Raw genomic sequence first — 144,179 nt, 5'->3', positions numbered from 1 at the left:
AAACATTTTATGCACATTTACCTATATGAGAAAATCACCATGCTTCCCGTTGATTTTCAGTATAGTGTATGTTATTTATGACAAGTTAAAACAGTAGTGTTATTATACTCAAGCCCATGTTATTAAACTGTCTATTGTCAATTTAATACTATTTGTTCAGAATATGATTGTTTCATTCTGTGACATTTCAAGTTCAAGCTTCTATTGTTTCTCTTGAACAACTTTTTCAGTTTGATGTCATGTATAAAACATTAGTTACCTTGGTAACTGTTTAAGTATTATATATGGTCAAGATGGGTTACAAAAACTACAATTCAAGTTAAAGCAATTACATGGCTTGTTATGCATATTTACTTATATAAGAAAATGATCATGCTTCCCCTTGATGTTCAATGTAGTGTATGTCATTTATGACAAGTTAAGACAGCAGTGTTATTATACACAATCCTGTCTTTAATATCTAAATTCAGCAGACTGCTTCATCTTATAATGCAATTATATATTTTATGTCTAGATTTGCTAAAATCATACATTACATAACTATTGCGTGTTTTTTTTTTTTATCAAGAATCAACTTAATGAGATAAACAAAGTGTTGGGAGACCATCAATATGTGTACATGTGGTTTAAATCAGTCCTTTTATTATATATTTGTTTTTTAAAACCAAAAATGTCATTGCCGAGAATCATCTCGGAGGCTCCTCAGAGCTGTTAAGCATTATCATCACTCTGTCTCCATTACCATAGCAATCTGGGACCATCCGTTTCTGTTAATGTGTCTGTGTACTGCATACCAGAAGTTCATGATGCACCTGAAGCAAAGCTTTACTTCACTGCAACTTCAAGCCTACATTCCCTCCCTTCCAGTGAGGCAGCAGCCAGGAAAAGAACAGAGAGGAAACAGATAAAAAAAAAAAAAATCTCCCAACAAGCCGCCACAACAAGAGACAACACACTCCTCTAGCCCTCCCACCACCCACTCAGCAGACGTACAAACAAACCATTCTCTGCCAAAATATCCCAAATCACAGTTCTATCCACCCCCTTCCACTGGATCCAGGCAAAAGCACCAAATGTCTCTTCCTAATACACAAGCATCAGTAAACCTCGATCACAAGCCACAACCCACAGCTTCCCGGAGATGACTATAGCAACATATAACAGCTGCCAGACACAGCTGCATCCACATACACCATGCCAGGCTTAATCAAACAGCACTCAAAGCTATGATACCTGCCATAATTTATATTAATTATGTTTAGACAGAATAATAATGAAATTTTGTGCTAGCTGCTAGACACAGCTGCATCCATGCACACCATATCAGGATTGATCAAACAACACTCGAAGCTATGAGGCCTGCCATAACTGATATTAACTATGTTTAGACAGAACAATAATGACATTTGTACCAGCTGCCAGATACAGCTGCATCCACGCACACCATATTAGGATTGATCAAACAGCACTCATAGTTGTGATACCTGCCATAATTGATATTAACTATATTTAGACAGAATAATGATGACATTTGTACTAAGCGCTTGCTACTATTATTCAACCAGGATATACATGACATTTCTAAATCATACATTAATTGAAAAAGACATTAGTCTCCATGACAGCATTTTTTATTCAAAACACTCTACTGTTACTGCTATTATATATGATGTTAATTTGTTACATTTGAGTCTGAACTCTGATGAATGGCACCTTGTTGAATTAGTTAATTTCTTAAATTATTATAAGTAAAAACAATGAAAAATGAACAAGATAAGTATTCATTGAGTTCAAGTAGGGAAATAGAAACCTCTTTGTTTATATCATATGTTGCTTTGTTTGGCTTATATATAATGTAAATAGTAATCCATCTTGACCTACCTTTGTTTGTGAAGAATTACTGGACTCCTTGAGCATTCTGAATAAATCATTACTGTTTCTCGGTTGTTTAAGAAACCCTCCTTTTGTAAAATAAAAACAGATGATGAGCGATGTACCATATCAGTTGATACTTTGAGAGATGTAGTTGTAAGAGTTATTTTTTTGGGGACAGCTATCTTGGAATCAGTTTTTTGTTTCTTCTTTCTAGCATCAGTCCAAGGATTTGTTTCTTTTATTATTTTAAGAGTAGGGGCCATCCATTCCATTTCTTCTGGGATCAACACTATGTTGTTGTTTTTGATAAATATAGTAGCTTCTTCTAAGTCATTAAAGGTTCTCATCTCATTGGCAAAAAGTATTTTTATCTTGGCTGGAAAGGCCAGCTGTGCTTTAATGTTATTTTGTTTTAACAGTTTTATTATTGGACAGACTTTTTTCCTTTGTTCTAGTATTCTGGAAGAATAATCACTGTCAAACCTTATCAGGCTTTGATTGTATTTTAAGGGTGATTTTCTCCAAGCAGATTTTAATATTAGTTCCTTGTCCAGAAATGAATGAAATTTTATAACTATGGATCTAGGTGGAGTATTTGGAAGTAGGTTTCCTCAGTGCTCTATGCGCCCTTTCAATCATAAATGAAAGTCCCTCTTTCAAGTCTAAAAATTAAAGAATCCAGGTTGTTAAGAATGTAATAATGTCTTCTCCTTCAGTGTTTTCAGGCAAACCAAAGATTCTTATGTTGTTTCTCCTTTCCTTGTTTTCTAAGTCATCAATTTTGTTAAGCAGCCATGTATTCTGTTTAAGCAGAAATTCTTTTTGGAATTCTTCCTCTTTGAGTCTCCCATCAGTGTTATTTAGAGAAGTCTCTATATTTGTTATTTTTGTATGATGTTGCTGTAATAGTTCCTTAAGAGTATCAGTCTGTTTCTGAGAATTTAATTTGAGGTTTTCTAAGTCATTTTAAAGCCATCCATCTTCAAAGATAGTTCCTGTAAGGTAAATGTCATCAATTGCAGTTCTTTTTTCAAAGCAGTATCTGGATGAGAATTCCTTGAGCTGTTCATATTCAGTGACTCAATATATCTCCAAGTTACTTGACAGGAAAATTTTGCATGTCTCCACCAAAATTGATATTTATGTAGTTTAGTAGTTTATCCATAGATTTCTGATGTTTTAAACTTGAAAATAATAACATTTCCTATATTATTATACTAGTTTATGGAGAACTCAAAATTCACTGCTCTCATTTAGCCATCTAGGCTCCGCCTCTGTTTCCCCAGCTTTTGATCTCTTGTGTAAAATAAGTGCCTTTCCATTGTAATATTCATTTGGGGGTTACACATTTCTCTCAATTTACATTTTAAGCAATCAGGGTCTTCCCTTGTTTCAGCCAGTACCACTATATGGCAGTTCTCCCTCCCCTGCAAATACAGCAGATGCATAAACAAATGAACAATCTCTTTCAATGGCTTCTGAACCAGCTAAATTAAGCAGAATAAATGCCATAGTATAGTAATCTCTATCAGTAAATGCAGCTTGTATGAAAATATTGTATTCTTGCTCAAACACTCTCCAGTTCTCTGCAGTATTATTATGAAATACAAGTGAAGCTGGTCTACAAAATCCTTCAGCCATGCCAACAAAGTATGCCCAAACACCCTGAAAATATGGCCCTTGTAATTCTACGAACATGCACACACAGCCAGTACTTATAATAACATTCAAATGCACAATAAACTCTTAGAAATATGCTTTGAAATGGCTGTATCTTGTGAAATAACAGTACTGTAACACTGCACAAATGTGCAAACAACTTTGTATGGCTCGGATATCTTGAATAGCTTTAATGCAAAAAAGTAGCTCATAGCAAAAAAAATGTGGTCATTTTCCTTATTTTAAACATTTTATGCAATTCTGACTTTGTTTCAAGCATTTTTGTAACTATTTTGAATATTTTTATTAATATGTCACAGTTTCAGACATTTTGTTTTATTAGAAAATTGTTTTGAGCATTCTGAGTGCATTGTTTTATATTTTCTGAATAAGAAATCATTTAAGCAAGTTTTGATACCTGAAAGTCATTTCTGACCTGTTTTTGAGAGTTATACCTGCAGTAGGGATGATCCATTCCTTTATATTCCTCCACCATTAACTGAATGCCTCTTGGTTTGATTCTGGATTTTTGGATCTCATTCTGACACCATGTCACTTGTCTGGTTTACAATTGAAGACAAACAGGCAGGGTAGTTCATTTATATGCTTTATTACAAAGAAACACATCAGGATGGACAGCAGCAGTATAAAATATAAACAAATTGATTATCTGACAGTCTACACAGACATGCATGCTTACATCTCAACAGTTTACTACAAAATGGCAGTTAGGCTCACACCTGTTCAATATTTATATACTTGTGCAAGCCTATGGAAAGCTTCTTAAAGATATACATAAATATTGATCTACAGTTTGGATTTGTATAACATGAAAAGTGTTTGATTAACTTTAGATATAGCATACTTTACATGGTCATCAAATTTTAGGTTTTGATGTCTCATAATACATTGATTTGGTACACTTGCTCTATAGATGCATGGTTAAATGAAGCTATGGTAAAGTCTGTATTTGCTTCTTATATTGTGTTAATAATTTATTTATTAATTTATTAATTTGTTTATTTATTTTGTTTGTATTTAGTATTGATTGAGACTCAGCAATTTTTCAGATTTATGAAAGGTATTTTGTATTCTACTTTGGAGGTGAGTTAGGGGTGTCTACTGTTCATATTAGACTGATGTTCTCAGTATATTGGATGATGGTTGCTTCATCAGCTATTGTGTATTTACTATTTATGAATATAGTAAACACTATTTATGACTATATTAAACAGCAGGGGAACCGGGACTGATCTTAAGGCACTTCTAATAATACACCATACTCATCCTTGTTCTCTGTTTGGCAGATTGTGCCCACACCACACACTATTTCAGAGAAGTGACAATGCTTATTTTTGCACAGAAGTCATATGATCAATTTTAAGTTAAATATTTACAGATCTGAGTATGTAAACTATTTATTGATCTAGTTTATCAGAATTGAACTTCACTTGTTTAAAATATATTACAACTATAACTTGCTAAATGGTAAGGTAAAGTTTCACTTTGATTCTATCATTGTAGAATTTTAACATTCATTCTTCTGTAAGACTAGTGTTCTTGAAAGGATATTCAGGAACACTGAAGTTTTCTTGTAGTCTTACTTGGAAATCAACTCCTTTAAAGACCACATAAACAATACAGTCTAGTAAGCTCTTTGGACCCAACAGATGGTTGGCTATCAGTCTCACACACTCAGCTGTTTCACCAACAACATTTGCCCTAAGTGTGCTTTCACTGAATCAGGTAACAAAAGCTGGTGGAGTTTGCCCCTTTCCCCAAGGTTTTCCTGTCTTGGACTTGATAATATATTCTGAGGGGTGCAGAAAGGTCATGTTTTTTCCTACAAAAATTGCCACTATAAAAAAATCACTCACTTTCCTTTTACTTTAACTGAAATGGAACTATATATGACCACTTCTAAAGAGGCTAGTGCTGATGCTGAAAAGAACAGTATACTTTATTTTTCATTGGTTAAAGCACACATTTCATCATATAGCAGTAGGAGAATAGAGTGTTACAGCAGAGCTCAGATCCAGACATATAACACAGATTCCTAAGAATGCATGTGTGTGTGTGTGTGTGTGTGTGTGTGTGTGTGTGTGTGTGTGTGTGTGTGTGTGTGTGTGTGTGTGTGCGTGCATGCGTGCGTGCATGCGTGTGTGTGTGTGTGTGTGTCCGTTTGTGTCTGCTTACTTAGTAGTGAGATAGCTCATTGCCTGTAACAGAAACATAAAGATTATCCTTGAATGATATAAATCTTTCAGAAGTGAGCCTGGACATATGTTAATGAAAGAAACAATCAAGTATATCACCAAAGTGAGTAATACATTGGTCAAAGTTAGACAAATATTTAGTTATTTTTATTTTATTTATTCTTTGATAACCAGGTTAGTCTTACTAGGCTAGGGGCTTCATTTCAGTTGAAACGAGGTGAATTTATACTACAAGGAGAAATTTGCCAGTACATTAGGGAACTTCTCCAGCTCTTTTTGTTGTGATGTGGAATGTTTTTGCAGCTGTACTTCCTGTTTCTGTTACTTAAATTGTTTCTGGAGGTTTGCCTGATGAAAAACTGGTAGATTATTGAACAAAAGTGATCCTGGAGAAGAGTCTGAGATTTTGTGGTCAGATATGATAGAAGAGCCTTACAAAATAGACACTGAGTTGGGTGGAAAGGAAATGAGTCATGAGTTGGATGGACATGAAGTTACAGGTACAATGCAGTCTGGAAAAATCATATGCAGATGGTAATGCAGAAGCCCCCCCCCCCCCCCATGTTGGTGAGTACTAAGTCTAGGACATTTGAGCCTCTTATGGGGGTGCAGACTATCTGCTCCAGAGCATTTGTATTAACAAAGTCCAGGAACCTTAGGGAAAGAATGTTTATGTTCATATATGACTCCCAATAGATGGAAGGATAGTTGAAATCACCCATGACCAAGGTATTTGACTGTATAGTGAGAGACTCAAGTAGGTCCAGGAAGGCAGAGTGGTTCTCGTGGTTCATTGTGGAGGACCTATAGCTAACAATGATATGGAAGGGAGTTTTACCTTTACCTAAAGTTAGATGGACTTGGAGTAGCTCTAGGTAGTCGTACTATTTGATCAGTCTTGAGGTGTATTTAGGTTCATAGGTTCATAGGTAAGTACTAGGCTTTTGGTCCTAGGGCCTAAACAAACCTAGCCAAAAAGGTACCCTGGCTTTTGCCACTCAAGAAAATTATTTTCCTGTGCCCCTGTCAAGCAGAACCACAGAAGTGATACCCGGGGTGAATTTCCTATTACCCATCCAATCATCAAGATTTTTCTTGAAGAGTGCTAATGAGGAGCTCTGTTTGACATAGATAGGCAGTCTGCTCCAGAGTATGGAAAGTCTCTGGGACAGGAATCTATCCCTCCAGCATGTTCTATTTATTGTGGTGACAAGGTTTAGGTCCCCAGAGCGTGTAGCACGGAGGGATTGGTATTTTTTTTAAGTGGAGCATGTCCAACAGCTCTGAGTTTGACATAGCTCTGTATGTTAGGTAGAGATCACCTCTGAGTAGGCGATATGCAATGGAGGAAAGCTGGAGTTTTTTGAGTCGGTCTGCATAGGGCATCTGTTTGAGGCCAGTAATCCTCTTTGAGAGGTATTTCTGCGGCCTTTCCAGTTGTTGTAGATGTCTTGTGAGGTACATACCAAAAGGGTATTGTACTCTATAATGGGTCTAATGAGTGATGAGTAGAGGGGAACAATGACCTCTTTTTTTCTGGATGCGAAACCTTTTGCGATGAGGTGTGCCATGTAAAAGGATATCCTGACCACTATGGCAATGTGATTATCAAAGGAGAGACTACTGTCCACCTGTGTCCCAAGGTCACTTATCACACTTTCAGTGTTAAGCAGACTACCGCCTATGTGGTAGTTCATGGGTACAGAGTTTTTACCAAAGGGGATAACAATGCACTTTTTGGCATTGAGCTTGAGACCATGGCTTTGACACCAGGCATCTGTCTCAGTGAGGCCCTTTTGTAGGATGTCCACATCATTAGGAGTTTCAATTATAGCTCCTAGTTTGCAGTCATCTGTGAATTTAGTTAGCCAAAGACCTTCTGTGTTAGCCTGTACTTCAGAGAAGTAGATACCAAACAGTAGTGGACCCAGGACTGAACCTTGTGGTATTCCACTTGTCATTGGTCTGAAGTCTGATTTGGAGTCTGCTACTTTCATAGTGTCGGTTCTGTCAGTAAGCCAGTTGGTAACCCATCTTGCAACATAGGGATTTATACCTAGTTTAGTGAGTTTATCTATAACTCCACAGTGGGGGATGGTGTCGAACTCCTTGGTGAGATCTAGATAGGCTGTGTGAATCACCTTATCCTCATCTATGGTTTTGATGACTGCTTCAAAGAAGTCTATCAGGTTTAGGAGACATGATCTGCCTTTTACAAACCTGAACTGTGTGGGGTCCAAAGTTTGGAAATCTCAGATGTCTTTATTTATGAGTTCTATGATGATACGTTCCATGGCCTTGCAGACCAGACTTAGGCTAATGGGGTGGTAGTTCCTGGGGTCTGTTGTGACCCCTGCTTTGTGGAGTGGGATAACCGTCATGGTGCGCCATTCAATGGGCACAAAGCCTGAGGCGAGGCTATGATTGAACATGGTACTTAGGTGGGGTGCCAGTTCATTCTGTAGTTCATATAGAAGGCAGCCTGGGATGTTGTCAGGTCCCATGGATGCTGTGTTCTTGGCTTTGGAGAGTGAGATTTTTAACCCTGCAACTGTGATTACAGGAACTTTGCATTCTTCCGGTATAAAGATGGGCCCTTTAGGGGGTGAGAGGGGGTAAAGTTAGCATTGAACCTATCTGCCAGGATGTTGGCAATATCAGTTGGTTCTGTATATTTAGTGTCATTGTTTTGTAACTCAGAGCAGATCTGAGTGTTGCCATTGAGATTCTTGACATAGCTATAGAAAACTTTGTGGTTGTCTTTAGAATCAGTGGCGATTTTGTTTTCATAACTAGCTTTGGAGGATTTTATGAGGGATCTCAGCTTCTTATTGAGGCTGACCAGGGAGTTCCTCCAATCATGGGATTTTACTCTTTTTTGCAACAGTTTCTTTCTTTTGTTGTAGAGTTTGTTTATGGCAGAAGACCACCAGATTGGCTTCCTTTTTTTGGAGGATAGTATCTTGGTTCTGGTAGGGATAGCATGATCCATGCACTCATGTAAGTGCTTATAAAGTGCATTTTTGTAGGATTCAGCAGTCATACTTCTATTGTCCATCTGCATGGGTGTCGTGAAGTTTGCCACTTCTGTCTTAAGAAGCGTGACGTTGGCTTTGGAGAAATTTTTTATGGTTGTTTCCTAATGGGGGGTGGGAGCGGGTTGTGGATGTCTAGGGTGATTAGCTTGTGTTCAGATCTGACCAACGAGGAGTTGACCTCTGGTGTGGAACACCGGTCACCCATGTTGGTGATGACCAGGTCTAGGATATTGCTGCCCCTGGTGGAGGTGTGGATAAGTTGATCCAAGGCATTGGAATTGATGAATTCCAGAAAACGTTAAGCAAAAGAGTTGGTACACGAGTAGTTTTCACAGTTAATGGTGGTGTAGTTGAAATCACCCATTATTAGGGTGTTGGGTTGTACCTTAATATTTTCCAGTGTATCAAGAAAAGTGGAATGGGAATCCTGGGGCATGGTGGGTGGTCTGTAGCAAGCTGCAATCTGGATTGCAGTTTTGCCCTGAGTTAGTTGAACTTGGTAATCTTTGATGCATTATGCTGAGCAACTAGTTTGGAGGTGTGGATATCCTTAATGAATATGGACACGCCTCCACCTTTAGTGTTTCAGTCCGGGTTTGGTAGCCGAAAGGTGTGGAATGAATTATAGCCTGGTAATGCAGGAGTGCTCTCTGGAGCTTTGAACCAGGTCTCTGTCACTGCACAGATGTCGATGTTCTACATTTTAAGGAGTGCCTCAAGTGAGTGCATTTTGAGGTTTAGACTTCTAGCATTGAACAGCATTACTCTCAGATTTTGCATGCTTGTACCTGTTATGGTGGTGAATTTGTCATTTGAACCTTGCCTAAAAAGGGCACTATATGGGGTGGCAAGAGCCTATACCAGTATCCGGATTCACAAGGGCGACAGGTGCAGGACATCTCTGGCAAAGCAGTGTGGTCTGTTGTTCATGTCACCCTAAGCAGACAGATACTGGATTCCCTTAGAATGACACCAGAAGCTTAGCCAATTGTTGAAGTCAGTCATTTTGTCCTTGTACTGTGGTATCATTCTGGGTGATGGCAGGATGCTACTCAGGGCTTGGGTCAGACCTGCCTGGGCTACAACATCGGAGAGCTCCTCCATGTCTCTTTTCATGTAGTCCAGGGAGGTACATCTCAGGTCATTCACACCAACATGGGCAATGACAGAGTCATATTTGTACTTGTTGTGGAGTGACCTGAGTGCATGCATTATGTGGTGGATCCTGGCACCCGACAGGCAGCTGACAGTAACTTTCTCCTTGTTTAGCCTGGTGAGTGGAACATCAGTGTGCCTGACTATAGAGTCACCTATAACTAGAGTGTTGGGTACGTTATGCCTTATGGGCTGTAGTTGAGTGGCACACTGAGTATGTGGGCTATGTGTCATTTGGGTTGTGTTGGGGGGTGGAGGTTGCTTGCATTTCTGCTTTGGAGGTCTCGGTTGTTTGGGCAGATTTTTACTGAGACCCTCCATGAATGTAGGTGTGTGTTTTGTGCTTTTGTGTGTGTGTTTTGGTGGTGTAGGTTGTGAGGGACTATGTGATGAGTGTGGTGTGGTGCAAGTGTTTACCTTCTCCTCTTGATTGTCTAGTCCAGTCTTCAGCGAAGAGAGCTTTGCTTCCAGTTTGGCTATATAAGTGCATCTCTCACAGGTCGTAGTGTTGGGTGGTAGGAGGAGAGGGCTGTCTGTGTACATGAGGTACTTGCTGCATTGTACCAAGATGCCTTGATCCATCAGGTAGATAGGAGAAAACACCTGGAGCTGACCTTTAGACATGCCTGGATAGGTGCTTATTTATTAAGTACTAAAATTGTTTTCCTCTAAACAAGTGAGGAACGTTGAGTGCTGTAGTAATTTGTAGCTTATTTGGTGCTTACAACGAGTTCTGAACAAGTGCTGAGCTCAAAAAAACAGATTTGAGTGCTAAAACTGAAAAGCAGACTTTATGACGCCAGGAATAGTTTAACCCTAGTTAAGTGGGAGGGGGGACCTCAGGAGCTTACAAACAGTCATGGCTAAAGCAAATCTGTATCTATGCAAGACCTGCCACAGGAAAGGGGGGAAGCAAGCTTAGAATTTTTTTTTCAGTAAATTTTTTTTTTCAGTAAAGTGGAAATGGAGAAAGCTGGAACATAAGTTAATTCAAGGTTAAGAATCTGAGTGGGTTGGCCTTCACAAATGTTCTCTATTAGATTGAATGAACTAATGATACTAGACTGGGAGGAGTGTCACAGATCAAATATACAGTATAGGCGGGCAACTGCAAAGCCACCAAGTATAAGAACACCACAACACTAGGGAGGGTAGATGGGAAAAATTAGCTGTAGCCACTAAATGAAAGATTTAAACAGATCAAGGGGCAAGCAGACTCTAGAAAATGCTTTTAACTATAAACAGACTGGATTAGAACACAGAAACCTCAAAAAATCAAAAATGCACAGAAAAGCTCGGATAGAGCACTCACAAACAGAAAATACAACTCTCAGTATGAAAAAGCAGTTTACAGTTAAGTAATTCAGTAAACATGCAATTAGAGTAATGAAACAGTATCTAGCAATGAAAAATACAGTTAAAACAGTATAAACAGTACATAAATGCAGTGAAACAGTAACAAAAGCTTTAAATCAGTGCAAAATGTAGTAGATCAACTGTATAGCACAAGTATAAGTGTTTCAGAAGTGCAGTTCAGTGAAATAAGTGTAAGAAATAACTTATCCTGCTCTTGGAATCTTAAGGAATTTCCGCTTAGTTTCAGTAATAAAATACCATCCACAGCCTGATAAATACAATCACAACCTTTTAAAGACACAGGGTTTATATACCAGTAAGGATGGAAGAGTTAGAAGATCAAATTACTACTCAGCCCCTTCTATTACCCAATCATGCATACTACAGAAGGTCAGGAGGCCTTGTTACTCTCAATAATAATGAAGACAGACCATCAGCAGAAAATGGCTGCCAGAAACACAGGAAACTCAAAGAAAACTACCAGGCATAGACAACATGCCTCTATCAAGATTATGCCATGTGAGCAGAACACATAAACCTCACTTTAAAAGCATAGAAAGAACACTCACAAAGAGAAAATACAAGTCTCAGAATGAAAAAGCAGTTTACAATTTAGTAATTAAATAAAAATGCAATTATAGTAATGCACACTATTACAGTTCCTAGCTGTAGCCACTAAATGAAAGTTTTAAACAGATCAAGGAGCAAGCAGACTCTAGAGAATGCTTTTAACTATAAACAGCCTAGATTAGAACACAGAAACCTCAAAAAAATCAAAAATGCACAGAAAAGCTCAGATAGAGCACTCACAAACAGAAAATACAACTCTCAGTATGAAAAAGCAGTTTACAGTTAAGTAATTCAGTAAACATGCAATTAGACTAATGAAACAGTATCTAGCAATGAAAAATGCAATTAAAACAGTACAAACAGTACATAAATGCAGTGAAATAGTAAAAAAAAGCTTTATAACAGTGCAAAATGTAGTAGATCAACTGTATAGCACAATTATAAGCATTTCAGAAGTGCAGTTCAGTGAAATAAGTGTAAGAAATAATTTATCCTGCTCTTGGAATCTTAAGGAATTTCCGCTTAGTTTCAGTAATGAAATACCATCCACAGCCTGATAAATACAAGCACAACCTTTTCAAGACACAGGGTTTATATACCAGTAAGGATGGAAGAGTTAGAAGATTTGTCTTTAATGAAGATGGATACACCTCCATCTTTGGTTCTTTCATGCTTGTTTTGAGGTCTAAGCATGTAGAAGGTATTGTAGTCTTGCATGGTCAGGGTGCCCTCTGTGGCCTTGAACCATGTTTCTGTGACTGCACAGACACTGGCATCTTCCAAGGTAAGGAGTACTTCCAGTGAGTGCAGTTTCCAGTTTAGACTCCTAGAATTAAGCATCATAACTTTGAGTTTGTCTCTAGTGGATTTTTTTATGTCAGACATTTTGTTATTACATTGTCTAAAAAAAGGCACTATGCGGGAGGCAAGTACCTTTGCCAGTAACTGAAAGCCAATTGATGACAGGTGAAGACCATCTCTGGCAAAGCAGTGTAGTCTGTCGACCATATCTTCCCAGGCGGATAGATACTGCATCCCTCTGGACTGACACCAGAAGCTAAGCCAATTGTTGAAGTCAATCATTTTTTTGTTTATAATGAGGCATCATTCTGGGTGAAGGTAAAATGCTGCTTAAGGCTAGGGACATGCCTGCCTGGGACACATAATCTGAGAGCTCAGTCATGTGTCTCTTCATATAGTCCAGTGAGATACATCTCAAGTCATTCAATCCAACAGGGACTATGACAGAGTCATAATAGTACTTGTTGTTGAGAGACTTGAGTGCATGCATGATCTGACAGATCCTGGCACCTGGCAGGCAGCTGACTGTGACCTTCTCCTTGTCCAACCTGGTGAGAGGGATATGTATGTGTCTCACTATGGAGTCAGCTATGACCAAGACATTTGACTTTGAGGAAAGAAGACCCTGTTGAGCTTGACTCTAGTCTGGTACTGTGAAGAGACATGAGAGGTATAGAATAAGTGGGAGGCCCCTGCCGCCAGTGAAATACCACTACTCTTATCATGTTTTCACTTACCCAGTGAGGTGGGGAGGAAAGCCTCACCGGGGCTCTCACTTCTGGCTCCAAGCGCCCTGGCATCTGGGAGCGACCCACTCCGGGGACAGGGTCAGGTGGAGAGTTTGACTGGGGTGATACACCTGTCAAAGAGTAATGCAGGTGTCCTAAGGTGAGCTCAGGTAGGACAGAAGCTTCCTGAGGAGCAGAAGGGCAAAAGCTTGCGTGATTTTGATTTTCAGTATGAATACAGACTGTGAAAGCAGGGCCTCATGATCCTTCTGTCTTTTGGGATTTTAAGCAGGAAGTGCCAGAAAAGTTACCACAGGGATAACTGGCTTGTGATGGCCATGGTTTCATAGCAACATTGCTTTTTGATCCTTTGATGTCAACTCTTCTTATCATTGTGAAGCAGAATTCACCAAGCGTTGAATTGTTCACCCACTAATAGGGAACGTGAGCTGAGTTTAGACCATCGAGAGACAGGTTAGTTTTACCCTACTGATGATATGTTGTTGCAATAGTAATCCTGCTCAGTACGAGAGGAACCGCCGGTTCGGACATTTGGTGTATGTGCTTATTGACTGAGACACTGCTGTGTATATTATTATGTGTAGTGGATTAATTTTGGTCTGCAGTGTGTGCAGTAGGTTTGCACTTGTGAGGTCTCTGATTTTTAGGTAGGGTTCTAGTGAGTACCTCTGCATATATGGGTTTATGTGTTCTGAACTTCTTATGTGCAAGAGGTGAAGTGTGTGTGCTGACAACCTGTTTGATATCTGGTCTGTTGTTATGTGAGAAAATTGATTCCAAATTCATAGTACATATACATCTCTCACATGCTGTAGTGGTTTGTTTTAGGAGTAACTGGTTGTCAGTATATATGCCACAATTTCTATATTGCCTCAGGATGCCTGTGTGAATCAGGCTAGCTGGAGAAATGGTGGGAAACTGCCTGTCCATTATTGCTGGTATATACTGTAGTTACTAGTGGGGAGTGAACTAGATGGACCAAGTTTTGCAGTAAGACTAACAAAAAGAGGCTATTCTATGGAGGGATAGGGGTAGAAAACTTCATCAGTGCTTCACAATGCACAACTGAGTTGATCGCAGGGCAGCAGTGCAATCTCTGAGCAGCTCCAGTGAACTGAGTACAAACCCAAGCAAACACAATGCTTAAATACAAGCAAAGTAAAAAAAAAAGTGCAAGACTGAGCCTTATTCTAGCAGTCCCCAACTCAGATGGGTGCTTGACTGCACACTTCTGCACAAGTGCAGGGGAGCCTTCTTAATGTAAGATGGCTAGTTTTAGTGCTCAAATGATACCAAACAGTCTAGATTCAGCAAGCTTGAATCTAGCCTATGCTATAAAATGCAGAAGTACTAGAAATTCGAAGTGCAGAAAATCACAGTCACAAGAGCAAAAATAGTTTAAATAAAGCAGCAATTCAGTAGAATACTCTCACAAAACTGTAGATCGCAAACCTTCCTAGTGTGAAATAACTGGTCTGGAACCCAAGTGCTAAATCAGAAAAAAAGACATTTAGATTAACAGGCACAGTAAGCCTTCATCAACAATTCTCTGCCTAGAAGAGTGTAGACTACACTCTCCTGCCACAAGATTATAGACCACAAACCTTCATGGTTTGGAGCCCAAGTGCTTAAACCAGAACTAAGACACTTTCAGAATACAGACACAATAAGGCTTAACCAGCAATTCCCAGCTTACAAGTGTGTAGGCTATACTCTCCTGTCACAAGAGTTTAGACCACAAATCTTCCTAGTGTGAAATAACTGGTCTGGAACTCAAGTTATAAACCAGAACAATGACACTTAGAATAACAGGCACAATAAGCCTTCACCAGAAATACCCATCTTAGAAGGGTGTAGGTAACACTCTCCTGCCACAAGAGTAAAATGCAGACAGAGATCAGCAGTAATCAGCCAGAGTACAGCAAGCAAGCCAAACAAGCACTCCAGCTACATAGAAATGCTCCAATTATTTCTAGCTAAATGTGGAATGTTATTTCTCAGCTCCTCCCACTAATTAGCTGATGTTATTCACTGTTTGCAAATGAATTCTTTGCTAACTTTTCTAAGTGACCCTAGCCAAGACATCTTAAAACTCCAACAGAACAGAAAACTTAAAACAGAACAAATGCAATACAAGAAAAAGATTAAAAAATAGAAGTAGCCAAACCATAAATGAAAAACTTCAATTCACAATAAAATGCAGAGATCAGCAATATCCAGGCAAAGTCAGCAAGCAAGTCAAGCAAGCACTCTAGCTAAATAGAGATGTCTCCAAATATTTCTAGCTAAATAATGAAGCTGTTACTGTCCTTCAGTCGTGTGATTTAAAGTGTGTGAAGCTGGAGTTCCTTTGTTGAATGATGAGATAATGCTGAGTTATATACAGATTTTTTTGCAAAGTTTCAAGATTCTAATCCAGGCATTAGCTAAGTGTTGCTGACTGTTTATGGTACACTGTTTTATATCTAGCTGTTGCTTACATATGCCACCATTATCCTTCTTCTCTTAGAAGCTACTTCCTCGTTTCCTCCCTGCCCCCCCCCACCATCTATGTATCTTCTCCCTTCTGTCTCATTAGTCTGCTTTCTCTATATTTACACAATGCATGGCACCAAACACCCACCGCAACTCAGACTAAATGGAAGTAAATAACTTATGGCAAAATCTTGTGAGTTTTTGCCTTCTAACACATCACTGTGATGCCCTTCATACCACAGTGTTTGGCTATGTATACTCAGGTTAATTTTCTTGTGAAAAAGCTGAAGAGTCGACTGTACGGGTAATGAAGAGCTAGACATTCATTCTCCTTTTCTGCAATCTGTTTTCATATGGGAACTCTGTGAAGTAGTTCTTATGTGGTGTGTTTAGATAATAATCTGTAAATTTGTTTTGGAATACTGTTAAGGTTCAAATCCAGGTGTATGCCAAAGTGTTTTTGGATGTTTTGTATGACTCCTGAAGGTGCAACTTTTGGCTACACCTTTATTGAACACACCACTATACTGCTGCTGTATTAATGTGGTTGGTCCCAGTTGTGAAGCCTGTCTTGTACAGATATTGCATGAATAAATAGTATGATAAATCCTTCAGTAGCACAACTGAAATATGTGTAGAAATTAACCATAGAATAATTACTTATTATGTCGATTTGTGTATTCCTGTCACCAACAGTTCACCTCCTCTCATCCCTTCTGTGTCATCAAATGAAAGTCATTGATTCAAAGGGGATCCAGTATCTGTCTGCCTGAGATGACATGATAGACAGACCTCGATGCTTTGCCAGAGATAGTCTGCATCTGTCACCCATGGGATTCCAGATACTGGCCAAGTCTCTTGCCACCGATATAGTGCCTTTTTTAGGCAATGCCCTGAAGACAAATTTACCACCATAAAAACTGCAAGCAAATGCAACCTGAGGGTGATGCTACTCAATGCTAGAAGTTTAAATATCAAAATGAACTCACTCAAGTCACTCCTTAAACTGGAGAACATCGACTTCTGTGCAGTAACAGAGACCTGGTTCAAGGCTCCAGAGAGCACCCCAGTGCTACCAGGCTACAATGCATACCACACCTTTAGGCCCCGAAATCTGGAACAAAGCCCTAAAGGAGGTGTGGACTGAGGCCCCACAGGTGGTGGTGTATCCATCTTCATAAAGGATACGCATACCTCCAGACTAGTCACCCAACATAATACATAAGAGATACTTCAGGTACAACTAAGTACTGGATAAAACTGTGATCCAGGTTGTAGCCTGCTATAGATCCCCCACAATGTCCCAAGACTCCCACTTCACATTCTTGAACACCCTGGAAAGCATTAAGGTTCAACCTAATATCCTTATACTGGGAGACTTTAACTACCCCACTATTAGCTGGGAAAATTACTCCTGTTCTAACTCATTTGCCAACAATTTCTGGAATTTATTAATTCCAGCACCCTGGACCAACTCATCCTCACCCCTACCAGAGGTACAAACATACTCGACCTGGTCATTACAAACATGAGGGACCACTGCTCTACACCAATAATCAACTCCTCCCGGGTAAGATCTGAGCACAAGTTAATCACAGTCGATATCCTAATCCCACCCTCACCCCCATGAAGGAAACCACAGTGAAGAATTTCTCCAAAGCCAATTTTGAGCTTCTAAAGACAGAAATGTCAGACTTAAGGCCATCCATACAAATGGAGAATGGATGTATGACTGCTGAATCATACACCAAGGCACTGTATGAGCACCTACACAAGTGCATGGATTAGGCCATACTAAACAGAACCAAGATCCTGACCTCCAAAAAAAGGAAGCCAATCTGGTGGTCCCCAGCCATTAACAAACTCTACAACAGAAGGAAAAAACTGTTTCAGCAAAAAGTAAAGTCCCAAATCTGGAAAAATTCCCTTGTAAGTCTCAGAAAAAAACTGAGATCCCTCCCTCATCAAATCCTTCAAAGCTTGTTATGAAAACAAAATTGCTACAGATACTAAAGATAACCCCAAGGCATTCTTTAGCTATGTCAAAAATCTGCACAACAATATGCAGATGTGCTCTGAGCTACTGCACACCAGCACCAATTATACTGAGCCAACAGATATTGCCAATATCTTGGCCGACAGAGTTAGTGTAAACTTTACCCCCCTTCACCCCATAAAGGGCCTATCCCAATCCCCAAGGAATGCCAAATCCCTAATATCACGGCTGCACAGGTAGAAGCCACACTGTCCAAAGCCTGAAATATGGCTTCCATGGGACCTGATAATTTACCTGGCTGTGTTCTGCATGAATTACCAAGGGAATTGGCACCACACATGGGTGCCATGTTCAACCACAGGCTCACTTCAGGTTTTGTTCCTACTGAGTGGCACACCACCACAGTCATCCCACTACACAAAGGGGGAGGAACTACTGACCCTGGGAACTACTGCACCATCAGCCTGACGTGCATCATTATGGACCTTATAAATAAGGATATAGGAAACCTTCAAACCCTAGACCCCTCTCAGTTTGGGTTTGTGAAGGGCAGATCATGTCTGCTAAACCTGATAGACTTCTTCAAATCTGTCACCAGGGGGTTGATGAAGGCAAGATAGTCCATATAGCCTACCTTGAGCTAACCAAGGCCTTCGACACCATCCCCCATTCAGGCATCATTGATAGACTCACTAACCTAGACATCAACCCTTACATCATAAGATGGGTTATGGGGTCCTCTCCTGTTTGGTATCTACTTCTCTGAAATTCAGGTCAACACCAAGGGACTCTGGTTAACAACATTTGTGGATGACTGCAAACTGGGAGCTATTATTGGTTCTCAAGCTGATGTAGACATCCTACAAAAAGGCCTCACAGAGACTAATGACTGGTGCCAGAACCATGGTCTTAAGCTCAGTGCTAAAAAGGGCATCATCATCCCCTTTGGGAAAAACACGGTGCCCACGAACTATCACATCGATGGTAGCCCACTCAACTCCCAAGGTATGATAAGAGACCTAGGGACACATGTAGATAACAACCTCTCCTTTGACAATCATGTTGCCACTGTCATTAGAAAGTCCTTCTATGTGGCACACCTCATTACAAAAGGTTTCTCATCCAGGAAGAAAGGAGTCATTATCCCCCTCTACTCATCCCTCATTAGACCCATTATAGAGTACAATGCCCCATTTGGTATGTACCTCACTAGACACCTACAGAAAATGGAGAGGCCACAAAAATTTCTCACAAAGAGGATCCTAGGACTCAAACACATGCACTAATCAGACAGACTCAAAAAACTCCAGCTTTACTCCATCTCATATCGCCTACTTAGAGGCGATCTTTGCTTGGCATACAAAGCCATGTCTGACTCATTGTTACTTGACATGCTACATCTGAAAAAGGCTCAGTCCCTCCACACCACTCAATCCAAAGAACTCAGCTTCATCACCACAATAAACAGAACCTGCTGGAGGGACGGGTTCCTAACCCAGAGACTTCCCCCTACTCTGGAATAGACTCCCCATTCATGTCAAGCAGAGCACTTCACTAGCCCTCTTCAAGAAAAATCTTGACGAGTGGATTGGTAACAGGAAATTCACCCCGAGGATCACTTCAACAGCCTTGCTCGATAGGGGCACTAGGTACTAACGCCCAGCAACAGGATGACTGGGGATATTCTTGGGCTAGGCTTGTATTGGCTCCAGGGCCCTTAGCTTAGTACTCACCTATGAACCTATTCCAAAATGTTTCAGTAAGCCATGTTTCCACCAGCAATACCATGCTTGGTCCTTCATGTGCATGATAATACAACTGTAGCATACATATAAGGAGTGAAGATCTGCAACTATCATGATAAATGTGTAAATCGTGATACCTGAAAGATGACCATGACACATATTCATTTTATATTTCATCAGATTCAGACACAGTTGTATGTGCAAACTGCTTCTTTGCATGAAAGTTGGCAATGAGCACCATAAAGTACTGCTAATTCCCATTGTAAATTCAACACCTCAAGATATGATTACTCATGTGCTAATACTTTGTCTTCAGCAGAGCAAATGCGTTTGCCAGAGCTTCAAACAGAGTACAAAAAAAGATTTACCATAAATAAATCTTTCTTCTGTGGTGTTTGTGACTGATACTGTGTTCTGTAGATTATGTAACTAGATATGTAGGTGGTTCAACTTTCACCATGGGGGACTTTTGTGTGTGTGTGTGTGGGGGGGGGGGCTAGTGACAAGTAAGTAATGCCTCAATGTCAAATTTGTGTTGTCCATTTCTACTGAGGAGAATATGTTTAACTTTGGGCACAGCTCCCTCTGCACTTTAAATCACTTTTAACTGATCATCCTCTGTTCAACACACCAATGTGGTCATTCTTTCAACAGTGGACTGTATCCCCTTAACAGGCAGATTTCTCTTCTGGTGCTTGTGACTAATATTGTGTTCTATAGACTGTGTAACTAGATAGGTAGGAAGTTCAGTTCTCACCAATGGGAACTTCTGTGAGTGGGTTGTGGGATGTGCGGGTGGGGGGGTCCATTGAAAGCTAAGTACAACTTCAATGTAAAATGTGGTCTGTCCACTTCCACTAAGAAAAAAATATTTAACTTTGGACACAACTCCTCCTGCACTTTATCCCACTTTTAACATAAACAGCCTCTCTGCACCCCACTGATGAGGTCATTTTGTCAAAAGTACACTCTCTTCTGATAAGAGTCAGACTTCTCCTGCTGCACTTGCCTCTAATACTGTGCTTGCTAGGTTGTGTAATTAGATAGATTGGAGGATCAGTTCTCATTGTGGGGAACCTGTGTGTGCGGCTGCAATATCATATACATATAGCTTTCTGAACAGTCATGTTGTATCAATTTCCTATCATGGGGGTATATCTAACTTGGATGAGCATTTCACCATCCCAATTGTGCAACAAACTTCTTCTCTGCAACACAATGATGTGGTCATCCAAAGTGCCCTCTCTCCCCTTAAGAGGCAAACATGTCATGTGTTACTTGCAGATAATAGTGTGCTCTCTAAACTGTTAAACTAGATAGGTAGCAGGTTCAGTTCTCACCAGGATGAACGTGTGTGTGTGTGTGTGTGTGTGTGTGTGTGTGTGTGTGTGTGTGTGTGTGTGTGTGTGTGTGTGTGTGTGTGTGGCTTCAATGTCAGGTATGTATAGCTTTCTGAACAGATGTGCTGTATCAACTTCTAGTTAGAGGAAGATTTTAACATGAAAGAAGATGACCCTATTCTCTTATCCCACTTTTACCACAAACATTTTCTCTGGTAATGTCAGCATGTCAAAATTGTACACTGTGCCATTACAAATCAGACCTCTTCTGTGGCACTTGTGGCTAATTCTGTTTTATAGATTGTGTAAATAGATAGGTAGGGGTTTGCATCCAACATTGGATAACTAATGTGAATGTGTGCATTGTCATGTACAATTGTGTCCATGACAGCACCCCTTATGTAAATTTCTACTTAGGAGACATATTTCACTTGCAGTGGACTACCATATAGATTTGTATTACCCCAAAGCAATAAAGAGTTTTAGAAGTACAATAGTTGTTTGATGCTATCAAAAATGAACCACATCAAACTGGTCATATGTGTTACCTGTGGCACTGGTGGTTGATACTGTGTTCTCTAGACTGTGTAAGTACACAGGGAGGAGGTTTGAATCCAGCAATGATTGACTACAGTCTGTGAATGTTTGTCTGTTATGCTTATAATGCATGTAGTATGTATAGGTATGTAGTGTTACAGTGCAGTTTAACCACATTAACACTTTTTAGAAGAACATCAGCGTATGAAAAAGTGGTGATATCAGTCATTCAAATGTCCACTGTCACAACTGTAAAAGAACATTTTATGTGGTGCATGTCATTCAGGCAGTGTTCTGTACTTTGCGATTTTAGGTAATCTGTTCAAATGCAAAGTTTTTGAATGCAAATTTCCTGTAATCATGGCTACACAGGTAAAAACCACACTCTCCAAAGCCAAGAACACAGCATCCATGGGACCAGACAACATCCCAGGCTGCGTTCTATATGAACTACAGAATGAACTGGCACCCCACCCAAGTACCATGTTCAATCATAGCCTCACCTCAGGCTTTGTGCCTGCTGAATGGCACACAGTGACGGTTATCCCACTCCACAAGGGGGGAGTCACCACGGACCCTGGGAACTACCGCCCCATTAGCCTGACGAGCCTGGTCTGCAAGGCCATGGAATGTATTATCATGGAACTTATAAACAAAGACATTGGTAATCTCAAAACTCTGGACCCCACCCAGATCGGGTTTGTAAAAGGCAGATCATGTCTCCTAAACCTGATAGACTTCTTTGAAGCAGTCACCAAAGCCGTTGACAAGGGTAAGGTGGTTCACACAACCTATCTAGATCTTGCCAAGGCTTTTGACACAATCCCCCACTCTGGAATTATAGATAAACTCACTAAACTGGGTATAAATCCCTATGTCACAAGATGGGTTGCCAACTGGCTTACTGACAGAACCTACACTGTGAAAGTAGCAGACTCCAAATCTGACTTCAGACCAGTGACAAGTGGAGTACCACAGGGTTCAGTCCTGGGTCCTCTCCTGTTTGGTATCTACTTCTCTGAAGTACAGGCTAACACAGAAGGTCTTTGGCTAATGAAGTTTGCAGATGACTGCAAACTAGGAGCCATAATCGAAACTCCTAACGATGTGGACATCCTACAAAAGGGCCTCACTGAGACAGATGCCTGGTGTCAAAGCCATGGCCTCAAGCTCAATGCCAAAAAGTGCATTGTCATCCCCTTAGGTAAAAACTCTGTACCCATAAACTACAACATAGGCCGTAGTATACTTAACACCGAAAGTGTGATAAGAGACCTTGGGACAGAGGTGGACAGTAGTCTCTCCTTTGATAATCACATCACCACAGTAGTCAGGAAATCCTTCTACGTGGCACACCTAATCACAAAAGGTTTCTCATCCAGAAAAAAGGAGGTCATTGTTCCCCTCTGCTCATCACTCATTAGACCCATTATAGAGTACAACGCCACTTTTGGTATGTACCTCACAAGACATCTACAACAACTGGAAAGGTTGCAGAAATACCTCACAAAGAGGATTACCGGCCTCAAACAGATGCCCTACGCAGACCGTCTAAAAAACTCCAGCTTTACTCCATCGCATATCTCCTACTCAGAGGTGATCTCTGCCTAACAAATAAAGCTGTGTCAAACCCAGAGCTGTTGGACATGCTCCACTTAAAGAAATCCCAATCCCTCCGAGCTACATGCTCTAGGGACCTAAACCTTGTCACCACAATAAACAGAACATGCCGGAGGGATAGATTCCTGTCCCAGAGACTTCCCATACTCTGGAATAAACTACCTATCTATATCAAACAAAGCTCCCCATTAGCACTCTTCAAGAAAAATCTTGATGATTGGATGAGAAATAGGAAATTCACCCAGGGGATCACCGCTGTGGCTCTGCTCGACAGTGGCACAGGAAAATAATTTTCTTGGGTGGAAAAAGCCAGGGTACCTTTTTGGCTGGGCTTGTATAGGCCCCAGGGCTGATAGCCTAGTACCTACCTATGAACCTATGAAATCCAGCCATTACTCCTTAAAGTCACTTGTTGCTATGTCTGTGAATGTGCAAGTAGGTAACAAAGTTGTCAGCCAGCTATCTGATGTGTACTTGTATGGCTGGGGATTCCTATTACAATGATTTATGTTTATTTTTCACACAGAAATGTCTTGTTGGATAATGATGACGCCATGGGATGACATTTTGCTTTCTCATAAGAATTAGAAAGGCTTTTCCTCTGGAGTGATGTCATGAGGTTATGTTCTGTATGCTTTTGCATTAGTAAGGCATGTGTTGGAATCCATGATTATCCACACATTGTATTTGATTGCCATTCTCCCCTCACATTGATGACTGTATTATGCATCACATGTGTATGGGTATACCTGACAGCAGGCAATGTTGTGTGAGAAACACACACATAGCAATAATATTGTAAAGAAATAACAGGCACAAATATTCCTTGCAGCAACAATATGATGTTGCGGCTTCAAGGAGCAAAATATGTCATACTTGTACCATCAGTGGCACTGTGGCACATTAATTTCTCCTAATATCATGAAGTTTCTGTCATCGTATAGTCAGGTGTTCAAAACACACATTGAGTGACTGTAAGTATTGTGTGTCATAATGCTGTTACATATGAATGGCATGCACAACTGTGGTAATGTGTACAATTACAGTGGGAGAAACCTCCCCCCAAGCCTTTTATCTGGGCAAATTACAACACAGTCATTTGATATCATGGCTTCACATAAGTGGAGTCTCACAGCTTTGTTAAGACTTCCACTATGGTGCACATGATTTATACACATTTGTAGTTGGTGGACTTACATAGCTTGCTGTTCAATTCCAACAAAGGGTGACATTCTATGAATGTACTGACATTACACAAACAACACTGCATGAACGTATTATTCTCAATTTTTACTTTGCAGAAAGAAATATCAAGTCATCCTGCCAGTGAAACAGTTGTTCTGTGACTGTAATGGTGTGAGCATTCCCATGTCATATGCATTTAATAGTGACTTGCATAGCATATCTACATTGATATAGTGTGGTTCAAATGAGGGACAGTGTTGTTAGACAAAGTAACAGAAACAGCTTCCTTGGCCAAGCAACATTTGATGTTGCAAAGCTCACATTTGTGTGCAGATTAACATAATTAGCACCCTGTCATCATTCTGAAAAAAAAATCATATTGTACATATTATCCTCACATGCCCTTTATTTCTTCACACATTCATTTAATTTATTTGTGACAAGTGCCATTGCTATATCATGGGGCAGACACAATGACAACACAGCTCTATAGACTGTGTAGTATGATAGGCAGGGGTTCGAGTCTGGTAACATCTGTCTGTCACATAACTGTGAGAGACAGGAATGGCTTAGGCAAAGGAAATATTTAAAAACCAGGAGCAACCATTCACAAAATGGAAGAGTCCAACTGCCTCAAGGAAAAGAAAGTAGTTTGATTCAGTCACTCCTGTTAGAAACAGACTGCAAACTGGTTTCATGAGTATTTAGTTGATAAAGGTGTTCCACAAATACAAATTAATGTTTTGGAACAATTGTTGGAGATGGTTCTGCTTAATAACTACATCACATTTGAGAGAGAATTTTATATACAATGTGACGGGGTGGCTATGGGTTCACCATGTGGTGGTGTATATGTAACTATTGTAATGTTATGTTGGGAGCATAAGTTTTTGTTTAATTCAAGGTTCTATCAATACTGTCATCTTTATACACAGTTTTTGGATGACATGTTTTTTTTTTATTTGGGATGGCCCTAAAGAAGTAATTCCTCAATTTTTGGATTTTATTAATATTACGACATCTTTTTTTGAAATTTACACATGCAATAGGTGAGGAAGAAATTACATTCCTGGATGTGTTTCTTTCAAAGGATAGAGTGAATAATAGATTTGTTTCCAGGATTTTTAGAAAAGAAACATACTCAAACACTTTACTACATTTTTCTAGTGCACACCCCTTTAAGCAAAATCGAGCTGTGGTGAAGGGTCAATTCATCAGGGGAGGAAGAATGGTGTCCACTATGGAATTTTTCTTGGACGAATGTGAACTTCTGAAAGGTATGTTTCTTAAACATGGCTATCCCTGCTCCCTAATAGATGAAATTATGCTGGAGGCCCTGAATAAAATAGAAAGGGGACATTTTGTACCCATTGTAAGAGAGGTACCAGTTTATCCAAATGATGTAAATCCTACTGGCCTAGAGGAAATTATGTCAACTGATAACATGGATTTGGTCTCTGTGGGCAGTTTTGGTAATATTGAAAAAAGTACTGATGTGGAGTATAAAAATTCTTTCATCACCACATTTTGTGTTAACAGTAAGCAAATAACTAATACACTGATGAAAAAATAGCAAATCTTAAAATGTGATAAAGATTTAAGGGATTTTATTACTGAAAAACCTATTATTGTTTATAGGAAAGGGATGAAACTGAAAAATGTGTTTGAGAAACGGTGATTTCACAAACCAATAGTACTATGAAAAAGTGTGTTTTTTTCCTCATATTGTTCGTTAGTAATAGAGGCTTCAGAGGTAACCATTAATGGGTATAAGGTGAAATTGCGAGTGAAATATTCTTGTTTGTCAAAGAGGGTGGTGTATTGTGCCCTATGCTCTTATTGTACTTGCTTTTATATAGGTAAAACTGACAGGAAGCACAAGTCACATATATATGAACATTTGAGAAATATTAAACATAAAAAGAGATAAATGCCTTGTCAAAACACTGTGCAGAAAATGAAGGACAATGTTTTAAATTTATAACATTGGAAACTTTACAGCTAAATGAATGGGGTAGAGCATGGTCTTTATTATTAGAAAGAAGTGAATTGATCTGTCAGCTACGCTTGAATGCTACATGCTGGCCAGGTTTGAATGGGTAAGTTTCAATTGGTAGTATTTTAAAACTTAAAGCATTGGAGAGATGACTTGCTTGACTATTGAAACAGAAATGAATACATATGGAACTTTTTAAAGATAAACGTGTATAGATATATATATATATATATATTTTTTTTTTTTATGTAGAGTTGCTGTAAATAAAGGATTTTTTATGGCATTTTTAATCGTGAATGGAATGGGGTGTGTGTCAGTATGCTTTTGTAATAATTGACAGTTTTAAGGGGTTTATATAAGGCTGAAATTTGGTGCTGACATTTTTATCTGATGGTTTCTTTTTCTATGAAACAAAAGAGCTTATCATGTTTTTATGAATAAATAGTGATTTGTACTTGCCAAGGTTGTTGTGGATTTGTTCAGATATAACATCTGTGTGGAAATACTAAGTTTTGGTTTCTACAGTCCATTTCGAACAGCAGTGACTGAAGCAAACTACTTTCTTTTCCTGGAGATAGCTGGACTCTTCCATTTTGTGAAAGGTGTTCTTGGTTTTTGTATTTTGTTTGTTTTACTTTTTTCATTTTGTCAAAGGAAGTATTTGTTGCACAGTTAGAGGGCAATATTTTGAAGGCATCAGCCTCCATGGTAAAAGATCCGTACCCATTAGAATAGGAAGTAGTGTAACCCTTTCAAGTGCGTTCGCCTATTGCTGTGGCATCACAGGTTGATAGAAATCTTTCTGAAATCTGACCTGGCATGCATTTGAGTCTGTCAAAATGCAAATGTTGAGTACGTCATTGATTGTTCACATGCATTACTTAATTTCCAAATAAGAACACATTGTACTGCATGCCTTCCTTCAAACATTTGTGTATTACTGTACGTAGTTCAGATAATCAAACTGGATAATCAAACATATAATTGAACCGGATAAAAACTTCTAACATCTTGTTTTTTCTGCATGTAGGAATACACTTTTCAACCATTCAGTGATTCCAGTGGATAATAAAGAATATTTTTCACACACAAGCTGGCTACAAGCTCAAAAAACATGCTCAAGCGAATATGTTTAATGTTTACATATTCAGACTTTATGATTTTTCCTACCTGAAATTTTTGGAAAGGCTGGTTCAGATACTTGATGTGTCGGATAGTCGATGTTTGGATAATTGACTCTCTACTGTAATTGCTTTCTTCACACTGTATAGCTTTGTTGAACATGAGGACTTACATAATATGTCTTCCTGTATGACATGATACCAGATCATCATAAAGCATGATTGGACCTGTGTTTGGACACTTTATTGAGTATTTGTGCTGTGTTCATGCTGTTGTGGCAGTGGTCATTGAATGTGTTGTGAACATTCCAGTATTAGATGTGCTCTGTATACAAATAGGGACCTTGAACTACTGCAATGTCATAAGATCAATGTTGTCATTTGTCACTTCTGTGTTTTTTTTGCTATTATATTACTGTTTATGATACACATGTATATAAAACGCATGATTGTCTAAGACATGTGTCAATGTAATGTACCCCCCCCCCCATCGACAGTTGTCCAATTACAAATGTTAAAACATGTCCCTTTCAGCTGTGCATGACATTGCTGCGTATGGCTCATATCTTGTTTCTACAAGACTGAGTGGAGGATACAGCAATAAAATCAGTTTTCACACATGCATTCCCTGTATGTACAAATCATATTCAATAACTGCACTGTATGCAAATGGCCCATTATGTATCCACTGTCCTTGCTAACTATTATCTAAACTCGGCATGTTATCAACATTATTATCACATTTAATACCTTTTCTTACAATGTTGCATTGTGTCCATCTCACATACATTGTTAGCTTGTCCTTTTTTAAGTTCTGTATTGGGTAAACACTTGGAAACAGGATTATTATTACCAACAATAGGGGCACCTGTCAATTGAAAAAGGTTTCTTCATGGCATCATTACATCTGTATGCATTAATTGAGCACATTTTCCCATCTAGCCTATGATTGTAATTATCCTTGCACTGTTCACATTGTATTCTGTGAAAATTAGCCCAGTTTCATGTCCTCTACACCTATATGCTTAAAAGCACTTGCCTTTACTTCATATAGGCTGTCTGTGCGTGCTTGCATAATACGTTTGCCTATAGGCAAATACATTTGTTTACACTGTGTGCTCCTGCTCCCAGTACCATTTCATGGCTGCCAATACTGCTGCTGACCACAAAATGGCACTTGGAAACATGTGACTATGAAAAACAGCATGCATGTTTAGTGAGCACTGCTGCTCATCTTGTTTATGTGCTGTAATCATGTAGGCTTCGCACAAAGACTACAAGATTTTTAATGAATCCCAGGGACTGCTTTTAATATTGTGTTGAATTTTTTATCTAGGTAGTTTTTAAGTCAGTTTTAAAAAGTCATATGAATGTTTTGGTTTATAAAAGGAAATTACATTTCTCTGTTTAATGTTCTGATGAAGTCCATTGTATCGAAGGACAAAACAACTTAAAATTGTTTATACAAATACTGCCTGTGACAGTCTCATGGTGTTTAATTAATTTGTTTGCTTTATTTATGTAGGTGTTGGTTATTAGCCTTCAGTACCTCCTGGGTAGTGCCAGTGAATTGTAAAAAAAAACACAAATGGCTTAAGATGACCTAATATCTCTAAACCGCAATACTTCAACTGTAACATGATAATTTACATGTCTCTATTGGACACAGATAACCTGTAAATGGTTCATCTCCCAAACCCCTGCTTACTCTTATCAAGGGTATCAGAACTTGTCAGAGATTTGGGATGAATAGCTAGGCTTAAAGTTGCCCTTGTGGTCATTAGCCTAGTAAACACCTATGAACCTTCTTCTTCTTTTGGCCTTTCCCGGTTAGGAGTCGCCACAGCGGATCATCTGTCTGCTCATGATTGGCAGCAGAGTTTTACAGTGTTGAGTTACCAGCCTGGCACCCAACCTTCCACAGAAGGCACACACACACACACACTCACACACACACACACACACACACACACACACACACACACACACACACACACACACACACACACACACACAAACCTAGGACCAATTTACAGTGTCCAATCCATCTACTGCATGTCTTTGGGATGTGGAAGGAAACCGGAGCACCCAGACGAAACCCATGCAACCACAGGGAGGACATGCAGACTCCGCACAGAAGGCAACCCAGCCGAGAATCGAACTAGAGAACCTCTTGCTGTAAGGTGGCAACACTAACCGCTGCACCACCGTGGGAACCTATGATAGTAAAAAATAAGTCCAAAATGTTGATGACTAAATGCAGAGTAGGTAACAAGCAAAGACCTTGAATGAATAAACCCTTAGATAGAGCACATTCAGGGACAGGCTGTCAAATATAGTGAAGACTTAACAAAAACTTAACAATTTTGAAAAATGACAGAAAGATTAAGAAAATAAGGTAAACAAATGCATTTATAACAGCAAGAATCACTACTTTTCCATTCTCCCTGAAAAAGTTATATTTGTATAAGACAACTAGCCAACTGAACACCTTGGCATTAAAAATAGACAGTCTCAGTCACTGGATCAGAGAAAGTCCATTGCAGTGAGCTGTGTAACATTAAATTCAGCATTACAGATTAGGGGAGAAATTAACTAAAGTTCCATGCAGTGATATGTACAATGGTGGTAGCTCTGCACTAACTGTACCTCTGATGCTGCAAGAAGCTATGATTCATATGTCCACATCCTCATCCCAGCCAGTCTAAAGTTGAGGCACACCTTGACATATTGGGACTGACAACTGAGACACATCCTGACATATGGGGACTGACAGCTGAGGCACACCCTGACATATGGGCACTGATTCTGGGGAAACTAAGTAAGAAGCAATGGGTCTGCCAAGTAAAAGATATGTCATCTGGATGGTATGTAATGGGAGCAAAAAATATTACAAGAAAATCTTTCCTACAACTATAGCAAAATTAAGAGTCGCCATAGGTCACAACTAGGCTACCTGCCCTTGCAGGCCATTTGTAAGCCTACCCACAATGTGTCTGGGAGGTAAATACCTTGACCATTACCCACATGTTAAAGCTTCTTGAGCTTGAGATCTCCATGGGCAATGAACAGATTTGATTTGCAATTAATTTTCTTAGTGAAAACAGTCTTCTAGCAGCTTAAAAGTGGGTGTATATTTGTGTATTTGCTTCAGCTGCAACAGGAATTCATCTGATGTTTTACTAAAGTTTGACAACAATGTTCTTTTTGAATGCAAAAGAAAATAAATCTACAAATTCTGCAAACTACAGCTTGAAGAGTGCATTGTATGCTGAATTGAAGGTAACCAGCAGAAAGGTTTATTCTATTTTTTAATGTTGAAGTTAATTTCAGTAGCACTTCTGGACCTAGCAATTAAAAGTCTGTGTATTTCATAACAGGTTCAAGAACCTTGAATGCAGTATTACCAGTAGGATAGTTAGTTCTATCCAACGCCCAATGTAGTTTGCGATAACACAGTTTGAAGGGTCAGTTATTCAAATGCCCACTGTTCCTTTCTATTTCACTGTGCATTGAATAACAAGACATGTTAATACTTACCATGATTTTTTTTTTTATTAAACCAGTACCAGATTGTTAGATCCACATGTGAAAAAGGGTAATCTGTGAACAGTAAAATCTGTAGGCAGGGAAGTTCAAATCACAAATCACTGATGAAGAATGAAAAAAGAACCACTTCAAGTATTGACCTTTACAGAACTCTTGATTTAAAGACTGCTGTGTCAACGACGTCAGAGGAGGAAGGGTGTCAATTCAAAAGTTTGATCTGCACAGTTCTTTTGAAACCAGTTTGAAAGTTAAGTTTTGTGATTAGCAGTGATAGCTGCTTTAAATACTCTGCTTAGATACATAGAATAGTAACTGGAAGTAGGTCCTTTACAGGTATATTGGGACTGAATCAGTTCAATTTAACAGCTGTGAGAATACTATAACCTTCTCTAAATCCTAATGTGATATATATATATATATATTTAGATAGTATTCCATCCATATTTCCCAAACAATTTCAAGACTTTAACCTTGACTAATTTTTTCAAAAATGTTATGTTAAATTCTTACCAAGACAGACAAGATAACGGACAATTGCTGTGGAGTCTACTTCTACATTTGGGAAAGGAACCTTAGAATGAGGCTGCACAGCTACATATTTAAGTGTTGGTGGGATGGTTCCAGAGTTGACAGTAAGATGAAATACATTACTAAACAGCTTATCTATGTCACTGGTCATTTTAGGAAAGGATGGAGTTGAAAATTATTTGTAATGCTTGTAAGCTTCGGCCTTGTGAACTTATCATGAACTTATTAGGAGAGATTTTTGTAAGTAAACTAGAGGGAGCAGAGGAGTATCTGAATGTTGATTACAGAGGTTTAGTTGTAACACACTGATAAGAGGTACACTTAGAGGCATATTCATCTTGGTGAGGATGCCCTTGGTATTACTTATTGGGAAATGGACTGAAGTTCTTTTGTAGTTGTACCAGGTGATGTTTTAAGGCTCACAACCTGGAGTGAGAGACTTAATAACATAAGAGCATAGATATAATTTTGACAAAGAATGTGAATTTTAACATTTACTGTTCCATATTTAGAGCATTTTTACAGGAGAAAAAGCCCCCTTGCACCATCTAACATGAGGATCACTATTTATATATACTGACTCTGAGATCATTATTTCAGATTGTGGGAATACCCCAAGAAATCTCAATTTTAGACTTAATATGTATTCCCTCTACTTACACTTAAATTCATACTGTGCTGAAGATCATAAGTAAAGTCCTTGCACTTTCAAAGACACACAGTTTTAGGTGGCTGTCCGGTGATTTCTTTGATCACATCAAAGAAGTGTTTAGATTAGCCCTTAAGTAATAACTGTTTATTACAAAATGTGACTGTTTTGGCTGTGTTAATGGCTACCCTGTAGGCATTTTTAACTCACTCAGGGTATTGAACCCGTCAAGGCTTTCTGGGTTCTTTTTTTCATACCAGTCATGCATGATCCCTATTTTTAAGATGCACTTTAAGTTTGGTGATAATGTAAAATCATTTATTCATTTTACTCTGTTTAATGTGCAGAAGAAGAAACTATCTTGCATAAGGTGGAGCAGCCTGAGGTATATCTTAAGTTCCACTCTGGGGCTAAATTCATTGTGAATAAAATTCCAGTGCAGATTGTTTCTCTGAGACAAACATTGATTCCACCTCAGGCATACTATGATCACTGGGCAGTAATCAATGTGGATGTGTGCTAGTTCTGAGCCATCCATAGAGAATGTTTAAGCTGTAGAGATCAAACAAGAAGGAGTTTTCGTTTGCATGGTTGTATACAAGCAATACTATCTAACTATATTTTGTTTACCCCCAGCTACCCACCCCAGCTAAGGTTGCAGTCTACCATGAGTATGCAATTAATTTTGCCTCAGTCTTAATAAATTTCATCAATAAAGTTTTACAACACATTTAATTACAGTAAGAATACTCAATACACCAATGTACAGTTTGGTATGGCTACCTAGTGCTATTTGGAAGAGATGCCAGTTTTGGTCATCTTTTTATTTGAAATAATTTATTTCTATAATAAATGCGTGTGTGTGTGCGTGAATATATATATATATATATATATATATATATATATATATATATATATATAAAACACAACTGGCTTACAGACAAAACTCACATGTTAAGAATAGTGGGCTCCAGGTCCGACTCTAAACCAGTCACAGGTGTGTCCCGCAAGGCTCAGTCCTGGGACCCCTACTGTTTGGCATATACTTCTTAGAAGTACAGGCAAACACAGGAGGACTATGACTAACCAAGTTCGCCGTTGACTGCAAACTGGGAGCCATAATTGACTCTCCGGCTGACATGGACATCCTCCAAAAGGGCCTTACTGAGATGGACACCTGGTGTCAAATTCATGGCCTCAAGCTAAGTGCCAAAAAATGCATAGTCATCCCATTTGGGAATAACAACACACCCATGAATTACCACATAGGTGGCAGCCCCCTTAATACAGAAGAAATAATAAGAGATGTGGGGACCCAGGTAGATAGTAATCTCTCCTTTGACAATCATATTGCCAAAGTAGTTAGGAAATCCTTCTATGTGGCCCATGTAATTATTAAAGGGTTTGCATCTAGTCACTCATTAGACCCATCATAGAGTACAATGCCCCATTTGGGATGTAACTCACAATACACTTCCAACAGTTGGAAAGACCACAAAAGCACCTCACCAAGAGGATTACTGGTCTCAAACATATGTCCTATAAATAGAACATGCTGTTGGGATAGATTCCTGTAACAGAGACTCCCCATGCTTTGGAACAAAATTCCAAATTACATCAGGCAGAGCCCCTCACTAACACTCTTCAGAGAAACCTTGACGAGTGGATGGGTAACAGAAAATACACCCCTGGGATCACTTCATTGGCTCTACTTGACAGAGGATCAGTTAATTAATCAATGGGGCGGCAAAAGCCGATACACCCTGGCTAGTACCTACCTATGAACCTATATACACACATATATATATATATATATATATATATATATATATATATATATATATATATATATATATATATATCAATGTGTGTATATATATGTGTTTCATATTAGATTTTAATGGATAAGCAGAACTGAGAGAAATGGAAATGCCATGGACAAAGCTGGGTTTCATATCTCCTGACCTTCACATTTTGAGAAATTGTAGACAAAAGTCTTCCCTTATCTTCCACAAATCAACGGTTGAGCAAACGCTGCAGTATTACAAACTTATTGTTAAATTGGAATGTATAAGCCATACACTGGTATTAATTCAAAATTAACACTATTGATTTGTTAAAATAAGATGATACACCTGACACTAGCTCACCTCCAGCTATCCACAAGACTAAGTCTTAAGACTGCTATCAAAAGATAAAAATACTGCATTGATGGGTCCTGAAAATATCCCTGGAAACATGTTAAATAGCACAAGGCATGATTTAGCCACACTTCTAGCAACACTGGTCAGTCTCAGCCTCTATGCAGGTTTTGTTCCATGCGAATAGCTACAGTCATTCTAATTCATATGGGAGGACCTTCCATGGACCCAGGCAATTACAGACCCATACGTCTGACCAGCCTCATATTCAAAGCCATGGAAGGAATTATCATGGAACCAATCAATAAGGACATAGGAAACTTCCAAGCACTGTACACATTTTTGTTTGGATTTGTCAAGGGTATGTCATGCTTATTCGGCCTGGTAGATTTTTATGAAATAGTCACCAACGCAATGAATGAAAGCAAAATGGTGCACACTGTATACCTTGACCTCACTAAAGCTTCTGACACAGTCTCCCACTCAGGCATAGTAGAAAAGTCAAATAAACTGGGAATAAACCCCTGTGTCACCCACTAGATTTCCAAATAACTCACAGATAGGATGCAAGAAATCAAAAGAGGGGAAGTTAATCGCCATAAAGAATCTACTCACCAGTGTGCTGGGACCTCTCCTGTTTGACATCTACTTTCCTGAAGTAAAAGTAAAAATCAAAGGGCTCTGGCTGATTAAGTTTGCAAATGACTGCAAGCTAGGAGCAGTCATTGAATCCTCAAATGACTAAGCCAGCCTGTAGGAAGGCTTGTCCCAAATAAATAACTGTTACCAAAATCATGGACTGAAACTAAATTCCAAAAACGCATTATTGTAACCTTTGGGAGGTTATCTACTCCAAGAAGCTAACACATTAGCACTATACCTCTAAGAGTTGATCCAGTTGTTCAGGTCATGGGATCTTATGTAAAAGTCAAAGCCAAAGTAAATTTTTTGTCATTTAGAACTACACATGTGTAGCCTAAATAAAATTTTGTGCATCATCTCAATTCTAGAGATTACAAAGTAAAGTAAACTAACACATACAAGTAGAGGAATAAACATAACTAACAAATACAATACTACTCCCAATACAGATAGGAAAGAGCAAATACATTTACCAGCATTCAAAAATGAAAAGAATGCCCTTCCCTAAGTTAAATTACCTACCTCATTAAAAGTAATACAAAAACATGCTACAGCTTGAACAATGCCCAAGTTATTTGTCTAATATTGCACTTGGGTGGGTTAAATAATACTGACTATGGATATAATAAATAAATATTGCACTTACTTGGAATATATATAAGTATATATTGCACAAATGAAAATTGACTTATTATATGTCCAGACGCCTGGGACTAGTGCCCAAGTTCAGAAGTCTAATAACTGTAGGGTAGAAACTGTTTTTGAATCCTGTAGTCCTGCAGTAGATAGTGCAGTATCTTCTGCCTGATGACAGATGCTTAAACAGTCCACACACAGGATTTGTGGTGTCTTGTATCATTTTGGTGGCCCTTCAGATGTTTCTTGCAGAACAGAGTTGCATCAGTGGTAGTCTGGAACCACTTACCTTCTCTGTGACCCTTATTACTCTCGATAATACCTTAATTTATATAACTATAGCGCTTCCAAGCCACACAGTGAAGTTCCAGGTGAGTATGCTCTCTATTGCATCTCTATAGAAGGTGGAGAGGATATGAGGAGGAATCTTCACTTTCTTCAGTCTTCTCTAAAAGTCAAGGCATTGGTGTGCTTTCTTGACCAGCTGGCTGGTGTTTCCTGACCAAAGAGATCCTCTGATATATTTACATCTAGGAATTTCTTACTCTTAACCCTCTCCACACTCTCACCATTGATCACAAACACTGGATGGTTTGTTCTCCTTTTCTTTAAGTCGATGATACTCTCTTTGGTCTTCCTTCTGTGATGTACCCATGCTGGGCCAGTAATCAAGGACCTGAATCCTCACCACTGACACTGGAGATGGATGTGCACTTGGAATACAAATGGATACACTTAGCATTTCCAGATGCAGGTCTCTACATTAAGCCCAATTTCACAGTACAACTCCAAGGCAAAGGGACATCAAGCCAGACCAGGAACTCTTGAATAATAACTTTAATAAGTATAATAAATGTAAAAATAGAACTACAATAATCAATAAATCAAGCGCTTTCACCTGGTTCATACCAGGCTTTGTCAAGGCATGGGTGTACCTCATATCATCACACCTCTCCCTCTGTGGTTTTGGTTCTTGGTTTGTGACTTCAGTTTGTTTGAAGCCCAATTTCCCTTAAGAGCACACAGGGAAAACACTCATTCTGGGGTCTGAATCTTTCTGTCTCCATTCAGGTCCAAAATAAGACTCCCTACCAGTAAAATTGTAGGGGCAGGTCCTCAGCCAGGTGTCCAAGCCAAGACCTCCAGCACCCTCTCTGTAAGCCCAGTGCTTTGTGTCCCTGCTCCAAGTAGCTGACACACTTACACTGTGAAATTTGATTTTACACACACACACACACACACACACACACACACACACACACACACACACACACACACACACACACACACACACACACACACACACACACACACACACACACACACACACACACACACACACACACACACACACCCTGGGAAAGGCTGACACACTATTACCTGCTGTGTCCCCTTCTCCCCAGAGTATAAGGTAGTTAACACCACCACCATACACTCCACAGTCAGCTACTCTAAGGCACTTAACAAAGGGTATCCAGTTCTACTGTGCAATATTAATACTTATACAAATGGTAGTAGTTAACCAAGACAGCTAGGCCTTCAGGAGTGACCCACACAGTGTTACCAAATAAATATGAACACTCTCAAAGGTTAAGTAATTTCTAAAAGGACCAGCCACAATAAAAGTTTTAAATATGTTTAATAATAAATAAAAATACACATGAAAATACTAAATATATATTTATAGCAAATCACAGAGTTCGAATCACAGGAAATATATTTAAAATAACATTTCCCGACAGGTTCAGACAAATAAAGAAAAACAGTATCTAAACTAAGCTTCACTATATTCTTGACTGAATCTAGGAGAATTACTATTCCCTAATAACTTACAAGATAGAGCAAGGGACAATGAAATATGTGAGCGTTTTTTCTAGTCAGGTTCCTCAAACTAGAATACTCAATACTCGGAGATTACTCCCTGTAAATTATAATACCCAAGATGGCTTGCAGAATTACTTCATCTGGTCAGCTAACTTTAGGTTCTCACGGTATTCCCCTTTGAAACTGAGACAGGAATTTAGCATAGATGCTACAATACACATCTAGATGTTTATGGCATTACCTGGGGCTTCCCCACTTTTTACTGAGCTAGTGAACAAAGGCTTCTTCCAGATACACTGTCTCCGGTCCCAATCAGCACTATGGTGTGCCTTTTTAACAGTTTAACAGCTCATTTGCATTTCCCTTATTTTTCTTAAAGTAATCTAGCTGGTTAACCTCTGCTGTCCCAGTATCCTCTATTAAAACACATAAATTTAATTCAGTTGCAGTAATACATGTACATTTATTTTCATTCCAGCAGGGTGCATTGTTGATACATTTTAACACAAGCAAACCTCGCAAAAACATTTTCAGCACAAGCATCTGTACCAATCAGTTTGATATATAAATGACATATAATTATTTACAAAATTCCAGCTAGCTATGCTGGCACAAGTCATGCATCCATTGCCCTACTTCTCCTGGCATGGCTGGGTGTACCTCATATCATCACACCTCTCCCTCCTTTGAAGACTCAAGCTAGTTTTTCAAGTGACCCTTGAGAAATGTTGCTTGACAGAAATATGTCTATCTGGGAATATGTTACCCTATTCCCTGTCTTCACAGCCCATCTGCATTGGCATTGATGACCTCACTACAGTGTTGTACTGTCATGTCATATGATTGTGATCCTAAGCTCCAACTTAATAACTTGCCATTTTGCTGGATGGTTCTATGTAGCCATGTTAAGGTATCGTGATCTGTAACTGCAGTGAATTTCCTTCCATACAGATAAGCCTGAAGTTTCTGCAGTGCCCATACTATGGCTAGACATTCCTTTTCTACAGCTGCATAATATTCTTCCATGGGTTGGAGACTATGGCTGATATACCACTGGGTGGTCTCCTTCTGAGGAAACCTGACAAAGTACAGCCCCCACCCCATGGTTTGAAGCATCCACCTACACAACAAATTCTTACCTGTAATCTGGACTGACTAACACAGGGGGTCCTCCCAGAGCTCCTTTAAGCTTCTGGAATGCCTGCCCACATGCTGAGGTCCACACTACCTTATCTGGCTTGTTTTTCCTTGTCAGGTCTGTGAGGGGAACAGCTATTGTACTATAACTGGGAACAAACTTTCTATAGTACCTCGCTGTCCCTAAGAATGTACTCACCTGCTTTTTGGTAACAGGGGCAGGCCATGCCTGAATGGCTTTCACTTTGGCAGGTTCTGGCCTGATCATACTACTCCATACTCTATGTCTCAGGTAGGAGACCTCTGCTATACCCACCTGATACTCACTAGGCTTAATGGTCACCCTGCCCTTTGCAGTGTGACCACCACTTCCCTGGCATGCTGAAGGTGCTCTTGACAGAAATGGCTGTAGATGGCAATATGATTCAGGTAGGCAAGGCCATAATCTCCTGCTAGGATATGACCTACCACCCTCTGGAAAGTTGCCAGGGCATTTTTCATCCCAAAGGGCATCTGTGTCAACTCATACAAGCCATAAGCAGTCACAAAGGCTGACACCTCTCTAGTGTTGGGAGGCAATGGCACCTGCCAGTAGTCCTTGGTAAGATCAATAGAGGTCAGATACTTTGCCCCACCCAGCTTCTCTAAGCCTTCATTTGTCTTAGGCATGGGGTAGGGATCTGACTCTGTATGACTATTTAGCCTTCTGTAGTCCACACAGAACCTAGTGCTGCCATCCTTCACTGGTACCAGTACAACTGGGGAGGCTCTGAGACTGCTGGATTCCTGGATTTCTCCCAGTTCCAACATCTCCTGTATCTCCTCCCTCAGAGCCTCTCTGACTCACTCAGGCACCCTGTAAGGGGCCTGCTTGATAGGTCTTTGGGGCCCTGTATCCACATAGTGCTGCACCAAGTGGGTCCACCCAGTGAACATGTCCCCAAACTCCTGTAACACTGCTCAGATTTCTCCAACCTGGGTAGGGGATAGCTGCTGGGACATTGATACCCCTTCCACTGAGGTGTCAATTTGAGCCTCACTGAGATCAGTTACCCGATCCCCCTCAGACTCCTCCTTCCATCTACTGCAAATGCTTAGCACAGGGCCTCTCTTTCATGGTAAGGCTTCATCATGTTAACATGGTACTATATGTGCCCCTGCTTCCTGCCTTGCTCTTCTACCATGTGCTTAACATCACTAGCCTTCCTTACCACTTTGAAGGGTCACTCCCAAGCTGCCTGCAGCGTATTGTATCTGACAGGAATGAGCACCATCATTTGCTGTCCCCAGCATACTGTCTGGTTCAAGCATTCCTGTCATACCAGACATTTTTCTGCTGTAGGGCTCCTTCCAGGTTCACCTGGGCCAAGTCCACGAGCTCACTAAGCCTTGTCCTGAGGTTTAGATATATGCCACAACAGACTCCTTGTGGGATTCAGACTCACCCTCCCACTTATCATGAATCAGATCTGATGATTCCCTCACCATATGCCCATACAGCAACTCAAACAGTGAAAAAAATGGTGGATTCCTAGGGTACCTCTTTGTAAGCAAACAACAGATGAGGGAACTATTTGTCCCACTCTCTCTTAAACTGGTCTGCAAATGCCTGTAGCATGATCTTTAGTGTAGAGTTTAACGTCTCCACAAGACCATTAGTCTGGGGGTGGTAAGAGGTGGTCTTTAGGTGCTTCACCCCACAGTGCTCCCACAGACAAGCCAGCAGGTCTGACATGAAATTGGCACCTCTGTCATTCAGTATTTCTTTTGGGAAACCTACCCTGCTGAAATCTCTAGCAAAGCATTTGCCACCTTCTCTGCCTCAATGGAGAATAGAGCCACTGCCTCAGGGTACCTAGTAGCATAATCTACTACTACTAGAATATACTTTTTCTCTGTGGAGCTTGGGGTACTCAGAGGCCCCACAATATCCATAGCTACCCTATGAAACAGCTTCTCAATCACAGGCACAGGCATCAAAGGAGCTTTGATCTTGTCTCCTGCCTAGCCTACTTTTTGGCACTGCCCACAGGTCTTGCAGTGCCCAATTACATCCCTGGCAATCCCAGGCCAATAAATGTTCTGCATAATATGTCTCTTGGCACACTTTATGCCCATATGACCCGCAAAAGGAATGTCATGGGCTATGGCTAGATGTGCCAGATGGTAGGCTCTGGGCACTACCAACTGCTGTATTACCTCACCTTCTAGTCATCCCTCAGGGGTCCACTCTCTATACAGTGACTCTTAGTTCCAGTATACAGACTCCCCTTTTCCTTGAGAATCAGGCATCTCTCTAGCTACCTCCCTCAGCCTAGTAATGTAGGGTCTGAGAGTTGAGCCTGACCCAACTTTATCTTTGTGATTTTTCCCAACTCCCCTTCCACAAGAAGTCTGGTATCTTCTGACAGCAGTAGTTCACTGTCAGCCTGGGTACTACTATTCACCTCTGCCCTTGCAGTCACCCTGTCCAAGAGAACATCAGTACCTACCAGCAGCTGGGCTCATCTTCAGGCTCACTGCTACAGGGTAGCTCCCTCCCTGAATTAGCCACATCACCAGTCCTGGGTTCAGGGGTGCAGTCTGTCTGGGTCTCCCCCAGGCTACCAGACCCATATGCCTGTCTGCAACCCTGACTGCATGCCATTGCATGCACAAAAGGTACTGCATTATCAATATCAGTCCCTATCAAGACATCTGCAGGGATATCCTCAAACACACCTACTTGTTTGCTCCCTTTTCCAACCTCCTAATCAACATGATCCCTGGCCAAAGGCATTTGGAATGGGATCCCTCCTAAACCTCTGACTGGAGTGAACTGTTCAAGCAAGTACTGCTCCTCTTTTACCACTGCAGGATTCACAATGGTTATAACAGAGGTTGTGCCTCTCTTGACAGTAGCCTTTTTCCATCCACCAAAATAGGATACAAACTCTGGTGATAGTTTGGTACCCCTGTTGTCTCCAGACAACGTATCACTGGTATTCCGTTATTCCCACTTGCTGGCATCCACATCTTTTGTTCCCCGCTTTGCCTCCATGGACAGCTATATGCTACATGGCCCTACTGGTTACATTTAAAATATTTAACACTTGATTCTGGCTGTGTATCTGAATTAGTGGCTTCCTCTGTTACTGGCAGGCTCTGTTGGGGTGGTTTAGGCTGCCCACCATGGGTTCCCTTATATGCTTGTGCAGCACTGGGCATCCCTTTCCTGTGCAGTAATGCCCTGCTGGCTAAGCAGAGATGCCCTTTCTTGCCCAGCTGATCTGTAAGCTGCATTCCCTGTCTGCCAACCAGATTCTCATGTCCTCAGGTAAAGTTCTAAGGGCTTGTGCCCTCACCAAAATGTCTGCCATCCATTGAAAAGTGGTGACTTGTCACTCACTCCCCCACCTATGATGAGAATAAGTGCTTAACTAAGCAGTATAATCACACACACTTTCATCTGCCTTACATCTATGTTCATGAAGTTTTTTCTGTAAGCTTCAGGTATAAACTTAAAACATTGCAATAAATATTTTTTAACTTTATCACAGTTTAAGCAATCAGTATCCAACAATTTAGAAACAGCAGTTACAGCTTTACCATGGAATAAGGGAGTAAGGGACAGTACCCAGAGCCCTTGGTCAGCATTATACTGTTTACATACTCTTTCAAATATATGAATAAAATTATCAAAATTATTACCCTCTGTAAATTGTGGAAACAATTTACTGACATTTATTGCTTCTGGGGCTTGTTTTTTCCCTTCCTCATTACCTCTATGACTGTGATGAAGAGTCAGTATCTCCCTGTCATGTTGAAGCTTCTTCTCCTTTACTTCAGCTTCCAAATGCCACAGTCTCTCATTTTCATCAGGCTTCAAGTGCCACAGTTTCTCATTTTCATCAGCCTCCAAACTCCATAGTCTCTCTTATGATTCTAGTTCCAAATGTTTGGCCTGTAGTTCAAGTCTGTTTAACTCTAGATGAATTTTAAGTCCTCTAATGAAAAGTTGAACTGTCTTGTTTCTGAGAGCTGTACATCCCCAATGCCAGACTGGTTATCTTCCTGGTTGCTGGTCCGTGCTGCAGCTGTAATTAAGGTTGCAGTAGTTTTCCTTTTAGTCAGGTTGGCATGCACCAGTCCTTTGACTTGGCACATCACAGCCAATTAGGTTCTTGTCAGCTTGCCATAATCCTCGGAATAATATCCAAGATGGCTTGCAGAATGACCTCATCTGGTCACCTGACTCACAGTATCCCCCTTTGAAGCTGAGACAGGAATTTAGCATAGATGGCTACAATACACATCTAAATGTTTATGGCAGTGTGTGGGGCTTCCCCTCTTCTTATTGAGCTAATGAACAAAGGCCTCTTTCAGAACCACTGACTCAGGTCCTATTCAGCACTGTGGTGTGATGTTTTAGTGGTTTAACAGCTCATTTACATTTCCCTTAGTTTTCTTAAAGTAGGCTAGCTGGTTAACCTCTGCTGTCCCAGTATCTTATATTAAACCATATACATTTAATTCAGTTACAATAATACATATACATTTCTTTTCCTTCCAGAAGGGTGCACTGTTGATACATTTTAACAAAAGCAAACCTCAGAAATACATTTTCAGCATACACATCTTTACCAGTCAGTTTGATATACAAATGATGTATAATTATTTACAAAATTCCAGCTAGCTGTGCTGATACAAGTCATAGATCTACTGCTCTATTTCTCTTGGCATGGCTGGCAATACCTGCTATCGTCAGACTTGCATTCAGGTCAAGGTTGTTCCCCTCGCACCAACTTATCAGAGATGCCACCTCCTCTCTGTATACCCTTTCAGCCTCCTTTGTGATGATCCCCAAAACTATGGTGTCATTAGCAAACTTGATGATATGGTTGTACTTGTGCTTAGCATAGCAGTCACGGGTCAGGATGGTGAATAACAGTGGGCTGAGAACACATCCCTGTGGAACCTGGGTATTAATTGTGATGCAGTTTGATGTGTTCTTACCTGAACACACATCCTCTGTGATCCCTCAATCAGGAAATCCAGAATCCAGTTACAGAGATCTTTACTGATTCCTAAATATGCCAGTTTTTCTATCAGATGCATTGGTACCACTGTATTAATTGTAGAGATGAAGTCTATGAACAGCATCCTCCCATAGTCGTCCTTGCCCTCTAAATGTTCAAGAGAGATGTGTACTGTTGCTAATATGGCATCAGCCATGGATCTGTTGGCTCTGCAAGCAAACTGCAGAGGGTCACAATCAGGAGATAGGCATGATGATAGATGGTTTTTGATAATCTGTTCAAAGCATTTCATAACAGTGGATGTCAGAGCAACTAGTCTGTAGTCATTAGGGCTGGAGGGAGTGGTTTTCTTAGGTAGTGGGATGATGTAAGTCTCCTTGTAGCATGAGGGTACTTTTGCCATGGCAAGAGAATTGTTAAATATTTCTGTGAGCACTGTGCACAGTTTATCAGCACAGCCTTTTAACACCTTGCCCAGTATGTTGTCTGGACCAGCAGCCTTCCTGGGGTTCACCCTCTTTAGCTCTTTTCTTACATCCTCTGTGGTGAGTCTGAGTATAGCATTCGTCTCAGCAGTGTGTAGCTTTAGTGCCAGCTTGTTGTTTCTTTTCTCAAATCTACCAAAGATGTTCAAACTGTCCAGGAATTCAATGCTGTCCTCACATTGTAATGACCTCATTTTGTAGTCAGTGATCTCCTGTATGTCTTGCCATAGTCTCCTTGTATCCTTCATGTCATCAAAGTGGCTCTGCACCTTCCTCTTAGCCACCTTTATACACCTCCTCAGATTACCTCTTGCTACACTTAGGGCTGCATTGTCCTTAGCCCTGTAGGCTGTGTTTGAGCCATGGTTTCTGGTTAGCTCTGTGATACTCTTGATATTTGTTATCCCATCAACACAGTTTGAAATGTATGCCATCATTACCTCAGTGTATTCTTCAATGTTCATATGCTGATTCACTGTGGCTGCCTTCTTGAACATATCACAGTTGGATCTTTCTAAGCAGTCTTAGAGTGCTTCTGTAGCCCCCTCGGGCCATATCCTGATTTGTTTCATCATGGATTTCTCTCTAACCAGTGCAGGTTTGTAGGCTGGTGATAGCAAAATGGGATAATGGCCACAGTTTCCCATTTGTGGAAGTTGCACTGCCTTATAAGCTTTCTTTAAGTTTGTGTACATCTTATCCAGGACATTATCACCCCTTGTAGGAACATCCACATACTGATGGTAGTGTGGGAGTACTTCTTTCAGATCTGTGTTGTTAAAGTCACCTACAACCACATGTACAAAGTCAAGATATTTGTTCTGAAGCTCACCAATGTGATTGCATAGTTTTATTTAGAGCCTCAGTGATATTAGCACTAGGTGGGATATACACCACTGTTACACTGACCCCATCCAGACCCTGGGCAAGTATAATGGTCTGCATGTAATGGACAAGAACTCTAAGTTTTCACAACAGTGTGACAGTGTGATTTCACAGTTGCTGCACCATCCTTTGTTAACATAGATGCAGACTCCACGTCCTCTGGCCTTTCCACACAGTCTATGGTTTCTGACTGCATGAAACAGCATAAAACTCTCTAAGTTTACTGCACTATTATTTATCTTTTCATGCAGCCACATCTCAGTAATCAAAAATAAACAATTGCTTCTCACCTTGTTCTTGATGGAGCATTCCAGTCTCAAGTAATCCATCTTGCTATCCAGTGATCTCATATTAGCCTGCATTATGGCTGGTAGTACAGACCTGTAGGGGTTTGTTTTTAACTTTATATCAATACCTGCTCTGCATCCTCTTTTCCTTGTTCTCTGACATCTCTTTCTCTTTTTGCTTGTCCAGCATAATCCAGAACCTTCTTCTGCCAGTTTCAGGCACTTTAGAGTGTGAAGAGTTAAAATACACAGCTGTTGTAGCTCTGTGCAGGTAGTAGGCCCCAGATACTCTGCAGACTTCAAGGCATCCAACTAGCAACATGTAGATATCGACTGTTTAATTTCTAGTAACTTCTGTCTACTCTAAGATATTGTACCTTCAACTAGAAGTGCAGCAACTGATTTTTTTGAGATTTTCTGTGCAAAAGACGACAAAATATGCAATTCTCTAGAACGAGTCAACAGAGCTGCAGCAACACAGGGTGCCACCATTTTTTTTTTTTTTTGTATGTGGACAGTGACCTAACTTTGTAAAGATAAAGAGAAGGCAAAACAATCCAAGCAGTCCCAATAAATGAACGTAAGTTTATTTTTAATCCACAAACGTTTTCATTACTGTACAACAGTAACTTCATCAAAAAACAACAAAAAAAAATGTTTGATGAAGTTACTGTTGCACAGTAACGTAAACGTTTGTGGATTAAAAATAAACTTACGTTCATTTATTGGGACTGCTTAGATTGTTTTGCCTTCTCTTTATCTTTACTAGTTTGGATTTGTGTTTTCAAGCATTTGTTTAGTGACCTAACTTTGATCAGTATCATAAGAAAGGCCCTTTATGTTGCACAGCTTATTTATTTATTTATTTATTTGACATTTGTTAACCGGGTTAGTCTGGCTGGGCAAGCTGCCCTTTTTTAGGAGAGACTCAAGAGAAAAGCTCCAAATACACTTTTACAAAGACAACAAATAAAAAAGATTTTAGCAGTACAGTGAAATATTCAACAAGAGCGGCTGCGGTGGTGCAGCGTTTAGCATTGTTGCATCACAGCAAGAGGTTCTCTGGTACGATCCTCAGCTGGGGTTCCTTCTGTGCGGAGTCTGCATGTCCTCCCTGTGGTCACATAGGTTTCCTCCAGGTGCTCTGGTTTCCCCCCACATCCCAAAGACATGCTGTAGGTGGATTGGACACTCTAAATTGGCCCTAGGTGTGAGTGTGTGCATGTCTGTGCCTTCTGTGGAAGGTTGGGCACCGGGCTGGCAACTCAACACCTTAAAACTCCACTGCCAATCATGAGCGGATAGGTGATCTGCTGTGGCGACCCCTAACTTGGAAAAAGCTGAAAGAAGAAGAAGTGAAATATTCAATAAACAAATGGAGGAATTTATACAATTCTGTAAAAAAATTCAACAAAATAGAGGAAGGAAATGTTTAGCCATTACTCTTAGTCAATATACATAGCTATACAAAAAATAACTCCGGAGAAGTAAGAGATATGTAAGTAAATTCAATATGGATAAAAATAAAAATATTAAGTAAACAAGGGACCAAGACAAAGTAAGGGATAGATAAGTCAGTAGGACAGTCATAGAAATCTGAAATAATTATGGGACTAGGATATTCTAAAGGAGTGGCTGAGATAGAAGACAAGATAGGAGGGCAGTTAGTGTGAGAGGAAGTGTGGTCTAGATGTTCAGGTGGGGTCATTGCAGGAGCAGATCCAGGAGGACGGCAAGAATTCCTTGAGTACTGTTTTAAAGTTGTGGATGTTGTCTGTTTTGCATAGTTGGAGAGGAAGTTTGTTCTAGGCAGAGGTGATAAAATGGTCGTAAAGTGTCTTAAGTTATAAACAAAGGGATTGTGTCTAGATCCCCCTTTACTCAACCCTCAATAGGCTAGCCATTGAGTATAATGCCCCCTTTGGCATGTGTCTGTCTAGACACATGCAACAAATGGAATGCCCAGAGAAATATCTTACTAAAAGGATACAAGACCTAAACAACACGTGCTACAAGGACTAACTCAAAGCTCTGTCGCTATACTTGGTATCATACAGATTGATAAGAAGTGATGTGTCTGGTATACAAAGCATCCTCTGACCCAGTACTGATGGATTTACTGTACAACAGTAAGTCAAGTGACATCAGAAATACTTAGTCTAGGAATCTAAACCTCTTTTGCAACATCAGCAGGTTGTATGGACAGGTATATCTTGCAGAGGATGCTTCTGCTCTGAAACAGACTCCCACATGAAACAAAACTCATCCTTGGTTGTATTCAAGCAGAAGTTGGATCTATGGATAGGAAACAGAAACCTTACCCCAGGACTATACTACTTACTGATGGACAAAGGCAGCTCCTACATGCTTTATCACTTGCATGGGTGCCCTCAAATTATCCATAGTATGATCCCAGTTATTCTCACTAGGGATAATATATAATTATCAACCATGGGGTGGGTAAAGCTAATCTTTAATCAAACGGGATGAGTTAATTTGAGCACAAAAAGGGAAACTGGATAGGTTTAAAATGGCCCACAAGGGCAGCTAGCCTACAATTTACCTAAGAACTCATAAACCTATGAATCTATGAACAAGAAAGCACTTGGTAGTATACAAATAGCTAATTCCTTTTGTTGTTGTTGTATCTTTCGGCTTTTCCCGGTTAGGGGTTGCCACAGCAGAGCTCCAGTCCGCTAATGATTGGTAGTTGATTTTTACATGCCGAGTTAACAGCCCTGATGCACAACCTTCAACGAAGGTACGCCCATTCACGCATGTATCCACGCAGAAGACGCTCTAGCTGAGAATCTAACCGGACAGTGTCTTACTGTGAGGCGATAGTTCCTTTTGTAATTATTAGATTTCAATGGGTGATCTAAAAGTCCACAGGGATAGACAGGTTGTTCCAAAGCAGGCCATTATATATGTTATATGAGGTCAAAACAATACAAAACAAAAGGTGCAAAAGGGTCAAACAGGTGGGATTTGTTGATAATACATTTATTCAATTAAGAGTGGGGAAGGGGGGTGCATGAGAAAGAAAATGGTAGCAATACAGAGAGACATTGCTTAAGGCTAGTGGGTGAGAGAATGTTTTCAGACCACTTACCATTGAAATATTTTAGAAAATGGATGTGTGGTAAGAGACTTCCTTACAGCACTTAAAACTCTGTGCAGTTACTTACTGATAAGGTGTGAATCACGGCAATATGGCTACTGAGTAGATATTATTGTTGCAGCAGACCTTTGCTTCAAACTATAATGTCTGCCCTGTGGCTCAACACATTTTTTTAAGGTTTACAAATGAGACATTCTTCGTCATACCTACTCATGGTCACTCATTCACATGAGAAAGGCAAGCAAGCGGGTCTATATTATAAGCATGAAAGACCTTTTCAGTGAATACAAAAACACAGACACATATTGTGCAAACCATGAAAACACTGAACGCCCTAAACCGCGAAATTCAAAATCTCGAATCATCATAGTTGGCCAACCCTACCACCTGCTGCATACTACCTACCCAAACAAAATAAATAAACCACATACATACACTAAACAAAACCCTACTTCTCACCCTACACTAAACCTTGCATACATTACCATCTATGCACTTACCTTAACCCGTACCCTAACCCTAAGGTCAGTAACTATCACACACTTACCTTAAGGAGCTATACTGCAGAAGGGCCAACTATGACGACTTGAGATTTTGAATTTCACTGTTTAGGCCATTCGGTGTTTTCACGGTTCACGCAATATGTGTTGCTGTTTTCGTATTCGCTGAAAACTCTTTTGTGCTTATAATATAGACCCCAGGCAAGCATAGGAGATGCTAAGGAGCATGAAACAGATAGATGCTATCTGATCATCAGGACAGGATGTTTTGGAGGAGTCCAATCAGGCACTCGCTCCTCTATTTTTGTTTATCTATTTTTTCATTGTTCCTATGTTTCTCTTGTTTACTGTACTTTTTTATTGTAACTATTGTACTCTGATATCTGAGACTTTGTGGTAGTTTGAGTCATTACACTGAATGAAGTGTTTAGAATGTTTTTAAGTGATACATGTCGTGAGTAATTTGTTGAAGTAAGTGTGTGTGTGTGTGTGTGTGTGTGTGTGTGTGTGTGTGTGTGTGTGTGTGTGTGTAAAACTGTATTTGAAAATGGTCCCGACTGAGGCTATACTACTTTAACTGAATAACTTTTAGTGTATTTAATTCTCAGTTGGAAGATGGGTTCTTTTAGATTTGGGATATTACTTTTAGATGCTTTACTATTGATTTCAGTAGGTCATTGTGGAATGCTGAGTTCTACTGCAAGAGATGCTTTTAGGACTATGGACAGTGATTTAGCATTTTGAGGCCCGGTAGTGCTGCTTTGGAAAGGTATAGAGATTGATATTTAGTATTAGACAGTGTGCTTTATCAGCAGAATGTACATCTCACTGATGAGGTTGACGTTAGATATTTCTATGTTTTAAGATAGCAGCTGGCTTTCATTTAAGATTAGTGATTTTTTTTTAACTTTCAGAAAGTTTTTTTTTTTTTATTATTTTTTGTTTTGTTTTTCTCTTGGCTCACCTGTTACAGACTCCAGACACTTCTGGTACCAGCTCTCTATAGTCCCATTTTCTGCATCTTTCAAGCTATTGGGCAGGGTCCCTCATGTAGCTCACACCAGAAGGGTCTCTTTACCAGAAGAGCTCCTACCCAGCTCCATGTTCAGGTTCGAGAAAGTTGCATCTGCCAGACTCTGCAGAGTATGCGTGGTCAGGTGAGGTGCCATTACAGTAGGGCTTAGTGCTATTTTTCTTAGCACTTTTTCCCTCACTTAGCATGCTGATGTTATGTTAAGATGACCAAGCTATCAGGTATGGCTTGAGAACATGCCTGCACTATGCCCTTAGTTCAATCATGCCTTCTCTACCTTTCCCATATACCCAACCCAGTGTGCTCTCTCCAATCCCTGGCTCCCACTAACAGTTTTGATGAGAGGCCCACCGAGCATACTCCCCCTCCCATAAAAGGTATACTAAACCTCCCCAGCCTGCACCATCAAACTCCCAAGCTATTAATTCAACATGAGCCTCCTAAGCCATAGTCACAGTCTTATTCCTGCATGTCACTGCAGAGTCAAGTGCTTTAATTATTAACTTGTTTAATAATGGCTTTATTGCACTTTGTGATGTTAGGGTGTATTTATTGTATGTGTATTTTTTTCTTTCTTTTTTTTTTTTTTTTTTTTTTGTTCTAGTTGTTTCCTTTTTAGGTGTATAAGCTGTACAGCTAAATGACTGAGGCAGTAGTTTTCTTCTGTTATGGGAGATATTTTATGTCAAGTCTTTTAAACGTTTCTTTGAAAGTTCTCACTTTTTTCCTTGAAGGGGTGGGTTTCTTTTAGATTTTTTTATGACATTTTTTTTTTTTATTTGGTCTGCATCTATACTGGAGGCTGCAACTTTCTGCAGTGACTATAGCTCACTTTTTTATTTCTTACTGTAAACTGTATATGTTGTATGTACATTATTTCTGTCCCAGTTTCAGGGTTTTGATACAAAGAGCATAAGTCCTACACTGACATCCTTGTTCAGCATTGTACTAGTGTACATGATTATTTATGTGCCTCACTTGTGTACCTTTCCTGGATAATTATCTTACAAACATGCCACTATACCTTCAAAACAGTACTTTAATAATATAAAAAATGGAATTTAACTTCAGCATATAGAGATCTAATTAAGTGTACTATTTTTGTTTGAGATAAAGTATACATTGTACATGCATGCTCTCGGTATCTTTCTGAACAGAGTATTACAATGGTCCATTGTTAAAAATGATTTCCTCATTTAATGTAATTTGGGCTGTTTGCTAATAATTTCAGTTATAAAAGCAGTACTGCTAACAATACAGTCTAACTTCTTAAGGCAACAGTAATTATATGGCTTTAAATATAAAACGAGTTATTAAATTATTTGGGTCTATATTACCTTATCGAAAGCTGATGAGAGCAAACACTCTTTGATCGACCTCTAAATGTCGAACACACTTAATAGCAAAGACATGGTACAGTGATTTTTTTCCCAGGGAAAAAAATTGCTGTTCCACAAAAAATAAAAAAAATAAAATAATAATAATAATAATAAAAACAAATGCAAGCACAACATAAAAGTGGAGAGGGCTTCACCCCCACACCCCACCACCACTTAAATATACCAACTCCAAGATCTCACCACAGTGGAGGAAATGGCAAACTCCCAAAAATGGCCCAGCATTTTTTTCCCTCAGAAAAATAATCGCTGTTCCGTGTCTTCACTATATAGTGTGTTTGACATTTCCAGGTCGATCAAAGAGCGTTTTCTTATCAGCTTTCGATAAGGTAATATAGACCCAATTCAGTTTACTGTCGATGAAAAAGGCACTGGGTGTATATGACAACCCCTGAGATTGATTAACAATTGTGTGGGTGTCGCTCTGAACCTACATGATTTAAGCATGTTAGCGCAATGAGCAACAATGCTAATCGAATATGCATTCTTCTTATCATGCTTACCTGTTTGCAAGCACCTTTGCATTGCCTGCAATAGTGTTTATCGCCATGGAAAGGTGTTTGCAAGCACGAGCACAAAATGTGAACAGATTGGCTTACCTGCAGGTAAACCTAATATGCAATCGCACACTGCAGCCCCTTAAATATTAAGGGCAAGCACAATGATAGAAGTCTAAAAGAGAGAAACATTAGTTGTACTGTAGAAGTAATTAAGAAGAGAGGGGAACTGGGGAATGTGTACTCAGACACTGCAGACAAATGTCCTACATTGTCAAAGAAACCTTTGTAACATAAATACTGCCATATTGATGTAATGATAATTAATCTCAATGACAAGACTTGATATATGCACATAAATAAAAACTGACATGCTAACAAAAGATGTGAGAGGGACATAAAACTACAGTGTAACAAAGGGGAGTTAAAGTGGTATATATGTTAATAAAATGCTGGGCTGAGGTAACAGTAAGATGATTAAATACCTTATGGGATACATGTACAGACTGCAGTTATTGCATATGAGATGTATATACAGAGAATTTGTGTATGCTACCCGACACCACTGCTGTACTCTCAACTTCAGCATATATACACAAGAACAAATGAACCTTACAGCTCTTAAATTATGCACATTGGATAAGGACATGTTTTACCATTAACTGTTACTGGCACCAGTAGGAAGGGATCTATCACCTCTATACATGTAATAGACAATCATGTGTTGTATAATCAAGTAAATGGTAATTCAACATACATGCATACATACGTGACAAATGACAACATAGAGCTGATGACATGTCATGATTTCAAGTTTTCTGATGGTAAATGGCACACATCTCATACATCATTATACTGGTCATGTGCACAAGGAATTACAGGGAACAGTAATATAACAGCAATTCAACAGCACCAGCACACAAGAAAGTGTTATAATAGAGATCAAGGCATACCTTCTAATGAACTGGCAGCATTTTACAGAAGTCCTCATCTGTTATTAGGCTGCACAGTGTGAAGAGAAGAACAGCAGTAATAAAGTCATGTTTGGATAAAGACATACAATACCGAGCATAATAATTTCAAAATAAGTAATACCTTTGAGCAATGAATCACATAATAAACATTTGCATCTTGTCATTATTGAGCACATGCTAGGACAGATGTTGGAGATATACATATCAGTCATGGATGCCACATAAATACACATATCAGTTGTGCCATGAAGAGGACCTTTGAAGGGCTTACAGCGCATTCCTTCCATAAAGAGTATGGATGCCCTACATTGTAGGACAAAGCCTGGCTGTGCCATAACTATTTTCTGTCTGTAAGCCACTGCTGTCTGACACAGTTGGTTGACAGACAGAACTTACCAGATTCAAACCTCTGCCTATGATACTACACTCTTTACAGACCTCTGTATTGACTGTGTGTGCCAAAGGCAATATCAATGGAGGCTGTCCAAATAACTGAAATCATTATGTGAAGTAAAAAAGGAGTTACAAATATAATTTGAGCAATGTGATTTAGTTAGAATGCTTGAAAAGAGCTTCACATGTTACTGTCCACACAACAGTGAGCAGGACAATATCAGTGCTTCTTTGCCAATGAAGCCGTTTCCACCATGTAGTACACACACTGTCCCGGAAATGAACCACACTCTATCCGTGTAGGTATGCTATACAAACCAGTACTCAAAGCACATGCCACAAGAGCACTCATGGCATGACATGCAACAAATAACAATTTCACTACCATGCAATCACAACATGTGTGTATATATTATTGTCTAACATAAAAATGGATCCAAATAAACAGATACTATGTTTTTGTGTAACGTGAGAAAATTCATATAAATTTGCCCTTTTCTGGAATTGGTCAGCAAGCAATGTCTTTCTACTGACTATTGACATATGGATGAAACACAAGTGCCACAATGGAAGCCATAACACAAGTGTGACACTCCACCTAAGCTAAGTCATTAAATAATATGATTGTTTCCCAAACAATCTCTTTGAGATAAAATGTATGCTTTATAACTGTAGTTAATGTCGTTCATGGATTACAATAGAAGGCAACACAAAGCTAACAGTCACTGAATGGGAGTTTTGAACTCCTGAACATTTGACTACAGAAATTACATGATATTGTAGAGAATGGACATACCGTGGTAGAAGACTAACTACTGTTATGAGATGTGTTATATTTCAAGGCATTACATCATGTTATTGCTGCAAGGGATATGTGTGCCTGTAATTGCTATATTAAGGCAACAAGATACAGAATATTGTCTCATTTTGTGTCAAAGGAGGATGCCTACTACAACTGTTATTTAAGGAAAATGTAATGACAGCTCGTCATTATTCTAAATAAAAGCATTGCCATGTGAGAAAGTATCATATATTTTTGTAAGAGGAATCAACATTAATACCTGTGCAAAGCAGATTTGTTTGACAGGAGGGTTAGCAACATATACAGTCACAATAAGACTGCCACAATGTAGTCTGAGCAGATATAGCTGGGTTTGAACTAACTACCTAAGATTACAAGCTATAGATTACTGCCTGAATCGCAAGCGCCACATGGCATGCTGCTTTACAGCTGTGACAGTGCACAGTTGAATGGATGACATCACCATTATTTATTAGCTTGGTGTTTATGCTAAAAAGTTGTTGAAGGGCACAGTAATACTATACAGGTACACATTATATATGGTTTACTATAACAATATTGAAACTGCCTCAGTCGACCTACACGTGGTCGAAAGGCAGTATTCCAGGTCAACCCAAAATCGATCAACTTACACTACAGTGAACGGGTAGTGTAGGTCGATCATTTTGGTTCACATTGTGCAGGGAGGTTGCGCTTCAGTGAGGAACAGGGAATTAGCCCATTTCATCACTGTAGTGCAATCTCAGAGTTGGTATATTTAATGTGCATGGGATGTTGGCGGGACAGCCCCCCCCCCCATATGGAAGGGTAGTAGAAGTAAAATACCGTTGACTGTAGAGTTCAATGGTACATTAATGTACATAGCAGGAAGTGAGTGCCGTCACCTCCTGCTATGTTGAATACATCAAAACGTGGTGGTCGATGTAGTCAGTTTCACTTTGGGTTACAATTTGAAATTTCAATAGTAAACTATTATATATATATATATATATATATATATATATATATATATATATATATATATATATATATATATATATATATATATATATATATATATACTCACAGCTGAACTCAAACCGCCTACTTATGTAAGTACACAATCTACAAAACACACTATAAAAGTCATGCACCATAGAAGAAGTCACACGAAAATTGAAAGATACTGCAGTTATATAAGCATTAGGTAATCATTGTGTTGTAAAAAATGTATTTTCCAGAGAGGAAGTTGTTTGAGCACAGCTATATTGGAGAACATGCTCACCTGACTCTATACATATCCCCATCACACACAAGTTTCCCACATTGAGTATTGATCAGTATACCTGTCAAGTTACACAATCTAGAGAGAACAGTATTAGTCACAAGTGCTACAGAAAATGCCTGAATTCAATGATGTGAAAAACCATACTTGTAAATGGTAAAAGGTAAAAATTCAGTGTTTGGAACAGCTGGTACTGTGCATCACAGGGTATGAAACAAATGCATATGTGTGCATAGGACAATGTGACAGCACTGTGATTGCCCCATGTAATTACATACTTCTCTAGTATGATTTATAGTCTGTCCTTCATGTACACTGAGTTGCTGTGAAAGATATGTACCTGTTTCACACTATGGGATGCCAGGGACAATCACAGTTGTAATCCAGTAGATTTTCAATCAAGCATTCCTGCCACTTCATCCCTACATGATTGCACACTTTCCTTGTCTCATGCTTGCACAATGTGCATTTGCAAGACAAACAGACACTTCCTACATAGGACAGTCAACTACATAATAACAGTGGTGGATTATGTGTGAATATATTAACCAACATTGTAGCACAATTGCAAGTGTAACCATTGGAAAGCAGACATACATTAGCAGATGTAATTAATTAAGTCAACTCCACTCTGAAATCAAGATTACTTGTCAAAATTCAATACAGACACACAAATATTGTGCCACCTAAACACAAATTTCTCACCCCACTCCCCCCCAGTAGTCCAAAGGAAATACCACATAATACAATCCCCTAGCCATTATTAGAGAGCAGGCCACTGCTGTACTTTCCAAGGCCAAAAACACTGCATCAGTGGGCCAAGATAACATCCCAGGATGTTTAATAAATAACAGGAAACATGACCTCTCTGATCCATTTGAATCCCTTTTCAACTGGATCATTCAGTCAGGGTGTGTGCCCAAGGAATGGAAGATGGCTACAGTTATTCTCCTGCTCAAAGGAGATCCAACCACTGATCCAGGTAACTAAAGACCTATAGTTCTTACCAGCCTTATATGTAAGGTCATGGAAAGAATCATTATGGACATGATAAATGAGGACATAGGTAACCTGCAAACACTGGATCCTTCCCACTTCGGCTTTGTTAAAGGAAGGTCATGCCTATCACCTGGTGGATTTTTTTTTTGAGAGGGTCACCAAAGCATTGGATGATGTAAGACTGTGCACACAGCTTATCTCAATCTGGCCAAGGGTTTTGATACAATACCCCACTCAGACATTATAGATAAGCTCAGTGATTTAGGTATAAACCCTTTTATCACCTACTGGATAGCCAGCTGGCTCACTCAGAGGACTGAGGAGGTCAAAATAGGTGAGGCCACCTCCACCAAGATTCCAGTAACTAGTGGAGTTCCCCAGGGCTCAGTATTAGGCCTGCTCATTCATTTTTGGCATCTATTTCTCTGAAATGGAAGCAAATCCTGAAGCTTTATGGCTGACTAAGTTTGCAGGTTATTGCAAGCTGGGGGTTATTATCAATTTTGCTGCAAACACTAGCATTCTTCAAGAAGGTCTATTTCTGACTAATAAATGGTGCCAAAGCCATCGTCTTAAACTCAGTGCTCAGAAATACATAGTTGTACCCTTTGGAAAACCAACCATCATGGCTAATTGCCATGTTGATAATACACCCCTAAGAGTTTACCTAGTGGTTAGGGATCTGAGTATGCACATACACAGTATCCTTAGTTTCAACCACCATGTGGCCACAGTGCTGAGGAAATCCTTTTATGTTGCACAACGCATAAGTAAGGGCATGGCATATAAGTCCAAAGAGGTCATTATCTCACTGTATTCCACCCTTATCAGATCAATCATAGAGTGCAATGAATGCTCCTTTGGTATGTACCTGACCAGGCATATGCAGAAACTAGAGTAAACTCAAATGTGTATCTTAGAAAAATAATGCAAGGCATAACAAGCCTGCTTTATGCAGGGTGCCTTAAAATCCTTTCCCTCTACTTGGTCTCATGAAGAAAATAAAAACCAGCAAGGCTCCCATGATTGTTAACACGCACTTTAATAAAATAAAAGCAATTAAAACAGATAAGCACTTTTACATTAAGTAAATGCTTCATCAGATGCATTCATAAAACTCTCTACTGAAGTTCTTTAAAGGCATTTCCCAGCCAATCAAAATAATCATAAAAATAAATAACCAATCATATTCAGTGATTCAACTTACCTCCCTTGAGGGCCACTGTTGATAAATTGGATGGGTGGTTATTAGTGACTTTGGATGTGAAGAATATTTTTACTACCATTCCCAATGACTTTGGTATAGAAGCTGAGGAACATACTTACTGGCAAGAGTGCATATAGTACGGATGTTATTATGGTCATTTGCAATTTATTAGAATTAATTCTGAAAAAAACATGTATTTACGTTTGAGAGTGATATATATACTTAAAGAAATGGGGTCTCGCAGTGGAAACCTCATGTGCTAGCTCATACACAAATTTAGTCATGTATAACTGGAAAGACAAATTCAATTTAAGTACCAACCCCTACTCAGCTTATATCAAGTTCTATTACTGTCTTCCTTCTTTGGTCTGGTACTAAATCTATACTACATCAATTTGTTACATATTTGGAACCCATCACTGACTTTTCAAAGTTTATCATGAAAGCATCTGACCACAGTGTTGATGTTTTGGATGTATGTCTTACTAGGGATTATCTAGGTGCAATTAATACAAATGTATATTGTAAAGATTGTTGAAAGAATAGTTTGCTATCCTGTGGGAGCATGCATCCGAGACATATTTATCCGAACATTGTTAAAGGACAATTTACCAGAGTCTCCAGACTATGTACAAGAGAGGATGATTTTATTAAGACCATGGATTCATTGAGTGAACAATTTTCAGTCAGAGGATATGCCAGGAGGTGTTTAGATAGAGCTCAGGTGGAGACATTTAATAGGAGAAATACAACAGCTAAACCATTCTATTCTTGTGGCAACATGAAATCTTCAGCCACTTATTCCTGCAATGTCTCCACCAATAACAAAGTGAGATTTATTACTAGATATACTAATGATGTGAAATCTGTGTGTGACATCATATGTAAGAATTGGCAACTTTTGACTGTTGATAATAAAATAACAGATACTGTTGGACATACACTGAGTTTTCTCTTTAAGAACTATATTAATTTAAAAAATTTGCTTTGCAATACTAGGCAGTCACATCATCCAATAGGAGACAGGATGGGCACATTTCTCTGTTGGTTGTGCAGAGCATGCTCTGTAATATCTAAACAACAGATTTTCCAATGTCCACACTATAACTTTGTATTTAAACCTATTACAGATATTTTTTCATTCATATGGTGTTCAAGATTTAACCCAGTGAAAAAAGGAGTTTGTATGTAAATAAAGAAGGAGGAGGTTTAGGGATAATTAACCCACTGGGATATGCTGCTTTACTAAATTTGTACAAAATATTAAAATAAATGAAAGATAAATTAAGACAAATGAAAAGAGACGAGAGATTAGTAGTGAAATTGTAAAATATAAGCATGATAAATTTTGGGCTATGGTAAAAAGACTAAAAGGGTGCATAAATGAAGAAATAAAATGTTACCAATAAAAATTGTTTTGTACAAAATAAAAACTGATATAGCAAAATATAGAAAAGTATGCTATAAGAATGTAATAATAAAATATTACTATGTAAAACAATGGGAAAATCTAACAGATGAAAAAAGCTATATAAATAAGAAGTAAATGTTGTAATCAGAAAGCAGAATGTCAAGATTTTTTGTGGAGACTGGTAATAGATAAACTGACAGTAAAAGGAGATATGCAATATAACAAGAAACATGATAGAATACATTTATATTGTAAAGAATTAGGAACTACAGAACATGTGTTTTTGAAATGTAAAAGAATAAAAAAGTTATGGGGAAAACTATGTAAAGAAGATTTTTTGGAGATATACTAGAAGTGAGTAAAATAAACATGGATATGATTAAATATGGATATTATAAGAATTGAAGTAAAGAATATGTTAAAAGAATAGATAAAACAAGTTCTTTTATGTTATATGATTTATATGGAATGAAAGAATAAATGAAATTATGTTTAATGGTAAATGGATTTTAGCAAGAATATTAAGTAAAATCAGCTGATGGTTATGGAAAAAGGGGTGAGGGTCTAATAGGGATGAAAATCTTAAGTATTCAACTGCGGTACCACCCTTATCATTCCTATAAGAAAAGCGCAGTCCAGGTCTGACCTGTCTGCAAACAACTAAAGTTAACTTTGAACCTAACACCACTCTTAAGTATTCAACTGCAGTACCACCCTTATCATTCTTATAAGAAAAGCGCAGTCTGGGTCTGAACTGTCTGCAAACAACTAAAGTTAACTTTGAGTATGTGTCTACCTGTTTGAGCCAATATTCATTTTCCCCTGGAGAGCACTCTGCTTCGGCTTGTAAGCAGCCCCCCTCCCCCCCACCCCCACACACACACTCATCTTCCACTTTCTCTTTTATTCCCTTCTGTTAGCAGATAGAATCCATAATCTGATCAATACTGTGTGTTTGTTAATTTAAACTGAGACCACAGTGGCCTACTGATACAAGATTATCCTGTTTTTCCACCTGAAAATGGTTAAGAAATTACTTACAGTTTCAGAGCAGTCCTTGGTCAATTGTGATTGTTTCTCAAACACTAACTTGTCTTTGCTTTGGCTCATTAGCAGCAGTACAAAGAACTGCCTGCTCACACCCTTGTTCTCCCCTCCCCCTTCCCTGTTTATTACCTTAAGACTATCCCAAAGTTAATAAATATTACCTGTGGCAGGCACCATTTTTAAAACTACAACCACCCTTGTCACTAGCATATGTTCATTCATCAATTAACTCTGTTACCTGATTGTTTCCAGCCCCCTCATAAGAACAACTAACAGGGTCTCTACCCACTTTGCTCCCCACCCTGCCCCCTATTCCCTCCCGCACCCAGTGGTCCCACCTTTATTACACTCACAAACCCCTCTCATCTTTCCAGTAGCCAACCACAGCACTAACCCAACACTACCTCCTCCACTCCTCCATGTTCCCACTACTATCACACCTCCTCAACTAACATGTACAAGCATACCTTCCCTATGCTCACTGCATGCACTCTCCTTGCATATCTTACATCCTACCAAAGCTCTATCATTCCCGCACTCAACCACTACCACTGTACTACTACTCACACCACCACTCATGTCTCACCCTCACTCAGCTCCCCTCCCACCAACTCAAGAACCATCCCTATGCACCCTCCACATATTCTACCAAGTATATTACTCAACCATAAAGCATCTCTACAACTTAACATAGTAACCTTCCCACCATACCTATTACCCAAAGAGCACAATCATAAAGTTTCCCTTATAAACAAACACATTCAAAAACTGAGAAAACTAATAACCTCATGCATATCAAAACTAGTCCTAAGTGGAGATATCCACCCCAACCCTGGCCCTACCATCTCCAACCCCAATCCTCATAATCAGACTAGAAACCACAACTTCTCCCATATTACAGCCAATAGAAAGCCAAATGACTTCCTTCTACTAAACCTAAATATAAGAAGTATATCCAACAAAGTCCATGAACTCCATGCCACCATAGACTTGTACTCCCCAGATATAGTCATCCTGACAGAAACCTGGCTAAAACCTCACATTACCAGTGAGCAAATACTCCCTACAGATTATGGCATACTAAGAGTAGACTGGCTAAACAAGAAAGGAGGCGGTATAGCTACAATATTTAAACAGCATCTAAACATCCAGATCTTAAAATCATCAGCTCCACAAATAGGCAATGAAGAAATAATATATACCAACCTCAAAATAAACCAAAACAAAACCATCATCATAATTGGATGCTACTTCCCACCTGGCCAAAACATCCCTCCACTAGAAAACCTCCTCAGCTGGTCTACCCACCATCTCCCCCAAGAAACTATCATTTTAGGTGATTTCAATATTGACTGGCAATACTGTTCTGGCAAACATCCAACCCATCATGTAAACCTTCATGGCTTTACCCAACTAGTCCAGTCGCCAACCAGGATAAATAAAAACTCCAGCAAGCACACTACACTGGATTGGATACTAGTCAGTAAGAGCCCCCAGTCATATATAACAGGCTGCTTATCAGATAGCCTCAGTGATCACTCCCCAACATTCCTATTGAAAAAATACCTATACTAAGCTAAACCTGTCGTCTTACGTCAGATACGTAAAAAAATAAACTTTAACCCACTCACATTCATCTCATCCCTCTAAGAATGTAACTGGCATCATCTAAAGTACCGCAGTCTTGATGACGCAGATGAATTTTTTAATACTACCTTCCTGAGCATCCTTAATTACCATGCCCCCATAAGACTTTCCAGAATCAAAGCACAACCCTCCTCGTGGCTAAAGAAAACCACTAAGTCAGAAATGAAAAAGAGGGATAAAGCCTGGGAGCACTGGCACAAAACAAAGACCCCCTCAACTAGACAGAAATTCCTAGAACTACGCAATAGAGTCAAAAAGTTAATAAAACAGGACAAATTCAAATACTAGCAGTCTGCCCTAGACTCCTCCGAACACAGCCCCAAACAATTCTGGTCCTCGATAAACTCCATCCCCCACCCAGGTAAAGTCAGTATCCCTCCTCTTAACATCCCTCACTCCTCAGAAAATATTGCTACTTCATTCAACACACACTTCACACAAACCATACTATCACTAGCTAAACAACACAACTCCCCTCCCCTCCAACCCACACCTTCAACTACTAATCTCCCCACTGCCTTCTCTTTTTCTCCTGTACCTACCTCCAACATAAAAAAAACTCTTAACTAAACTTAAACCCACCAAATTAGCAACAGACAACCTCCTAAGTGAATACCTACAAATCGCAGCTGAAGCTCTGGCCTACCCAGTATCCATCTTGATTAACCAATCTCTGCCAGAAAGTTATGTTCCCACACTGTGGAAAGTATCACATATAATTTCCCACCACAAAGGCGGACCCTCCACAGAACTAAACAATTACCACCCCATAGCTATTCTCTCTTCACTCTCCAAAATACTAGAGAGATGCATACACTCTCAGGTCTCAGACTACCTCCTTACTAACAACCTCCTTTCCAATACTCAGCATGGTTTCCGACCAAACCATAGCACCACCACTGCCTTACTCTCCTTTACTAACACTATCCTTCAGCATAAAAACAATGGCTATCTCTCCTCTGCTACTTTCCTAGACCTATCTAAAGCATTTGACATGGTCCCACACAAACAACTTATCTCTACTTGTCTCCATAGGGGTTTCCCAAAGATCCATCCTTGGACCCCTACTCTTCTCTGTTTTCACAAATAATCTAGCCTCTGCCACCACACATGGCACACTCATACAATATGCAGATGACTCGACCATCATCTGCTCAGCCCAGTCCCTACCCAAACTGCAAAAAGTCACACAGGAAGCCTTTTCATCTTACAACCCACCAAACATACTCAAAACAACTCTCACTTTAACATCACAGCAAAAGACAACACCACTATATATCCAACTTAACACACCAAATTGCTAGGAGTGGGAATAGACAATAAACTAAAATTTGACATTCACATATCCATGACCATAAAAAAAGTCCACAAAAAACTAGGAGCGTTATACAGAAATAAGCATCTTCTCACCAAAGCAGCAAAGATTTCAATAGCAAATTCCCATCTTATCTCCACCCTACTTTATGCCTCTCCAATATATACCAACCTAAGGCAATGCGATCTAAACAAGCTAGAGACTTGCTACAACAAAATTGCCAAATTCGCCACAGGGGCATCCTACCATAGTCACCACTGTCTCTCACTTGCTGAACTGGGCTGGCTTGAACTCCCTCACCTCCTTCAATGGTATCAACTCTCACTTGCCCACAACTAGTAAACCATCCACTAAATGTCCCATCCCTCCAGAATCTACTCCAACCCTATCGCACCACCAGACCACTAAGATCCAGCAACAAAAATCACTTGCAGATCACTAAAGCCAATAACTCTGCTGGTGAAGCACTATCCTTTTGCACCATAGCCAAATTATGGAACTCCCTCCCACCCACAATTACCTCCATACCATCATTCACCCACTTCAAAACTTTACTAAAAGCGCACCTAAAAACATGCTGGCTATGCCCTTGCAACTCCCACTCTAATATCACCCACCCCATCCAACCACTACCTTTCTTTCCACTCCACTAACTACCTTGATTATAGCAAGCTCAGATGCTCATAAGCCTAGTACTTATACAGCAGGATCTTCTTATTTTAACATTTGTTAATGTCTGTTATGTACTTCACAGATAAAGATTCTAGTTGTCTACTGATGTACTATGTTCTTCATCTATAAATATGTTGTAAGTAATTGCTATGTAAATTGTTAATCGCTATGTAATCCAATGTAACTACTGTCTGTTTATTTTAACTGTGGAGCTTTTCTCCCCGGGCCTCCGCTGAAAATGGACCTACGTCCAATCGGACACTCCCAGTCAACAAATATAAATAAATAAATAAATAATAAATAAATAAATAAAATGTTATATGATTGTGAAAACAGATTTGTATATCTATATATTGTATATTTGTAAATATGTAAATCCGAGTTACTTTTTATATCAATAAAAAACTTACTTTTTGATAGGTGCAGTGGGATTGTTTGCATCCACCTCAGCTATCACTAATTTAAGCAGCTGGGGGTTTTGTTTAATATCTCATCTAAAGGATGGCATACTCAGGGGTGCAGCACCCCCCCTTATTCTATTGAGAGTGTTAGCAGTTGCTCTACCCAGTGTGGGAATAGAATCCCCAACCTTCTGCATCAAAGGTGAGTGTACTACCTGTTGCTTAGCTGTCTTGTTGATCCACTCTCACTGCTTAACACTTCTGAACATCCTCAAATTAAGCAGCAGAAATGCTACACCTTAATGCATTATCATGTAATGCTACAGATGAGAAATAATGGTGCTGTATAACTCTGTCCTCTGTCCTCAACTGCATATGAAGGGTATGTAGAAACTACTCAATAAATCAAGACAAAAGTCAGGATAAAACCTAAGCAGTATCAAATGTCTGTACCATGTGAGCAACTTTTAAAGTCGGTGCACTTATTCTTGTCTAATAATTAAATATTTAAATTAAATATTTGATTAACATCTTCAGCAGGAAGCCAACACTGTCTTGCATTCCAAGTGGTATCAATCTATGTTATGCTTCAGTGACAAACATAAAAAAGGATATTATGTTTACCTTGGACAACTATTAGTATTATTTCAAGGATCAGGTTATGCGAAAGCTTTATTGAAGTGGCCCTTAAGTATAATAAAGTCTGTAAAATGTTACCATATTCCCGTAAAAAAGCAACTTTATTGGAATGTTGGACAAATATTTTAAAAGTGATCACTTGACTGCTCATATTCTGGTACCTAAATATTCACAATCTACTTATTTTATCTTCTTTATTTTTATTTTACTTCATGCATTATTATACTCTTATGAATATTCATTGAGTTCTTCTACTCAAGGTTATAACTCTTATCTGCTGTATTTGTCCATTAGTTTTGTGAAATGATCATATTGCATTCCAAGAAGGAGATGATAAATATGTCTTAAAACTTGTATATAGTTGTTTAGAATGTTATCTGATGTTTTACAATTTGATTGTTGCTATTTTGTTTGCTCAAATGCAACAAATAAGTGTAATGAAAAGTTCAATAAAACATTATTCAGAAAAAAAAAATGCAAATTCAAATACAAGCACTTCTTCTTCCGGCTTTTCCTAGTTAGGGGTTGCCACAGCGGATCACCTGTCTGCTCATGACTGGCAGTGGAGTTTTACAGTGTCGAGTTGCCAGCCCAATGCCCAACCTTCCATGGAAGGCACACACACACAACACTCATGCCCAGGGCCAATTTAGAGTGTCCAATCCACCTACAGCATGTCTTTGGGATGTGGGAGAAAACTTGAGCACCCAGAGAAAACCCACGTGACCACAGGGAGAACATGCAGACTCTGCACAGAAGGCACCCCAGCTGAGAATTGAACTGGAGAACCTCTTGCTGTGAGGTGGCAACGCTAACCACTGCACCACCATGGCCACCTACAAATACAAGCACTATTCTTACTAATTATATTTTGGAATTGATATGCCTTTAATTTTTAAATGTCTATTATTTATTGTTAACCTTTTCAGAATGGATTCCATGTGTACTTAACGGGCAGTTTATTATCATGCCTATACCCAAGTTACATTATATTATAGGTAATTTTCAGAATTTAACCTGAAGATATTTTGAAAAGAAGGCAGAATGTTTACATTCATTTAGTCTCTTTTTCAGCCTTTTTGTATGCAGGTTTTATAACTTCTGTATTATCTGCTTTTAATTATATGCGTGTGTGTGTGTGTGTGTGTGTGTGTGTGTGTGTGTGTGTGTGTGTGTGTGTGTGTGTGTGTGTGTGTGTGTGTGTGTGTGTGTGTGTGTGTGTGTGTGTGTGTGTGTGTGTTCCACACGTACCATTATTACCAAACCCCTCTTATTCCATAGGTTCATTAAAGAGTAGTGACACTACTTGCATAAGATATAATGAGAATGCTTCCATTATGTTGCATTTTGTGTTTATACAAAGAGAAAGAATGTCTGCAGGCTGCTATAATCAATACAAAAAGTAATCGCAAATGTAAGCCGATATGCTACATTTGCAATTACAAAAAGAAAAACAGAAAAACAACTTTTATATAGGGGGTCTGACCCCACATACCCAGAAATTAAACAAACTAACTCACTCCAGGGTCATGCAAACATGAAAAAAGTGAAAAGCCCAGGAACTATGTAATGGTCAATATAATGAATTTTGATGGTTATATCATTCAACTAAGTGCACCACCAATGAAAAACAACAGCATTGCATCATAAAATGAAATGGTACAAGCAATAACTCATATGAGTCTCATGTGTATTTATATAATCATAGAATTGGGTATGTTGCTAAGATACTCTGCTTTGACCACCATGCATATATTTATTGTTTAAAAAATTATTTTACCTTGTAAAACTTATCCTTCAGGGAATCTCCTCAAAATCCAAAGAAATTATAGCACCACATTATTCATTGGTTATCACACCTATCACTAAATATAATGCACGCTTTGGCATGTAACTCAGTAAGCACTTAAGCCAGTTTATGACACCTCAATGGTTACTCACCAAAAACAAAATCTCAAGTCTCAATGCCCTTAGCTAATTTGAAAAAAAAGGTCCTGTGCCTCGAAGCAGTATCATGCAGATTCCTGAGAAGTGATGTCTGCTTAGCCTTTTCTGTGATTTATGATTCAACACTCTTTGAACTCCTTCACCTAAATAGAAAGAGAGTTAAAGTAAACACCGGCTCTAGAAACTTAAATCTAACCTACCATATCAGCAACACTAGCTGGCATGACAGAAATCTAACTCAACAATTCATTTTTTCAAGAATAGGCTGCTTTAACTATCAAGCAGAGCACTTCCTTAGCAACCTTTAAAATGTGTCTGGATGACTAGAATGGTGATTGTAAATTTTCACAGGGAATATGTGGAGAAAGTCTACTTAATGGGGGATATTGTTAATCTCCCACTAGTATTGGGCATTGTGGCTAAGCTTCTCAATGGTCTCAATGGCTATAATTTTAGTTTAGTAAGAACCTATGAACTTATAACACAAATTTCGCTCTGTAGCAAGAAAAGCCTCTTAAACAAAAGAAAATCTTTCAGTTCTGGATTTGTATTTACCAAAGGTTCAAAAGTAATTTCAGACAAACATCGAGAAATCCTCCAAACAGATCCACAAGTGTCAATCTGTATCTCCATGGTTGGTCTCTTCTAGTAAACTCTCCAGATGCCATCTTCCAAGTGACACTACTCTTTGTCACAGTATTCCATCTCAAAGAAAGACAACTGTGTCCCAGTAAACACTGTGGCTAGTAACCACCAATAGTTCCTTCTTTTAGTTATATAACTCCCTCTTTACAATGAGTCAAAGTTCTCTTATTGTTGTTCTAATCTCTTCCATTTAAATCAATTTCTGTAGGTACCCAAGATCAGATTCTGTTGTTGCATTCTGTCTGCTGATGCTTGCTCTACCATATTGTTTGCGGTGTATGTAGCAGGTTAATATTAAACAGTACTGTCATTCCAAAGCAATATCTTCATAACAAAGCAACATTTTCCATTACAAAGTAGTATTTTACTAGCCTTTTAATATTCTTTTAGTGTTTGCTAGATATATGTAGTCTGGAATGCGATAAATTAAGTATCTCATAGTGTAGAGATAAGGAATACATTTTAAAATGTATGATGATTTTAATATAAAAGTGATGTGTGAAGTCTGTCCTATTTATTTTTAGCAGGAATTACTGTTTTCCACTCATTTTAGTGAGTCCCTACTGATCATTTCATGTGTACAGCATCATATCTTTACCACAACTAATAGTATGATTGTGGAGGACCGTAAGCCTTAAAAAGGGCTTTTGTTATATTTTTCTGCATATTTTTGTGGCAAATTTGTGCTTTATTTGAATAATTTATTTGACCTGAAAATGTAAATTCCAGTGCCAGACCTTTTCATCTCTGTTTTTTGTGTTTTCCTCTGGCATTACTTTCCTTGAAGCCACAGTGTCTGTCAACATTTTCATCTCTTGCTTCTGCATCTCTACCTCACTTTAAAGCTTTTTCCACATTATCTTCCTTATTTAATATCTTATTCCATTTCTATTGCTATTAATTTCACCACTAACTTTGCCAGTATATTAATTCATTCTAAATCCTCATTTATATTTTCTTGCCTTCTTCCCATTGGCTCGCTGTGGTTCTCTGGCCAACAGTCTTTAAAAATTAGATTTGTTATTTGTGTTTCAACATATTTTTGGATTTTTTGTTCTGCTTTGTGCAGACATTACATGAAAGTTATCCCTTATAAGGATACTATCCAGAAAAAAAAAACTGTTTCTGTAACCCTTTTCACTGGAATAAATGCAGGTTTTCCATGGGATAAATGAAATATCTGGTACTGTATGTTCAGAAAATGAGTTTCAGGAAGACTGGCAAAAGTAACTAGTCCTGAAAATAGCTTTCTGATTTCTATATTAAACAAACCTGATTCCACGTATTTAATTAATATGGTCTTCCCTATTTTTAAATACTATTTGCCATTAATTTTAGAGGGATGTAGTAACTGCTTAAAGTTAATGATAAGTGTCACATTTGTTATTCATGGAATGAGCTCCCTCATGCCATAGTACAAGATATAAAAATTCTCATAGAATCAGGCCCTCACATATTCTATTTATCTGTTTCTTGAATTGTTTAGATAGAATTAGTGTTTCCAATCAATTTCAGTGGGATGTGATAGTTGCTAGTTTGTTTCCTAAGTAGAGCTTTAAGTAAGTTATATACCTTTTAAGAATGGGATACCTTGCAGGTGGCTTCCTGCTGTAGTTCTTTGGTAAGTTTAATGTTTTCTAATATTTCTGGCTGTTTTGTACCGGGAATTTATAAACTTTGCGTGCAGTATTGTACAGGCATTGTATATGGGTCCATAGGTAAGTACTAGGTTAGCTGTTCTTGAGGGCCATTTTAAGCCTAGCCAGTTTATGTAAAGGTGAGAATCAAATCCTGTATCTTCTGTGTGTGCAGTAAACCAAACCTCTGAACTATTATACCAACACCCAACCCCTTATACCTTTGTTTTTAACGCTGTGTTTCCTTCAGTCCATACCAATCTGGTATGGATTACATACACTGTACTGCTGTATACCAAGCACAGTCCAAATGCTACATGCACTAAAGGAGGTACAGCAACCACTATGTCTGCTTCAGAGAGACTGCAACTGCTAACCCAAGCGACAGGAAGATGAGGCTTCAACTCTACAAGATGTGGCATTACTGTCCTTTCCTGAGGATGCCTTTTTTCAAGCAATATCTCTCCATTTTGAGTTGGTTTATGGTGGTGTTTGAAAGTATGGAACACAAAGTCACATCTGTTAATGACTGCAAACTAAGAAGCTATGATCTTCTACTGACATAACCATGCCAGTGATGTATTATGTAGAACATAGTGGTCTGTCAGTGTGTTATGATATCATTGAATACATAGAGCTGTCAAGAAAGTGTGTGTGTGTGTGTGTGTGTGTGTGTGTGTGTGTGTGTGTGTGTGTGTGTGTGTGTGTGTGTGTGTGTGTTTAGGGAAGCTGGGCAAGTCCACAATGTACAGTTATCCTTCAGGTTCATATGATGAGTGTTTACATGTTGGCACAAGCACTACTGTATTAGTGTTAGTTATATAGTACTCATAATGCAATGTACACTGTTGTCTATCTGACTACTATGAAACAGTTTGTTAGTGCGAAGGCAGACATGACAGAGACACTACCATATAATTGCTCTGCAGTTATAAGCAGGTGCTATGCATAAAATTAACATTCTCATTGTCCATGCATGTGGACCATTGTTAATTTTCATAAGTACTTAATGAATAATCTGGTTCACTGTATGCAATCACTGGCAAGTGGGAGGTCACCATAAGGGTTAGAAAAGGTGTGGTTATACCACTTTGTTTTCTACATACATGTGTTCTTTTCTTTGATACACCTTCCTGACTTTATTAAGTTATATTCCTTGTATAATACAGCACACTTGTTAGACAGAGCGCATTTTAAATGTATTGTTTGAGCATTTTTTCAATTAGGCTGTACTGTAGGCAATGAAACAAAATGCATGAACCAATAATGACAAAACCACCCAATTCTTAACATTTCCATCATAAAAGTCTACTTCTACACCCACACTATAAATAGAATGACAGTAGTGTAAGCCATAGGCATCTTGCACAGCTTCCCGTACTTATTTTCAATTTCATTTTTTTGGGGGGGGTGGAAACAAAAGGTCAAAAACCAGGGACACATTTTAAACATTGCTTGTATAATTTTGGAAAGTTGCTAGAATAAAATGTTGTTTTACCACCATGTATTTCACTGGCAAGTCTTGAACCCAGGACCCTATGCACTACAGTCAGAGCAACATACAACTATGCCAAATCAGCGGTTTCCTGAAAAATAGGAAGGCTAAAACTTAATGGCTATCATTTAGTGAATTCAGTTCTCATTTCTCACCATAGCTCTCAACCTCTTAGCACAAAAAACCTGAACAAAGCCAATAATGGAGGAATACAAATTCGGTTCTCACTTCTCACTTACCATAGCTCTCAACTCTTAGCACAAAAAAACCTGGACAAACAGCAAAGCCAGTAATGGGGGAATGCAAATTCTGTTCTCACTTCTTACCATAGCTCTCAACTCTTAGCACAAAAAATCTGAACAAAGCTCACAAATGGTGGTGGCTAGGGACTTTAGGCTCTTTTTTTTTGAGCCTGAATACCTCTAGCCACCAGGTGTATTAAAAGGGGGCATTTTCACACACACACACACGCACACACACACACACACACACACACACACACACACACACACACACACACTGTGTAAACCTTGGCTCTATGTGGATTGTCATGGATGGAGATATAGTGTTTTACTTTATATGCATTTTTTACTTCCTGGAAGACTGTTACTGAGGTAATAAAATGTTATAATAAATGTGAATCTAGACCTTTGTTGTACTATTATTTTATTACATTTCTTGTTTGTTGTATCACTGGAATATAATCTTTAGACTGATCCTCTAGGCTACTCGGCAACTTAGGTAAATGGACTTCTGTACAGGTGATGATCCAAAAGACAAACAGTACAGAACGTGTACTACAGCATAGAACTGTCTACACTGAAGCAAGGACTCAAGCTGCAATGTTTGCAATTCAGCACAAGTTTACCACCACCAAAATATGGTTAATGCAGGAAACACCCTGCAGAAAAAAAAATTTAACTGAGGTTGTTACATATTTAACTGTGCTAGCAGTGAACACAAACTTCCAGTGATGTTCCCCTAGATGAACATGCGGCTTTTACTGTATAAAAAAGCAGCTAAAACAGCAGGTTATGACTAGTTATGCTTAAACTTTACATGCCAAGTAGTAAAACTGTGAGCAGAAAAATACAGTTAAGACTGCCCAAGCCAAAGCCTTGACGCACTAGAATGATGAGAATTTAAACGTTTCTGTAAAAGGGTGTAGAATGTCACTACCAAAAATACAAAAATGTGTGAAGGTAAAAGTTGATATTCAGAGCTGCAAATACTTTCACAATGCTCTTGACTACTCCAAATCTAACTATCAATGCTGATTCTGGTGTTCCAACAGCTACCACTGCCATCATGTGCACAGTTTCTACTGTTGCAGCTATACCACACTTCCTACTTCTCCCTCAAGTGGCATACTTCCAGCATTTCTTCTAATCAAGCAAAACAATACTGAAAACACACACACACACACACACACACACACACACACACTCACTCTGTTCATTTACTTATTTGAGTCTTCATTCCGCCGAACAAAAAGAGTGCCATTCCGAACAGTGCTGCTGATGAAAAAATGAGTAATTCGGTATGGTTGGGAGGTATGGGGCCTATAGGTTCTGGGGTCAGTAGATGACTTCTTACTTTTGCTAATGTATGACGACTGCAGTTTTCCATTTGCATGGCATGAAACCTGTCTGGATGCCTGGGTGCTATGGCTAAATAGTGATTCTACTGGCCCTGATAACTTGTGCTTCATTGTATTTAGGAGACATCCTGGGATGGTAGCAGAGTCTACTGATGCAGAATTATTGGTCTTAGAGTGTGTGACAAGGTCCTGGTCTCTAATGATAGCTGGGTGTGGGGGTTATGTTTGTTGGCATTTCCAGATGGCTGGCTGGGGTAGAGAGAGGAGTAAAACTGGAGCTTAGTTGTTTGGCCAACAGATTAGCTAAATCTTTTGGGTCAGGGTAGGTGGCTCCATTTACAATTAGTTCTGCACATTGCTGTGTACTGCCTTTGAGGTTATTGAAATAGCTAAAAAAGCCTTAGGTTGTCATTGGACCTCAAATTTGGCTTTGGTAGACTTGATTTGTCTTCTGAGTTGCTTGTTTAGACTGATGAGAGATTGTTTATCCTACTGGGTATTTCACTTATTTTTGCCATGACTTTTTTCCTTTTTTGTACAACCTGTTTATATTGAGATTCCAGGAGGACAGTATGTTTTTCCTGTTTGTTCAGTGTTTATTTCTGATAGGCATAGTTATCATTATACATCTATTGACACTATTCTACAGGGTCTCTGTAAATAATTCCACATATATAGTATTGTTCTCGGGCTTAGGTGAGTTTGAAATGTCATGTTATCACTCAATAGTAGGATGTTTGCCTTAAATAATTCCTAAATGTTCCAGGGTTAGCAGAGGTCGTGGATTTTATTTTTATTTCAAAGGAGACAGCATTATGGTCAGACTTCGCCAGAGACCACTTTGTAATAGTGTTGGTGGGAGGTGGGGGTTCAGCATTCTCCCATGTTAATGAGTTCCATATCCAGTATCTTCTCACCCCTAGTGCACAAATGCAGGAAAAAAACAGCAGCAGCTAAAGCACTACAGTGCATGCCTCTCAACTGTACAGATTTCCCCAAACTGGCCAGATTTTTGCCTTGTACTTTTGGTCTGGTTCTCATAAAACTGGTTTTCTGGCAAATCATTGAGGGTTGAATGTGTGCATGGTAGTTAAGAAACTCATTCTCTGTAGTGCAATTTATAAGCATAGGTGTGGCATATAGGTACACGGATGTCATTGTTCCATTGTATTTGGCCCTTATCAGACCAGTCATTATTTATGTGTTTGTCCAGATTTCGTGTTCTAAGAGGTTGAGGGGTTTGTTACAGTGGAGCATGAAATGCAACAGATAAGCACTGATATGAGAGCAGCACAAGTAATAACCACGTTAAAGTGTAATTAAGAACTATAGCTTTAGATGTAAAGATCTGGATGGATCTAGATTCAGCACAGCAGTTAAATGCAGTGGTAATAAAAATAAACATTAAAATACAGAATTCAACAACAAACCCCCACAAAATACGCAAATATTACAGCAACTGTTATATAAATCTAGACAAGAGTGCAAATCACTACTTTAAAGTACTTATCTGACAGTGGACGCAAAGGGATTCAGCAGAAAATATCTCAAACAGTGATGTGGTAGCCAAGCAAGTGGAAACTCTGAGAACATAAGCCCAACTTGTACAGACACAGGAATTCTCAAAACAAATAGTCTAGCCCTCAGCCTCTCACAACAACAATCTTTGGGGTATCAAACAGTAAATCCCATTTCAAAAGGGACTTTGCTACCCTCTCCTACCACAAAGATGCAGACCAAAGACTTCTTAATGTAAAAAGAGTGTTTAGGTACCCAAAATGTTGAAACTATCCTAGTTGCAAATAATAAAGCATAAGTGCGAGAACAAACAGTAACAGCTAAAGCACTACAATGGAACAAGAAACACAATAAGTAGGCACAGATATCAGAACAGCACAAGTAACAAACAGTTTAATTAAGAAATATGATTTTAAATACTCAGATCTGCAGGGATCTGGATTCAGTACAACAGTCAAATTGTGGAGCATTTCTCCCCATATTTGTGCTGAAAATAGGCTGCTGCTCAGCCAGGCTGTCCTGGTTAACAAAGTAATAAAAATAAGTTAACAAATTCTGGAGGAATTTTTGGTACAAATACTACAAACAAAACTAGCATTAGGTTTATGCTTGAGAATGACAAAACTTCACTTTAATACAAATCTGCTCTTGTGTGCTGTGAACGTCCACAATAGCCTCGGGCAATGGGAAGAAATTATGGTTTGAAGTTAACTTGCCATACATGGTGTGATTTTCTAAAGACAATAATTATAGATTTTTGTAGTGAAATGTAGCTGTGATCTGCTTGCAGAATGCTACAAGCAGACAGTCAGTGTGTTACAAGGAATTCATAGTATTTGAGGTTGTGGGCAGAGATATGTGCTGTAACACTGGAGTGAGCTAAAGACCTTACCAACAGCCAACAGAACACGTAAAATATATGCATCAGAAATGTACTTATTTATACAGAACAAAACAATACAACTTTTTGTATTCTGAAGGAAAAAAAACATTCTTTTGTAAAGCAAAATAGCAGTTTAGATTTATCCCTGGTCCTGTTGTATGTATGAAAATAAAAGTCTTTCTTTTTCAGATGTGTGAAACCAAAACATTTTAGAACAGAATGCACTATAAAGCAGTTATATATTTTTTTAAGTAATTCTGTTGTTGTTATGGAATTCTACTTTCAAGAGGTCCAGCGTTGCTAATTATTCAAAACTTCACTGCACTTACATTTCCTTAACATGATTTCATGTATAGCATGATGTATCAGTGAGGCTCTGTTCATAGATGCCAAATCTCAGACAGCCATGTTTCTTATGATCATATGGAAAAGGTCACCAGTCAGGAAGTTGTCAACAAATATAAATGTAACATTAAACCATTTTTAGAGATGGCAGTCCCCACTGCACTCTATATTTGCGGAGCTTGCACCCCCCACACACTCCTTACCTATATGCACTAACTCTGAGATTATATACATTTGAAGAAACAGTGAATACTTATCACCCAAGCCTGTGTGACCTTGCTGTTCAATAATGCTGCATTCTTGTGATTGTTGACCTTTTCTTCATGATTAAATGAAATACAGACAGATGAGCCAAAAGCTGTAGGACCTCGCCATGTTAGCTAGGTTTAGCTTACCTGTAGCACCTCTCTATGAAATTCATTTTATTCTCAGTATAGCTGGCATATTAGCTGATACATCTTTCTTCCCATTATATGAGTTTTGGGAAAATGTGTTCTTTTTTCTACATCTGTGGAAATGCACAAACACTGACACAGTATGCATATAGTAAAAAGATTATTAATTATTTTATCTTATTTAGCTTTGAACATCTTTCTTGGATGTTTTGCATTGTGCACACTCATCTCAATGAGAAAGTATTTTAAAAAGTACATTTAACCATGACTTACTTCACCATTTCCAGTTTTTGATATACAAATATATACTTTGTCATGATATCTTCACGTGAAACTCTCATGTAAATGCTGATCTGGAACCTACTTTACGTTGTCCCAAAGTGTTTCTTTTAATAATATTTGGATATAATCTGCAAAGAGAACTTTTTAAACAGCTGTACTCTTGGTGTCCTTTCTTATTAAACAGAATTTTCCACAGAGTGATCACTTACATATTTTAACAGACCTTTAGCTAATTCTTGTATTTTATTCTAAATTTTGAGTCCATACTGCAATTACTCTTCATTTTGACCATTTGGCTTTTTGGAACAATCCTTCATCTTTCCAGATGGCAGCTAATTGCTTCTAAAAGTGCACTTCTTGACATCAGTTTCCTAAAAAAATGTTAGTTCTACTCTTTAATCTTTTGTGCATGGATATCTAATAACCTACCATATTAAAACTCAATTTGTCATTGCAACAATTTATATTGCTAAGAAATCAGTTATGGTTTTGAACTGTTCATTGCCAGATTAAGAGACATGTACTGATGCAGAAATGATACAAGGATATATGAGTACTGGAACTGAAAATTATTTTTAAATAGTTATGCATGGATGCTGAGCTCCTAGGCAATGGAGTCCTTGTCAGTGAAACATTTTGGCTCGCTGCTGGCATTTAATTCCAAATAAAAGCAGAATGAAAGGCAATACAAATTATTATATTTTGTAATGTATTTATATTCTTGTCCTTTATATTTTTTGTTACTTTTACTGATAAACTGTTATGAGATCATATTGTCCAGCAGAAATGAAATAATCTAAAGAGTGAGGTAAATTAGTTAAAAAGAAAAACTCCGTAAACTGCATTACAATCTTTTGAAATAAAGACTTATAATGTACAAAACTTGTCTCTGTGCTTTGACATAATTGTAGCTATCCTCTCAGTCTATGAGTACATACATGCATACATATATGTGTGTGTGTGTGTGTGTGTGTGTGTGTGTGTGTGTGTGTGTGTGTGTGTGTGTGTGTGTGTGTGTGTGTGTGTGTGTATGGGTCTATGTAATTTGATTGAATGTTCATTTAATTGGAACACAAATGGCTGAACCATTTGACTGAAAATTAATTTGATCAAAAGTGTAGAGGTCTATGTAAAGTATCTGCTGGTGTCCTTTCTTATTATAGAATATCATAGAAGTTATTAGGGAATTGAATAAAATTGAGTAGGTGTGCATTGCAATGGTCAGTGTTATTTTGTGCTCTCAAATCTGTAGATGTTTGCATTTTCACTCTCATGCTGATTCAAGGTCTGTGGTGTTTTTATTTTCTCCATGGTTGTGTGACCATGAATTTAGTATATAAAAGGGGATATGCAAGAACATTGTTTATGGTATATTTGTTGTGAAAAAGGTTTTCTATCAAATGAGTTTTCAATTAAATGGATTTGACTATTTGGTTTTGTATCACATGAACGTTCAGTCAAATGAGATGGACTCATATATGTGTATATTTACATATATATATTGCCAATATACAGGCCGACAGATTCAGTGCCAACTTTACCCCTCTCCTCCCCACCAAAGAACCAATCACAATACCAGTAGATTGCCAGGTACTCAGTATTACTGCTGCACAGGTTAAAACAGCACTGTCCAAGGCCAAGAATACAGCTTCTATGGGACCTGACAATATCCCTGGCTGTGTTCTACATGAACTACCGAGTGAACTGGCACCTCACCTGTGTGCCCTGTTCAGTCACAGCCTCATGTCAGGCTTTGTCCCTATCAAATGGCCCACTGCTATGTGCCACTTCTCTCCACAAAGGAGGAGTGACCACAGACCCTTTGAACTATCGCCCCATTAGCCTGACAAGTCTGATATGCAAACCTATGAGACACATCATCATGGACCTAATAAACAAGGATATAGCGAATCTCCAAACTCTGGATCCCACACAGTTTGGTTTTCTGAAGGGTAGATCATGCCTGCTCAACCTGGTCAACTTCTTTGAGTCAGTCACCAGAGCTGTGGATGAAGGCAAGGTGATTCATACAGCCTACCTCGATCTGGCCAAAGCCTTTGATAGCATTCCCCACTCAGGAATCAGAAAAACTCACTAAGCTAGGCATCAACCCCTATATCACTAGGTGGGGTGCAAACTGACTCACAGATAGAACTCACAGTGTGAAAGTATCTGACTCCAAGTCAGACTGCCAACCAGTCATGAGTGGAGTCCCACAGGATTCAGTCCTGGGTCCTCTCCTGTTTGGTATCTACTTCTCTGAAGTCCAGGCCAACATGAAGGGACTCTGGCTGACAAAGTTCGCAGACAGTTGCAAGTTGGGAGCCATAATTAACTCCCCAAGTGATGTTGACATCCTACAGAAAGGCCTCACTCAATGACTGGTGTCAGAACCATGACCTTAAGCTCAATGCCAAAAAATGTGCCGTAATCCCCTTTGGGAAAAACCTGGTACTCATAAATTACCACATAGATGATAGTCCACTGAACACAGAAGGCATTATAAGAGATCTGGGAACACAGGTTGACAGCAACCTCTCTTTTGCCCACCACATTCCCACTATGGTCAGTGGCACATCTCATTACTAAGTGTTTTGCATCCAGGAAGAAAGAGGTCATTCTCTCCCTCTACTCTTCCCTTGTTAGGCTAATCATTAAGTACAATGCCCCATTTGGCATGTACCTCACTAGACACCTGCAACAACTGGACAGGCCACAAAAGTACCTCACAATGAGGATCCTGGGCCTTAAACATTTGTCCTATATGGACAGACTCAAAAAAACTCCAACTAGTCTCTATCCCTTATCGCCTACTTAGAGGCAATCTCTGCTTGACTTACAAAGCCATGTCTGACCCAGCTCTGTTAGAAATGCTACATCTAAAGAAATCCCAATCCCTCCAAACTACACGCTCCAGAGACCTCAACCTCATTACCACAATCAACAGAACATGCTGGAGGGACAGATTCATAATACAGAGACTACCCATGTTATGGAATAGACTTCCCATACATGTCAAGCGGAGTGCCTCACTGGCCCTCTTCAAGAGAAATCTTGATAATTGGATAGGAAATAGAAAATTCACCCCAGGGATCACTTCAGTGGCTCTACATAACAGAGGCACTGGGAACTAAGGTCAGATGGCACAATGCCAGCATAATCCTATGGGCTGGGCGGGTCTATATTAGAACATCAAAGTTTCAGATCTTTAGATGTTCTAATATCGACCCCTATTCAGTGAATGCTGACAAGATTGAACATTCAGAACAGCAAATGTTTTCCTAGGGAAAAAATTTGCTGTTCCAAAACACATACACACAACACAAGCACACCAAACAAACAGCAATCCACACACATACACCTAAAATCTTACATCTAACCCTACACTAACCTGTACATGCACCACTAACTATCCACTTACCTTAACCCAAACCCTAACACTAAGGTTCGTCACTATCGCACACTCACCTCACCCGTGCCCTAAAGCTAACTCACCTACCCTGTCCTAACCCTCACATCCACACAATTGCACACTTACCTGACCTGTGTCCTAACCCTAACTCACCTTACCTGCCCTAACCCTCATGTCCACACAATCGCACACTTACCTGAACCTGACCTGTAATGTTCCACCACAGCGCTGAAAATAGCAAAGCGGCAGAAACAGACAACCAAATTCTTTCCCTAGGAAAAAATTCAGTTTTCTGCAGCTTCGCTATTTTCAGCATTCGCTGAATAGAGGTCTATATTAGAATATTCGAAGTTCTGAAACTTCAATGTTGTAATATAGACCCGGCTGGGCTTGTGGAGGCTCCAGGGTCATTGGCCTAATGCCCACCTATGAACATATATATATATATATATATATATATATATATATATATATATATATAGTACCATCACAGTGTTGCAGCTGCAGTGTGCAACAACTGATAGTCGAAAGTAAGACTGCACAGGTTTGCATATGCAAAAAAAAAAAAAAACATGCAGAATGCACAAAGCAAATGGTAGTGTGCATTCACTGTTGTGAGTTCAGCATGTTGGATGGAGATTGTACTATTGTGGGGATCGGGAATTGTACCCTTTCCTGCACTGTAGTGCGATCTCAGTTTGCATATATAAGTTGCAGGGGGTGTGGGGAATGCAGGGGGGATTGTCCCCCTGCAAAATGTGTGTTGTATGCCACCGGGTGTAGTGGTATGTTCGAAAAATGTCGACAAATCGAAACTGAATTGTCAACATTTTTTTTATCCATTCTTTTTCTTGGTCGCTATCATAACGTTTGACCATGTTTTTTGAGTATGAAAGTACTCGTGACAAACATGTTCGAAATTATGATTGATATATATATATATATATATATATATATATATATATGTGTATATATATATATATATATATATATATATATATATATATATATATATATAGATATATAGATATAGACACATACATCCATACATACATACATACTCATATTTGATTCTATTAACAATAGTCATAAAAAAAATTACCGACATGAAATATATCAAAAAAATATCAACTCCACTTGACCAAAAACACATTCAGTTAAATGTACGTTAAAAAACAAAATACAAAATGATTGCTAGTTCGTTACCAATAATTAGAACCCCCTATAACCTGGTTACTTATATATACCAACTCTAAAATTTCAGCAGTAGGGGAAAAAGAAAAACTTGGTAAACCACTCTGCTACGCATTCTCACACTGAGTCAATGGTTAGCAAATAATGAACCAGTGAAAAAAAATTAAACAGTTTATAGGCTGACCACAAAAAATTTCAATAAAACAAACTGAAGCTTTATATATATATATATATATATATATATGTGTGTGTGTGTGTGTGTGTGTGTGTGTGTGTGTAACATAATGTGATGGTTCTTGCAATTGTATATAAAGATTATTATGTAAATGATATTTGTAAATAGAACTGCTACTTTAAGAAGTACATACATTTTTGCATTAGCCACCTCAGTCTCTATTTGCCCATTGTGTGACTCATAGGAAGTCACTTATCCAGACAGTGGTCTAATATCTCAGACTATAAATACAAATGAAAATTAGGCAAAGAGGATTCTATCATGGCCCAGGTAATAGAAGCATTTGTGTAACTAAACTGTGTACAAAACAGAAGGCTGCAGATCTACCCTGTGATGCCCAAGTTCTCCAGCAAGAATACCCATAAATATCTGGTGTACTGAACATGGGTTTAAAATAAATGCTATCAAATGCAACTTTGTTCAGAGAAGCTGGACTCTCATACAAGAAGACTGGTTGCCTGGGCCATCATTCTGGGTGTTATACCATAGTAAGGAAGAACTGCCGTGGGCTGTTTTGAGACGACATGGACATCTTCATGTGAAGAAATCTACAGGTGAAAGACTCTACAGGAAACATCTGCGTGCCATAGACTGATTCCTTTTTTTTACCAATGCAGAAAGGAATTATGAGGATATTTTGAAAGTGACTGCGGATTTGTTTGGGGGGGGGGGTGGGATCTGGGACTTGAAACATTGTACTCTGGATGTTTTTCTTTGTGTTACAAAAAATATTTTGATGCATTTGATTATATAAGAAAGAGTCTGTACCACAGCCTTTTGTTTTATCATGAAAAAATTGGGCATTTTGGTAATCATTGAAATTTTTTCTGCATTAATATACTACAGTAGTTGGTGCAGCAAGCATATTTGGTATAGCTTTTATGCCCAATGCCCTGATATTTACCCCACGCTGCCTGCAGGAAGTCAAAATGTTTGAGCAAGATTATATCACCTCGCCTATACTTTACCTTCCTGAACAGTAAGATGGCTACAGCTGACCAAGTCATATAAACCACAGATGTTGCACAGGGTATGCTGACCACTGCCTGAGCTATTAAAACAGTTCCACCATTAAGAAAAAAAAGTTTTGGGGGTGGGGGTATCAAAGCAAACCTGGCAGCTTTTGACATCTATATGACGACCAGGAGGGATGGGACCAGAATAACTGGGACAGAATCCTTTCAGCTTAGCTTACTGGGAAAAGGCCATCATGGCCATGGAAGTAACTAATTATTAGGATTATGAAAAAGACATTGTTAGCCCAAACTGGTGTTACCCCTTTGAGATGCAATCTTAAATCTTTCGAATACATTTTAAATACAGCATATTTCATTTGGGAATGAAAGTGTCAGTCTGCTTTAACCCAATCATACCTAGTAGTGGTGGAATGTCAAACCTCTAAAAACCTGCTCACTTTCTTAGATTCCTGACTGTTTCCTGAAAAATCAAGTTAATCAAATTAAAGCTGACCAGGGAGTTCCTCCAATCATGGTATTTTACTCTTTTTTGCATGCTATTATGTTACAACTGCATGTTAGTAAACATGAGTAGATTGATGGGGACTTAGATTTAGCACAGCAACACAGCCATGTTTCTTTTAGGTGATATCTGAGATGTGTTTTGAAGGATGATAGATTGTGTATTATTCTGACTGAGAGATACAGTTCCAAATGTCTGCAATATACATGGAATGGAGGGAGTCACCAGCACTGTTATAGGATTTGATAACTGCCAAGACAGATTTGAAGGATAATTTAAGTTCTCTTTTGTTAGAGTAGTATTATTGGAGTGTATTTTGAAGAGATGGACATTTTGTGGCATGTAGATAAGTTTATGGTCACTGATTAGTTGGGTAAATTTTGAATAGTGGGGTAATTCTAGCCCATCTAATTTATTTAGTTTATTGCAGTGGTGTGCTCTCTCTGGAGTATTTGTTAAAAATTTGGTGATGGTGTTATGATATGCTTCTAATTTTGATGTGTTTGTTTTACTTAAGTTAGTGAGAATTGGTGAGCAATACAGTAGAGATGAAAGGAGGTAAGTTCTAGTTAATGATTGTCTAGTAGTGTCAGTAAGAAATGGCTTTATCCTATAGAAGCACCCTAGTTTCATGTATGCTTTACTTTTAAACTGGCTTGCTTTGGAAATATTAGCATATATGTGGATATATTCAATAGCTTCCTAATTACTAGCAAACAATTAGCAATAGCCCCAGTGTATTTTCCCATCTGTTACCATGACATTTCATACTATGTCTCTCAGTAGTGTACAGCTCACTCAGTTTTAAAAATATTTATTCCAAGTGACAAACATTGATTAATATCTCTGCTGAAGTGCATCCTATATTAGCAATGTTATTATAAGTGTGTTTCTTACTTCATATGCTGCCTGTTATCATCTGGTATATTATTTAATTAAGGAATCTAGTGTCACAAATGTCATGACACCATAAAGAGCTATGGATATTATAGGGAAGTATACAAACATGCACTGTGTGAATGACTTAACAATGCTGCTTCATGATTCAAAACGACTTATGTTACAGCAATGTCAGCCATTAGTAGTCTACAATATCTCATATGATTTGGCATTTTTCATCTTAATCTTTGTCATTTACCCCCCCTTACACAATGCCAATGGAATGTTCTGTCTCATGGTGGTCCTGTCCATGGGGTCATGTCCTCAAAAAATGACTTTGTTTTAATGATGTTGTCTAAAGTTAACATGTTTTATTTTTTTACAGCAAACAGAAACAATGCACATTTTATGAATGCAGAAATAGTTTGTATTACTATTTTTCATATAAACCTTAAAGAGGTGAGATTTCCACTGCAATATGTAACAATGTTGAAAGCCATTTACTGTTGACTACCAACTCACTTGATGTAAAATTAAAATCATGTTGAAGTCAGAGTGCAAGTATTAGTGAGGTGAAGCATCTGTCTGTAAAATCATAAGATGAAGTAAACTCTTATAAATTTTTGCTTATTAAATTTTACATTTTTTTACATTTCCAGTCAGAAATGGATGATGATCCATAGCATAATATGAGTAAATAAATCAGGCAAGATACAAAGAAAGCAGAGACAAAACACTTGCTTTAATAAATCATTTATATAAAGGGATAATACTGTAAGAAATATCATCAGTCAAATAGATGTGTGAGTCAGAGTCATCAAGATTTGAAAGCATAAATACACACATTTATTTTGTTTGCAAAAACTGAGATAGTAATCATGCAGAAAAGTTATGTCAGCCTGACTTTGCAGAAGGATAAATACCTGACTATAAACATGATGATCCAAGTGCCATTAATAGCTCAATTGTTTACAAATGCTAGCAGTTACAATTGGTATGCCCACACTGAGGGGAAAAGATTGTGCTGGGTGTGTCTGTAGTGGAGATCTGGTAAGGAGCAGAGCTTCAAGAGACACCCAGCACAGTTGGGTGGAAGGACAGAGGGGGCATGGTGCTCTATGGGTTGATGTAAGGACCAAACTCTCAGTTTACTCCCTATGTCCCAGTCAGCCTACTGATGACATTGACACAAAGGGGTGGGAGCTATAGTGAGGGAAAAATTCCACATCCAACTGCTGTATGACAGCTCTTGCCTGTCCTGTTCCCACTCTGCAATTCTGGCAGATGTAAACCCATTGGAGCCTGCACTAAGAGGAGTCTCCATCTGCTGGACCTCTCTGGGAAGGGAGGCCCTTCCGACATAGGCCAAAGTGGGGAGAGGGTTATGCCATGACAGCTGCAGAATATTTGACTATGGAGAACTTCTAATAATAAAATCCTGAAGTCATTCATGGGTAGAATGGAAGAAGAGGGGAAAATCATGCTGAAAAGGCATGGTTTATGCAGTAAAATGATACAACTTTATACATATGCATGCATACTTAATAGAGAGTAGCTCAGCATGAAGATGGCTTGGCAGAGAGAAACTGAAATATGTGAAGTAAGGTTTCTAAGCCTCGTGTAGTTTTTCTACAGCATAAAACCTGTATTCATTAGCAGCTGTTGCAGGGTCTGTATCATCATTTATAGTTCTACATGTAACTGAGCTTCACTATGCTGACCAGTCAAGAGGAGCTTTACCAGTGCAAGACAGCCTGGGCAATGTTAGCCAACTACCATGACATTTTCTGGGGAATTCACAATGACTAGCATTTAGTTTTGATTCAGTCAAAGAGCCAGCAGAGTTAGCAGTACATACAACATCCCAAATATAGAAACATTTGAGTGGATTACATGTAATTTGCTAGGTATATCCTGTTATTCTGCATGCAGGATAATACATGCACTCTTCACCTGCATGCAATTTTGTAGCACATGGGGCAGTATACCACTTCCCAATTGCCAATAAAGAATGACAATTGCCACACTAACATTTCATATGGTGACATATCTGACAGTGGTCTTCAGTGCAACAGGCTACACTCATGTAACCATACATGCCCCACAGAGTGAAGATGCATCATTCAATATAAATCAGACTTGGGTCCATACTCTTAGTGGAAAAGTGCAAACCAGGAACTTTAACAGTGTTTTGTAGGCAAGTACATGCTCCACAACGACCACCAGCAACACAAGGGAATCAGTGTTGCACAGAGGAGACAATAATAACTGGGCTGTCATCCAAATATGTAAAACAGTTGGTTATCTCTTTGGCATCTTGAAGGAGAGGTTCAGGTGGTTACATGTCTCAGGCATGTGATCTAGAACTCACCCATAACTGTGGTACCCATGTTCCTGGTTTATGTCATGTTGCAAAATACATGCCTGCATTGCAAGTGTGGAGCCAGACATCATGTGAAACAGGTAGGAACTTAGTACAACCCATAACAATACTTTATTGAAACCATTGCCAAACTTACTACTACTTCCCACCCATCAACCCAGACCCACTAGAACACCATCAGCACATAACCCCTCAAAACCTCTACCCAGCTTCTCATTATCACCCATTCCCACATACACCATCCAAAAACTTATTTATAAACTAAAACCATGTACAAACGCCCCAGACAATCTACCTACACAATATCTACAATTAGCAACCCCTTCCATTGAATATCCTATCAGCATCCTCTTTAACAGATCCATTCAAAAATCCTGTATACCAGATATCAGGAAGAAAGCATTTATCACCCCTCTTCATAAAGGAGGCAATAACTCCTACATCTCAAACTTCCATCACATCACCATTCTTTCCCCCACCTCTAAAATATTAGGGAAATGTATCCATACACAACTCATAAGTTATCTAGTAAAATACCAATTGTTTTCCCCCACTCAACATGGCTTCAGGCCCGGACATAGCACCAACACTGCCCTCATTTCCTTCTTAGACACAGTAAATAGAGCTTGTGATGCTGGATCCTTAGTTTCTGCACTCTTTCTTGATTTATCAAAGGCATTTGACACCATTTCCCACTCCCTACTGCTTACTAAACTCTCTAACCTTAACCTATCTCCCCTCACCCTACACTGGTTTACTCAACTATCTCACTAACTAACAGACAGCAATCTACCAGATGGCAGCATTCTCCCACCCCTTTCATTACTACTAACACAGGTGTTCCCCAAGGTTCAGTTCTGGGTCCCCTCCTTTTCAGTATATGTCAATAACTTTCATAATACTCTAACTCACAGTACTGTCATGCAATATGCAGATGACTCAACAATCATCTGCTCCTCAAAATCTTTCACTGAATTACAGCATGTTACCCAAGAAACATTTACCTCTACTGAGCAGTGGATGTCCCAGAATTACCTTTCCTTAACCCCAATAAAACAAAACTCTTATTATTTACTCCCACAAAATATAGCCCTGTTGACAAGTCTCTGTTTACTATTAGTTTCCACAACAACACTGTCATTGAAGTTGTCCCTAGTACCAGATTGGTAGGTGTCATCATTGATAACAAATTAACTTTTGACCTTCACATCAACAGCAACATCAAAAATACCCTTCAAAAGCTGGGTGCCCTATAAAGGCACAACTATTTCCTCTGTCTCTCTGCTAAAAAGGCCTTGGCTTCATCATTCCTACTTCCAACACTTTTATATGGTGCCCCCATCCTCACCAACCTACAATCCTCCTTAAAAAATAAGCTTGACTCTTGCTACAACAAAGTCACTAAATTTGCTATAAACGCAAAATATTCTAACCACCAATGCTCCTCTCTGCATCAACTAAATTGGCTAGAATCCCACCGACATCTTACTTACCTACAATTAACTACAGCCCACAAGATAATCTTCCAACCAGAAAGATGCCCTTCCCTCTCATCTATACTTACCATGTACCACCCTACTCGCCACCTCAGGCCTGAAAACAAAATGCTATTGTCTATCGAGAAACCCAAACTCTCAGCTGGCCAAATGCTGTACTCGCATGCTCTCTCCAAGTTATGGAATAATCTTCCTACTTCACTTAGGACTATCAGTAATCCTCCTTTCCTTAAAAAATCTCTCAAATTAAATTTTTCCTCTCACTGGCTAGGCTCCTGTACCCCACCAAATAACCCCAACACCTGATTTCCCATTCTGGAACCTCTACCAATCTTTTAAAAACATTCTCCTCTTCTTCGCTGTACCATTCTGACTCTTTTCTGTCACCTTGACTGACTCTTACCTGTCACCTGCTTTCTACCCTGAAGCCAACTCTCCTCAGCTCAGAACTCTACACACACACATATATATATATATATATATATATATATATATATATATATATATATATATACTCTTGTGTTAACTCAATTACATGGCATCGCTACTTTCACATTTATAACTGACCGTAATACATTATTGCCATTTCTGCTACTACTTTTCCTATCATGTGATAGTACTGCCCATAGTACTTTCTCCTATGTATTAACAAATTTTACTCTTGCATGTAGTTAAGGATCTTTGTATGTAATTAATGAAATGACACTACTGCCAAAATTGTCCGATGTTGCAACTTTTTTTACTTTTGTATGTATCAGCATTGTTTTTTTTTTACTTTTTTTACTTTTGTATCTAAATAATGTGGAGCTTTTCTCCCCGGGCCTCCACTGAAAATGGGCTCTTCCTAGGCCCAGTGGACTTTCCTGGTCAACAAATGCAATAAATAAATAAATAACATAATGAAGAAGAGGAGGACTGAGATGAACTAGTGGCAGCTGTACTTGTCACACAGCAGACATGAATCACATATGTGCTGTGTGGTATTTTGCCAGTGTCTAGTAGAGCTGTATGCAGCACAGAATATGGCAGATCCATATGAATTAGATATCACTTTAGTGCTCCCTATCATTCCCAACACCATTTTGCAAGCAGTAAAGTGGTATACAAATGTTTACCACTTCCATGACCAGGTTAAACCGACCAGAAGCTGTTCAGTGCAAATGGTTTGCAAACTGTACATCACAGAGGGCATCATTTTCAGCAGGTGTCAGTTACCCAGAATATCATCATCTGTACAAACTATACAGCTGTCTAGGTCTGCACACACAAAATGAATGGCATTTTAGTTGACCACAGTGCAAGCGTATGTGTGTACATGTGCGCATGTACGTGCGCATGCACACACACTCACGTGGGCGCACGCGCACACACACACACACACACACACACACACACACACACACACACACACACACACACACACACACACACACACACACACATATCAAGGGTGGATATGCGTCTTGGTAGTCCATTCATGGGACATTTCATTGAAGGTACCATCATGTTACCATTCATTGGTAGCAGCCAATCAGGCAACACTACATTCCCCCTGCCAGGTAAGTACAGAAGACATTACATTCAACATCAGCTGGTTGTGCTCCTGAGCTGCTGCCTATGCTGCTGGGTTACAACCTACTTCTAAGTAACGTTACTTCTCTTATAATGTATTAGCTCCCTATCACATTATGATTAAAACAAATGCTCTTGTCACAAAATCATATGCACAATACTAATGTGTGCTGAGACTAGAACCTATTTTCTTTCCTGCCTTCCAGGCTTCTTCATTTTCTTTACTTGCCTGTGTTGAAGCACTAAAAGTAATACTTACTGAGAACAAAATACACAGTGGACTGGATTCACATAAAAAATCAGACATTTATTTACATAGCTACTCAATCAGATGATCTTAGTGACCATTCCTATTTATACCGCATGGAAATTCACACTAATTCTTATCCTTACAGCCTTTGTAAAGGGTAACATTATTAAATGCTTACCTGATGAAATCACTGAAAAATAGCTAAAAGTTGTAAAATGATCTTAGTGTTGAATACCCTTTGCTCATTTACGATGGAACCATTTTCTTTATTTTTTTCATTAGCATACTAAAATGCTCTTAGACGGAAAGAGTGAGTAGGCTATTTTAAAATTGTTCATATTAACTCAGTTCTCAAATTTCAAACAACAGAAAATAACAGGGCTTGTAGGTGTTGGATAATAAATCCAATTAGTCCTATAGAGAACTGTGAAACACTGCAGGGAGGTTTCTTCTGTCAGCTTTGGAAAATACTGTCATTTAGCATCCAAAAACTTTTCTTGCAATCCTTCATATCATGCTTTGTCACCTTGTTAACAGCTCACTATGCTTCTCTTTCTGTAAAAGTCACTGTTATCTTGGAAGCCATTTGCTAATCTTTTCACACGTGACTTGATAAACTATTGCTCCTAAATGATTGTTCCATTGTTATCTCCATAACATTTTAGCCGCACAGCTCACTGATGACATCACTGTGTTCAACGTGCAATGTTTTGTCCTGTATAGTCAAGCTGTTCAACATTAGTGTATTCTCTTTCTTTGATTAGGGAAAGTAGTAATACTGGTATGGACGAACTTCATCAAACCAAGCACATTGCATAAACTATATATACAGAAGAAAGTGAAGTGGTGCCAGAAGCAGCAATGAATTACAAAAATGTTTAACAATATGCAGTAACGTATAGTTTTATGAGAAATGAGGTCTGACAAAATGAACAGCAGCAAACCTGACCATGTAATTTAGAATCATTTTAGTTCCACTTACTTTGAATGTAAGTTTTAAGGCAGCTATCAATGCTTGTTTTTCAGTGTTGTACCACAAGATATAAGGGAATTGATTACATTGTTTGCAATGGCAGTATAATAGCTACTGTCACCAGATTCATTCTTGCTTTAGGCCTAACTAATGGCCTTAGCTCATACAGAGTTTGCCTCCATCTGGTGATATCACAAAGGAAAGAAAGGTTCAAAATATATTACTTATTTTTTTACTTTGTTTACTGGAATGCCCAGCTGTGTATGATGTCCCCTTTCATTGGAAGCCAGGGGAGAAGAACAGCAGAACATGATCACATGACAGGAAACATTCAGTACCTACATGTAGCATTTAGTGGCAATGTTTTCATAAAATCTATAACAGCATTTTGCAAAACATGCAGTGGGCTTTAGGCAGCATTTGTATATTGTCTGAATAATGGTATTTAGGCAGAGGTCAGATATCAATGTATAGGAAGGACTATGATATAGACACATTTACTGAGATAAGTGTATGGCCTGAAAGAACATGATTTGGGCACTGAATAGACAACATAAGAACAATATTAGGCAAATGATCATTAGAACCATAGATTACTTAGCTATATATACCTTTATGTAGACACACTTAAACATTTGTGTGTCTCTTCAAACAGTTAATAGTAATCATCTCCCAAACTGATTTCAAATTGATCAGGGCTGTACATGACAAGGCTAGGAAAATGTGTTTCTACCAACCCAGTCATCAAGACTAACCTTAAAGATTGTCAAAGTAGTACTTTGTTTGACCTGTACTGGTAGCTTATTCCTTTGGCTGAGAAAACATTGAGTTAGGAACCTACCCCTCCAGTGACTCTTATAGAGGAAAAGATGACAACAATCTACTAAGAAGGTGGTCAGATTATAGACAAATTGGAGCAGATATAATTCTGCAGTAGAAAGCTTAGCTCTAGGTGAATTAATAGTCGTGGCTTCTACAATGTGTCAAATTTTTAAAGGACGGAAGAAACAAACAATCCAAAACAGAACAGGAGCCCAACAGTAGCCAGCAGAAAAAGATGTTAATCCCAAAAAATACTTTCTTTTAACGTAAAGTCAATTTAATAAAAATTTTTCTCACGTTTTCTTCACTTTAAGTAAAGTAACTTCTTCAGACACACAGACAAACAGCAGTTACACAGTTTCTACAGCATTTAAACCATGTAGCATGAAGTCATGTGACTAATAGCAGCAATGAGTTAAAGGTGCAAAGCACAATAATTCAAACACTAATAAAGTAAGTCTTAAAACTTACATACTACCTCAAATAAAAAGTGTGTATGCAATCAGTATACAATATGCAAGGATTATATTAATGTCATTAGTAAAAAGTTAAAAATACACTATCGGGTAAGATGTCTTAATTTAAGCAAACATGAAATATTACAATTCTCATTCAAACCAGGCAAGCAGAAAGCATTAAGTGCTAACTGCCATTCTAGTTCTCATACCTCTAATAGTACTGGATATGGGCCACCTCTAATGTCAGGAAGTACCTGATCAATAGCTTGGAACGTGAAACTATGTCCACCATTTAATGAAACATGTTTTGCTAAAGCATTTTCTGTTTTATTTTTGCTAATCGCATAAGAGTGTTCGTAAATTCTCTCACGAAGCTAAATAAACACTCTTGGACTCACAATTCAACTTATGGTTGATGTAAAATTTACATGTATTCAATACTCTAAAGGAATTACCTGTTTTTATGTAGAAACAAAACCAACTGCTGTAAGTAACCCACACAAAATGTCTCCAACAAACCAAATAACAAAAAATATTAAATAAAATGAGACGCAGAAGGCTGTAAACTCCAGAATAAGGCCTTTACTCAGTGCAAAAACACAAGCGCTTTCACAGTTAAGCTTCTTCAGGTGTAAATAAGCACTAATAAAACACACCTTTATATCCAAGAAGTATATCACATGATACAAAGTCATATGACAATAGGCCTATATAACTCAATTATATCATGAACGGCTTATCTAAAACTTTATTAATACAAAAATATATAAAAATATATAAAACATATATAAAAAATATCATATGAACATATATATGCATAGCTTATATAAAAAAGCATATACTTAAACTAAATGCTCAATGTTTCAAGGGCCTGCTCTTTAGTCTTGGTCTCAAAGGAATACATTCATTGAGACCATGACCATCAGTACTCCTAAGTCTGATAATCCAGACAACTTCCAAGCTCTCAGTTCTATTACTGATGTCACCCTGGCTCAAGCTCTCATAAGTCAGACCTATCACTCTAAAATTAAAAACATGGGAACTGTCTGTATTAAGAACATGTCTAGCAAGTACATTGGTCTTATTTCCCTTCTTAATATTATAACAATGTTCCCTAATACGTTCCTTAAGACAACTGTCTGTCTTGCCAACATAGAATTTGGCACAGACCATACAACAAGCAAGATAAACAACATATTTACTGTTACATGTAGCTGAAATCCTAAAAATATATTCTCTACCTTGATCAGGGTGAAGAAATGTCATACTACTATCTATATAACAACACCAATTGCAGTGTCCACATGGATTGGTGCCACTATTACCACTGTAATGTCTATTCTCTTTAGGATAACACAATCTCCTCTTGAGGGACCTCTCATTTCTAAAACTAATCCTAGGGACATAATCAACAATACTGGCAATCTCATCATCTGTTATTAAAACCTGCCAGTGTTTCTTAATAATATCAACATATTTATTCACATCTGCAGTATACTTCAAAGAAATTCTTAAGCTAGTCTGAGTGGAAACTCTAATAACATCTCCAGGAGAATCCTTCCTCAAAGAGAAAAATGGTCTAGCTTGTTGACCTTGCTTGTCTATTGCTCCTGGTATCTGTTTTGTTAAAAACTTATCATTATATCCTCTATCTTTCAAATGCCTCATTACCCTACCTACTTCACAATTGAAATCCTCGTCTCTAACATTGAGCCTAGAAGCCGTCATTACTTGGTTACTGACTATGTTCTTAAATATATGAGGTGGATGCGCACTGCTGCGATGTAGAAGATGGTTAACATGACACTCCTTCCTATGCTGCTTAGTGTACACTTCCCCACTCGAATCTCTCAACACAGCTACATCTAAAAAATCCATCTTATCATATGACATCCTGTGTGTGAAATGCAAATATTCAGTCATATTATTGACATACACCATAAATTCAGAGAACTGTTCATACCCACCGTCCCACAAAATAAAAACATCATCAACAAATCTACGATAGAACAAAATATGTTCCCTGAATGGACCTTTAAAAATATAATTCTCTTCCCACACAACCATTACTGCATTGGCATAGCTATCGGCACATGAAGTGCCCATAGCTACGCCATTGCATTGTCTAAACACATAACTACCAAATAAAAATAAATTGTGTTCCAACACTATCTCTAATAGTTGCAACAATAAAGTAACAACTTTGGCAGAGTACTTCGTATGGCATTCCAAAAACTGTTGTGCAGCTGTAATCCCAGTTGCATTGGGTATCATAGTAAATAAAGAAACTACATCCAAGGTGACAAATTTAGCATCACAACCAGTATATGTCAAAAAGAACCCATACAGATCTCTTAAAAAATGCTCAGTATCTCTATGTACATGTTGTATGTCATTTAGAGCAGGTCTAAGATGTTTCTCTACAAAAATGGAGATAGGTTTTGTGCACCAGCCCCTACTAGAAACTATCGGTCTCATAGGGGGATCTTGGACTGACTTATGAACCTTAGGTAGGCCCTGTAATATTGGTATAATCGGCTTCGCAACCACAAAATAATCAAACAGTTTCTTATCAATTAACTGTTGATCAAATAAATTTTTCACATTAGTATAAACATTAGATATATACACTGAAACCTGCATTATAGTTAATGCCTCATAAAAAGAGTTATCCCCCAAGCTTTCCAACATCTTGGTCTCATACCAGCTCTTATCAAGTACCACAATGAGACCACCCTTATCTGCTGGTCTGAAAACAAGGCGACTATCAGTCTCAAGTTCCCTCAAGGCAAGAGCTTCCTGCCTAGATAAATTAAAACATTTGTTGCCCATAGAATCTAAATTAGAAGTTACACATGTATCATAAATGTCACGTGTACAAAGCTTCTCAAAGGCATTTATCAATGAATTGCTGTTAAAATGAACTTGGTTTCACAAAAACATTATGAACATTTTCTACATTACTATCAGTGTCTCTATACATCAAATTTTAGAGTCAAATTCCTGGTGAAAGTCTTGATGTCCAAAATGACATCCGCATAACAAGAGTGACTAGTAGGGATAAACGAAAGGCCCTTAGTTAACACTGACAAATGATGTTTATTCAGTGTAACACTAAATAAATTCAGAATTAATCCCTCTTGGCATTGGAAAATGCCCTTTTTATACTTATCTGATTGCCCGTGGAATTGTCCCATTTCCTCTTGCCTCGTACATGACTCCTTCCTCTCGACTGGTCTCTGTTCAACCTGAATGAATTCTCTTTCATCGGTAAAGGGAATTTGATGTTGTAATGCTGTAAAAAATCATTGGAACTAGTAGTTGATTCTAAAGAATCAAGTCTCCCTCGATGCACTTGCGCTACAGTGGTGATAATCTTCCTATTGGCTCCTAAATCCATAGGACATGCCGTCTGAGCTGTAGTATCATGTATTACTTCCACTTCTCTCAACTGTTCTACATGTGAAGTCCTAGATGCTTCTGCTCTCTCAGTCGCATTTACAGCAACTTCCGTCGTGGATGTAACGCTCAACGAATTCGTTCCCTCTCGATCACACTCCTCTCTCGGCCAAGTAAAGATGTTCCCAGTTCTAAAATCGATCCGATCTCTGACAATTTTACCAACCTTAATTTTCTGTAGCTTACTCTCATATAAAGCGAGAGAGTTCAAGATATCTTCTATATATGAGTCTAGTATATCCATAAAATAGTCTTTACGTAAATCAGTGTACATTTTGTTAATAGAAGTAACCAGGGTGCCCATCTCCCTCTCTGCTGCTGAAATTAAGAGACGCAAGTAACAAAAACTAGTCTGTAGATTTGTCTTCTGCCATTCCATTAACAAAATATTGTCCCCATTATGAAAATGTTTTTATGTATTTACACATCCTACATGCTCCACACATAAAGGTTCCAGTAAGTCTAGAAATAGGTTTAGTGCTTTTAATTTCAAAAAAACTTTTTAAATTAGTACCTCTTCTAAAAACAATACTGGGTGACTGGCCAATTCTGTCAACTAGGGAAGAGTCCTTATAAAGGAAACTCCAATTTTTGTGGAGAATTAATCTAAGTTGGTCACTGTATTTACTAAAGGTGGTTATAAAAGTATTGCATAAAGAGGTCTCCCTAATTTGCTGAGTCATTGAAAGTTTTATAAAGGTAACCAAGTCACTGTTTGGTGACTGTGTAGTTCGAATGGCAACCTGGCTAGGAGGTGACTCTACCAGGTTAACATCAATGACAACGGAAGGTGAGGTCAAGAGTGGTTGAACTATACCTCTACTCCATTTGTTTACGATTTCTTCAGTTAAGTCATTTATTAAACTAACCGGGTAGCCTCTATTGCAAAACATGTCTCTTAAGAGTTGACATTCAGAATTAAAGTCATCTTCATTAGTACACATCCTTGATCCTTAATGAGTTGACCTTTCACTATTGAACATTTTTGCCTGTAAGGGTGTGCACTAGAAAAATGTAAATAGGAGTTGCAATATGTAGGTTTTCTATAAATGTTGGAAACATATCTCCTATTTACTATATCTTTTTTTATATTCACGTCCAAATAGTCAATACTAGTAGTGTGAAAAGTGTTTAAGTAAATTTAAAAAATGGTGTAGTAGAGTTAAAGTAATCTATCATTTGTTTAGTTTGTGATTCATTTCCTTTAAAATCACAAAGATGTTGTCTAAAAATCTGGTATAGAAAGTGAAGGAAGTGTAAATTTCAGAGTTATTGAATACAAAATATTCTTCCCATTGAGCCATAAACATGTTCATCATGCTCGCTCCGCAAGGGGAGCCCATAGCAACTCCATGTTTTTGTAAATAGATCTTGTTGTTAAAAATGAAAAAGTTGTTGGAAAGTATAATATCAATTAACTCAGTTGCCAGGTCAATATCCCTTTGTGGAGCTTTTTTATTTTTCATATAAACTTCTACCCACTCAACCGCCTCTAAGTGTGGAATAGAAGTGTATAAGTCGACTACATAGATTGTAAGAAAGTCGTCTTCTTGGTTAACTTCTAAAATATTCAAATTTTTCAACAAAGTCCATGAATCTTTGCATGCCCGTGACTCAAGTTTAAGATATTTTTGTAATATTGAGTCAACGAGTTTTGCACATGGATATGTCAAGGAACCTCGACCGTCAATAAGTGGACGCATAGGAGGGTCATGTTGTTTCTTATGAATCTTTGGTATTCGAACATGACAGGTGTTTTTGGGTAGAGAATATTAATGTAATTGAATGTATCCAGTTCAATTTTGGCTTCTATAAACAGATCTCTGAAATACACTCTAATCCTAGATTGCGCAATATTTAGTTTGTTAAGAGATGCCTTAGCATAGGCCAGACAATTCAAGGCTAACTCCATTTTTTTGTTATAATCAGTGATGTCAAAGATAACAAGTCCACCGCCTTTGTCTGGTTTAACTAAATGGACATGAGCTGATCTAAGTAGTTTTAGTGCTCTTAACTGTTCTGTAGTGGTGTTGCTCTGTTTATAAAAAGTATTACTAGCTCTAATGAAAGGTATGTGTCTAATGTCTAACTCATACACGCTTTCATAAAGAGCTAAAAGGGGATTAAGAGGAGGGTTGAATGTACTAGCAGCCCTAAGTACATGTGCAGGTTGTTGAACATTGCCTAATAAAAAGGAAAGATTTAATTTCCTTACGTAACACTTTAAGTCTAACAAATTTTTTACTACATTAATGTTATTACTTAAAACATATGTGTTACCCTTCGCTAGCAGTTCTACCAAATTCGCTTCTATAACAACAGATGAAAAGTTGTAAATATTAATGTCCCCTTTAGAATTAGTGAGAACAACAAGGTTATTTACTGCAACAGAGTCATCTGGAACTATCTCTTCCAACGGTTTTGTTCCTCTGATACTGAGGGTGACATGCCCCGGTAATGGGCATGTTGTTCTTGTCCTGGTGAAAATTTCGAGCAAGTTGATTGTTGTTTGCTTGCCTGAATTCTTTCACTTCGCCTAACTGTGTCAGCAAAATCAGTGTTATTAACCTCAGATTCAAGTGGTAATAGACTGTCAACAGAATTATTATTAGTTGAATTGACTTCTGTCAGGGGCAGCACTGTGTTGGAATTGTGCCAAACCTGTGAAATTTGTGGTCTAGGATAAGCAGAACCATTAGTGTATGCCATACGGTCACGATTCATTTTTTTAACAAGCAGCGAAGTGGCAAACCTAACACTATTACATCTGTTAATGGAAACAACCAGGGGAACTTGAACTCCCAGAATTATTCCAATAACACTGACCCTCAGTTTCGGTCTTCAGATGGTTCAATACCATCGGGTCAATAAGCGACTGTTCCAGCACAACAGGTGGGTGTATTTATTCATAACTTGGCACCACCGACTGTAGATAACAGTGCTTCTAACGAACTTGTTAACACAAATGAGCTTATTGGAGTTCCATCTTTTACTGAATGGGTTAACAACACTACCATTTCAAGTTTTGGTTTTGCTAATCCCCAGGAAGAACCAGCTCATAATGTTAACCTACCTCAGACAAATTTATGTTCGCTTGCTGACAAATTGAAATCTTTTGATGTGAAACTCTTAAAATTGAAGAAGCTCCAACTTGAGGTGGTATATTTTAGACAATGTTTATCTGAAAGGATAGTACCTAAGGGCCTTAGGTGCTATCAATATCCAACTGGCTTAATCCCAGATTCTCCTTTCCACACAGAATTACTTTCTTTTTTTGACCAGCAAGGCTTTCAGTTTATGGAGTTAATGATAAAACACTACTCGTTGCAGATTGAGAATTTAGTCAAGGAAGTCGAAGATCTGGACAAAACTATTAAACTGCATCCTGACTTTGTTAGATATAGGTTTGACTACAACAGAGTCTTTACCAGTATTGAGCAATTGTTGGACAGACTTAAAAACAACAAGATTAAAAAAATGAATCATGACCGTATGGCATACACTAATGGTTCTGCTTATCCTAGACCACAAATTTCACAGGTTTGGCACAATTCCAACACAGTGCCACCCCTGACAGAAGTCAATAATAATTCTGTTGACAGTCTATTACCACTTGAATCTGAGGTTAATAACACTGATTTCGCTGACACAGTTAGGCGAAGTGAATGATTTTGGGCTAACAATTCACGTGAGAGGCAAGCAAACAACAATCAACTTGCTTGAAATTTTCACCAGGACAAGAACAACATGCCCACTACTGGGACACGTCACCCTCAGTATCAGAGGAACAAAAGGCGGAACAACCGTCAGAAGAGATAGTTCCAAATGACTCTGCTGCAGTAAATAACCTTGTTGTTCTCACTAATTCTAAAGGGGAATTTAATATTTACAACTTTTCATCTGTTGTTATAGAAGCAAATTTGGTTGAACTGCTAGCGAAGGGTAACACATATGTTTTAAGTAATAACATTATTGTAGTAAAAACTTTGTTAGACTTAAAGTGTTACGTAAGGAAATTAAATCTTTCCTTTTTATTAGGCAATGTTAAACAACCTGCACATGTACTTAGGGCTGCTAGTACGTTCAACCCTCCTCTTCATCCCCTTTTAGCTCTTTATGAAAGCGTGTGTGAGTCAGACATTAGACACATACCTTTCATTAGAGCTAGTAATACTTTTTATAAACAGAGCAACACCACTACAGAACAGTTAAGGGCACTAAAACTACTTAGATCAGCTCATGTCCATTTAGTTAAAACAGAGAAAGGTGGTAGACTTGTTATCTTTGACATCACTGATTATAACAAAAAAATGGAGTTAGCCTTGAATTGTCCGGCCTATGCTAGGGCATCTCTTAACAAACTAAATATTGCACAATCAAGAATTAGAGTGTATTTCAGAGATCTGTTTATAGAAGCCAAAATTGAACTGGATGCATTCAATTAGATTAATATTCTCTACCCAAAAACACCTGTCATGTTCGGAATACCAAAGATTCATAAGAACCAACATGACCATCCTATGCGTCCACTTATTGATGGTCGAGGTTCCTTGACATATCCATGTGCAAAACTCTTTGACTCAATATTACAAAAATATCTTAAACTTGAGTCACGAGTATGCAAAGATTCATGGACTTTGTTGAAAAATTTGAATATTTTAGAAGTTAACCATGAAGACAACTTTCTTACAATCGATGTAGTCGACTTATACACTTCTATTCCACACTTAGAAGCGGTTGAGTGGGTAGAAGTTTATATGAAAAATAAAAAAGCTCCACAAAGGGATATTGACCTGGCAACTGAGTTAATTGATATTATACTTTCCAACAACTTTTTCATTTTTAACGACAAGATCTATTTACAAAAACATGGAGTTGCTATGGGCTCCCCTTGCAGAGCGAGCATGGCGAACATGTTTATGGCTCAATGGGAAGAATATTTTGTATTCAATAACTCTGAAATGTACACTTCCTTCACTTTTTATACCAGATTTTTAGACAACAACTTTGTGATTTTTAAAGGAAATGAATCACAAGCTAAACAAATGATAGATTACTTTAACTCTACTACACCATTTTTTAAATTTACTTATACTTTTCACACTACTAGTATTGACTATTTGGACATGAATATAAAAAAAGATATAGTAAATAGGAGATATGTTTCCAAAATTTATAGAAAACCTACATATTGCAACTCCTATTTACATTTTTCTAGTGCACACCCTTACAGGCAAAAACGTTCAATAGTGAAAGGTCAACTCATTAGAGCCGCTAGGATGTGTACTAATGAAGATGACTTTAATTCTGAATGTCAACTCTTAAGAGACATGTTTTGCAATAGAGGCTACAAGGTTAGTTTAATAAATGACTTAACTGAAGAAATCATAAACAAATGGAGTAGAAGTATAGTTCAACCACTCTTGACCTCACCTTCCGTTGTCATTGATGTTAACCTGGTAGAGTCACCTCCTAGCCAGGTTGCCATTCGAACTACACAGTCACCAAATAGTGGCTTGGTTATCTTTCTAAAACCTTCAATGACTCAGCAAACTAGGGAGACCTCTTTATGCAATACTTTTATAACCACCTTTAGTAAAGACAGTGACCAACTTAGATTAATTCTCCACAAAAATTAGAGTTTCCTTTATAAGGACTCTTCCCTAGTTGACAGAATTGGCCAGTCACCCAGTATTGTTTATAAAAGAGGTACTAATTTAAAAAGTTTTTTTGAAATTAAAAGCACTAAACCCACTTCTAGACTTACTGGAACCTTTATGTGTGGATAATGTAGGATGTGTAAATACATAAAAACAGGAAATTATTTTAGAGTTTTGAATACATGTAAATTTTACATCAACCATAAGTTGAGTTGTGAGTCCAAGAGTGTTGTTTACTTATCTTCCTGTACCTTATGTCCGGCTTTCTATATAGGGAAAATGGACAGGCAGCTTTGTGAGAGAATTTACGAACACTCTTATGCGATTAGCAAAAATAAAACAGAAAATGCTTTAGCAAAACATGTTTCATTAAATGGTGGACATAGTTTCACGTTCCAAGCTATTCATCAGGTACTTCCTGACATTAGAGGTGGCCCATATCCAGTACTATTAGAGGTACGAGAACTAGAATGGCAGTTAGCACTTAATGCTTTCTGCTTGGCTGGTTTGAATGAGAATTGTAATATTTCATGTTTGCTTAAATTAAGACATCTTACCCGATAGTGTATTTTTAACTTTTTACTAATGACATTAATATAATCCTTGTGTATTGTATACTGATTGCATACACACTTTTTATTTGAGGTAGTATGTAAGTTTTAAGACTTACTTTAATAGTGTTTGGATTATTGTGCTTTGCACCTTTAACTCATTGCTGCTATGAGTCACATGACTTCATGCTACATGGTTTAAATGCTGTAGAAACTGTGTAACTGTTGTTTGTCTGTGTGTCTGAAGAAGTTACTTTACTTAAAGTGACAAACATGTGAGAACAATTTTTATTAAATTGACTTTACGTTAAAAGAAAGTATTTTTTGGGATTAACATTTTTCTGCTGGCTACTGTTGAGCTCCTGTTCTGTTTTGGATTGTTTGTTTCTTCCGCCCAGTTTATTTGTTTGTTCTAAAATTTTTAAATGGTCCTGATATCAATGCTATTCAAATGAAGAGCAAATTTTAAATGGCTGTCAAAAGGTAATACAAAGACACTTTATGGTACTGACTTCCTCAGTTGGAATATAAATGAGATTTAATTTAGTTTAAGTTGAAGAGAGATCAAAGTTGTTCAGCTAAGACATAACCAAGCAATTGTTTTGATAGCACTTGAGTGAAAATGAAATGGATATTAATCTGCTGGTAATAAGATGCTGAACTAGACCAGTGAGGCATGTCACAAGATTTGGAAACTATACTGTAGTCCAGTGCTAAAAGAATCATGGTATTAGCTGGCTCATCAATAACAGAATCTTAAACATACTGAGTGATGTTTGATTTTTCACAGCGGCTTGTCATCTCATTTTTATCACTCAGATACAGCAGTAGATCCTGTATAGAATCATAAGAATGACAAAGCTGTCGCTGAAATTGATAGATATGGATCAATGTGGTTTGCGGGGGAGAGACAAAATTTTGACAACATTAGTAGAACGATGATGTAAAGAGAGAAGCAGAATGTATGAGAATAGTGTTACTTACTATTGGTGGGTCTTGATACAGAGAAAGCTTTCAACACAGTAAGCTGTGATTATATGAGTAGGGAAATGGAAGCATTTACATTCCCTGATACAATAATAAGGTTAATTAGGAGGATAAATGAAGGATCATAGGCAAGAATTAAAGTAGGAGGGTTCCTCTCTAACAAGTTGTTTTTGAACAGAGAAGCCAGGCAGAGATGTCTTTATTCCCCTTGTTATTTGCTGCATGGTTTGAGCCACTGGCAAAGGAAACATGGGACTCAGAAATTCAAGGATATAATTGACATGGTAACCAAAAAAGTTGGCTTTATTTGCAGATGATATTATTTTCTACTTCATAAACCTAAATAAGGACATCTCAGTATTGTGGAACATTTTTATACAGTTTCAAGACTTTTTGGGATCTAAAATTAATGAAGATAAAGCAAAGGCTATAGCTATAAATTATGTACTCACTCATGACTTGGTTTAGCGATGCCCATATTTATGGGGACACAATGAAGTATGTAGGGGTATGGATTAAAAAAAACATATGTAACTGCAGCTAAGGATATGTGGGAATAGACTAAATAAAATATACAAAAACTGAGAATCTGGAAGCTCTTGTTTATGGCTATCAATAGTAAGATAAACAGGTAGTGAAAATGTTTTAAGTCCCTTTAGTTTTATACATAAGTGAGGCACATTTTTCTCAACCAGAGCAGAAGTTGTGAGCAATAATTAATAAAGAATTTAAAGAATTTATCTGGGAGGGAAAGAGACAAAGAGGTAAGTGAGTGAAGTTGAGCCTCCCAATAGAACAAGGTCGTTTATGATTACATGATTTGAAGAGATATTTTAGAGCTATACAGTTAAGGCTTATATCCATAAAAAAATCAGAAGTTATAATTCAAAGTAGAAAAGGATGATCATGAAGCAAGGGGGAGGGTAAGAAATCAGGAAAACGTGGGATTTTGGATGTAGATCTTTAAGGAGAATAATAAAAAAACATACAGAATATTATATTAATAAAGTTGCAGAAAGTATTCTAAGAACTAAGCCAACATGGGAATGGAGAAAGAGATTTTCCCAACAAGGACGATTGCAAGTAGGAGTACAGAAAGTATGCAAGATAGAGATGGAATTTACTGAAGAAAACTGGGAAAGGAACCAAGGCATTAAAAGCAAATAACTAAAGTGGTAAAGGAAATGGAGTGGGATGAGGCCAAGAAGACATTTGGACTGCAGGTTAGGGACTGCCTTCCCTACCAGTGAGTGATTTGTCAAATCTAGGACAGAAGCTGCTGTTAAAAATGGGATATCTAGTAGGGCATATAAAATAGCAAATGATAACAATAAGAATCAATCAGAGGAGGTTAGAAAAGATTGGGAAGAGAGATTGGAAGAGCAATTTACAAAGGAATAATGGGAGAAACATGTATGTCTCCCAAGTATGCAGTAAAGTCCAGAGGGTTTAGGATGTTTGCTTAGAAGTATTTTCATAGATATTTTTATACCCCCTGCCGACTTCAAATAATTTTTCCTCAGGTAGTTACACATGTTGAAGGTGGGATGGGTAAGAAAGAGATACCTGGGAGCAATTTATTTGGGTGTGTAATGGCAGAATTTAAAAATTCCATACAGAGTACTCTGTCAGAAATATTTTGGGAGCAGATGACTATAACTCAGTAAATGCTTTTTTTGAGCTGGGACTCAGGATCTGAATTGTCTAGACATAGTAAGGTCTTATTAAGTTTAAATCTAATGGCTGCCAAAAAAGCAGCTACTAGAAAATGGACATCAAAATCTATATCAATTGTATCTGAAGTATTGAATGCAGTAAAAGAGGTAAAAGAACTGGAAGATGTATCTTTGGAAAATGAGAGGAGTACATTTCATAGAAAGAAATTAAATTTGTGGGAACAACACATGAAGAATAGTGCTCAAGAGGAGTGAGACTTATGGAATTGAGTGATTTATGTAATGTTGGACTGATGGCTTAGTGGTTAACTGCTGTGGGCATAGTGTACAAGGTCCTGGTTTCAAAACTGGCAAAGGCTGTTTATTTTATAAACCTATATCACATCAGTAGCCCTGCTAGACAGGGGTCCAGGAAAGTAAATATTTGTGGGAAGCAATAGCCAAGAAATTGTTATGGCTAGGCTTGTATAGGCCCAAGGGCTGATAGCCTAGTACCTACCTATGAACCTATGAACCTATGAAAAACAGTTGTTATAAAGAAATAAATAATGTGATATAAATGTTAATATTGATTATTTTATTTTTCTATTAATGTATGTGTGCCTATGTCTTAAGAGATAAGTTAATAAAGGTGTTTAAAATACTGTAATAATAATAATGATACAGAACAATAAGAATGAAGTCTAAATGACTGAAGGTTATAAGACAAGACTAAAATCTAGAAAGCTACAAAGGGCAGGGACTCAGATTCCTGAAATTATGATGAATGTTACACATGAAAACAATTATAAAACCTGCACTTAATAATACCAAATGCAACTATATTTTTCAAGGGAAAGCCCCAACTACACACGTGGTTGGGGGGTGGGGGTTCTGTGCCTCCTTGGATACCTTAAAATAAATGCTAAATCCAAGTTTATTACAATACTGCAGGCAAAGAGAAAATGGTTTCAGTAGAAAAACACTGGCTGGGATTCAGAAATAAATAGCACAATGCATTAAGCAGCATTGTGCAATGAGCCACCACATGCGGGGAAGGAGTCATTCAGAGACATCATTGACACAGTCATGTAAGGCTATGAAATACCATGGCCAGCATGTTATTTATGCACATGACTATAAAATGAGATGGAAATGAGCAGCATTATGATGATGAGATCATGTGATCTGTTTTTAGCTTTGTAAAATGAGTTCTGCTTCAGTTATGACTTCATGTTTGAGAAAGTGGTTTTAATGTGAAAACTTGTGGTTTGATCATTTTTTTTGTTTTATCAAAGTGTTCATTGTGAATTGTGCTATGTTTTTATTTCTTTTTTTACTTATTCTTAAAATATGGCGTGTGTATTTCCTGAACAATCCCATTTGTTTGATAATGAGGTCAATGGTCAATGTAACTAAAGGTAAGCAACATGGCAAAGTGATTAAGAAATGTATAAAGACTACACAAAGTGCCACATCTGCTAGTGTGGTTGTGCACCTAAATATCTTGTACAGAGAAAGGTATCATAAAAACATATTAGCAGTAGCAGCAGCATTAGTTGAAATATACATGTTGGAATCTATCCCCGTAGCTATTAGCCACAAAGATGTATGCCATTGCCATCTGCCCCTCATTAGGATCATTCTGAGTCTAACATTCCATCTCCTGTGTGATACAGAAAAAGTGGTTCACTGCCATGTGGACAAATGCATCATACAGAAGCTGTGACCCATGGTCTGCCCTCACATGCAAGTAAATGAGATGCATTGAATAATAATTCCTGTAGACGCAAGGATATGTGTATCCTTGACAATCCTTGTTAGTGGGGACCTTCCAGTGACAAACTGGGGATATGGTGGGTGCATTCCAGGCATTTTTCTCACGTACACCACAGCAGTTCCTTGATGCCATCTGACAGTACATGGTGAAGTATATGTGGTTTCTATTTACTGCAGAAGAAAGAAACAACGCCATTCAGGGATTCTGTGAAATAGTCAAATTCCTTGAAATACTTGACACTATTTACTACACTCACATCGACATAAAGGCCCATCTTCAACACAAGAATAATGAATTAGCAATTGTAAGGGATCCCACTCTATCAGCTGTTGGGTTTTTGCAAAGTATAATATACAATCTGTTAGTTCACCACCCTAGCAGGGCTCATATATCCTACATCTGGTGCTCATGAGCCTTAAATCCATTACTTGTGCAAAGTGACTTCCCTTAAGGACACCTTAAAGGCTCATGGCACTTGCACAATACTCACAGAACATGGAAAACAATTCATACAACTCAGTGCTATCACAGACCCACATCATCAATGAATATGTGTTTGGGGTCATGAAAGCTCCCTTATGTTGCTTAGATGCATCTATTGATGCTTTGCAGTATATCACAGAAACCTGCAGCAAATTATTTGCCCTGTGTACAATGTTACACAACATTGTGTTATGCAGACATATAAAGCAGGACTTTGCCTTCGGAGGTGAGGATCTGTCAGAGCCAGCAGAGGAGGAAAGGCCTTGCAAGAAGTTGCTGAAGGACCCAGCTGCTGGAGAAAATGAAGTAGAGGCATAGTGTGGCACTGGTTGAAAGGTGGCAACTGGTTAACAATTATGGGTGAGAGTAAACATAACAAACAGTAAGAGTTATTCATGCAATACTGCAACCAGGATATGCTATGCAGTGTGGGAGCTGGCCACACTGCGCATCAGACACAAGCTGATCTGGTACAGGGGTTTGGCAGCATGGCACAGTTGTTATTGTTTGCACAAGTGGGGAGGGCTACAGTGACAGGGGTTGGCAATGGGTACTGTGGGGAGGCCCTAATAATGTGGATGTGTGTGAGTGTCTATCACACAGCCTAGAAATTGTGGAAAGTATGTAATACAATGCAGGGAGGTGTGGTGTCTCCTTTGTGGTGTAGAGGTTCAGAGATGGGGGTGTGCTGAGAATGGACACAGCCCCTGCAGATGCCGCCACACTGTGCTCATGTGTCTTGACAAACCCAGGACACCCTCCATAGGTATGTGCACCAACCATGCATTTCCTTGTTTATGGGATCACCCCTCTGAAGAATGGCAGTGTCACATTCAATTGCTGGCATAGGTCATGGTGAGCTTTGTGAGAGCAAATGGCAGATGGTGGTCTGATATTGACCATCACAGACAACTGATTTTTGAAGCTGGCCATGATAGGCTATATCACCCTCAACACTGATGGTAGGTGTAGGGGCATGTCACTATATGACAGAAACCATGCCCTAGCTCTCCCCACTGGAGGGGGATGAAGGATGGTAACATAAATGTTGACAACCCCAGCACTCTACAGCTGACAAGTACCTGTAGGATATAGACACGTGTGACCAAAATGTTACCTATATATGTGTAGCCATCCCTGATTTCAGCTTGCAGATCATGCACTACATGAGCAGTTCTGCTTTGGTAGTGGTAGCATTGGCCTGTGCTCAGTTGATTGTGATACACATGCACTGTGCAGTGGCCATAAAAATATTGGGAATGGGCATGGGAAGGGACCCATCATATTGTCAGCCACTGATATTTTGACTCTACCACTGTCTCCATACTTGTTGGAGCCACTAACAAATACTGCTGCCTGGGACAGAGGATGATGGTATAGCCTATGTTTCTGTGTTTGCCAATTCCTGTACTCCCTTGGTCACCTGGAACTGAGTTGCAAAGTACACAGATAATGGGGCTAGTCAGTAGAAGGGGTGGAAATGTGACCAGTAACTATACCATGCTTTCATCATAATCATCATTATCATCAACCGCATTATTCACATTTTCTACATGGGTTGGGGGTGTCATGTTAATCGTTGCCATTTCATTTGATTTAATGCCACATTCCTGCCTTCTTCAACAGTCATGGCTAACTGTTGCAGATCTTCTCTCACACAATCCATCCACCTGTTCACTGGATGCCCTCATTTCCTCTTACCTTCTTCCTGTTTGTCCCAAATGTTCTTCACCACTTTGTCTTCTGCTTTTCTGTGCATGTGCCTTAACCACTGTAATCTGTTCTCTTTGATCTTTTCTGCAACCAGAGATACTTTGGCTTCTGCTCTGATGTCCTCATTTTTCATCTGTCCCACAGTGTGCATCCTACCACCTTTCTCAGGCAATTCATTTCCATCACCTCTAGTTTCATCATCTGCTCTGCCTTTACTGCCTAGGTTTCTATATGATACAGTAGTACTACACACCACTGATCTGTACATCTTACTTTTCAGTTTCTTTGGCATTATTCTATCATACACTACACCTGAACTCTATTCGAGTTGGCTGCATTCCCTCTGATTCAAGCTTTGACCTCTTCATTCAGACTTCTATTCTCCTCAACCACCTCTCCAAGATACTTGAAGCTGTTAACCCGTTTCACTATCATTTGCTTTATTTAATTCTCAGCTTCTTCTGATTTCCCAAATTTGCTACCATTGCCACTGTCTTATCTGTATTTAGTTTCATTCCATGTGTCTTCAATTTTACATTCCATTCCCCTATCCTTTGCTGAAGTTCTTGCTCAGAGTCTGCCTATAACATCAAATCATCTTTATACAGCAACTTTGTTGACTGTCCCCCCAACCTGTTTGCTAATGTAGTCCATCACCAGTATGGACAGCAGTGAGCTCAGAGCTCAGCTATGATGCACTTCCACTCCCTCTGGGAACCCCTCTATGGGACCAAGCACTGTTCATACTTGAGCCACTGGATTTTTGCACACAGTCTGCATTAATTCTACCAATGTTTCTGGAACTTCAAACCTCCACAGGACTGCTCAAATCATCTTTCTTGGGACCTTGTTATATATTTTCTCCAAGTCTAAAAATGCCCAGTTGGACCTTTTCTTCATCTCTAGTTTTCTTAACTATCAGTCTCACTGCAAATATTGTGCTGCATCCTGATCTGAATCCAAACTGCTCATCTCTTATTTTACTTTCTATTCCTTTGCTTATCCATTTATCAACCACCATCTCCACAACTTTCATGCAATGTGACAGGAGTTTGATACCTCTGTTCTGCCCACAGTTGTGAATGTCCTTTTGTTATTGAACTCTGGCACTATTATGCTTATCCTCCAGTCAACTGTGAAATGCCTGCTGCCCACACTGCTATGAGTACGTTCAGAAGCCATTTTTCCTCTATCTTACCAAGCATCTTTATCATATCTGCTTTGACCTCATCTGAGCCTGCTGCTTTCCCTAACTTCATTTTTCTTAGTACTGTTCTTATTTCTTCTAGGGTGGGCTCCTCCTCTTCTCTCAGCGTAGGATGTGTCTGAGGCAGTACAGCTTCTGTGTGTTTTTCTTCATTCAGAAGCTGCTAGAAGTTCTCCCTCCATCTGCCTTTGATATCCTGTGGACTGGTGAGCAGGTTGCTGCTGGCATCCGTTATGAAGGATGTCTGACTATCTTCTTGATCTTTGTGTCTTTGCCTTGCAATCTGATATAGCCCCTTTGTTAGCCAACCAGTATTCCTTCCAAGCCTGTTCCATCTTCTCTAGCTCCCACTTTTTCCTGCACTCCTTCTTTCTTTTGATGACTTCCTGGACTTCTGCATTCCATCACCAGCCACATATATATGTTCTGTAGTCCTCACACAGGCTATTTTGAGGCACTGCCATTCTTCTTCAACTCCACCTATTTCCTCCTCTTATTGGGGTGCTAGACCCTTGAGTAATTCCTTGAACTGTTGTATTTTCTCTCCACTTAACTTCCAAATCTTCAACCTGGTCTCTGTTGACCTTAGAGCCTTCTCTGACTCCTGCTTTTAGCTGAGGGTTGGGAGGGTGGCCTAATGCTTAAGGTGTTTTCCCTACAAACACAAGGTGCAGGGTCTGAGTCTCACAAGTGATAATTGGCTAGGCTTAATATGGCTCACAAGGGCAGTTAGCGTAGTACTAATCTATGAACCTATGATTGTAGCAACCAGTGGTTTATGCTGTAGGATGACTGTTTCACTGGGGATAACATTGCAATCACTGATTCTACTTCAGTGCCCTTTTCTTACTAAGAGAAAGTCTACCTGTGTTGCATGTTGGCCACTCTTGTATGTGATCTTGTGACTGTTGCTCTTTTTGAATCATGTGTTGGCTACTAGCAAGCCATTTTCAAGACAAAAGTCTAGAATGGCCTCTCCTTTATTATTCTTGTTGCCCCACCCATGTAGACGAAGGCAGTCCTCATATCCTGTTTTGTTTGTCCTGATACGTACCATGCTTTGTCTGCCTTTATTATCAGCCCCCCCACTCCACTTTACCAGTACCTGCTAACCCTAATCCTGACCCTGACCCTTGCCCTGCACCTTACCTTTCAAAAACCCTTTCTGTAACCCTACTGGAACAGGTCCTAAATGCTCTCCCTAAGGCCAAAAACACTGCATCAATGAGCCCAGACAATATCCCAGTATGCCTTCTAAAAAGCATGAAACAGGTTCCCGCTAGAATTGTTATTTAACTGTAGCCTTCAAACAGTCTTTGTACCTCATGAATGGAGAACAGCAACAGTCATCTCTTTGCACAAAGGAAGGCCATCTACAGACCTTGGAGACTACATACCTATAAGTTTCACTAGTCTCATATGAAAAGCCATGGAAAAAAATTATCATGGAGATGATCAATAATGACATAGGAAACCTCCAGACACTGGAACCAACCCAATTTGGTTTCGTCAAGGGCAAGTCATGCAACAGATGAAGCAAAACAGTTGAGCTGGCTATGGCGTTTTACACAATACCTTACTCAAACATTGTCGACAGACTCAGTAGTATAGTTATAAAACCTTATGTCACCCAGTGGATAGCCAGGTGGCTCACAGACAGGACCCAGGAAGTTAGAACTGGAGAGACCACCTCTACAAAGTGTCCAGTCACAAGCAGCGTCCCTCATGGATTGGTCCTGGGAGCACTCCTTTTTGGCATTTACTTCACTGAAATCAAGGCCAATATCAATGGCCTCTGGCTGACTAAATTTGCAGATGACTGCAAATTAGGAGCTGTCATAGAATCCACCACTGACACAAATGTTCTCCAGGAAGGCCAGACAGACAAATAGCTGGTGTCAAAGACTTGGACTACAACAATGCTAAGAAATGAAAAATAGTATCCTTTGGGAAGTCATCCACCCCTGGTAACTATCATATTGACAACACACCCCTAAGAGTTAACCCAGTAGCCAAGGACTTGGGGACAGTTATAGACAGCAATTTAGTTTTTGATCATCATGTGCCTACAGTAGTGAGGAAATCATTCTATGGTGTGCAACTTATAAACTAAGGTATGGCATCTAGGTCCAAGGAAGTCATTGTTCCAGTGTTTTTGTCATTTATCAGACCTATTACTGAGTATAATGGCCTCTTTGTTATGTACCTAGCCAGGCATGTCCAACAATTGGAGTATCCACAGAGGTTCCTCACTAAACAAATACAGGGTGTAAGTAACATGACCCATGCAGACCACCTCAAGGCCCTATCCCTGTATTCTGCCTCCTCTAGGATGTTGAGGGAAGATCTATGCCTGTCCTACAAGGCATTGTCAGACCCATCCTGCTGGACCTCCTGCATATCCACAAAACAAACAGCACCAGAATTACCTATTCTAAATACTTAAACTTGCCTGTGATATAGATAGGACATGCTGGATTGATAGGTATGTATGCTAGAGATTATCCTTTCTCAAGAACAGGCTCCCCATCCATGTGAAGCAGAATTCCCCCCCAACCCAATTCAAGTGTAACTTGGAAAATTGGATGGGGAACAGGAAATTCATCCCTGGTTTGGCACCTATGTCCCTAACAGACACAGGGAAACTGTAAACAGTTTATCTCCCAATACCCTGCTTGCAAATGTTTAATCTCCCAGACCCTTGCTTACACTTATCAAGGGTACCAGAACTTGTCAGTGATTTAGGATGCAGGGCATGGCTTAAAAAGTCACTTGTGGTCGTTTGCCTAGTAAATACCTGTGAACCTATGAGCTACTGCTAATCTAGACAGCTTGGACACATGCTCACACACACACACACACACACACACACACACACACACACACACACACACAGACACACACACACACACACACACGTGCGCGCACGTGCGTGCGCACACACACACACACATACACACACACACAAAAAACCCTACATCTATTCCCTCACTTAACCCTACCCTAATCCTAACACTCCTGCACTCACACAAACACTACTTCCCCTAATGTTGAAACCTTCCTTACTTTCCAAAACTCATACTTACCTTATCCAAAAATATGTGATGTCCAGTTCATTTTAAAATGTTAACATTTTAGGGAAGGGAAGGGAACAAAACAACTGCATTTCACCGTCATTCACGTCATCAATCAGCACCTGATGCAACAGTGACTGACACCCATAGATATATATATATATATATTCACTTTGAATCATCGAATCATCATCGAGACCAGAACATTGATGTTCAGAACATCGAAGGTTTAAAGTGGAAGTGCCAGGTAAGTGAGATTGTGGAATGTTGGGTGTGTTGACATTTGTTGACCGGGTTAGTCTGGCTGGGCAACATGCGCTTTTTCAGCAGGGACCCAAGGAGAAAAGCTCCAGGTTACATAAAGTAAGAAATACAATGCATCGTCAAGCAAATAGTAATTAATGGTGAAAATTAAGTAAACTACAGGGTCATACAATAAAAGTGACATACAATAAAAATATCAAAGGACAAAATACAAAAAATAAATGGGATGAGAGAAATATATATATATATATATATATATATATATATAAAACCTTATTTGGATAGTATGCCAGTCAAAGGCTATTTATAGCAAAATAAAACTGTTGTACATTTTAAAAAGATATTTTAATTATATGAAACCTTTCAATACTTAGAACTAGGTCTACATCTTCAACAGTTCATATATATGGAGATCTGATTGTCTTCATTTGTTGACCTTATCTGGAGTTTTCAACAAGCCTGTTTATACAAGGCATCTGGTCATCTTTGTGGAACAACACTTACTGCACTAGAGCTTTACTTGGAGGCACATCTGCAGAAGTCTGTCCAGAGGATTCACATTCTACAACAGAGCAGGGGTGCTTCATAGTAAAAGCTATAAAACGAAGCTCTGCAATTCAAAGAAGTCCTGCCACTCTGGGAATTTTATGCATAAACAACTGCATACTTGGTAGTGTTGGGGTACTAAGTACAAATGCAATTGAAGACCCTCACCATTTATGTATGCATGTATCTGTGCAGTTGCACATACACAAATCCATATACACAAAAGGATACACATGCATGTATCCATGTATGCAATTATTTATGTAGGTATGTATTGAGTTTGTTAGTTTAAATTTGTTTACCAGGTAGGTGGGCTGTCCAGGGACCATTTTCAGATATAACTCAGGCAAAAGGCACATAAAGAGACTGTAAATCAAGTAGCAGTCACAGAGAGTAAAAACATTTGTAAAAGTTTATGTTCACATACCATAATGATAAATATTTCATGAAATGAAATATCTGAGTAATGTAAATGGTAACATGCATGTCTTAAGGCATAGGTATAGGTTTGAATAGCAGACGAAAGAGTAAAGGAAAAGTAGATGGAAATATTAAGGGAAAGTTAGTTGGACTGAGTCGAAGAGCTGAAGGACTAGATATACAGGTTTAAAGAAGTGAGTTAAAGTATAGCGAAAAGAACAGAAAGACTTAAAAAGCAAAGAGTTGTGGACTAAAAGTGCCCGCAGTAATTATGTACATAGAAATGGAAGCTAGTCTCAGACTTTACTATTAAAGATGGAACTGTACTGATGCACTTGAATTTAGTTATTGAGTATAGGGGAGAGTTAGCAAAATTAATCGGTATCCCTGCAGTTATTAACCAGGTTTTATTTAGTTTTTCTCTGAATTTATTGTAATAAATCTCACTTCTGTTCTCTTGTGGCAGGTTGTTCCAGCTAGCAAGTACTACCTTATAGAAGCATTTTCCCAAGGACATCAGTAAATTGTGACCTACAGAAGGTAGTGCTACTATTTTGGTTGTCATGAATGCTTTAAGGAGAGGATTTTATCATGTGTTTCTTAGTAAGGAGGGGAACAATTTGTTAGTTTAAAAGTTAGGTGAGATCAAAAGAAGGTTCATCTGGAAGTTAGATGCAGTCAGTTGCAGGCAGTCCCCGGGTTATGGACATCCGACATGCAGACAACCCATAGATATGAACGGACTGCCCCAATGTTAAAATAATGTGAAAAAAAGTTAAAAAAGTGTGTGTGAGAGAGAGAGAGAGAATGAGAGAGTGGGAGGGTGAGAGTGATTGAATGCAGTATGAATTAGGAAGTGACTGTGTGTGTGTGAGATCAGGAGAAAGTGAGACTTCTGTGTGAGTGAATGCAGGTATGAATGAGGAAGTGACTGTGAGTGTATGACATCAGGAGAAAGTGAGACTTCTGTGTGAGTGAATGCAGGTATGAATGAGGAAGTGACTGTGAGTGTATGACATCAGGAGAAAGTGAGACTTCTGTGTGAGTGAATGCAGGTATGAATGAGGAAGTGACTGTGAGTGTATGACATCAGGAGAAAGTGAGACTGATGTGTGAGTGAATACAGGTATGAATGAGGAAGTGACTGTGTGTGTGTGTGTGTGTGTGTGTGTGTGTGTGTGTGTGTGTGTGTGTGTGTGTGTGTGTGTGTGTGTGTGTGTGTGTGTGTGAGAGATTGGGAGAAAGTTAGAGAAATGTGTGAATGAATGCATGTATGAATGAGGAAGTGACTGTGTTTGTGTGAGATCGGGAGAAAGTGAGAGCGATGTGTAAGTGAATGGATGTATGAATGAGGAAGAGACAGTGTGTATGAGAGAAAGAGTGAAGAGTGAAAGGGAGCGAGCGATCCTCTGGCAGCAGTTAAGTGGTGGGTTGTTGCATAAGGTGAGGAGGTTAGTTATAGAATAGGTAAAGTGGAGTTAAGAATTTGTGTGCGCGCGTGTGTGTGTGTGTGTGTGTGTGTGTGTGTGTGTGTGTGTGTGTGTGTGTGTGTGTGTGTGATACCCCTAAACCTCTTAGAGCAAGAAATCTGGAGAAAGCCTTAAATAAAAGTGGGACAAATGTCCCAAAATAGGGAAAATTTTATTAAATGTTGCTGTTATAAGCTTAGAAAGTTAATAGAATAACAGGTTTTGCATTAGTATGAATTTTCTGAAGGGCATGAATTCTGAAACTCAAATGTCTGTCATACCTCTCAACCTCTTAGAGCAAGAAATCTGGACAAAGCTATAAATAAAAGTGGGAAAAAGGTCCAAAAATAGGGACGATTTTTAAATATTGTTGTTATAAAGTTAATATTAATCAGTTCTGAAGAAATCCCAGAGTATTATACAAGGGATGAAAGCGCTAAACTTTTGTGAAGGAATAAAGACTTTGTAAAGTGGCACACTGTGTGGAGCTTATGGTGTTGTTTATGCCAACTGGGTGCTACTTGCTTTACTTCGCTGTTATAAAGTTGATAGAACAACAGGTTTTGAATTAGCATGAATTTTCTAAAGGATATGAAATCTGGAACTCAAATGCATGTCATTGTTTTCTAACTGTAATATGTAATGATTTACCATTAATTTGCCAGAAAACCAAAAGTTTATGAAAAACAGACCAAAAACAGTATGCCAAAATCTGGACAGTTTGCGAAAATCTGTACAGTTGAGAGGTATGTATTATTTTCTAACTTCAGTCTTTAATGATTTGGGGCAGCAACAGTGGTGCAACAGTTAGTGTTGCCGCCTTACAGCAAGAGGTTCTCCGGTTTGATCCTCGGTTGGGGTGCCTTCTGTGTAGAATCTGCATGTCCTCCCTGTGGTTGCATGGGTTTGCTCCAGTTTCCTCCCACATCCCAAAGACATGCTGTAGGTGGATTGGACACTCTAAATTGGCCCTAGGTGTGAGTGTGTGTGCCTTCTGTGGAAGGTTGGGTGCCGGGCTGGCAACTCGACACTGTAAAACTCCACTGCCAATCATGAGCAGACAGGTGATCCATTCTGGTGACCCCTAACTGGGAAAAGCCAAAAGAAGAAGAAGTCTTTAATGATTTGCCACTAATTTTGCTAAACAACCACAATTTTTTTAAAAATGGACCAAACATCATCATAATCATTATCTTCTTTCGGCTGTTCCCATTAGGGGTCGCCACAGCGGATCACCTGTTTCCATTTCTTCCTGTCCTCTGCATCTTGCTCTGTCACACCAACCACCTGCATGTCCTCTCTCACTACATCCATAAATCTTATCTTAGAACTTCCTCTTTTCCTGTTACCTGGTAGCTTCATCCTTAGCATCTTTTTCCCAATATACTCCGCATCCCTTCTCAGCACATGTCCAAACCAATGTAATCTTGCCTCTCTGGCTTTGTCTCCAAACCTTCCAACCTGGGCTGACCATCTAATATACTTATTCCTAATCCTGTCTACCCTCGTCACACCCAGTGCAAATCTTAACATCTTTAACTCTACCACATCCAGCTCAAACTCCTGCCTTTTTGTCAATGCCACTGTCTCCAAACAATATAACATAGCTGGTCTCACTACCCTCTTGTAGACCTTCCCTTTCACTCTTACAGGTACTCGTCTATCACAAATCACTCCTGACACTCTTCTCCACCCACTCCATCCTGCCTGTACTCTCTTCTTCACCTCTCTTCCACACTCACCGTTACTCTGCACTACTGACCCCAAGTATTTAAACTCATCCACCTTTGCCACCTCTACTCCTTGCATCCTCACCATTCCTCTATCCTCCCTCTCATTCACACACATATATTTTGTTTTAGTTCTGCTGACCTTCATTCCTCTTCTCTCTAGAGCATATCTCCATCTCTCCAGGGTCTCCTCCACCTGTTCCCTACTCTCACTACAGATCACAATGTCATCTGCAAACATCATAGTCCATGGGGACTCCTGTCTGATCTCGTCTGTCAACCTGTCCATCACCATTGCAAATAAGAAAGGGCTCAGAGCTGATCCTTGATGTAACCCCACCTCCACCTTAAACGCATCCGTTACTCTCACCACAGACCTCACCGCTGTCACACTACCCTCGTACATATTCTGTACCACTCTTACATACTTCTCTGACACTCCTGACTTCCTCATACAATACCACAACTCCTCTCTAGGCACCCTGTTATATGCTTTCTCCAAGTCTACAAAAACACAATGCAACTCCTTCTGACATTCTCTGTACTTCTCCATCAACACTCTCAGAGCAAACATCGCATCTGTAGTGCTCTTTCCCAGCATGAAACCATACTGCTGTTCACTAATCATCACATCCCTTCTTAACCTAGCTTCCACTACTCTTTCCCATAACTTCATGCTGTGACTGATCAATTTAATCCCTCTGTAGTTACTACAGCTCTGCACATCACCCTTATTCTTAAAAATCGGTTCAAAAACACTTTTTCTCCATTCCTCAGGCATCCTCTCACTTTCCAAGATTTCATTAAACAATCTGGTTAAAAACTCCACTGCCATTTCACCTAAACACCTCCATGCTTCCACAGGTATGTCATCTGGGTCAACAGCCTTTCCATTCTTCATTCTCTTCATAGCTATCCTTACTTCCTCCTTGCTAATCCATTGTACTTCATGATTCACTATCCCTACATCATCCAACCTTCTCTCCCTCTCATTCTCTTCATTCATCAACCCCTCAAAGTACTCTTTCCATCTCCTCAACACACTCTCCTCACTTGTGAGTATGTTTCCCTCATTATCCTTTATCACCTTTACCTGCTGCACATCGTTCCTAGCTCGGTCCCTCTGTCTAGCCAATCGGTACAGGTCCTTTTCTCCCTCCTTAGTGTCCAACCTTTCATACAACTCTTCATATGCCTTATCCTTAGCCTTCACCACCTCTCTCTTTGCCATGCACCTCATCTTCTTATACTCCTGTCTACTTTCTTCATCTCTTTGACAATCCCACTTCTTCTTTGCCAACCTCTTTGCCTGTATACTCTTCTGTACTTCCTCATTCCACCACCATGTCTCCTTGTCGTCCTACCTCTGTCCCGATGTGATACCAAGCACCTTTCTAGCAGTCTGCCTTACTAGCTCTGCTGTAGTTACCCAGCTATTTGGTAACTCTTCACTGCCACCCAGTGCCTGTCTTAACTCATCCCTGAACTCCACCTCACAATTACCCTTTTTCAATTTCCACCATTTGATCCTTAGTGCTGCCCTCACACTCCTCCTCCTCAAATGGACCAAACATATGAGGCAAAAATCTGGACAGTCTGCAAAAATCTGTACAGTTGAGAGGTGTGTGTGTGTGTGTGTGTGTGTGTGTGTGTGTGTGTGTGTGTGTGTGTGTGTGTGTGTGTGTGTGTGTGTGTGTGTGTGTGTGTGTGTGTGTGTGTGTGTGTGTGTGTGTGTGTGCGTGTGTGTGCGTGTGTGTGTGTGTGTTTGTGTGTGAAAATGCCCTCATAAAAGTAAGGAAGCATAGCTCATAGGAAACAAGAAAGCATTCCACAAGGCTCAGTCCTGGGACCTCTCTTGTTCGATATATATTTCTCGGAGGTACAGGCCAACACGGAAGGACTGTGGCTGACCAAGTTCGCAGATGACTGCAAACTGGGCACCATAATCGACTCTCCAGCCGACACAAGCATCCTCCAAAAGGGCCTCATAGAAACAGACAACTGGTGCCAGAGCCATGGCCTCAAGCTAAACGTCAAAAAGTGTATAGTCATCCCCTTTGGCAAAAACAAAGTGCCCACAAATTACCACATAGGTGGTAATCCATTAAGTACAGAAGAAGTAATTAGGGACCTGGGGACCCAAGTTGATAGCAGTCTTTCATTTGACAACCACGTGGCCAAAGTGGTTAGAAAAACATTTTATATAGCCCACCTAATCATGAAGGGATTCACATCTAGATCAGGGGAGGTCATCGTGCCTCTTTACTCATCCCTCATCAGGCCCATAATTGAGTACAATGCCCCTTTTGGGATGTACCTTACCAGACACCTGCAGCAACTGGAAAGACCCCAAAAGTACCTCACCAAGAGGATCAAAGGGCTCAAACAGATGCCATATGCTGCCCGGTTAAAGAAACTCCAGCTCTACTCAGTGGCATACCGCCTGTTCAGGGGCGAACCGTGCCTGACGTATAAAGCCATGTCCAACCCAGAATTAATGGACATGCTGCACCTCAGAAAATCCAAATCCCATCGAGCTACGCGCTCGAGAGACTTGAACCTCAGCACTGAAATACTAACCTTGAAAAAGGGCATAGCAAAATTAATTTAAAATGGGTGGCGAAAGCCAAACACATTCTGGCTAGGCTTATAAATGCCCAAGGGCAGATAGCCTAGTATGAACCTATGAACCTATGAACCTATAGCTACAATATACAGTATTATGTTTAAGATTTTTTTTTCTGTTTGGAAGTGTTTTTAAAGTCTTGTATATGCAAAGAAAAGTAACATAAATAAGTGAAATTAAATAAGAACCATATATATATGTGTGTTTTGACTTACATACAAATTTAGCTTAAAGGAAAACTCCACCTTAGAACTCAAAAAACATATTTTTTTCATTGTGTTTTTGTTTTTGAGCTATTTTAATGCCTCAAAATGACTCCAAGTGCTTCTTTTACAATTTCAATTTGTTTCTCTCAAATAGGGTTGCCACCCCCTCTATTTTTTTCCGGCCTATCCAGAAATCAAACTGATTCTCCGGTTGTCCGGAAAACACTGTACAAACTCTGGTATTCTGTTTCAAAAAAGGAAACAGACTATAGGAGTCTGTAAATCAGCTGATTTACTATGCTTTTCTGTAAAAAAGCATAGTAAATCAGCCGAAAGCAGGCAGCGGGAACGGAAAAAGATGGCGTTCCCCACCAAATTATGTCACAGTGATGTCACAAAATGGGTGGAATATGGTCATTAGGGAGGGTGGACGGGGTTACTGGTGATGCGAGGGGTGTGGCTTTATTCCGGTTTTAGCCACAATGAAAGGTGGCAACCCTACTCTCAAAATGGTGGATGATGGGGCCTGCCTTGGTAACGTGATCTTATTTTCTTGTTTTCTTTCCTTCTTCCCAGAATACATTTCAAGTCCTCTTTAGATGGCTCATGCCAGACATAAGGAAGTGGTGCTGTTTTCTCATGCCATTAAAATATAATGGCAGGACTGTGAAGCACAGTCATCTAAACACACCTTCTGTAAAAAAGCTGCTTCTCTGTTTACCTGACTGAGCCTCATTTATCTGTCTGCCAGAGCTTGCTCTGTGCTATAAATAGCTGTTAGCTACTTGCAGCAAAAGAAAGCAGGTAAAAACAGTTTTTTGTAAGAGGAGTCTTTTGTAGTCCTAACAAACTTGATAAACCCTCCCCCATACGCTCATGCTGAGGTGTGAAAACTCTCACTGCAGTAAATAGTCCTTGCTGTACATTTACAAGTGACAAGTAGTAGGACTTTAAACTTAGTCTGTCTGCTAATTCCCAATGCCTTCAGTGGAAGGATTATTCTCTCTCATGAATGATGCAGACTTAAAATGTGCTTTACTAGTTCCTCAATTATTTCTGTCATGTTCCCCCTCCTTTTTTCTATTTCATATTTATTTATACTTTGGTAACCAGGAAAGTGAGCATGTCCCAGGATCCTTTTCAGCCACAACATAAGCTACACTGGCAAAGATAATAACAATTATTAAATGCACTTATCAATACAAATAAAAAAATACTGACAGAGAGACATTGACCAAGATTGCATGTGGAACACATGGCCTATGTGTGACAGTGACCAAGTAAATCACTGAGCAACATTTACTAGAATGTATACATTAATAATGCTTAACTATACTATGATGTTTATTATAAATAATTCATTGTATGCACACATATTGCACACACACACACACACACACACACACACACACACACACACACACACACACATATATATATATATATATGTGTGTGTGTGTGTGTGTGTGTGTGTGTGTGTGTGTGTGTGTGTGTGTGTGTGTGTGTGTGTGTGTGTATGCATTTAAACACAGTTAAGTACTTCTGGTTTCCTTTTCTTAATGCAAGGGCACATAGTAGATGTATGTTAAAGTAAATTCAGCTGTATATTATGGTTGCTCTCAGACAATGCAAGGACTGACTCAAAGTCAGTGCGAATCTCTTACAATGGATCTGCGTGTACCAGATATGCATCCTCCTCTGGAAGGATGTCACACAAAGCATTAAAGACCTTTTTTATGAACAGTATCAGTGCATCTAGTTGATAGGGCTGCCACTTGACTCTCTTTCTGCAGTTCTGGCCTGTATGTGTGTGTGTGGGGGGGCTTGAAAATGGTAAATGCATTTATACTTTGCAAGAAAAAATATTTTCTGACTTTTCTCTAAATGTCACAGAAATCTTTGCTACTACTCTTAAGTTATCTTAATACAAACTACTATAAATAACATTTAAAGCTTAGAATTTGAATACTGTGTTGCTGCTTATGTAAATTTGTCAGAAGAGTTGACAATTGCCTTTAAACCCCTGACTGATCCAATTGCTTTGTTTTGCTATGAAAGGGGAGTGTTAAGTTCTCCTCTCCTCTGCAATAAAAACACTGGAAACAATTCCACAGCTTTCTGTCTTTTTTATATCAGCTGCTGTGTTCCTGACATTAGCAGCATTAATTATCCATCTAAGATTGACAGCAGTACCTGACAGGGTAAACTACAGATTTAACTGTGTCTATGATATGACATGCAGATGGAGAGAATTTCTCTGCAAAGTATGTGAGAAGCTGAGTTTAAAAACAAAGTAGGTGGGCTTTCCCTTCCTTTGACTCCAATGCAAGGAAATAAAAAATGTTCTTCGTGTTTCACTGTTGCAGTCATTACATTTGGGTAATCCTGCTGGCAGGTTGCCCTCAGTCGGCCTGAATTCCAAAGTCCTGGGTCCTGCGTCGGCTGCTGTCACCCCTTCCCTGATGTCAGGTTGTCAGGGGTATAAAAGAAGCAGCCAACGCCATTTTCTTTAGTCTTTCTTGCTGCGCGGTGCCCGAAGCAGAAGCAGTTCGCAAGTGCCAGTCGGCCGACTCCTGAGATTTTCGTGTTCGAGTTTCAGATCCAAAGTCTTCAATAAAGCTGAGTACCCCGTTGGGGAAACTTTTTTCTTGCTCCAGGCTGATGTCAGGAAAAAGTAAATAATTGTATTTCTTATGGAAAGCAAATACCTCATAAGGACTTTCATTCTTACTGTATTCCTTGCCTAGGCCCTGATCACAACGTTTCTGGTTGTCGGTTTTGTGCTAGATTTAACCAATGCACTGTTAAGCGTCGGTATGATTTTGCTTTAAACTATTTTGGACGCCGGTTTAATTTTCCAGAAATGTCATCAGATAACCATCCGACTACCGGAGTTCACAAAAAACGCAAAGAAAAGGAGAGAGATAGACAACCGAGGCCCAAAACCGATGACGAAGCTTCTTCTAAGCCAGTCGCCAGTTCGCCGGTTCTCAATGAGGTGCTTTCGCAGTACCCTGACATCTGCTACTTTAGAGTCGCAGGCCACTACCGACTCCCACATGGATTCGGCCATGCCACTGGAAACTCAAGGTATTGGATCCTTGGATACTATTCCTTCATATGGGTCCGGAGCCGCTGAGCAGGCACCAGCTTCTGAGGGTATATTCAGACCTAAACATCTTTACATCAAACCAACTTCAAAGACAAAGGCTAAAGCACCTTCTAAAGCAAAGAAACAAACTCAAGAGCCACGTGGACAGGCCTCTATGCCCAAAAAACACATGCTCAAAATGGCCGAAGACTTGATTACCTTGATCAGGGGTTCCCATCCCCCTCCTGATAAGAGGCCTAGGCAAGAGACTGACTATGAATCTTCAGATCAGGTTTCTATTTCTTCTGATTCCTCTTCTGATCAGGAGTATTCTCATCCCCGCTATGAGGATTCTGATGCTGAAGAATCTATTCCTTCAGCTTCTCCTCCAGAGGACTATCCGTTTGGGGAAACCTTGCATACCATGAGAGAGCATTTCCACTGGGAGAGCCAAGATTTTTCAGAATCTAAAAAGAGGCTCAGGGATTTCCTTTTACTACCTCAACACAGGCCACTAGCCATTCCACCTCTGTTAGACATTGTAAATGATGTGTTTTCGGAGTCTAGTCTTACCCCTGACTCCTTACCTCCAGCTCCTGTTAAGCCTGACAGCTATTACAGGGTTCCTGACTCTCATAAATTCCTTTTTAAAAACCCTGCTGCAGACCCAGAAACTATTTCACAGGGTCCCAAAGGAGTTAAGGCTTCCACTGCAAAAAAACCTACCCCCTCTGACAAAGATTTTAGGGCACTGGATAGATGGGGAGAAAAAGATTTACACATCTGCTACCTTGGCTATAAGGGCCTTAAACTGTCAGTTTCATATACTAAAATATCAGCAACATGTCATGGCATTGCTTAAACAGAAAATGTTGTTAAACTCAGAATGTGCAGAAAACAAGGAAATGCAGGATTTATTGCATGCAGCTGAACAAGTTGGAAAGCATACGTTGCAATGTGGTTTTGAATCTTTGGAGGCCTCCTGCAGGGCTGCAGTTACGGGTTCTGTAATTAGAAGGCATGCTTGATTAAAGGAACAAAATCTGCCTGATCATGTCAAAGTTAAATTATTAGATGCACATTTACAGCATAATACTTTGTTTGGTCTTAAGGCAGAAGAGGTGTTAAAGAAAATGGAGGACAAAACTAAATCTATGCAAACTGTCAAAGATTTTTTACAAGTACAGCCACCTAGGTTTAGTAGACACTGGCTAACAAAGAATTGGTCCTTTCCTGTGTCAGACAGACCTCAAAGGGGCAGATCCAAATGCCCTAGAGGCAGCTCCCAGGTGCAAGGTGCATACAGGTCAAAGCAATGGGGTGCTTCTACCTCCAAAGTTGGAGAAGACAAATCACAACCATACAGGAAACAGTCCCAATGACTTCCCTCTGCCTGCACCAAGCACCTATCTCCTGGCAGCACCCTTAGGGGGAAAATCAGCACTTTTTTCTCAAAATTGGCACATTATAACCCAGGACTAGTGGGTTCTAAATATCGTGTCACAAGGCTACAAGTTCATAGGTTCATAGGTTCATACTAGGCTATCTGCCCTAGGGCATTTATAAGCCTAGCCAGAGTGTGCTTGGCTTTCGTCACCCATTTTAAAATAATTTTGCTATGCCCTTTTTCGAGGTTAGTATACTGTGCCTCTGTCTAACAGTGACACAGAAGTGATACCCGGGGTAAACCTACGATCTCCCATCCAATCATCAAGATTCCTCTTGAAGAGAGTCAATGAGGGACTCTGCCTAACCTGGACTGGGATTTTATTCCAGAGTGAAGGGAGCCTCTGGGTTATGAATCTGTCCCTCCAGCATGTCCTATTTATTTCAGTGCTGAGGTTCAAGTCTCTGGAGCGTGTAGCTCAATGGGATTTGGATTTTCTAAGGTGCAGCATGTCCATTAATTCTGGGTTGGACATGGCTTTATACGTCAGGCACAGATCGCCTCTGAGCAGGCGGTATGCCACTGAGTAGAGCTGGAGTTTCTTTAACCGGGCAGCATATGGCATCTGTTTGAGCCCTTTGATCCTCTTGGTGAGGTACTTTTGGGGTCTTTCCAGTTGCTGCAGGTGTCTGGTAAGGTACATCCCAAAAGGGGCATTGTACTCAATTATGAGCCTGATGAGGGATGAGTAAAGAGGCACGATGACCTCCCCTGATCTAGATGTGAATCCCTTCATGATTAGGTGGGCTATATAAAATGTTTTTCTAACCACTTTGACCACGTGGTTGTCAAATGAGAGATTGCTATCAACTTGGGTCCTCAGGTCCCTAATTACTTCTTCTGTACTTAATGGATTACCATCTATGTGGTAATTTGTGGGCACTTTGTTTTTGCCAAAGGGGATGACTATACACTTTTTGGCGTTTAGCTTGAGGCCATGGCTCTGGCACCAGTTGTCTGTTTCTATGAGGCCCTTTTGGAGGATGCTTGTGTCGGCTGGAGTGTCGATTATGGCGCTCAGTTTGCAGTCATCTGCAAACTTGGTCAGCCACAGTCCTTCCTTGTTGGCCTGCACTTCCGAGAAATATATACCGAACAAGAGAGGTCCCAGGACTGAGCCTTGTGGGACGCCACTTGTAACTGGTTTGGAGTCTGACATGGCTCCAGCAATTCTAACCATGTGGGTTCTGTCCTTGAGCCAGTTTGCAACCCATCTAGTGACATAGGGGTTTATATTTAAGCTGGTGAGCTTATCTATAATGCCCGAGTGGGGTATTGTATCGAAGGCTTTTGTGAGGTCCAGGTAGGCTCTGTGGACCACCTTCCCCTCGTCAATGGCCTTAGTGACTGTTTCAAAGAAATCAACCAGGTTTAAGAGGCAGGATCTGCCCTTAACAAAGCCAAACTGGGTAGGATCCAGTGTCTGTAGGTCCCCAATATCTTTATTTATGAGGTCCATGATGATCCTTTCCATAGCTTTGCAGACCAAGCTAGTCAGGCTTATGGGGCGATAGTTTCCAGGATCCGTTGAGGCACCACCTTTGTGGAGAGGGACCACTGTTGCTGTACGTCACTCTTTGGGTACATATCCTGTAGTAAGGCTGAAATTGAACAGTAGTTTTATGTTTGGGTTTAGCTCTTCTTGGAGTTCATGTAGGATGCAGCTTGGGACACCGTCTGGTCCCATTTTCATACCCTGCCAAAGGCAAATGGCTGGCCAGATCTGCCAAAAAATCAATGGGCAGAGGCACAAAAACAAGTCTCATCCCTCATGGACATGGGGGCCATTCAACAAGTACCAGAGCAAGAGCAGGGACAAGGATTTTACTCAAGACTGTTCTTGGTACCCAGAAAGGACAAGGCCTGGAGGCCAATACTGGACTTATCTATTCTGAACACATTCCTGGATATACCAAAATTCAAGATGTTGACTTTGCAGCAGCTTCTGCCCATGCTGGGCAAGAACACTTGGCTTGTGACTTTAGACCTAAAAGAGGCATACCTGCATGTTCCAATCAGACAATCATGCAGAAGATACCTCAGATTCAAGGCTGGCTCAATGCATTACCAATTCTCTGCACTGCCCTTTGGCTTATCTACTGTGCCCAGGGTCTTTACACAGTGCCTGGCACCAGTAATTGCATTCTGCAGACAAAGAGGAATACAAATATATCCTTACTTGGATGACTGTCTAATTCAAGCAGAGAACAAGGACATTCTTCTACACCATCTAGCATTTGTAAAAAGACTTCTAACATGCCTAGGGTACACAGTCAACGAAAATAAATCAAAACTTGTAGCCTATCAAGAGATAATATTCCTGGGTACAAGCTTAAATACAACTGCCCAGATGGCTTATCTCACACCAGACAAACAAAAGCAACTGACTACCTATTTCAAAATGTTGGCAACAAAGGCCCAGTTATCTGCAAGAAAAATTCTGCAGGCTTTGGGCTTCATGGCATCCTGCATCCTACTAATTCCATATGCGAGACTGCATATGAGGAAACTTCAATGGTACCTAAAAAGTGTTTGGACTCAACATTGCCACAACCTGGAAACTATGATTACTCTCATTCCCTGCCTGCAACAGGAGTTTTGATGGTGGGCAAAGGCTTGTCACCAAAACAAGGGACAGCCATTCACATTACCCCCAGCCAGGCAGACACTAACAACAGATGCATCAGATTATGCCTGGGGGGGCCCACTTGGCAGGAAGATGCATTCAGGGCACATGGTCCTCAAACCAAATGCATCTACATATCAATCAAAAAGAGATGCTAACTGTTCAAAATGCCCTGACAGCTTTCAAGGACCTACTTCATCTGGGCAACTACTGATAAAGACAGACAACACCACGGTCATGTGGTATATAAACAAGCAGGGGGGCACACATTCTTACCCCCTTTGCAGACTAGCCATGACTTTGTGGGGCACAGCATTGACTTACCAAGTACATCTGCAGGCACAATTCCTGCCAGGAAGGAAAAAATACTCTGGCAGACGAACTAAGCAGAAACCTCATGGATTCTCATGAGTGGCAGCTGGATCCACAAGTCTTCAGCATGATAACAAGGAAATGGGGATGCCCGGACATAGATCTATTTGCATCCCCTCACAGCTACCAACTAAAAAAATTCTGAACAAGGACTTATCATAGACAAGCATGGAAAGTGGACGCCCTATCTTTCAGCTGGAAAAACTTATCAGTATATGCCTTTCCCCCACTGCCTCTCCTCCCCAAGGTACTCCTAAAGGTTCATAGGTTCATAGGTTGGTACTAGGCTATCAGCCATAGGGCCTATACAAGCCTAGCCATAACAATTCCCTGGCTATTTCTTCCCACATTATTTACTTTCCTGGACCCCTGTCTAGCAGGGCGACTGACGTGATCCCTGGGGTGAATTTCCTTTGTCTCATCCAATCGTCAAGGTTCCTCTTGAAGAGGTCCAAAGAGGCACTCTGCTTGACATGTATGGGCAATCTATTCCAGAGTCTGGGGAGTCTCTGGGTCAGGAACCTATCCCTCCAGCATGTTTTGTTTATTGTGATGACAAGGTTTAGATCCCTGGAGCGTGTAGCTCTGAGGGATTGGGATTTCTTTAAGTGTAGCATGTCCAACAGCTCTGTGTTTGACATGGCCTTGTATGTTAAGCAGAGATCGCCTCTGAGTAGACGATATGCGACAGAGTATAGCTGGAGTTTTTAAGGCGGTCAGCGTAGGGCATCTGCTTTAGGCCTGTGATTCTTTTAGTGAGGTATTTCTGAGGCCTTTCCAGTTGTTGCAGATGTCTTGAGAGGTACATACCAAATGGGGCATTGTATTCTATAATGGGTCTAATGAGGGATGAGTACAGTGGGACAATGACCTCCTTTTTTCTGGATGAAAAGCCCTTCGTGATGAGGTGTGCCACATAGAAGGATTTCCTGACTGTTGTGGCGATGTGGTTATCGAAGGTGAGACCACTGTCCACCTGTGTCCCTAAGTCTCTTATCACACTTTCTGTGTTTAGTGTACTGCCACCTATATGGTAATTCATGGATACATGTTTTTTCCCAAAGGGATAACAATACATTTCTTGGCATTGAGCTTGAGCCCATGGCTCTGGCACCAAGCATCTGTTTCTGTAAGGCCCTTTTGTAGAGTATCCACATCATTTGGGGATTCAATAATGGCTCCCAGTTTGCAGTCATCTGCAAACTTTGTTAGCCAGAGTCCCTTAGTGTTGACCTGTACTTCAGAGAAGTAGATGCCAAACAAGAGCGCCCCAGGACTGAACCCTGAGGTACTCCACTTGTCACTTGTCTGGAACTGGATTTGGAGTCGGCTACTTTTACAGTGTGGGTTCTATCAGTAAGCCATTTAGCAACCCATTGGGTGACATAGAGATTAATGCCCAACTTAGTAAGTTTATCTATGATTCCAGAGTGGGGGATGGTGTCAAAGGCCTTGGCAAGGTCTAGATAGGCTGTGTGGACCACCTTACCCTTGTCCATGGCTCTGGAGACTGATTCAAAGAAGTCAATCAGGTTCAGGAGACAAGATCGGCCCTTCACGAACCCAAACTGGGTGGGGTCCAGTGTTTGAAGGTTGCCAATGTCTTTGTTTATAAGTTCCATGATAATACGCTCCATGGCCTTGCAGATAAGGCTTGTCAGACTGATGGGACGGTAGTTTCCAGGATCCAAGGTGGATCCCCCCTTGTGGATTGGGATAACTGTAGCTCTGCGCCACTCAGTGGGCACGAAACCTGAGGTGAGGCTATGATTAAACATGACACTTAGGTGAGGTGCCAGTTCATATTGTAGTTCATGTAGTACACAGCCGGGATGTCATCTGGTCCCATGGATGCTGTATTCTTGGCTTTAGAGAGTGTGTTTTGTACCTGTGTGGCCGTTATTACTGGAATTTGGCAATCTTCCGGTATTGAGAAGGGCCATTTAGGGGGTGAGAGGGGGTGAAGTTGGCACTGAATCGATCTGCCAGGATATTGGCAATATCCTTCGGATCAGTATATTTAATGCCATTCTGTTTTAGCTCAGAGCAGATCTGAGCATTGCCATTTAGATTCTTGACATAGTTATAGAATGCTTTGTGGTTGTCTTTGGAATCTTTGGCAATTGTATTTTCGTAACTAGCTTTGGAGGATTTTATGAGGCATCTCAGTTTCTTACTGAGGCTAGTAAGGGAGTTTTTTGCATCCTGGGATTTTCCTCTTTTCTGAAAAAGTTTCTTCCTTTTGTTGTAAAGTTTGTTTATGGCAAAGCCAAAGATGATACTGATTGCCCCAGACTGGCCCCGCCAGTACTGGTATCCAGTACTAAGGAACTTGTCTCAATGCCCAGTTTGGACCTTACCTCAAATATCTCATCTACTGTCCCAGCAAAACAATCAGATCCTGCACAGCCAACTCAGGACTTTAAACCTGGCAGCATGGCGGATAATGTAGTCATACAAAACACACTTCTCAGTAAAGCTGTGATGGATGTCATTTTGGAAGCCAGAAGGCCTAGTACTAGAAAATCTTATGCTGGAAAATGGAAGAGATTCTGTGCTTGGAACCAGGCACAAAGAACTGATACAGCTGTGCCAAATATTCCTCAGCTTTTGCAATACTTAACTGAGATGCTGGACAAAGGCCTATCTTTTTCATCTATTAAAATTCATGCCTCTGCCATTTTGGCTCATTACAAAACAGAGCCACCAATCTTTTCTCATCCCTTATTAAAGCAGTACCTCAGAGGAGCCAAAAATTTAAGGCCTCCAAGGAGATCACCAATGCCTGCATGGGACCTCAACTATGTCTAGGAAAAAACTCACCCTGCCTCCTTTTGAACCAGCTGCTACTGCTGATATAAAGCTTTTATCTTGGAAAACAGCTCTACTCCTAGCAATGGTTTCAGAGCTACAGGCATTCATGGCTGTGGGACCTTTTATCATTTTTTATCCAGACAGGGTCTCCCTGAGGACAAACCCAACATTTATGACTAAGATGGTGTCCAGTGTGGCTCTTAACCAAACTATTCATCTGCCAACCTTTTATCCACATCCACAGAACAAGGGGGAGAGAATTCTGCATTCTTTGGACGTACACAGACAGCTTAGATTCTACTTGGACAGAACCAAAGTTTTCAGAAAGACAGAGCAATTACTAGTGACATATGCTGCAGGATCACAAGGAAAGGCTATCTCAAAACAGATTATTTCAAAGTGGATAGGCCACTGCATTAATTTCTGCTATTTACACCATGGCAAGCCAGTGCCTAAGGGCATTAGGCCACATTCAACCAGAGCTGCAGCCACTTCAGCAGCCTTTCTCAGGGGAGTACCAACCAAGGACATTTTAGAGGCTGCTACTTGGAGTTCAATGCACACCTTTACAAAGTACTATCATCTGCCACTCTACTCTAAATCCAGGGCAGGCTTTGCCACTGCAGTTCTGCAGGGCCTCATAGCTGCTCCTAATGCTGTTTAGCTCCAGCCTCCCAACCATAGCTTTGGGACTCTACCCAAATGTAATGACTGCAACAGTGAAACACGTAGAACATAGTACAGTTGTGTACACTTACCATAAATGTAGATGTTCGAGTGTATTCACTGTTGCAGTCCAGGTTACCCACCCGCCATCCCCCTTTTCTTTTAATGGAACCTATCTTTCCTTCTCTGATTTATACAACCTATGTGGTGTATTTGCTTGTAGATGAAGGTAAAGTTTATACTGGTGCATGTAATTTTATATATATATAAATGTTGGCTACCCTTTTAGGGGGCACCTGACATCTGGGGCAAGAAAAACTAAAGAAAATGATGTCGGCTGCTTCTTTTATACCCCTGATGACCTGATGTCAGGGAAGTGGTGACAGCAGCTGACGCAGGACCCAGGACTTTGGAATTCAGGCCGACTGAGGGCAACCTGCCAGCAGGATTACCCAAATGTAATGACTGCAACAGTGAATACACTTGAACATCTACATTTATGGTAAGTGTACACAACTGTACTTTCTAAAACTACAAGCAAGTTTCTGGTACATACACAATGCTGGAACCATACTGTAGGGAGAAAAGACACCTAAAGATTGAGTTAAACTGTTTGAGAGGGTGGAGTTTTCCTTTAAGGACAGACTAAAAAATGGATCTTGTCCTTAACCCGGGGACTGCCTGCAGCCTTTTATTGAGTGGTACAGTGATGCTGTCTGTAGGGAGACAGAGTTATGAAACCACAACTATTTAACATGGTCTGCAGCAGTTGTTATGTGCTGAGCTAAGTACAAGAAAGAGAAGAAGCGTATATTGTAATTTAGGGATAAGCACACCTTTGGAAAGTGCTTCCCTTGATTTTGGGTTCAAATGGTATGATTCAGATTAGCATATGTTGAGCTGTGAGAGAACTTTACCCATAATTTATTCTATATGAAGCATGGCATTGGCATTGTGGTTAGGAGGATTCCTAAACATCTATAAGAGGGCACTTAAGCTATTTTCTTTCATTATTGTCAAAAAATGTGAACAGTGTTGCATACTTTTAACTTTTGAGTTTTGGTTATAGATATGGTTTATTGACCAGATTGTTGGTATAACCAAGCAGAATTTTTATTTATTTATTTTTTTTTATTTCACATTTGTTTTCCAGGATAGTCGACTGGACAGCAAGTGTCCATTTTCAGCAGAGTCCTGGGCAGAAAAGCTCCAACACAAACAGAAAAAAACATGCAATTTACAGTAACATAAGATAAAAAATTGCACATTATGTTAACATAGCATAAGAAGGTTACAAATTGCATAGACTAGGTCAGAGCATAGATATAACATTTACAGCTGTATGCCAGAATATAAAGATATTTCAGTTAGTAGTATTGACTATTCCATTACTGGATAAAAAAATGACATGTTTTATACAGAACAAACATAGCAGTTTGTAGCATTCACACTGGGATCAATGAACAGATGACTGTTTGTACAAGTATTTATGATAATTTACACTGAGCACTGAGATGCACTCAAGTGAGTGTTGTACAGTCTGAACAGCATTATAATACATTTGTATAGCAACCCTGACAGAGCATGCACCTGATTTGTTAAAAGGTGTCCCTGTAGTAAAGTGTGGGTTTATGGCAGTTTGTTACAGATGGTTGGAGTAGAGATATGATTTTAGGAGAGTCTTAAAGGAGGATGTAGATATTAAAAGTCTAAGGTCAGGAGGGAGGTTGTTCCAGGTCTTGGAAATTTCATGGGCAAAAAGAGATTCCCCTGAGTTGTTTTTGCAAGAGATGGTTTCAGTTAAGGTTTTGTTACTGGAGCATAGCGTCTGTTAGGATGATGAAAGTTAAGAAGGTTGTTCAAGGCAGGGGTTTTGTCAGGGTTATACAGTATTTGGTGGGCTAAGTTGAGTTGGTGATATGTTAGTAGGTTGGGGAATTCTAGACAATGTAGGGTTTGCAGGGCATGGCAATGGTGGGAACGTGACGGCATTAGCAGCAAATGTGGCGATTTTGTTGTAGCAGGTGGAGAGTTTGTTTCAGTCAGTTTTATTTAGTTTTGTTAGTGAGAGAGAGGCATATAGCAGTGTGGATAAAAGGTGAATTCTAGCTATAGCCACACAAGATTCTGAGGTAAGGTACCTTTTGTATCTGTAGAGGGAGCCTAGTTTTTTGTGGACTTTAGAGATGGCTATTGAAATGTGCTTGTTAAATTTGAGTTGCTGGTCAATGTTAACTTCAAGGAGTTTTGCCTCAGAGACTGGAGTGATTTGGGTGTTGTTAGTGGAGAATATGGAAAAGGAGAGTTCAGTGGGTCTGGTTGGGTGGAGCAGCATGAGTTGTTTTTTTGGGGGTTAAGTATAAGTTGTGAGTTATTGATCCAGTTCTTAGTTTCAGTGAAGGATAGTTGGGCTTTTTGTTGAAGAAGTTGGATGTTGGGTGCAGAACATATGAGTGTTGTGTCATCAGTGTACTGAACTATATCAGCTTTTGTGGTAACTAGGTGGAGTTGATTTGTCAAGATATTAAAGAGCAGTGGGCCAAGGACAGAACCTTGGGGTACACCTAGTGTGACTGGGAGTGGGGGGATAGGGATTTGATCCATTTGACAGACTGGTGTCAGTTGCCTAGGTAGCTTTTGAACCAGTGCAGAGTGGGGGTGTCGAAGTTAAGGACAGAGAAACAGGTTAGAAGTTTTTTTGTGAGATACCATGTCAAATACCTTGGATAAGGAAGGTGGTGGACAGTAGTTTACCTTGGTTCTTATAGGAGTTTATAATGTTGCTGAATCTGAGTAGGGCAATGGAGGTACTGTGGGATGGGCAGAAGCCATGTTGGGTTGGGGAGAGAAGGTTATTGGAGAGGAGGTGGAAGAGGATTTGTTGATGTATACATCTCTCTAGAATCTTTGATGGGTGAAATAATTGCTATTGGGTGACAGACAGTTCATAAGAGAGGCCACCTTTGTGAAGGGGAATAATGAAAGAGGTTTTCCACAAGGTTGGCATGGTGTGCTTGGTAATAGATGATTAATTAGTACTGAAATAGGATAGGTTATGACTGTGGATGTGAGTTGTCTGAGGTGAGGGTGGTGGGTTTTAGTTTAGTTAATAATGTTTGTATATAGGATGTTTGTACTGGCTTGAGTGAGAAGGGGATACAGTTTTGTTGAGATATAGGGGGTTGGGGATGTTGGTGGTGGTGGAGTCGCTTATGAATTTAAGTATGGAGGATGTGAAATAGTTGTTAAAGTTGCAGGCTATATCAAGATCTCTGCCGGGTGTACTGGGGAGTGGAGTGGTGGATTTACTAGGTTGGAGGATGTTATTCACTGTTGTCCAGAATTTCTGAGGGTTGGTATTATGTTTCTTTTGTAGGGAGAGGTAGTAGTTTTGTTTATCTACGTTTACTTGTTTTTTGCCTTATTCTGAAGTTCCAGAAAGGCTTGCCTAGTTGTAGGTATTCTAGGAAATCCCAAAAACTTTGAAAAATAGAGCTGTAATGCTGTGTTGGTGATGAAAACAGCATATGGAGTCTATAGTGGTGATAACATGATGGTCTGCAAAATAATGGCATGTGTTCAAGGTATAGCTCATACAGAATGGCCTGATTTGTAGTAGGTAGGATTTTATTTACCCTGGCAGGCAACCAGATATTATGGGCAGTGGATAACTTTAGAGAAGTAATTTGTATGTGTGTGAAAAAATTCAGAATACTTTATACTTTGACTGGTTACTACCTGTTCAAAATAGAGTTGAAATACAAAAAAATAATAATGGTTATTTATTTTCTTACCATCCAATTTCCAAAGTATGCACATTCAAGAAAGTCCTTATAATTGTTGGGTACAGGGACTATGTATGAATGAAAGTGAATGACACTGTCCTGCTCTTATATACTCATTTTTTTCTTAGGACCAATGTGTACTGGTATAAAGTAGGTTGGAATATTTTACTCTGACTAACTATGCTATGTTTGTGTGAAACACAGAGAAAGTAAATTACTTTGTTCATTATTTTGTATTACAATCAGATGTCTGCATTTCTTGGCAAATGAGATTGCTACGATTACTGTTACTAAGGCTGTATATCATTTACAGTGACTGACCCTGCTGTCATTTGCTTAAACTAAGCTGACATTATTCTGAATTTGTATATTTTTGTGAAACAATGTTTAAATTACATTACTGTGGCCATTATAGTTATCATAATCAAACATCTGAGATGAGCATAGTTGATAAAGTGACTACAAGCTTTGCCAACAAGATATGTATATGGATGGCAAAGACTGACCGGGTATTCACTTTTGCAGGTTAAGTGATCATTAATCTTATACATTTATATGAAATAAATCTGAAATGCATTATTGTGGCCATTATTTTTTCCACAATCAGACATCTGAGCTATATGCAATCAATAAAATGCCTATAATTGCTGAATATAAAGGATGTCTATGGATAAAAATAACTGACTCTGCTGTCATGATTAAGGTAAACAGTAGTGAATCTGTTTATGTAGGACTACTATGCTTTTGTGTGAAGCAAGTTAGAATACTTTGCTGTAGCCATTTTTAAATCAGACTCAGATATCAGAGGTGCAAGTATACAGTCAATAAAGTGGTCATGATTAATGAATGCAGATAGCATCAATGCATAAAAATAACATATCCATACTGTTATTTTATCAACCACTGAACTGACATTGTAGGGTAGCATGATGCAATGTATTACATTTGCTAAGAGCAGTGTAAAATTATCATTCATGTGCCTTATGCATGTATATGCAGATGGCGAATTGTAGTATATCTGAGAGTATGAAGCTGACCATATATTTTTTTTTAATTTCCTATCACAATTAGGCAGGATCTCTGGCTACAATAAGTGTCTTTGATGGTCTGGGCTAGTTGTATAAGAAAGCAACTGATTATCTTTTTTTTAAAATCACTGCACCGTTATTGTATAAATACCAGTAAACGTAATACTGAACTAATAAAATGTTGATAACAGTTTTCTTATATATAGATAATCAGGCATACAATCATAAAATATGAAAGGCTACTTATATCCGTATGTTATTAATTTCAGCTCTCCAGTCTTCACACTAATAATTGTGCAAAGGCAGATTTACAATAATCTAATGCAAACGCTGTTCCACAACAATATAACTGCAAATGCTGGTTGTAGGAAGAAGGCAGCTCGACCGAGTAGAAAAAGTAGTTTATTCACATAAAAACAAAGTGCTCAATGGCATGTAGTGACGTTAAGCGCTTTCAACTGAAAATAAATCAGTCTTCCTCAGAACACTAACATACATTGAAATCACATATATATATATTCTGTCTGTTGCTTGAATTTTAAAAAATTGCGCCAAAACTTTTAAAAGGGCAATGTCAGTAATACATTGGAATACTGTTGCAATACTGATATTCATACCTATAGCCTTACTTCTTTTAAGCTAATAACCACTAAATAATACAATGAATGTTTATAAAATAATACATACAGTGTTACTAATAAATATGCTACACTTATAATATTTAAACTGTGAATTGGATGATCTGTTACTGACACTATACATTCAATAAATAAGAATAAATAGAAAAAATATATATAGAAAAAATATATATATAAAAATTTATATATAAAAATTATTATTTGCCAATACAACCTTGTTAAAGCTATATTATGCTGAATGGAGGCGTAGAGTATAGTGCTAAATTGCCTTAACATACCATAATATGCATAATGTGCAGATGATTAAGGATTGGGGAACCAAAATTATGTCAATGCATACCTAATAAATTCATATATACTGTAATAGGATAAATGTGAATATGAATGTGTTTAAAATACTATCTTAATTTAATGTATGTAATAACTTGTTACTATAATAAATATTAATAAATATATATAATATACACTAAATCTATTAAAAATATTATTAAAAACTATATAATAAAATCATAAATCTTCTAAAAAAGGTTTAATACTTATGTGATCATTAAGTCCTGGAAATCTGATGGCATCACATCTAATCTGCCAAATACTTTCTTTAAGGGCCAAACGTACTTTCCAGTTACTACCGAAGGTGGTTTGGTTAACCTGATCAATAGCACTCTTAGGAGTTAAGGAATTTTTAGTGGAATCAGATAGTAACTCTAACAATAGGTTCAACGGAGCCTGCATTTTGACCTATACACCATTTGTACATTACATAAAGGACATATTAATTAGACATTGGGATGTCATCACTTCCAATAATTTGGGGGAGCTTTTAGGTGAACGACCTGTTATAGTATACAAAATGGCACCTAATATTAAAAGGTTATTAGAACAAGCTGATAAAAGAAAGGATAACTTGGATAGGAATAAAAAAGGCAATGTAAGATGTGGGTCTTGTAATCAATGCCCATACATTATCTGGTAGAGAGAATAATACTAAGTGACATTAATAATACAGTAATTAGTAATTTAGGGGCCAATTGCAACTCCAAACAAATAGTATATATAGCAAAATGTACAGTTTGTACAGCGTTTTATATAGGGAAAACCGAGAGGTTGTTCAAAAAGCGTATCTATGAACATCTTTACAGAATACGTAAAAAAGATAAGAACAACGCCTTATATAGGCACATCGAGGAGAAAGGTGAACAACACAGTTTTTTATTCAGTGCTATTGATCAGGTTAACCAAACCACCTTCGGTGGTAACTGGAAAGTACGTTTGGCCCTTAAAGAAAGTATTTGGCAGATTAGATGTGATGCCACCAGATTTCCGGGACTTAATGATCACATAAGTATTAAACCTTTTTTAGAAGATTTATGATTTTATTATATAGTTTTTAATAATATTTTTAATAGATTTAGTGTATATTATATATATTTATTAATATTTATTATAGTAACAAGTTATTACATACATTAAATTAAGATAGTATTTTAAACACATTCATATTCACATTTATCCTATTACAGTATATATGAATTTATTAGGTATGCATTGACATAATTTTGGTTCCCCAATCCTTAATCATCTGCACATTATGCATATTATGGTATGTTAAGGCAATTAAGCACTATACTCTACGCCTCCATTCAGCATAATATAGCTTTAACAAGGTTGTATTGGCAAATAATAATTTTTATATATAAATTTTTATATATATATTTTTTCTATATATATTTTTTCTATTTATTCTTATTTATTGAATGTATAGTGACAGTAATAGATCATCCAATCCATAGTTTAAATATTATAAGTGTAGCATATTTATTAGTAACACTGTATGTATTATTTTATAAACATTCATTGTATTATTTAGAGGTTATTAGCTTAAAAGAAGTAAATCTATAGGTATGAACATTAGTATTGCAACAGTATTCCAATGTATTACTGACATTGCCCTTTTAAAAGTTTTGGCGCAATTTTTTAAAATTCAAGTAACGGACAGAATATAAATAAGTGATTTCAATGTATGTTAGTGTTCTGAGGAAGACTGATTTATTTTCAGTTGAAAGCGCTTAACGTCATTATAAGCCATTGAGCACTTTGTTTTTATGTGAATAAACTACTTTTTCTACTCGGTCGAGCTGCCTTCTTCCTACAACCAGCATTTGCAGTTAGATTTACAATAATGTCTATCATCTGTAACAATGAGTAATCATTTCCTAAATTTGAAACAAAAAGAAAAAAAGGCAGCAGTGCTTGTTCTAGGTTTCCATCTCAGTCAAGTTGTTAATCTAGACCTTGAGCCTATAACAAAGTTTATGCATACAGGACAACCGGTCTACATGGTATTTCTTCAAAGGTTGGAATAACCATGAGAGAAAAGGGGTTATGACAGTTCTAATCCTTGCAATTTCAGGTATATCAAAGTTCAGGTTTCACTTTTAAACACAAAAGAATTAAAGTTTGTAGTCATCAATTATCAGGTATCAGCTAGCTGAATACCTAATACTCTGTCAGTTGCCTGCATAATATATGCCCACATAGGTGAAAGTAATGTATTACTGGAACAGCAGTATACTGAATAGTATAGCCATCTCACATGACTTGATTCTTTAAGTTCTTGGCTGTGGTTCCATCTGTGTAAAGTATGCTTGTCTTCCCTGCCTCTGTTTGTGTTTTATTCAGGTGCTCTGGCTTCCTGTGCAGTCCAAAGATATGCTAAAGGTAAACTGGTATTCCTCCAATTTGCCTTGAGACAAGGATTTAGTGAGTGTCTGTATGATTTTGTGTATGGTTGTGGTGGGGAATCTTGTAATAGCCCTGCCTTCTCAAGGGCAGTATCAGTATGTGTGCACATGTATGAAAACATAAGGAAAACTAATATCACTGATTTTACTTGTGATCACACACAATATCACACATAGCTGCTGCCAGATGTATATACATAACATATATCCTTAACCCTATCTTCAAAAAAGCATTCCTTTTTTTTTTACTGGCCCTGTTCATAGATATAAGCAGAAGGTTGTTATAGCTTGTAACAGGGATGACACAGGATCATATCTCTCAACTTTCCAGGTTTTTTTCAGAAAGACCAGTTTTTGCCTCATATTTTTGGCCTGTTCCATATAAAATTTGTGTTTTTCTTGCAAGTCACTGAGGATTGAAGTCACTAAATAATGAAAGGCATTTGAGTTTCAAACTTCATATCCTTCATAAAATGCACGCTAATGCATAACCTGTTATTTTATCAACATTCTATGTTTATATGAGCACTATTTAAAACCTGTCCCTGTTTTTGGGCCTTTGTTCCCCGATTATTTTTGCCTTTGTCCAGATTTCTTGTTCTAAGAGGTTGAGGGGTATGCAGAGGGCAATGTGGTTATCATGTCTTTTAACTTTTCTTGTTATCAGACCTCAAAGATACTCATAGGTTGCAATAGCCACAGATCCAATAGCAAGCATTAAAAAAGCTAACAAGTAATTTTATTAAAAAAACCTAAGACATAAAATTCATCACAGTGTATCTGGTTGTTCAGAATTTCTGGATGTTTCGTAGTGCCCAGACCCTCAATTTTATAAGGGGTTTTTGACATAGGTTTAATAATGGGGCCCCATCTTCTACGTCTGTCCCAGGCTCCACCTAGTCTGAAACCAATCTTTCTTAAAGAAGTACTCAGAAGGTTTCTATAGCTTGTGTGGGTGCTGGCTCAGGATACTGTTGTCATTACTTCTTTAACTTTCCTCACAGTGAAACCTCAGACAAATTCGCAGAAGTCTGCTTTAGCTTGCTTAGTGCTATGTGCTATCAAGGCATTAATTTCATCATTATTTTTTCATTACCTCACAGTCTGTTTTCAAAGTGCAACTTTGTTTAGCAAATGGCCATCATCAGTGTTTGTGCTATCAAATTTGAAAGCAGTGTTAGTAACATAGCAGGTAGCATAGCATACTATCCATTGGAGGAGAAGGCTGTGAGTTCTGCTCCTGCACCATGTTGATGGAGTGCTGCTATTGCAGTGTCCTTAATGGGGAAATGGGGGGTGGTGCATTCCTGTGTGTTCCCTCTTTTGATGAGATGCCTGGTAACCAGAGTTGCCAGATTTGCAAAATCAAAGGTCGGGACAAGCAACTAAGCGACTAAAAAAAAAGTTCTTTGCTTATCCCAGGAGACATTGGGTGGGATCAGGACTACATGTGGCTCTTGAGTCTACAGAAGTAGGAGAATGTGACAATGGTGTACGCACCATTGGTTTCTCATATGATTTGTGTTTTTCTGGCAAAATACTATGGACTGAAGTCACTAAATAATGACATAAATGTGAGTTTCAGACATAAAAAAAAAGAGACATTGAGGAGCTCTCTGATTATGTAGCCCAGGCAGGTATGACCCTGACCTTGAGCAGTATCCTACCTTCACCAAGAATGATGCCACAATACAGAGATAAGATGATCAGCTTTAACAATTGGCTTAAACACTGGTGTCATTCAAAGGGGATCCAGTATCTGTCTGCCTGGGATGACATGCTGGACAAGCCACGCTGCTTCGCAAGGGACGGCTTGCACCTGTCACCCCTGGGATTCCGGATATTGGCAAAGGCTCTTGCCACCCCCATAGTGCCTTTTTTAGGCAAGGCTCAAATTCTAAACCTACCACCCTAGAACACAAAAAGGAAAAAACTAAGGGTAATGCTGCTCAATGCCAGAAGTCTAAATCTCAAAATGCACGCACTCGAGGCCCTTCTCAGTATGGAGAACATCGATGTCTGTGCTGTGACAGAAACCTGGTTCAAGGCTCCTGAGAGCACCCCAGCGCTATCAGGTTTTACCTCATATCATGCGTTCCGCCCCAAAATCCGGACAATACCAAGAAAGGAGGGTATCCATATTCATCAAGGACACCCACACCTCAAGACTGGTGGCAACACACGATGCATCGGAGACCATCCAGGTGCAATTAACCATAGGCAAGACTGCTCTGCAAATTGTAGCATGTTACAGGCCACCCTCACAAACTCAGGAACCTCACATGGCCTTCCTGAAAACACTAGAGGGGATAAATGTATCACCAAACACCATCATACTAGGTGACTTCAATTACCCTAATATAGACTGGGAACACTACTCAAGCCCAAACACCCTAGCCCAAAAGTTCCTGGAATTCATAAACTCAAATGCCATGGAACAACTAGTCACCATCCCCACAAGAGGAGATAACATACTTGATCTCATCATCACGAACATGGGAGCACAATGTTCAACACCAGAAGTATACCCCTCACTGGTGAGATCAGATCACAAACTAATCTCTCTGGAAGTCCTCATCCCACCCCCACCTGAAATAAAAAAGACCACAGTAAAGAACTTCTCAAAAGCCGACTTCACACTTCTAAAGACTAGTGTGGTCTCCTTTAAGGCCCCCGAGGCGGCGGAAAACAGTACTCAAGCCGCTGAATCACTTACAAATGCCTTCTACCAGCACCTGCAGGACTGCATGGATAAGGCAATCCCAAGCAAAACAAAGACTCTTTGTACCAAAGGCAAGCATCCAGTCTGGTGGACCCCAGCCATAAACAAACTCTACAACAAAAGGAGGAAGCTACTACAAGATAGAGCAAAATCCTTAAAAGGTAAGACACCCTTGATCACTATAAGTAAAAACTAAGAGCTCTCATAAAATCATCCAAAGCAAATTTCGAGAGAAAAATAGCTAAAGACTCAAAAGACAATCATAAGGCCTTCTTTAGCTATGTTAGAAACCTAGGAAGAAACTCCCAGATATGCTCAGAACTAGTTCAAAATGATGTGAAGATTACTGATCCTACAGACATTGCCAACATACTGGCTGACAGGTTCAGTGCAAACTTCTCCCCTCCCCAAAAGGAGAGATATCTATACCAAGCAGTGCAGCCCCCAAACATCTCCAGCGCCCAAGTGAGAACTGCTCTCTCCAAAGCAAAAACACAGCATCCATGGGACCTGATGGTGTCCCGGCTGTGTGCTCCACGAACTCAATGAGGAATTAAACCCACAGCTAGGACAGCTGTTTAATCAAAGTCTTACCTCTGGATACATTACCCAGGAGTGGCGCACTGCAACTGTGGTCCCACTTCACAAAGGCGGTGCCTCCACAGACCCTGGAAATTACCGCCCATTAGCTTGACAAGCCTTATCTGCAAAGCCATGGAGAGGATCATAATGGACCTCATAAATCAAGACATAGGGAATTTGCAGACTTTGGATCCAACCCAGTTTGGCTTTGTCAAAGGCAGATCATGCCTTTTAAACTTGGTTGACTTTTTCAAAACAGTCACCAAAGCCATTGATGAGGGAAAGGCAGTCCATACAGCCTACCTCGATCTGGCTAAGGCCTTGATACAATACCCCACTCGGGTATCATTGAAAAACTCATCAGCTTAAATGTTAACCCATACATCACAAGATGGGTTGCAAACTGGCTGAGTGACAGAACCCACAGGGTCAGAGTTGCTGGTGCCATGTCAGACTCAAAGCCTGTCACAAGTGGTGTCCCACAGGGCTCAGTCCTGGGCCCACTCTTGTTTGGCATCTACTTTTCAGTACAAGCAAACACAGGAGGGTTATGGCTGACAAAGTTTGCAGATGACTGCAAACTGGGCCATAGTAGAAAACACATCTGACACAGATATCCTTCAGAAGGGTCTCACAGAAATGGATAACTGGTGCCAGAGCCATGGCCTAAAGTTAAATGCCAAAAAATGCATAGTCATACCCTTCGGGAAAAACAAGGTTACCCCTAGCTACCAAATAGGTGGCAATCCACTGAGCACAGAAGAAGTTATCAGGGACCTGGGGACCCAGGTTGATAGTAGTCTGTCATTCGACACCCATGTAGCTAAAGTAGTTAGGAAGACCTTCTACATTGCCCACCTTATCATGAAGGGATTCTCATCTAGATCAAGGGAGGTCATAGTCTCCCTTTACTCATCACTCATCAGACCAATGATTGTGTACAATGCCCCATTCGGAATGTATCTGACCCGACACTTGCAGCAGCTGGAGAGGCCACAAAAGTTCCTCACCAAAAGGATAAAGGGTCTCAAAAATCTGTCCTATGCTGCCCGACTGAAAGAACTCCAGCTCTATTCAGTCGCTTACCACTTGCTCAGAGGTGACCTTTGCCTAACATACAAGGCCATGTCAAACCCAGATTTGATGAATATGCTTCACCTCAAAAAAATCTAGATCCATCAGAGCTACAAGGGCGGGAGACTTAAACCTCGACATGGCTATTAATAGGACGTGCTGGAGGGATAGATTCATCACCCAAAGACTCCCTATGCTGTGGAACAAAATCCCGGTACATGTGAGGCAGAGTACCTCGCTGGCCTTGTTCAAGAGAAATCTTGACCAATGGATGGGAGATCGCAGATATACCCCAGGGATTACCTCAGTGTCACTGCTCGACAGAGGCACAGCAAAATAATGGGTATAGTTCCCCATACTAAAGGGGTGGCGTAAGCCACAAAACGATGGGCTAGGCTTGTAAATGCCCTCGGGCAGATAGCCTAGTATGAACCTATAAACCTATGAACCTATAAAATCCTTCAGAAAGTGAATGCTAACACAAATCCTGTTATTCTAGCATTCTTTTAACTTTATAAGAGCAATATTTAAAATCTGTGCCTTTTGGGGGCCTTTGTACCACCATTCCACCATTACTTTAGACTTTATCCAGATTTCTTACACTTCTTAGCAGCTGACAAGCTATAGACTTGCTTGCTTTTCCCCAGTATATCCCTGCATACAAGCAGTCCCCGGCTTAAGGACGAGATCTGCTTTTAAGTCTGTTCTTAAGTCAAGTTTGTATCTAAGTTGTAACATGTACATATGGTTCATATTAAATGTCACTTAGTCAATTGTTTGCCTCAGTCTAGTATTTATTTTACCTTTCTTTGCATATAGAACACTTTAAAAACACTTCCAAACAAAAAAAAATCTTAAACATAATACTGTATACTGTAGCTATGCTTTCTTATTTCTTATGAGCTATGCTTCCTTACTTTTACAAGGACATTTTCACACACACATAAACAATACCTCTCAACACTGCAGATTTCTGCAGAATGTCCAGATGACTGCCTCATATTTTTGGTCCATTTTTCATAAAATTGTGGTTGTTTAGCAGAACTAGTGGCAAATCATTAAAGACTGAAGTTAGAAAATAATGACAGACGTACCTCTCAACTGTACACATTTTCACAGAATGTCCAGATTGTGGCATCCAGTTTTGGTCTGTTTTTCATATACTTCTTATTATCTGTAAGATTAGTGGTAAGTCATTACATATTACAGTTAGAAAATAATGATAGACATAGGTGCCGGAAGCTGTTGAAGACTTGGGGGGGGGGGGTTGGAGGGTGAGAGGGGCACGTACTCATCTAAAGAGGGCAATTTTTTTATAACTATTTACTACCACAACATAGGTTCACTTGGAGGATATTTTAAACTTAGCCACTTCCCTTTTGGTGCTTGAATTAACATTTTCTGATAGATCTTGCCTATCCCATTGCTGATAATTGTATATTAGTGCTAGTGAGAATAACTGTGATCATACCATAGATAATTTGAGGGTTACCCTGTAAGGGATGCAGCATTTAGGAACTGCCTCTATCCATTAGTGACATGAAGGGCAATGCTTGAGTAAATTTTCCATTACCCATCCTTAGATCCAAGTTGCATTTGAATATGGACGGATGAGCTTTGTTTTATTTTTATGGATAGTCTGTTCTAGAACAGTGGTAGCCTCTGTGATATATATATATATATATATATATATATATATATATATATATATATACATACATATATATATATATATATATATATATATATATATATATATATATATATATATATATACATATATATATATATATATATATATATATATATATTTATATATATATATATATATATATATATATATCCATCTATATATATATATATATATATATATATATATATATATATGGTTCTAGGTTATAACACCGACAGCACACAACATCGACAACGACATCACCGACACCACATCATCGACAGCTCACAAACACGACACCACACACTCAACACATCATCACAACAACCAATAACCAAAACAAATTCCTGACCAAAACCACACACACAACACAAGCACACCTAAATCCTAACAAACAAACACTAAACCTTACATACACAACTATCCACTACCCTAACCGAAACCCTAACCCTAAGGTCCGTCACTATCGCACACTAACCTAACCCGCTCCTGACCCTAACTCACTTAACCCGCCTAACCCAAACAAAGTCACTACTGCACCCTTACTTAACCGCCTAACCCTAACTCACTTAACCCCTAACCCAAAACATTCACTACTGCACCCTTACCTAACTCGCCCTAACCCTAACTCACTTAACCGCCCCTAACCCAAAACAT

The sequence above is a fragment of the Protopterus annectens genome, chromosome 3.part1 (assembly GCF_019279795.1).
Source record: "Protopterus annectens isolate FY-2018-M chromosome 3.part1, PAN1.0, whole genome shotgun sequence".
Taxonomy (NCBI): domain Eukaryota; kingdom Metazoa; phylum Chordata; order Ceratodontiformes; family Protopteridae; genus Protopterus; species Protopterus annectens.
Note: the sequence above shows the minus strand (reverse complement) of the source record.